The sequence below is a fragment of the Lactuca saligna genome, chromosome 8 (genome assembly GCF_052625555.1).
Source record: "Lactuca saligna cultivar CGN05327 chromosome 8, ASM5262555v1, whole genome shotgun sequence".
In the NCBI taxonomy this organism is placed as follows: domain Eukaryota; kingdom Viridiplantae; phylum Streptophyta; class Magnoliopsida; order Asterales; family Asteraceae; genus Lactuca; species Lactuca saligna.
Window position 1 is genome coordinate 171,737,659 of NC_136424.1, and position 144,179 is coordinate 171,881,837.

General features: G+C 34.5%; 5 protein-coding genes, 1 long non-coding RNA gene and 2 other non-coding genes across 9 annotated transcripts; 5 read left to right on the forward strand and 3 right to left on the reverse strand.

The window, feature by feature from the left end:
• The first annotated feature begins 37,420 nt into the window (after window positions 1-37,420).
• On the forward strand, window positions 37,421-41,824 carry LOC145012680 (uncharacterized). The gene is made up of 3 exons (XR_013664617.1): window positions 37,421-40,095; window positions 40,243-40,698; window positions 41,466-41,824. It is a non-coding gene; the product is annotated as an uncharacterized LOC145012680 (long non-coding RNA).
• LOC145013736 (U6 spliceosomal RNA) lies at window positions 37,590-37,692 on the forward strand. The gene has a single exon (XR_013665256.1). It is a non-coding gene; the product is annotated as a U6 spliceosomal RNA (small nuclear RNA).
• Window positions 41,825-59,715: 17,891 nt separating the features above from the next.
• NSI (nuclear shuttle interacting) lies at window positions 59,716-65,213 on the forward strand. 2 transcript variants are annotated; one of them, XM_078967922.1, is made up of 9 exons: window positions 59,716-59,963; window positions 63,574-63,613; window positions 63,699-63,784; window positions 63,890-63,950; window positions 64,065-64,257; window positions 64,338-64,440; window positions 64,520-64,620; window positions 64,703-64,796; window positions 64,910-65,213. In XM_078967922.1, exons 2-9 carry the CDS (start codon window positions 63,588-63,590, stop codon window positions 64,987-64,989), a joined length of 744 nt encoding a protein of 247 aa, XP_078824048.1. In that variant the 5' UTR covers window positions 59,716-59,963; window positions 63,574-63,587; the 3' UTR covers window positions 64,990-65,213. The 2 variants fall into 2 exon arrangements, with proteins under 2 accessions (XP_078824048.1, XP_078824047.1); XM_078967921.1 differs by lacking the exon at window positions 59,716-59,963 and adding an exon at window positions 62,387-62,799.
• LOC145013738 (U6 spliceosomal RNA) lies at window positions 59,787-59,889 on the forward strand. Its single transcript, XR_013665258.1, has one exon. It is a non-coding gene; the product is annotated as a U6 spliceosomal RNA (small nuclear RNA).
• A 2,973-nt stretch (window positions 65,214-68,186) lies between the features above and the next one.
• On the reverse strand, window positions 68,187-69,876 carry LOC145011212 (SNARE-like superfamily protein). The gene is made up of 5 exons (XM_078969875.1): window positions 69,745-69,876; window positions 69,542-69,638; window positions 68,745-68,823; window positions 68,530-68,611; window positions 68,187-68,431 (listed from the first exon to the last, which is right to left on the reverse strand). The coding sequence occupies exons 1-5, from the start codon at window positions 69,775-69,777 to the stop codon at window positions 68,291-68,293; spliced, it is 432 nt and encodes a 143-aa protein (XP_078826001.1). The 5' UTR covers window positions 69,778-69,876; the 3' UTR covers window positions 68,187-68,290.
• Window positions 69,877-72,380: 2,504 nt separating this feature from the next.
• Window positions 72,381-73,113, forward strand: LOC145011648 (uncharacterized). Its single transcript, XM_078970384.1, has one exon. The coding sequence runs from the start codon at window positions 72,469-72,471 to the stop codon at window positions 72,904-72,906; it is 438 nt and encodes a 145-aa protein (XP_078826510.1). The 5' UTR covers window positions 72,381-72,468; the 3' UTR covers window positions 72,907-73,113.
• Window positions 73,114-93,084: 19,971 nt separating this feature from the next.
• Window positions 93,085-94,835, reverse strand: LOC145012928 (uncharacterized). The gene is made up of 4 exons (XM_078971722.1): window positions 94,512-94,835; window positions 94,182-94,431; window positions 93,541-94,088; window positions 93,085-93,453 (listed from the first exon to the last, which is right to left on the reverse strand). The coding sequence occupies exons 2-4, from the start codon at window positions 94,354-94,356 to the stop codon at window positions 93,283-93,285; spliced, it is 894 nt and encodes a 297-aa protein (XP_078827848.1). The 5' UTR covers window positions 94,357-94,431; window positions 94,512-94,835; the 3' UTR covers window positions 93,085-93,282.
• A 9,326-nt stretch (window positions 94,836-104,161) lies between these two features.
• LOC145009012 (putative aquaporin PIP2-8) lies at window positions 104,162-107,622 on the reverse strand. Its single transcript, XM_078967660.1, has 4 exons — window positions 107,243-107,622; window positions 106,306-106,601; window positions 105,360-105,500; window positions 104,162-104,445 (listed from the first exon to the last, which is right to left on the reverse strand). The coding sequence occupies exons 1-4, from the start codon at window positions 107,523-107,525 to the stop codon at window positions 104,326-104,328; spliced, it is 840 nt and encodes a 279-aa protein (XP_078823786.1). The 5' UTR covers window positions 107,526-107,622; the 3' UTR covers window positions 104,162-104,325.
• Between the last annotated feature and the right edge of the window lie 36,557 nt (window positions 107,623-144,179).

Below are 144,179 nucleotides of genomic sequence, written 5' to 3' on the forward strand. Positions count from 1 at the left end.
TAGGATGTAACAGTGATCTGGGTGCTTCTCGTTCACGAATCCTGGCGGTTGCTCAATGTACACAGTTTCCTCAAGTTCTCCGTTGATAAAGGCACACTTTACGTCCATCTGATAGACTTCAAAGTTTTTGTGTGTAGCATAAGCAAGAAAGATTCGAATCGACTCTAATCTTGCAACTGGAGTGAAGTTCTCTTCATAATCAATACCTTCCTTTTGGCAGTAGCCTTTTACAACCAACCGAGCCTTGTTACGAATCACATTCCCCTCCTTATCCATCTTATTTCTGAATACCCACTTGAGACCGACAACCGAAGCATCCTTTGGAGTTGGAATTAGACGCCATACTTTGTTTCTTTCAAACTCGTTCAACTCGTCTTACATAGCTTGAACCCAATCAGAATGATCAAGAGCCGAATTCACAATCTCAGGTTCAACTTTGGAGACAAAAGAGTTGAACATGCAAAATTCCACTTGAGAGAAAAGTGCAGCTTGTTTTGCTTTGATCTGTGATCGAGTTAATACCTTTTCTGAAGATTCCCCAATGATTTGACTTTGAGGATGATCTTTGGTCAATTTAATGAGAGGTGGGTAATTTGGATCACAAGAGGGACCTAGTTCTGCATTGATTTCTTCTTTCAATTCTGATAGTGTATCATCATCATTGACCTATGTTTCCTCCCCCTCGAATGATGACACGAGTTCAATATCTGGATCAGAATGTTCCCCTTCGTTTGGACTTTTGGTTGAGCTAGATGATTGTGATGTTGAATTCTCCCCCTCGAATGAAGGACCTTGATCCTTTGGTAGAGACGGACCCTCCCCCTGGACAGAAGGACGGTTACCAGAAGGTTCGCTTAAGCCAGGCCTTTCGGTTGCCTTTGGTTGATCAACAGCCATCTTCTGTGCAACATTTTCAATGATTTGCTTTAGACTGTCAACATTGTTATCTTCCGCCTTGGATTCAAAATCGATAGCCTTTCAGGTTCATCAAAAAGAAGCATATATTGCTCAAAAAGGTTTGAGATAGGAGCTGTAACATGACTAGTCTTTGGAAAGATTTCATGCATTGCACCTTTAGTTGTCTTTATCTTCTTGACATAGCTATCGTCAAAAGTGACATAGTATGTCTCATCAATCTTCTTAGAGCGTTTGTTCAGAACTTTATATGCCTTCGAGTGCAAGGAGTAGCCCAAAAATATTCCTTCATCAGCCTTAGCATCAAACTTGTTTCGATTCTCTTTTGAGTTGAAGACGAAGCATCTTGAACCGAACACATGAAATAATTTCACATTCCTTTTATCCAAAGTAGGATAAAGGCGATATCTTTGGGCCCCTCGATGATTTAGTGATGACACCTAAGCGCTTAGCCAAGCCGGGACTAAATTGATGTGTTCAATTGTAGTCTGTTGTCAGTCATCATAAATCTGAATTCGGGAAACAGCACGTAGACAGAGAGAATGATTTAGATCCATGTCCCAGTCTATACGATAATATCTAGAATGGAGGAATATATGATCCCTTATCTAAAGGACACGCGTATCTGATAAGCTCAGAGTTGACAGCGGCTTTAGAAAGCTACGATTGTAGATCAGGATCTGAAGTCATACGCGAAATAGTTATTAGACTTATCCAAGTGGGAGACTGTTGGATTAGTGTCTAAGTCCATAACTATTTTGGTATATACTTGACCCGTTGGTGCATGGTCCTTTTGGGTTGCCTTCACCAAAGCAACTTGATAGGATGAATTATGGAGAAAAAGGATTAAATATGATTTATTAATATATTATGAGAATAATATATTAAAGGAGAAATCATATTGTTTAATTAATATTAGTCAAGAATTAATAAGAATTAAGTTTGTGGCTAAAAGAGATTAATTAAACTTAAGGGACTGGAATTGTAATTATAAGATAATTGCAATTGGGTTATGGATTACCTTATAATATAAGGTTGGATGAATTCTATGGGGAAACCCATTAGAAATCGTCCAAGGCTTATTAAAAAGGGGTTCATGGGTTGCTTAGGGCTTAAGCATCCAAATTAGGGTTTCCTTGTTAGATAACCCTAATAGCCTCACTATTTAAAGAACCCTTAAGCCCCAAAAACGTGGTGAACTTGTTCTCTAGGGTTTCCAAACGTTTTGGGCAGCCTCCTTCTCTTCTCCTCTTCAGCCTCTTGCTCTTGGTGTTTGTGAACCATTAGAGGAGTGACATTTGTGACTCTAAGCTTTCTAAAGTCAATACAAGAAGGATTTGAGATTGTTATTGCTACATAACAATCAAGGTATGATCTAAACCCTATTTTATATGTTATATTGATTATCATATATTAGATCTAGGGTTTGAAGTCTTGGATGAATTGCATGTACAATAGAGAAACCTAGATCCAAGCATTAGGGTTCGTATGAGAACATAGGATGTTCTTATAGCTAAAACCCATCAGTGGTATCAGAGCCTTGATTGGTTTTTATTGTATTGATGCCTTGTATGTTTGTTCAAGTTGCAAAATCGAGTTTTGAGCTCCCTGCCTGATGAACTCGGCAAGTACCATAGTGTACTCGGCGAGTAGGCCTCAACTCGGCGAGTACAGTGTGGTACTCGGCGAGTAGACAACCCAAAATATTCCTTCATCAGCCTTAGCATCAAACTTGTTGGATTAGTGTCTAAGTCCATAACTATTTTGGTATGTACTTGACCCGATTGTGCATAGTCCTTTTGGGTTGCCTTCACAAAAGCAACTTGATAGGATGAATTATGGAGAGAAAGGATTAATTATGATTTATTAATATATTATGAGAATAATATATTAAAGGAGAAATCATATTGTTTAATTAATATTAGTCAAGAATTAATAAGAATTAAGTTTGTGGCTAAAAGAGATTAATTAAACTTAAGGGACTGGAGTTGTAATTATAAGATAATTGCAATTGGGCTATGGATTACCTTATAATATAAGGTTGGACAAATTCTATGGGGAAACCCATTAGAAATCGTCCAAGGCTTATTAAAGAAGGGTCCATGGGTTGCTTAGGGCCTAAGCATCCAAATTAGGGTTTCCTAGTTGAAAACCCTAATAGCCTACATGTATATATAGTACCCTTAAGCCTCAAAAACGTGGTGAACTAATTGGTTAGGGTTTCCACACATTTTGGGGAGCCTCCTTCTCTTCTCTTCTTCATCCTCTTGCTCTTGGTGTTTGTGAACCATTAGAGGGGTGACATTTGTGACTCTAAGCTTTCTAAAGTAATTACAAGGAGGAATTTTGATTGTTATTGCTACATAACAATCAAGGTAATATCTTAAACCCATTATTGTGTTAATATTGATTATCATATACTAGATATAGGGTTTATAGTCTTGGATGAATTGCATATACAAAAGAGATACCTAGATCCAAGCATTAGGGTTTGTATGAGCACATAGGATGTTCTTCTGGCTAAAACCCATAAGTGGTATCAGAGCCTTGATTGGTTTCTATTGTAATAATGCCTTGTATGTTTGTTCAAGTTGCAAAATCGAGTTTTGAGCTCCCTGCCTGATGAACTCGACGAGTACCACAGTGTACTCGGCGAGTAGGCCTCAACTCGGCGAGTCCAGTGTGGTACTCGGCGAGTTCGAGCGTCAGATGGAGCTATTTTTGGGATTTCTTGCTGTTTTACTCATGGATAATTGCCTTATCTGTTCTAAGTCATTAAAATCCGATTTTATACATATTTATGAGTATATCCTTGATTAAACAAAAGATAATTACCAATTGATTGGATAATAACTTCCTTATATGATAAAGTTTGATTATTTGTATTAATTGGTTAACTTACTTTGCAAGAAATTGAAATTAGGTCAAATATAGATAATGATAAAATAAATTGTTGAACTTATATTATTTGTTATTTGATCCTTGTGTTATGAAAAGTTTCAATTTTTCCCCTTTAGGTTTTATAGTTTAAATTTAAACTCAAAAGTTTTGTTTTGAAATTTAAATAGTTGAAACCCTAATGTTTTGAAATGTTACAAAACTTGCCCTCAAGTTTTGGAATTTAAAAGTTGATTAAAAGTTTAATTTAGGAATGTTCAATTCTAAAACCCTAGTATTGTTTTGAAAAGTTCAAATCACACCCTTATGGTTTTATTAATTAATTAAAGTGTATAATTAAAAGAGGTTTAATAAATCCATGAAGTTTTGGTGTACAATCTAATTAAATTAAAAGTATAAATTATTAAATTAGAACACCTAGTATTTTAAAAGTGTAAAATACACCCTATACTATATATATCATTAAAAGTCTAATATTATATATGTATGAGTAAAGTGTCAAGTCTTACCGTTAGTAAGCCTCATTCACGAAGCTGGTCTATAAGGGGTGTTTAAGGAAATTGCCTATAAAATGGCGATTGAATGGGTATCCACTCTTACCCACCGCACTCTTGACTAGTGGAGGGTCGTTAGCCGAACGGGTAGGATAGGACAGAAACCTTCCATTATAAGTATAATGAAGTATAAAAGTAACTAAATGCTTTCATAAAATCCCCAATCTTAGTTACTTTAGGCAAAAGTGAATTGATGCAATTCCATGAAATTACACTTTGTGCCATTGCAAAGACGTTAGTGGAGCGTGTGTGGTTAACCGGCACACTAAATGGTTCTAAGCAAAGGTAGCAAAGGGTGATTCAATGTTTGTCATAGTTCGGTGGAGCGTGTGTGGTTAACCGGCACATCGAATAGGTGACTGTAACATTGGGGGCACCATGTAAGTTTGCATGGTTATTTACACCCTGTTTTGTGATCCTTGGCATCCCAGTCACAAATCGAGGGGCATGTCGAGATTTAAACATGCCATTGAAAAGTTCAATGAATCTCAAAAGATCTAGGAGTTTTCAATACATTTAAAACTTGATCTATTTCTCATTTTTCATGGTGGAAAATTAGTGAATCGTTATTCACTTACCTTCAAATGTTCTGCAATTTGGGTTACGGCATCCCTCTCCTGAGTTGTAGAATATTGTGTTGGGTCCTAGCCCTAGTATATCATTTGGGTGATTTACTAAGGAATCAATAAATCAACTAACTTGAATTCACTTTCTCTCGTTTTGTAGATGTCAAAGTATGACATTCATGGTCTTCCCAAATTTCAAGGAAAAGGTGTTCCTGCTGAAAATAAGCTATTCCGCTATTCAAGTAAAGAATCAAGGTGGACTAGTTTGATTTCACTTCCTCCTCCTCCTCACGTTGTTCTCCCTAACCCACAAGATCGAAGAATTGAAAGATTCAATGTCACTAAAGCCCTATTGGAAATGAAACATGAAGATGGTAAACCCGTGTGTGCCCATGTTCTAGGAATGAAATCACACATCGATAGGTTGATTATGTTGGGTGCGTCATTCCCTGATGAGTTGGCTATAGGCTGGGTTCTACAGTCACTCCCTGAATCATATAATGAGTTCAAAAGAAAGTACTATATGATGGATCATGATGCAAACCTCATTAACCTAACTTACATGCTCATTGTTGCTGAATCAGAAATGATTTGGCAAAGCAATGGAGCATATTTGTTGGGAAAGTCAACCAACCATGCTTCCGAGGACGTTCTAGGAGAACCGCCCTGCGTTTGTTGCCAAGAGAAAGGGCGTTGGATACAAGTCTGCCCTAAGAACCTGAAGAGTCCAGAAGATGGGAGAGTCAAGGAGTATGGTTGTGCTTCAGGTAAAATCCACTATCTAACTCCATTAAGTTCCTATTCATTGATTCTTAATACATGATGTGATAAGATTGCATTTGAATGTTTTGCAGGATCAGTGAAAAGAGAGGAAGCTTGATGAAAGAGCAAGATGAGTCTAATCACGAAGAAATGGATCTCGATTGCATGGATTCGAAGATTAGATTTTGAGCTTAGAAAGTTATGATAGAGTTGTTAGGAATATTTATTACATAGTTTTTCAATTGATTTTTCATTGTAAGGACAAATGTTTTCCGCTGCTTTTATGAATAAAATAAATTTTGGTTTGACTCATTTATTTATTTATTTTCTTGCAATGAAATTGTTATGAAAAATTGATGTTTTAATATTTCTACAATGAATGGATGTGATTCTTAATTATGGAAAGGTCAAGAATTTACCAAATAGGGAAACTTTCTCATCGCCCAAGTTTCAATTGGATAGAGACTTGGAATCATACAACAAGTATTGCATGATGAATGAGGAGTTTCATATTTGAAAATTAGACTAATTCGTTGACAAAGTGTCAAGTGAAGGACTAGGAGATCGAGTACACAAGGTTATGTGTTGATCAAGTCCACCACAAGAGTAAAAAAGATATTCGTCATAATTTACTAAGGTTAAGTAAATATGATTACACTTATGAGATTAAGTGTAATTCTTAGTTGATTGGAAAAGGTTTAAATCAATAGCTAAACGAATAAGAAGAATCAAGAAAGCAGAAAGATAAAAGTTTCTCTATTCTAAGAAGAAGGGAGAGTACCTTTTATCATATTTTATGATAGGTATTAATGATTAAGAACCATATCTCAATTGATCCTCTAAGTGAGTCTTAGTGCAATTGTATGTCTAAGAAGAGGAATCAAGAATTGAAGAAATGGTTAAATCAAGAAGTCAATCATACTTCGTTCAAAAAAACCAAATCTTAGAGTTAAGATTGTGACATTGAGTGACAAGTATTAGGAAGGTTGATAACATTCATCAAAAGTGGAACGTTGTGATGTCTTGGATAAGACAAAGACCAACTAGAACCAAACCAATTTTATGAAATGTTTTGTCTTGATAAAAGCTACACTAACTCTTGAATATTTGTTTGTCAAGAAATGTTTATTGACAAGAGAATCTTATATGTCAAGGAGTCAGTGGGAGTCTTAATGGTCTTGAAAAGGTTCAAGAACTTACCAAGAATAAACCTTATCGATCATCACTAGCACACGACTTGAGGTTCATAACCTATCGTGTTGACATTATCTTGTTTCTGTGTCGTTCCAATTGAGTTAATTATGCATGTGAGTTCTATGAGTTCTCATTTGAACGCATAAAAGGCAAGCACCTTGATCAATGAAAATTACATTAATCAGATAGGGTGAGTTGCTTAACTACTTGGAAGACATGGTGGGCAGCCGTGTTACAATAAGGCAAGAGATCAAGATTAAGAAAGTTTGGTCCATATAAGTTTGAATTTGTCGCAAACTTTGGTTTTGACAATTCGCATGGATAGGAACACATACACCATTAAAATCTAAGTGTCATAAGATTCTCTCCTTCATGAAAATGAGGAAATGCTTTCACTAAGAAAGATTTTAAGAAGATAGTGATTGTGAAATTGTATTCTCGAATTCGATTATGGTTACGGTATCCCTTTCCATGATTCGAATTGTGAGATTTGGCAATTAGTCTAAATTGCTTAGACACACATATGAACTATCTAAGGGAAAGGTGTATAAGCTTAGATAAAGGATTATCAAAGCATTAAGTGTTAGAAATATGAACTTCAGAAATTCAATAAGTATTGTTTTATGGAAGTTCAGTTGTTTTCTAAAACATGTCAAAGCTAGTGGAAGCATAAGAGTTATGCTTATATGATAATAATCATCATGATAGTGGGAGCATAAATGTTGTGCTTGTATGATTATTAAGACAAGTATTTCAAGTTAGCAATATTAATTATAGAAAACAAGAGTTATACTTTGCAAAGTCGTAAAGGTTGGATAGTTGTTTTGCTATAATTAAGGGAGAGAATATTGTACTTCGTTTCAAAATCTAAAGCTTAGATTGAGAAATTTTAATAAATTTAGTCAAAGGAAAGATAGTGTGTTCTTAAATTTCGATTATGATTACGGTATCCCTCTTTATAGTTCGAATTGTAAGAACGAGACACATAAAATGTTATGGCAAATTGTCATATCATTATGTAAGACATTATGCATCGTGTCCCATAAGCTTCGGGTATAGGATCGATTGCAAATGCTGTAATATTTGACCATTCTAAAATTTTCCAAATGTCTAGCGCATTTAAAGGGAAAAAAGGTTAGAATCGGTTTTGACCAAGATAATTAAACAACTATCAAAGGACGATCCAAAGCTCGCTGAGGATTGGTCGCTTGTGAGTAGTTGGAAGTATGATATTGGATGGAGCATATCGACATTATTATGAATAGATAAGATTCTATTAAGAATGAGTTGTGATATGGTAAGTATGGAAAGGTTTCTATATTGGGAATTGGATATTAAGAATCTATGTCTAGATTAGAAACTTTTATGCAAAGGGATGTTCAAAGGAATGTCCTTTGAGTGAGAGACATCACATCTATGGAATTGTCTTGTAACAATCTCCGATAGAGAGTTTTGTAATTCATTAGCAATAGTCATTGTGACCTTAGTGCAGTGACATTACAAAAGGATCATTGCATAAAATGTTAGAATCTAACGTATTCTATAAGTGGCAAGAAAATGATATTCTTACACTTGTGATAAGGATTGGGAGTTGTGAAATGAGTATGATTGGAAATGTTTTCATTTGATCTATTTAACAAAGAAAGGACCATAGGTAAACATTGTGTGCATGCTAAGAGCATGGGACAAGTATAGTTATAATTTAAGTAAGAAGTTGATTACCCAAAACAACAAATAATGAGTAATCGATACGGTGATAAATAAAAAGGTGTTTTATTTATACTCAAAGGATTGAGGCCATATGGGATTAGTATTATTCTTGTGTTTCACTTTGCATGTTTTGACTTCCTGAATAATTTAATTGGTTAAGGACAGTCAAATTATTCAAACGGGCCACAGTCATTCATATGTTGGAAGTAGGTATGAATGAAGACTATCATGAATTGGTGTGTGGATTGTCTAAAGAGCATTAGACATAAGCAAATGTTTGTTGCAACGTTCATGAGTGCTTATGAATATGATTTGAGCATTGGATTTAACCCACGCTCACTTGGATCACTTCATGGATTTTATCACGAGTGATTGGTGAGATGATAATATCTTATATTCTTGAAACCGAGATGTGTGAGTTGTATCTTGCGAGTCGGTTGCACATTGATAATATGTAAACGCACCAGTAACTTGGTGTTAGAAAACATATTGTTATGTGTAATTCGATAAGTAAGTGCAAGCGAGCATTGAGTCAAAGTTTATCCATTCCTTTTATCCAAAGTAGGATAAAAGCGATATCTGTGGGCCCCTCGATGATTTAGTGATGGCACCTAAGCGCTTGGCCAAGCCGGGACTAAATTGATGTGTTCAATTGTAGTCTGTTGTCAGCCGTCATAAATCTAAATTCGGGAAACAGCACATAGACAGAGAGAATGATTTAGATCCATGTCTCAGTCTATACGATAATATCTAGAATGGAGGAATATATGATCCCTTATCTAAAGGACACACGTATCTGATAAGATCAGAGTTGACAGCAGCTTTAGAAAGCTATGATTGCAAATCAGGATCTGAAGTCATATGCGGAATAGTTATTAGACTTATCCAAGTGGGAGACTGTTGGATTAGTGTCTAAGTCCATAACTATTTTGGTATGTACTTGACCCGATTGTGCATGGTCCTTTTGCGTTGCCTTCACAAAAGCAACTTGATAGGATGAATTATGGAGAGAAAGGATTAATTATGATTTATTAATATATTATGAGAATAATATATTAAAGGAGAAATCATATTGTTTAATTAATATTAGTCAAGAATTAATAAGAATTAAGTTTGTGGCTAAAAGAGATTAATTAAACTTAAGGGACTGGAGTTGTAATTATAAGATAATTGCAATTGGGCTATGGATTACCTTATAATATAAGGTTGGACAAATTCTATGGGGAAACACATTAGAAATCGTCCAAGGCTTATTAAAGAAGGGTCCATGGGTTGCTTAGGGCCTAAGCATCCAAATTAGGGTTTCCTAGTTGAAAACCCTAATAGCCTACATGTATATATAGTACCCTTAAGCCTCAAAAACGTGGTGAACTAATTGGTTAGGGTTTCCACACGTTTTGGGGAGCCTCCTTCTCTTCTCTTCTTCATCCTCTTGCTCTTGGTGTTTGTGAACCATTAGAGGAGTGACATTTGTGACTCTAAGCTTTCTAAAGTCATTACAAGGAGGAATTGTGATTGTTATTGCTACATAACAATCAAGGTAATATCTTAAACCCATTATTGTGTTAATATTGATTATCATATACTAGATCTAGGGTTTATAGTCTTGGATGAATTGCATATACAATAGAGAAACCTAGATCCAAGCATTAGGGTTTGTATGAGAACATAGGATGTTCTTATGGCTAAAACCCATCATTCGAGTGCAAGGAGTAGCCCAAAAATATTCCTTCATCAGCCTTAGCATCAAACTTGTTTCGATTCTCTTTTGAGTTGAAGACGAAGCATCTTGAACTGAACACATGAAAGAATTTCACATTCGGCTTGCGATTGTTCAAGATCTCGTAAGGAGTAATAAAGAATCCCTTGTTTAGATTTTATTTGTTCTGAGTGTAACAAGCAGTAGCAACATCATCAGCCCGGAAATACAGAGGCAATGAAGCGAAGCTTAGCATAGTTCGAGCTGCTTCGCACAAAGATCTGTTTCGCCTTTCGATGATTCCATTCTGCTGTGGAGTATATGCAGCCGAGAAATTATGAGTCGTTCCCTTCTCAGCTAGAAAATTTTCGAAATCCTTGTTCTTGAATTCCAATCCATTGTCACTTCTTACGTTATGAACCACTTTCCTTAGTTAAACCTTTACTTGCTTTATGAAGAGCTTGAGCTTAGGAGTAGCCTCTGATTTTTGCTTCAAGAAAAACACCCATGTGAAGCGAGAGAAGTCGTCGACGATGACCAGAATGTACTTGTTCCCACCAATGCTTCCAATAGAGGAGGAACCACATAGATCGAGATGTAACAGCTCCAGTGGTTCTATCACCTTTGTATTGATAATAGAAGGATGACTTTGTTGTCACAACTAGGAATTTTGATGCCTTGTAAACATTGAACAATGATAACAAATGTGAACCAACAATGTGAAAGAATGTATGATGCTTATTCAATAACAACAAAACTTCAATCAAACACTTCATACAAGCACTGCAAATAGTCAACAAAGAATTGGAAACCCTAGAAATCCTGGTTTAAGTCCATTTTGGGCTAGGATTTCCTTATTGGGCCTAATGGACCAATAAGCTTCCAATTTGACTACTTTGGGCTTATAACTCTTATATGGGATCTAATTTGGACCCACCTTCATTTATTTTAACATGTTGGACCATATTGGGCCTAGAATGAAATAAAATACACTAATGGGTCATAAGAAAATCATCCTTTGATTTATTTGGGTCAAAATCACCTGATGGGTTTGTAATTTGGGCTTAAGCATTATTGGGGGCAAATCCTTCTTTCCCCTCTCCTTTTCTCGGCCCAACAACCCAAAATGGAAGAGAGTTGACTTCCATATGCCACCTCATTATTTCCTCTTGGATTTCCATACAATAACTCATGTTTCCATGCACACATCACTTCAACACTCTCTTTTCCTCTCTCTTTTCTATCTTCGGCCGAGAACCACAAAGAAACATACACACATCTCACTTAAACACTCTCAAAGAAACTCTCTCCATTCTTCATCAAGTTTTCGAGATTTAGGAAGCTTTTCAAGGAGTTTCTTCCACAAAAATCATCATTCAAGGTAAGTTGGTACTTGAATCCATGATCTAAATACATCATTTCATCAAAAATCTCTTCTAAATCTATTCAAACTCGTGATCTTGCATCTTAGATCACATCTAATCCAAAGATCCTCCAAGAAGCTTACTAGGCCGAGATTTTGCATCAAATTTCTTCCATTCTTCTTCAAAACCGAAACCACAAACTCAAGGTGAGCTTCATACCCCTCTCTTTAAGGTTTTCATATGTTTTATGGGGGAGAATACTAGAAAACGTCTAGATCTATGTGTATGTGTATGCTATGTGTGATTTTATGCATGTATGTATGATTTTATGTGTTTTTGTGATGAACATGTAACCAAAAAAAGGGTGAAATCACGAGATCTATGACATAAGAAAGAAAACAAACATGATCTAAGTTATTTTGCACCCAACAAGTCAAGAATAATAACTTATAAGATTATGATAAACATATTTCAACATAAAGTCCATTCTTCAGCTTAAATTGTCAAAAATACAAAATTTAGGTTAAAGATTGCCAAATCACAGTTTCTTAAGGGTTGAAGAGTCAAAAAAGTTAAAATAACTGTTTTTCAGAATATTAAAATTTTCAAAGGACTTGAAATGAAAATCTTTAGCTTAATGGGCTAATTTTTGGGCTTTCGGCCCAATAAGCCCAAAATTGCGAAAATATGACATTTAAAAGGGCTGAAGTAGTGCATTCTTCAAAGCAGGGGATAAAAAGTGTAACAAAACTATTTCAAGGGTTAGAGATGGTTTTCATTTCCAAAAAGGATCAAAAATGTAAAGTTTTTGGATTTTGGGCTAAAAGTGTAAAAATTGCAAAAAGTTGGGCTTTAACCGGAAAATATCATTCTGGAAGGGCTGAAACTGTTAACAAAATAAGTTTCGAGTTAAAAATATCATTTCAACAAATCTATGATGCAAAAGTGTCAAGAAAATGTTTTACGGACCCAAAATGACTTTTCTTCTATGTTAAGGACTACATTTGTTATTTTACAAAAGAAAGGGTCTGAAAAGGTCAAATCACTATTTTTAAACCAATTATTTTATTTATAGAATAATGAGTCAAACATACTAATCTACGGTATACAAAAATCGAAAGACAAATACACGTATAACTCCAAATACCGTTACAAACAAAACGATCGGTCTCGAGTTGATACGAAACAACAATCGTTAAATCGAACTCTCCAAGTAGATATGCGATACCTAATACAAGTAAACATTTGACAATTGGGCTTGAAAGTTTCAAATCATGCTTGTTGGACCTCGCAAGTCCATTAACATGATCTTTGAGCCCAAGGGATTATGATTGTATGTTATTGGGCTTTCTATGACCCAATTCCATATAAATGGACTTTCAATGGCTCTTAAGTGTTATTGGGCCCTAGTGATCCAATAGTATTGCCAGTAAGGTCAAAGTAATCAAATGCGAGATGGGTCAACGAGTCTTTTGCATCCCCGATGGCCTAAAGTAAACTCACAGAAGTAACAAGATTTGTACTCCTCTTTTCCTCGTTTGCTAGGCTTATGAGTAAACAAGATAAACATATTCAGGTTGATGATTGAGAGTAATCAAGGTGGTTGGATTAAGTGAGTGATAACGGGTGACGCCTCTAAGGATTTTTCGTAAACTATAGTTATAACTAGTCATTACTAATGCATGATTATAACAACTCACAAACCTTAATTAATCCAACACCACCCGAGTAATCAAGGAAGAGTAATCAAAATCATTCATTGTGGCAGTATAACAATTTGAGAAATCACTGTATTTTATGTATTTGGAAAACATCGGGTTTTCCGGGGAAGTTCAACATTTTCACTTGTACGTTTAATACTAAGTTCTTCAATTATACATGTTTTGAAATCATCATGCATATTGTACGGATCTTCACACCTTTTTATAAACAATGACCTTTTCAGAAAATATCGGATTTTCTGGGTTTTACAAACTACACAAATCATTTTTATCACAACATTGCTTATAAACTCACCAACATTCCATATGTTGACCGTTTTTCCAAAATAACTTGTATTGTCAGGTAACAGGTAAGCCGAGGAATAAGTACCAAGTATGTTAGTGTGTTTTGTCATTGAAAACTATCAAATAGTTTATGTATGGATTTGTAACGTTAAAATAATGTACTTGATGTGAACAATTCCAGTTGTAATATATTGATGCATTAGTGATGTTTATGTTATGATTCATGTATATTCATTGTAATGATATTCAATTTAAGTCACGCGAACCCTCGTACGTTTCCGTCGTCTGGTTCGGGGGTGTGATAAGTTGGTATTAGAGCTCTGTTTATAGTGAACTAGCATATCGAACCACACATTGATATGTAACTATAAACCAAAAAGAGGGACAAAACAACTCTGAACAAAACAAAACAAATAAAAACACAACGATAAAACACTCCTACTCGTAAGACACAGGAAAAACAACATAGTACCAAACCAAACAAGATAATTCTGACATCTCGGTTAAGCCAGGACTGCTCATAGTCGTATTAAGGAGTGAATGTAGCCTGATCAACTACATTTCCTCTGAGGTACAACTATCGCATGCCCCGAGGACATCGCGATAGTAAGTAAACCTAACAACGTACCCCTCTGTTACCAAAAAGAGGAACATCAACTCAACTTATACAATAATGAAAACATCTTAGGAGTGATAATATCTTATTCATATACCTCCTCTCAGCTGCTATGGAAGGGGAGCACCAGGACGTTCAGTTTTACCAGGCCCTAGTGGCCCATGGAATGATCGAGGACGAGCTCGAGGGAGATCAGGGGAGAGCACACGGCGTTAGGCCTGACGAGTATACAGACACTGACTACGAGTTTGACAAGACCGATGATAACATGGAGGAAGAACAAGACTCAGGCGAGGACTCTGCCACACCACATGTCAGCGAGGTGCAGCAGGACCACCCGCCCCACTAGGAACAACTATTCGCCATGGAAGCACGGGCAGTGCAAGCTGAACAGGAGAGGGATGAAGTCATTGGAGAAATGACTCAGATGGCCCAGTTGTTGGCACAACACTTCGGTATATGATCTCCCTGCAGTCGTAGGGCGCCCATGGAGTGTTAGGAGTAGACTTATCTTACTAGTACTATGATCTATGCTATGTACCGTTGACTTTATGTTTAAGTGATTACACTACTCATAGGGTCGTTATGTTGTCGAACTTGCACCACTTATGTATGCTCTTTCGAGCAAATTTTCATGTATAAAAGTGCGGATAATATTACTGGAAAATTTTATGTGTTCTACTGTGATGTTGTAATCTGCTATGTGTTATATATCCATGATTGTATGCTAATTTGTGAAATTGCTTAAGTTTGTGCCACACACCTAGTCTATAGGATCACAATCTCACAAAAACCATAGGCACTTAACATCTTTCCGTTCCATGAAAGAAAGATGCCTCAACGACCAACCCGCGGAAACCCTGGGCTAACCCCACCCGAAGTCAACTCAGCTGCATTCCAAGCGACTGTATCTGCTGCAGTTACTGCAGCAATGGCATAAATTCACCAAGCGAATAATGGAGGAGTCAATGGACAAGGGGTTGGAAGTTCGAACAACGGGATAAATCAAGGACCTACCAAAACATGCTCCTACAAGTATTTCACCAATGCCAAGCCACGAACCTTTAACGGCACTGGAGGAATGTTAACCCTGAAAAGATGGATTGAGAAGGTGGAATCGGTGTTCGAGATATGCGAATGCCCTGAGGAGATGAAGGTGAAGTTTGCCGCATGCACTTTCGTTGACCAAGCTCTCACTTGGTGGAACGGACACGTAGAAGCCATGATTCTTCCCGTACCCAACTCCATGCCATGGGAAGAGATGAAAGAAATGCTGATGGCCGAGTACTGCCCTCGTGGCGAAATTCAGAAAATAGAGCAAGAGCTGTGGAATCTCACCATCCGAAACTCTGATATAGATGCATACATATCGAGGTTTAGCGAACTGTCATTGTTGTACCATGGCATGATCACTTCAGAAGGAAAGAAAATCGAATGATTCATCTGGAGATTAACCTCCCCAATTCAAGGAAATGTAATAGCTGCAAATCCTGAAACATTCGACAGCACCAAGAGATTGGCTAAGAAACTATATGACCACAACAAGAAAGGCGAGAAGCCAGTGGAAACTGAAGGCAAGAAGGAGGGTGACAACAAGAAAGGGAAGAACAACAAGAGAAAAGGGCGACAAGGCTCGGAATCGTCCAAGAAGCAACAAACAGTGACAGTCAATGCTGCAACCACCCAAGCTCCATCCACACCACATGCTCCAGCCTCAGCTGCTCCAAGTGCTCCTAGGCAATATTCTGGTAATCTTCCTAAGTGCAACAAGTGCGGTCTCCATCATAATGGGGAGTGCAGAGAGATGCATTGCACCAGTTGCAATCGAAAGGGTCACACGACAAAATATTGCAGGACTTGTCCTCCCCAGAATCAACAACAAAGAAACAACAACAACAACAACAACCGCAACAAATGTTGGGTCAAAAATATGGTTTATACTTTACTTTTCTAGAAAAATGTATTTTTGTGTCTTGGACCGTAAACAACTTGGTGTTTACGGCCGTATACGTGTTTACGGCTGTGTTTACGGTCGTAAACTGGTTTACGACCATAAACCCATTTACGGCCCATGTTCTCCGGCCCATGTTCCCCTTGTATATATATATATATGTTAGGGGTGAGGAGTAGAGAGTGATGAAACACAAGGAGTGTACGGCCAAGAGAGAAACTAGAGAGAAGTTTTGTGTGTGTGAATCTTTTGTATCCGGATCTTCATTCTAATCAATTCATACATAGACTCATCATATTCTTCTTCTTATTCTCTTCTATTTTATCTGACATCATCCGTTTGATTGGGATTCCGCACCATCAAACGGATCTGATTGATACACAGGCAAATTAGGGACTTACAATATGTATCAGAGCTTGGTTGTATCAGCCAATTTTGTCAATTTTCGAGCATTATTTGATCTTATTTTCGAAAGAGTTTTGTGTTTTTGGATAGATCTCTGAAAAATAAGGGGGGTTTGTTCTTCGTGTTTTTCATAAAAAAAGGTTTTTGATCGAGTTTTAGAGCTTCAAAGTCGAAAAATCGGTGTTTTTGGTCGAAACCTGCGAGGGTCTGGCGGAGTTTGCGGCCGGCGGATAGGGTTTCGGAGTTCACAGCCCGAGGTTTACGGTCCGAGCTTACGGTCCTCGGAGTTTGCGGTCCAGCAGTCTCGGTCTTTGTCCGAACTTCGCAGGAGCAGCTTCCTTGCAGCACAACAACGTCAAATAATAAGGAAGCGAAGGTGCAGGTACCAAGGATCGAACCCGGGTCTCCTCCCAACTAATACACGCGTCTTACCAATTGAGCCAAGCCTCATGATGTCTTAAAGCTTCCGTTTTTTAACTATAACCACTTCCTGTCGCAGCAAGTTTTGCTATTTTGACACTTTTAACCCAAATTCAATTCTTTTTTTTTTAAATTCCTTCTCATCCAAAATAAAAAAATATATATAAATAAATAAAATATAATAATTATAATAAAATAGAAAAATTAATAAATAAATTATATTTTGATTTTTAACTTTTATTGTTTAACTTTTGAACTTAAATGTTGACTTTGACTTTCAAGTTTGACCTTTGACTTTAAACTTTGACTTTTTCATTTAACTTTTAAATTTTCAAATTTAGCTTTTCGGTTTGACTTTTAAGTTTGACTCTTCAAGTTTGACTTTTGAGTTTGACTTGTTAAATTTGACTTTTAAGGTTGACTTTTGAGGTTTATAATCAAAGGGATTGACTTTTAAGTTTGATTTTGGCTTCTAGTTGTGCTTTTTAATGTCTATTAAGGTCTACAAGGGAGATGAAAACATGAAAGAGAATCGTCAGGATATGTTAAGACAAAATTTCAACATTTTCGATTATATCCCTGGAGAAACCCTCGAAGCTCAGCTACAGCGATTTACCACACTCACTACTGAGATAAATATAGCTGGGATCTTCTTGTCTAAATTTGAGATAAACAAAAAGCTACTGAATTCACTTCCGAAATCGTGGGATATGAACGTGGTTGTCATCAAGAAGACAAAAGATCTCAGTCGTCTTAGTATTGCTAATATAATTGAAGAGCTTGATGCTTTGAAATGTGGAGAAGCAATGAGTTCAGCAAACATCCCAGTCAATGAAGCTTCATGTACTCCATCTTGTGAAGATACGATTAAAATTCTTCGTGAACAAATTGATTTATTAAAAAGAGAAGTTGAGGACCTGAGATACGAAGGATATCAACTTAGGAAAGGACAGCAACCCCTGGAGGCTGAATTAGAAGCGAAAACCAAAGACTTTAGGAAGCTTCAGGAAGAGTATAGCAACAAGTGTGAAAATTATGACTATATTAAGACACAACTTGCTGTTGTAACTGAAGAATTTGACACATTGAAAATTAAGTATGGAAAAACAGACATTAGTTTCAAAAATTATACTGCATTAAGTCAGACAGTCGAGTCATTATTTGAAACCCAATTAAAATTTAAAGATAATCAAAACAAGGGTCTAGGGTATGATAGTGTTCCTCCACCTTTCAATCATAACTACACATCCATCCCTATGATACATGAAGAAATTGACAAGGAGGCACATCTTCAATATGGAAAACAAGCTGGATTTGTTTCAGGAGGAGTTATTAATGTTGAAAATACTAATGTGTCTACTTCATGTGCAGGTAAAGTAGCATAAAATGAGAACAAGGAGAGCACTTCTGAATAAACCAATGATTCCTTGAGCTCAGAATCTGTTGCTTTGAATTCTTTTACTCCTAACAAACCTGTCGTTGAGAAATACAGGCCACCAATTCCAGCGCAACAGAGTGCTTGTTGCAAGTGTGCATGTGGGAACAACAAGAAACGAGGCAAGGATACGCCACCAGGGGCAGGAAGAAAGAACTTTACAGTGAAGAAAAATACATGTTTTCACTGTGGAACACCTGGACACATTGCCCGAAACTGTCCAAATTGCGCATACGTTCCCTACAACGCACAAGGATGGCAAAACGCGCCAAGTGGGAGATACTTCAAAAGAAACCCTTCCAGGTCACGTTCAGACAATGTCGAATGGAATGCCATGAAGGCCAAGAATTCAACTCCCAAGGCCAAGCATCCAACTCCCAAGGCCAAACATCCAACTCCCAAGAACAAGAAGGGAATGCTGGTCCAAAAGTCTAGTTCAAGAGATGTTCCTATGAAGCCAAGACCATTTAGGTCAAAGTCATCTAGGCAGCCGACTTCAAGTTCAAAAGCAAGTGCCGAGGCACCCGTCCGATCCAACAAGAAATGGGTTAAACCCGACTACAAATGGGTACCAAAGGTTCAATCTCCCAAATCAATTAATGATTCTAATATTTCTACATCTTTTGTTTGTGATAAGCAGGATATGTCATGGGAGAGAGTATCGTGCGTTGATGACAAAGGTCAAACCAGTTTCAAAATGGACTGGGTTCCAAAGACCAATTAATCCCACTCTGTGTCGGAGCAGCTATGGAGGCATATCATCAGACTTCGGTTTGTTGGTAGTGCCTGTTCCAGGCACATGATAGGAGGCATCTCTTAACTGTACAACACTCAGAACATTATTTGAGATTATATGTCCTTTGCAGGAAAGGAAGAAATGAAGAGATCACAAATGGTCGGGGTTAGTGCTTAATGATGTGACAACCGTCAAATTCTGGTCAAGTCAAAGTCAAATAAAGTAGACAAGTCAAACCGGTCACCTCAGTTAACCCTTGTATACTAGGGATTACGTTATGTAATTACTAAACAAATCGCTATTCTAATGAGAGATCATAGATCGAAAAGTGCGTACATCTAGATCTCCTTAACCTAAAACTATGGTAAGTGTCGAGCTGAACCGATATAACAATGTTGCATACTCATCGGGAGTGTGTAAGATCCTTAAACAAGGCTTAACAGGGTTTACAGACCTCGCGTTGTGGAGCCAAACACTCACAAATGTCACACACGAAACCTCTCTCAATCGTTTTCACTCTATCTCTCTCTATTTTGAAATCTCTCCCAAATCTCTCCAAGTATGTGAAATCCCTCCCAAAACTCTCTTTGTATGAGAAATCTCTCCAAGAATGTGAAATCTCTCCCAAATCTCTCTTTTTATGAGAAATCTCTCCCAAATCTCTCTTTGTATGAGAAATCTCTCCAAGAATGTGAAATCTCTCCCAAATCTCTCTCAAAAGTTCCCGTAACTTTTTGAAGTCATTCGGGTCATTCCGACCCTTAACCGGGTCAAAAACGGCTTGAAACGGGGTAAAAACGAGTAAAATAGGCTTAAGGACCCGAAACCCCTCTTAGGGCCGAAAGTCCTCATAGGGACCGAACCCTCCTGAGCCGAACCCGAAGGCTGCTGAACCGAACCCGAAGGGTCCTCTCAGGACCGAACCTCGCACATGCCCGAACCCGAAGGTACTGTTCATTCAGTCCATTTCGCTCCATATTGCCCCTCAGTCTAGTTCACTTTTGATGACTTCGGACCGAGCCTCCTTCTTGCTTCCTACTGTTTCGCATCGCCTCACTTCGGACCCAGCATCAGAAGGGACCGAACCTTCGGCCCCTTTCCGAGAAGCCTCGCTGGAAGTTCATTTCTTTCCGGTTTTCGACTACGACTTCATTTTAGCGTCGTTTTTAAATATTTTAACGCGGGATTTTCACCAAAACTTTATTTTAACATATAAGGACCCATAATTAATGATTTATCACGTTTTTAAGGATAAACCTTATCCAAAAAGAGTGGGTGAAGTACAAGAGGTGGAGTGTTGACTTTTCTTTATTCTATGACACAAGCAACCACCCATACCCACTCCATGACTAACCCACACCCCTCCCCACCATCCCTAGCCACTTCATAGTCCTTTCTCATTATTTCTAGCCATTTCCCATGTTCTTAGAGCTGGAACATCCACCCTCTCTCCTCATACTTCATTCATTCTCTCATTTTTCCACCAAGAATCACACTCCAAACTCTCTCATCTTTCTCTCTCAATTTCGAGAACTTCAAGGGATACTCCAAGGCTTTTCTCCTTCATTTAGTAAGTACCATCATCTTTCTTATGAATATTACACATCCTCCTACTCAAAATCATAGATTTCTTACACAAACATCATCACATTCTTGTTAGATCTTCGAATCTTCAAGTGATTCTTCAAGTGTTCTTGAGTTGGAAACTTCTCTTCTTCAACACTCATCTACTGAAATCACCTAAGGTGAGTTCATACCCCTACATTTTCATGTTTTCTCAAGTTTTTAGGTGGGGGAATACAAGTTAAAACACCAAGAACATAACTAAAATTTTCTAACAGTTTTCTTCAGAAAAGTTGGACTCCATTCACGGACTGTTTTGGACAACTTAAACATTTTAGTTTTCAAAATTCCAGTTCTTAGCTTTAAAATGACTGCTTGAACATCTCCATATGATTTTTCTACAATTTATGGTGATTTTTACAAAATTGTCTATCATTTCAAACATCAATCCGGACTAGTCTGTGATTATGGACTTTTTCACACAAGTTGGAGGTCATTAAAATTTATAATAAAAATTATGAACAAACTAGACTCATTTTCCAAACTCTCAGAATTTACGGATTCTGATTTGCACCTTTAATTATTTTTTTATGAATTTTCTAAAAACAGAATATAAATGGCAATACTAGAAAAATGTTTTCAATTTCATTTACACTTTGTAACTTGTTGAGCAAGGTGTGTACCTTCATGTGAGGATATGTTATTACCATATATGTCATTTTGTATTGTTATATAGACATACATCAGAAAACAAAATTGATTCTTACCTTCATAAGTATGGTAAATATATAAATGGTATTACAAGGCTATATCTATTGAAATACAAACATTGGTAAACTATGACAAGTATAGTTTATGCCCACTACCCCAATAAATATTTAATAAACTATAATAGGTATAGTTTTGGATTCATTTACATAACAAGCACATTACTAAAGATATTACACATACAAAAGGGTTACTACCATTATGAATAATTATGATAAACTATAATAAGTATAGTTAAGTCCATTATACCCCCCCCCCCCCAAACGAATACGCTAGTTATAATCGGTATAGTTATGATGTATATACATTACAAACAAAGTGATAAACTACAATAGGTATAGTTTATGTTTCATCTACACTACGAACTTAATTACAAGAAAGGGATTCACCATCACCACCACTTTTGATAAGCTATAATATGCATAGTTCATGTTCGCTACCACTATCGCTATTTGATGAACTATGATATGTATAGTTTACATTCACCATCGCCACCACTTTTGACAGGCTATAATATGCATAGTTCATGTTCGCTACCACTATCGCTATTTGATGAACTATGATATGTATAGTTTATATTCACCATCGCCACCACTTTTGATAAACTATAATATGCATAGTTCATGTTCACTAGTCACTATCACTATCCGATGAACTATGATATGTATAGTTTATGTTCACAGTCGCTATTACTATTTCGTACACTACACTAGGGTTTGGTTTTGGTTTTTGGTTTTGAGACTACATTCAATCTAGAATTGTTAGTTTTCAGCTATAATTTCTAAGTGTATATGCTAGAGTTATGTAGAACCTAGTCGTGATTGGCCTACAATTGGTGGGTCTGCCTTATTTCCTGTTCCTTGTTTGGTTGTGGGCCTAGGGCAGACCCATTACATTCGACGTTTTATCTAACTTTAATTTTATATAGCTTATATACACAGGGAAATTATAGAAGGAAACTATAGGGAATTCTAGGATGCACTATTTCATAACATAGAAACTTACATTTCACAATTTGAGGAAAATATCGGATTTTCCAGAACAACTTAACTGCTTTTTACAAGGAAAAACAGTTTATTTCTCAATTAAAACTCTTATGAACTCACCAACCTTTGTGTTGACACTTTTTCAAACAACTTGTATTCTCAGGAAATTACTAAACAGGTAAATCAACTGCTTTCAAGGACGGGATGCTAAGGCGATAAATTCAAAACTTATTTTGTCATCATGATGTAATTGATTTTAAAACATGTAAACTTACTCCATGATGTAACTCTTTCAATTATATTGATGATGGTTGTGTTTGCTTTATTCACTATTACATTCGTTGTTATGATACTATACATGAAGTCCTCCACCCCCGGACGTTTCCGCCATCCTTGGTTTGGGGGTGTGACAAACGACATGAAGAATTTTTGTCTGTTCTGAAATTACGTGTGTTGTTCTCAGACCTTTTGGATGCAAATTCAATTGGTGACTTACGGTTTGAATTTTCTTCTCTGTACTCCTGAGCTTTTCTTAAGCTGATTCTCTTTAAAGACTAATTTTTGTTTTATGATAGTTTAAATTTGCGCATTTACTTTCGTATCTCTCCTATGCACAAAGTTAGTGGGAGAAATAAAAATAAAACAAAAATTTTTAAATTTTTAAATTTTAAAAATCAAAGAAAAATCAGAAAATTAAAAATCCAAAAATAGTGTTATTTCTGTTTTATTTTTTTTGTTCAAAAAATATGAAAAACCCAAAAATATTGTGTGCTAAATTATCTTTTAGTTTTGTTTTGTCTTGAAAAGTGAATTCAGGTGAAGATGAAACTCATGGAGTTTGTGTCGAAGATTTCTGAGCCAAAGGCTACGTCCGTGAGCTTTGAAGACTTCTCATTCGAAGGAGCAAGAAATGAAGATTATTCTTTCAAATTCAATCTTTCAACCCCAAAAGCAAGGTGAAGCTGAAATTGAAGATTATCTGACGGATTGCATTGAAGCCTCCTCAATCAGTCTGCTGCTATCATTGTACCTGCTGAAGTGATCCAAAAGATTTGTTCTCTCTGATGTTCTCTCTGAAGGTTCTCAAGATGAAAGCGCCATCTTTCAAGAATCAGTACAAGAAGCCTCCTCACCCAATGTGCGTTCATGTCAAATTCTAAAGAAATGCCCAACTGCTCAAGATGAAGTCATTCATTGAAGATTCAAGTTCATCATGATGCTATGAAGAAATCGAAGGTTAAAGCTGAAGCCAAGCTCCCTTTGAAGATTGACAAGAAGAGCCAGCTACTTTTTAGGGGGTGCTTGTTGGGTCATTTAGAAAAGAAAGTTATAAACCAAGGGTGAGATTGTTGGGTCAAAAATATGGTTTATACTTTGCTTTTCTAGGCAAATGTATTTTTCTGTAATATTTTATGTGTTTACGGTCAGGTTTACGGTCAGTGGGTGTTTATGGTCGTAAACAGGTTTACGGTTGTAAACCCATTTACGGCCCATGTTCCCATTGTATATATATAGGTGTTAGGGTGAGGAGTAGAGATTGACGAACAGAAGAGAGTGTACGGCCTAGAGAGAGAGAAACGAGTGTGTGTGAATCTTGTATTTGGATCTACATTCTAATCAATTCATACATAGATTCATCATATTCTTCTTCTTATTCTCTTCTATTTTATCTAACATCATCCGTTTGATTGGGATTCCACACCATCAAACGGATCTGATTGATACACAGGCAAATTAGGGACTTACAACAACAACAACAACACCAACAATACCGACAATAACACAGGGGCAAGCCCCACCTGCTATGGATGTGGAAAGACTAGGCATATCCATCAAAACTGCCCTAACACCAACAACCCTAGGAACAGAGGAGAAGGAAGGGTGCTAGCTATGGTTCAGGGAGAAGCGGTTCAGGATCCCACTGTTGTTAACAGTACGTTTCTCCTAAACCACACTTATGCATGCATCCTATTTGATACCGGAGTAGAGCGAAGTTTTGTGAGCAATAAATTTAAACACTTATTAAAACAACAACCCCAGAAGCTCGATGAAACCTTCACGGTGGAAATGGCTAATAGGAAAACATAATACACCAGGGAAATCTTTCGGGTGTACCCTAGCCTTAAATCATCATGTCTTTCAAATAAACTTAATGCATGTTTCCATTAGGAGTTTCGATGTGATTATTGGCATGGATTGGTTAAGCCCCCACCATCCCGAAGTTATGTGTCACGAGAAGTCCGTTCGCCTTCACCTTCCAAATCACGAAACCCTAATTATATACAGAGACAAACCCAACACGAACCTTCGTCTTATCTCGTGCATCAAGGCACAAAAGTATTTGCGAAGGAAAGACTTGACGTTCCTGGCTCATATAGTAGACAAATCCAAGGAAGAGGTCAATGTTCGAGACATCCCAGTAGCTTGTGAGTTCCCAGATGTCTTCCCTGATGATCTTCCGGGAATACCCCCAGAAAGACAAATCGAATTTCGAATTGACCTTGTGCCAGGAGCCACTCCCATCGCTAAATCGCCTTACCGATTAGCTCCTGCGAAGATGCAAGAATTGTCCAGTCAACTCAGCGAACTTTTGGACAAAGGATTAATCCGACCCAGTTTCTCACCATGGGGAGCTCCAGTTCTCTTTGTCAAGAAGAAGGACGGATCTTTTAGGATGTGCATTGATTACAGAGAACTAAATAAGCTCATCGTCAAAAATCGCTATCCATTCCCACGAATTTATGATCTATTTGACCAGCTCCAAGGAGCAAGTTATTTCTCTAATATAGATCTGCGATCTGGTTACCATCAAATCAAGGTCCGGGAAGAGGATATCCCCAAAACTGCTTTCCGAACTCGTTATGGACATTATGAATTTGTTGTAATGCCCTTCGGTCTAACGAATGCCCCTGCCGCATTCATGGACCTAATGAATCGAATTTGTCGACCATTCCTCAACAACTTTGTCATTATTTTCATTGACGACATTCTGGTTTACTCTCAAAGTAAAGAAGAGCATGGTCAACATCTCCGACAAATCCTGGAAACCCTGCGAACCAAGAAGCTATACGCAAAACTCTCTAAGTGTGAGTTCTGGCTCCGTAGTGTGAACTTTTTGGGTCATGTCGTTAGGCAAGGGGGAATCCATGTAGATCCTTCAATGGTAAAAGCCATTGAAGGATGGGCAATCCCAACGACACCCATGGAAATTCGCCAATTCTTAGGTCTCGCAGGCTATTATAGGAGGTTCATCTAAAATTTCTCTAAGACAGCCAAGCCACTTACCATGCTTACACAAAAGGGCATACCCTTCGAATGGACGGACAAGCAAGAAGTTGCATTCCGAACTCTGAAGCAAGCACTCTGCAGTGCGCCGGTGCTATCATTACCAGAAGGAACAAAAGATTTCATAGTATACTGCAACGCGTCGAATCAGGGTTTAGGTTGTGTACTTATGCAGCGTGGGAAGGTGATAGCTTATGCATCACGACAACTAAAGACACATGAAGTGAATTATATAACCCACGATCTGGAGTTGGGAGTTGTGGTCTTCGCCTTGAAAATATGGAGGCACTACCTTTACGGCACAAAGTGCACCATTTTCACGGACCACAAGAGCCTCCAGCATATCCTAAATCAAAAAGAGTTGAACATGAGGCAACGAAGATGGGTTGAGTTACTAAACGATTATGAGTGTGAAATCAAGTATCACCCAGGAAAGGCTAACGTGGTAGCTGATGCCTTGAGTCAGAAAGAATACTCAAATCGTCATGTGAAAACTCTATCGATGACCATCCAATCCCACTTAACCTCTCAGATCAGGGCAGCCTAGTTCGATGCCATGAAGGCAAAGAACAACACAAGCGAAGCATTACGTGGAATGGAAAAGAATCTCGAAGTGAAAGAGGGCGGAGCATATTATTTCATGAACCGCATTTGGGTCCCTAAACTTGGGGGATTTAGAGAGGTAGTCGTGAATGAAGCCCACAAGACGCGATACTTCATCCATCCGGGTTCAGACAAAATGTACTCGGATATTAAGCAACACTATTGGTGGCCTAATATGAACGCAGAGATTGCCACCTATGTTAGCAAATGCCTTACTTGCGCTAAAGTAAAGGTGGAATATTAGAAGCCCTAGAGACTATTACAACAACCAGAAATTCCCGAGTGGAAATGGGAGAGGAATACTATGGACTTTGTGACCAAACTACCCAAGCCATCAGATGGATTGGACACCATATGGGTAATAGTCGACAGATTGACGAAATCCGCTCATTTCCTGCCAATAAAAGAATCCAACAAGATGGAGAGGTTGACGAGGATATACATCATAGAAATCATGAGACTTCACGGAGTGCCAGTGTCTATCATCTCAGATAGAGATAGTAGATTCACTTCACGTTTTTGGCAGTCACTTCAGAAAGCACTAGGAACCCATCTCAACATGAGCACATCTTATCATCCACAAACGGATGGTCAAAGTGAAAGAACCATTCAGACACTTGAGGACATGCTTTGCGCGTGTGTGATAGATTTTGGGAAGTCATGGGATACCCACTTACCCTTAGTCGAATTCTCGTACAACAACAGTTACCACACAAGCATTAAAGTTGCTCCTTTGGAGGCATTGTATGGACGTAAATGTAGATCACCGTTGTGTTGGGCTGAGGCAGGTGACACCCAGCTAGCAAAAGAACTGACATCAGATAAGATGTTAACAGGATCGTAGATCATACGCGAAACAACGGAAAAGATAGTTCCAATCAGAGCTCGACTACAAGCATCACGCGACCAACAGAAGAGCTACGCTGATAAACGGCGAAAGCCCTTGGAGTTTCAAGTCGGAGATCGGGTGTAGTTAAAAATCTCTCCCGGGAAAGGGGTTATTTGTTTTGGAAGACGGGGAAAATTGAATCCACGATACATTGGACCTTTCGAGATTCTTTCCTGAATTGGTCCAGTGGCCTATAGACTGCAGCTACCCGCAGAACTCAGCAGTGTACACCCCGTATTCCATGTTTCCACTCTAAAGAAATGTTTATCCGAAGAAACCCTCGTCATTCCTTTAGAAGAAATCGAAATCAACGAGAATCTCCTGTTCGTCGAAGAACCAGTCGAAATCATGGACAGGGAGGTGAAGCATACTAAGCAAAGTCGCATTCCGATTGTGAAGGTACGGTGGAACGCGAAGCGTGGGCCAGAATTCACATGGGAACGCGAAGACCAGATGAAGCAGAAGTACCCCCACCTATTCTTGCATTCTCAAACCTAGCTTTCAAAAGAATTTCGGGACGAAATTCCCTCTAACGGGGGGATGATGTCACAAGTAGGAATTTTGATGCCTTGTAAACATTGAATAATGATAACAAATGTGAACCAACAATGTGAAATCATGTATGATGTTTATTCAATAACAACAAAATTTCAATCAAACACTTCATACAAGCACTGCAAATAGTCAACAAAGAATTGGAAACCCTAGAAATCCCGGTTTAAGTCCATTTTGGGCTAGGATTTCCTTATTGGGCCTAATGGACCAATAAGCTTCCAATTTGACTACTTTGGGCTTAGAACTCTTATATGGGCTCTAATTTGGACCCACCTACATTTATTTTAACATTTTGGGCCATATTGGGCCTATAATGAAATAAAATACACTAATGGACCTCATTAAATCACAACAAGTTTAATTAGCCCTAATGGGTCATAAGAAAATCATCCTTTGATTTATTTGGGTCAAAAATCACCTAATGGGTTTATAATTTGGGCTTAAGCATTAAAGGGCCCAAATCCTTCTTTCCCCTCTCCTTTTCTCGGCCCAATAACCCAAAATGGAAGAGAGTTGACTTCCATATGCCACCTCATTATTTCCTCTTGGATTTCCATGCAATAACTCATGTTTCCATACACATCACTTCAACACTCTCTCTTCCTCTCTCTTTTCTATCTTCAGCTGAGAACCACAAAGAAACACACACACACATCTCACTTAAACACTCAAAGAAACTCTCTCCATTCTTCATCAAGTTTTCGAGATTTAGGAAGCTTTTCAAGGAGTTTCTTCCACAAAAATCATCATTCAAGGTAATTTGGTACTTGAATCTATGATCTAACTACATCATTTCATTAAAAATCTCTTCTAAATCTATTCAAACTCGTGATCTTGCATCTTCCAAAGATCCTCCAAGAAGCTTACTAGGCCGAGATTTTGCATCAAACTTCTTCCATTCTTCTTCAAAACCGAAACCACAAACTCAAGGTGAGCTTCATACCCTTCTCTTTAAGGTTTTCATATGTTTTATGGGGGAGAATACTAGAAAATGTGTAGATCTATTTGTATGTGTATGCTATGTGTGATTTTATGCATGTATGTATGATTTTATGTGTTTTTGTGATGAACATGTAACCAAAAAAAGGTGAAATCACGAGATCTATGACATAAGAAAGAAAACAAACATGATCTAAGTTATTTTGCACCAAACAAGTCAAGAATAATAACTTATAAGATTATGATAAACATATTTCAACATAAAGTCCATTCTTCAGCTTAAATTGTCAAAAATACAAAATTTAGGTTAAAGATTGCCAAATCACGGTTTCTTAAGGGTTGAAGAGTCAAAAAAGTTAAAATAACTGTTTTTCTGAATATTAAAATTTTCAAAGGACTTGAAATGAAAATCTTTAGCTTAATGGGCTAATTTTTGGGCTTTCGGCCCAATAAGCCCAAAATTGCGAAAATATGACATTTAAAAGGGCTGAAGTAGTACATTCTTCAAAGCAGGGGATAAAAAGTGTAACAAAACTATTTCAAGGGTTAGAGATGGTTTTCATTTCCAAAAAGGATCAAAAATGTAAAGTTTTTGGATTTTGGGCTAAAAGTGTAAAAATTGCAAAAAGTTGGGCTTTAACCGGAAAATATCATTCTGGAAGGGCTGAAACTGTTAACAAAATAAGTTTCGAGTTAAAAATATCATTTCAACAAATCTATGATGCAAAAGTGTCAAGAAAATGTTTTAAGGACCTAAATGACTTTTCTTTTATATTAAGGACTACATTTGTTATTTTACAAAAGAAAGGGACTGAAAAGGTCAAATCACTATTTTTAAACCAATTATTTTATTTATAGAATATTGTGTCAAAAATACTAATCTACGGTATACAAAAATCGAAAGACAAATACACGTATAACTCCAAATATCGTTACAAACAAAACGATCGGTCTCGAGTTGATACGAAACAACAATAGTTAAATCGAACTCTCCAAGTAGATATGCGATACCTAATACAAGTAAACATTCGACACTTGGGCTTGATAGTTTCAAATCATGCTTGTTGGACCTTGCAAGTCCATTAACATGATCTTTGGGGCCAAGGGATAATGATTGTATGTTATTGGGCTTTCTATGACCCAATTCCATATAAAGGGACCTTCAATGGCTCTTAAGTGCTATTGGGCCCTAGTGATCCAATAGTATTGCTAGTAAGGTCAAAGTAATCAAATGCGAGATGGGCCAACGAGTATTTCGCATCCCCGACGGCCTAAAGTAAACTCACGGAAGTAGCAGGATTTGTACTCCTCTTTTCCTCGTTTGCTAGGCTTATGAGTAAACAAGATAAACATATTCAGGTTGATGATCGAGAGTAATCAAGGTGGTTGGATTAAGTGAGTGATAACGGGCGACGCCTCTAAGGATCGTTCGTAAACTATAGTTATAACTAGTCATTACTAATTCATGATTATAACAACTCACAAACCTTAATTAATCCAACACCATCCCAGGTAATCAAGGAAGAGTAATCAAAATCATTCATTGTGGCGGTATAAAAATTTGAGAAATCACTGTATTTTATGTATTTGGAAAACATCGGGTTTTCCGGGGAAGTTCAACATTTTCACTTGTACGTTTAATACTAAGTTCTTCAATTATACATGTTTTGAAATCATCATGCATATTGTACGGATCTTCACACCTTTTTATAAACAATGGTCTTTTTAGAAAATATCAGATTTTCTGGGTTTTACAAACTACACAAATCATTTTTATCACAACATTGCTTATAAACTCACCAACATTCCATATGTTGACCGTTTTTCCAACATAACTTGTATTGTCAGGTAACAGGTAAGCCGAGGAATAAGTACGAAGTATGTTAGTGTGTTTTGTCATTGAAAACTATCAAATAGTTTATGTATGGATTTGTAACGTTAAAACAATGTACTTGATGTGAACAATTCCAGTTCTAATATATTGATGCATGGTGATGTTTATGTTATGATTCATGTATATTCATTGTGATGATATTCAATTTTAGTCACGCGAGCCCTCGGACGTTTCCGCCGTCTGGTTCGGGGGTGTGACATTTGTCGACTTTGCTTTCCCATTTCACAAGTTGCACATTGATGTTCTTTGTCGAATTTGAGAACTAGAAGACCTCGAACATGATCTCCTAAAACCAGCTTGTTGATATCCTTGAAATTAAGATGAGAGAGTCTTCGATGCCATAACCAGCTTTCGTCTGAGTGAGTCTTCGTTAGCAAGCAGACTGTCGGTTTCCCTCGAATTGGATTGAGGTTTAAAGGGTATATTTCCCCCTTTCGCTTCGATTTCAATAGAATGTTATTTGACTTCTTTTCGACTATCTCTGAGCCTTCATCATCAAACGAGACCTTCAATCCGGTCCCAACTACCAGCTGTGATACACTGATAAGGTTGTGCTGCAATCCTTTAACATATGCGACCTTTCTTATTGAGAAATCACCATTCATAATCATTCCATATCCTTTGATAGTTCCAAACGAATTGTTGTCGTACTTCACAATTCCACCATCCTTGAGAGACCAAGACTCTCTCAGTTCTTCCTTTCATCCTGTCATGTGATGCGAGTAGCCACTATCAATATACCATTCTTTGTCAAACAGCTCGTCACGTATAACCTGCAAAATATTAAGCAGATTTAGGAACCCAAAGTTTCTTGGGTCCTTGTGAGCCTTTTATAGGACAGGGAATAGTAAGAGAAACATCAACCAAATAAGTTCTTTTAATTAGAGTTGTTTCATCTTTTCTTTTTATTGTGAAAACTTCAATTTTGTTTAGCTTAGATTCATTAGATGTAGGGTTTGAGATTTTGACGTCTGCATTCTTTTGGATCTCTTTCGGGCCCTTGTTGTCTTCTGGAAAGAGCTTTCCTTTCCCCTTTAAATCTTTTGAAGGATAAGAATTAGAATGAGAATGAGAAGAATAGGGTTTAGAGGCAATATTAGATTGACGAGTATTACTCTTCCTTGGTTGAGAATGGGAATACTCTTCCCTTCTATTCGTCTGATTGGACTTGGGACCAAACCCATCCTTTTAGTTGTTATTATTTTGAGGACCGAAGCCATTCTTTCGGTTGCTTATGTGCTATGGATCGAAGCTTTCCTTTCGGTTCCTTTCATTCCAAGGACCGAAACCCTACAGTCGGTTGCTTCTTGATTCTCCTCGAGACTTATGCGTCCTTTCATACCTAACATAATGAGGATTTTGAGATCTCCAAAATTGTTTTCTTTCTGTGAGATTCTTCTTGTATCTCAGATTTCGTTGGTGTTTTCGTTCTGCCACCTGTTTTGGATTTTTATGAATGTTGGCCCTTTTCTTTGGAACTTGAGCATGGCTTTCGCTCTTTAACGAAGATGTCTCACTGGAAGTTATCACTGGTTTGCCCAAAGATGTTTTGGTGCCACTTGTGCTTGGCACATCATATCTTGCAGGCTCATTAAGTGGTTCCGGCACGTACCTACCCTTCACTCTCCATGAGGTTTTCTGAGATAGGCCTTTTGTTTCATCATAGTTATCTATTGGTGCTGACTAGAAGAACTCTTCATATCCAGCTGCATTATCTTCTTCTACCATAGCTGTCAGTTCTGCTGTTTGTTGAGGAGTGACTCCTTGAACTGTGTAGACCTGATTGGGAGTGGTTTGAACCTTTTGATACACAACAATTTTTGCCTTGAAAATTTTGGTCTTGTCTGTCGACGAGCGAGCGAACTCAACAGAGTTTTCAGAAATCAGATTTTTGTGAGTTTCAGGTTCGCTTTTGACAAATTCTGAACAGTCCACCACATCCTCTACAGAGATTTCACACATGTCATCATCCTCATTAAGTTCAGATGCATTTTCAACATCAATTTTATTTTCTGAACTTAGTTTGGCATTTAATGAGTCAAATTTCTATACAGTTTCGGTTCTTAACTTCAATCTATCATTTTCATCTAATAGATTTTTGAGCATGTCCTTGTGGTCTTTGGACTTTATGTAGGACTCTATTTTGTCAAGACCAATTTTGTATGCAGGAGAGACTTCATCAGAAGATACAACATTTTCACAGTTGTAAGCTTCGACATCGACTTCATCCTCCTTTAACTCAAGGAAGGGTAAAATCATGTGATGTATCTTATTTCCTATTTCACAATCAAGATGCAATTGAGTGATATGAAAATAGTCTTTTAGAAATTAAACAAAAAATGTTTCGCTGTTTTAAAAGCTTAAGATTGTCTCGTTGCAAATAGATTGATTCATCCTTAGACCTAATTAACTCTTTCTCCTTCTGCTCAATCCACATCCCCCTCTCCTCACTCTTCGACAATATCCTGCTAATTTGATCAGTCAGATTAGAGTTTGTGACACGAGTTTAGGTAAGACTACTACTTATACTAGAAAATTTAGATTTTAAGCTATTCAGTTCCTTTTCATAGTTAGTAACAGGTATTTTCAGAGAAGCAAGAATATTTTGTACCTTCTTGATCAACTCATCACACTCGTTGATCTATGCACTGACAGGTTTCGCAGCAAAACACCTGTCCTCTCGCTCCTTCTCATCTTCCAGCCCACCATCTGTTGTATATCCTCTCATCTGAGATACTCCTTCTGTCACCATTAAACACCTTCCTGCAGCATACTCTTGTTTTACAGGCATCGCCTTGCCATGAGTCGGTTTTCTTACTTCTTTGTCCTCTGAATCCGTGGACCACACTTCTACTCCACCGAATTCATCAATGTTACATGTATCCTGTACAATCAAAGCATTCATGGTTTTATTGTTAGCTGCTGATTTTCTTTTCTTGATTTCCTCCAATCGTTTCAAGTGGTCCGCTTCCTCATCATCCTCATCAATCTTTTCTGCCTTTTTCTTCAGCATGCAGTTCTTGGCAAAGTGATTCTTGCCTCCACAATAATGGCAATCAAATCCTAAGTCACCACCACTCTTCGCATCTTTCTTGGATTCTTCTGACTTCGAACCTATCTTCGGTTCCTCCTTCACTTTTTCAGAACTATAACTTCCCTGCCAGTTTCGGTTCTTGTTGGCCGAGAACTTTCTTTTGATGAACTTTCTAGGGTTGGAAACCATCAGGGCATACTCTTCACCGGTTACATCATAGTCAGCAAGATCCAATTCTTCTTCTTCTTCAACATCACTTTTCCCTTTTGAAACAAGAGCTAACGAACCCAAACTGGAAACCACGTTTGTTTCCATTGACACTACACTTTCATGGGACTTCAGAATTCCCACTAGTTTCGCTAGAGAGTATGATTTAAACTGTTCGTGTGCCTTTACTGTGGACACGGCTGCCATCCATTCAGGTCTAAGACCGTTCATGAAGGTAACCTTCTGTTCAATAACCTTCCTTTCGATCCCGTGTTTTATCATCTTACTTAAAAGATGATTAAATCGATCAAAAGCCTGAACGAGTTTCTCTTCGGGCTTCTGTTTGAAATCACAAAATTCAGAAAGCAGTAAGGTTTGTATTGAATGTTCCGGATCTTCATCAGTGGAATACAATTCTTTCAACCTGTCCCATATCTCTTTAGCTGTAGCGCAAGAACTCACCAATCGAAACGTATCCGACTGTAAAGCAAACCTAATCATTCTTAAGGCCTTGATGTTGCATTGAAACTTCTCTTTCTCGTCTTGAGGAATGTCTTTCACATCATTCACAAGCTGATTGTACTCCTTTTGAGTTTTGACAATAATTGAGGTGCTTAAGTGAGCAAATGGGCCAACTGTGATTGCTTCCCAGATCAAGTACCCATTATCTTCTGAGCCGATCACATAATCTTCGAAGTGGTGCGTCCAAACCTCATAATCCTGAGTGTATAAGATTGGAATCCTTGTCGTTGATCCAATACTGTTGGAGATGTTGATTGGATTGGTTTGCGAATCATCCATGGACATTGTGATGAAGTTTGATCGATAACCTATTTAAGATCAGACTTGTAATTTATTGTTAGAGTAAGATCGATAATTAATGAGATACACCAATATGGAATGACGACTCAATTAATATCAATCAATGCGGAAAAACCCTAATTACTTCTTCAACAGAAGAGATGTGTATGAATTACACAGTCTCCTGCTCTGATACCAATTGATGAGAATAAATTTCAGATCGTTTAGATCTTTCACAGGTATATTGATGAAGAACAAACAATTCAAACACAATACGATTATGAACACAGTATGGAATCAATGTAAAGCTTAAGATTCAAATATAGTTACGCCTCAGCAGAGCTCGATGAAGAACTTCCACTGTAGAGGCGAGCTAGGGTTTACAATATTGATGAGAAAAATAATAAAAGCGTTTTTTTACTAATGATGCATGCATGCACCTTAAATACTAAAACCCTAGAGTAAAATAATGCACGGTTGGACAGGCCCAAACCGGCTACCAAAACTGGGCTAAGGACCGAGCCCATGACGCAACACTATAAGCCCAACACTATCTAAAGTAGTAAAATACTAAAAGGTATAGAAGTCATCTCTTACTTTGGTTGGTTTAGTGCCTGATACCGATAGGGATTCACCATCTTCACTTTGAGGTGGTAAAACTAAAAGAGGGCAGTCAAAATTAGGGCTTACAACCAAATACTTAACTTAGGGGTGTTTGTTTGGGATTACTTTTGAAGGGAAAAATCATTTTTGTAAAAGGACTTTTTCTAAAAGATCTTTTTCACAAAGATTTTGTTTAAAAAATGTTTGAGATTTCTTTTTGCTTTTTCAACCTCAAATATTCAAAAAGACAAAAAGTCACGTAAGTGTGACTTTTAAAAATACTACTTTTTGTGGTTTGCTAAAAGTTGGTTTTGAAAGTCCTTTTTCATTTACCAAACAACTTTTGGACTTTTCTAACTTTTTTGAAAAAGTTAAAAGTCAAAAAGTTAGATTTAAAAGGAAAAACAAACACTCTCTTAAGTATCGTCTAATTGAAGCAAGTCATATTCTTATGATTTTTAAAAGGGCAAATTGTAGGTATTATGGAACTTTTGTTCCCTACAGTTTTCCTAGTTGATGTTTTCATAAACTAAGGATATACGTATCAGTGTCTACCTTAGTAAACACACATGATGGCTTTTTGGGTGTTAAAATGCAACAATTTTTTTCATGGATTTTACAACTTATATTAGTTGGTGACTGAAGATAAGTTGATTTATCATGAAGTAGTGACACTTTATATATGAAGTTTGATTTGGCTGAAACCAAAATGATATAATGAACCAACTAAGGTTGCTTTCCAATCCCATATGCCAAGTTATTGGTTGTATAATTAGGTCAAACTATGCATACTCCTAGTGGAAATATTAAAAAGATTATAAATTATAAAAAGCGAGGGATTTTTGTAAACAGACAAAACGTAAATGCAAAAAAAAAAATCATTAAGTTATGGAGTATATTGTTTTCCTTGTGTTTTTGCAACACTAATTTGGAGAAACAAGTGGAATAATACAAGACAGGCAATCATTTGTTTGAAGTCGTGGATGATTTTTAATTATAGCGTGAACAAGACTAATATCATCCACTTTCAAAATATGTTTAACATGTTTATAAGTTTATAACCTTATGTATAGGTTTATTCAAAAAGTATACTATTAAAAAAAAGTAGATAGTTTTTGTAATAATAAACCTTAAAATCAGATTTCCAATTATCTCTCTAGCGACATTTGGAAATGATGGTTAGAGGTTAAGGAACAAAAAAAATCAGAAATTCTTTACTGAGGTCTTTTATTTGGATGATCCATGAATCCTAAAGTCGAAATGGACAATCGGTGCCTTTATTCTTATTGCCACACCTAACTTGAATGCCTATTTGCATCTGATTTGATAACCGCGTAATTAGTTAAATAAACTTCAATTCTTTTGGTAATGAAAACATTTCACCTAAATGAGGTCTCGTTTGTCTACATCAATAGATACTTGGGTCATTGGAATAATACTCAACACCCATTTTTTTGTTGATATTTCTTTCATGTGTTATTCTCAGAACGTGTGACATTTTATTATATTTTATCATCCATATTGTCTTCTTCATTAGTAGATGGTCCAATAATGTCTCAACCTTAGCATCCTATTAATGCTTCAATCTCTTTATCGATGACAAACAGAGGTCCATGTAACTAATTTTTTCCATGTCACATAATCATCCATTGCTTAAACTTTGTTCATGTGATAAAAACTAAAGACACAATTTTTGACCAACAACATATCGTGGACAAAATTTAAAAAATTGACTTTCGGCTTGGTTAATGAAAAAATGCCTTTCAATTTGGGTAACAAGCATAATTTACTACTTGCATTCACATAAAAAAAACCTTTGCTAATAAACCAGATAATAGTCATTTATTGAGAAAATTAAATAAATGAAATTCTTTGTTTCAAAAAAAGGATGGGATTTTTTTTTGATTAAATAAATTATATAGTAACTTTTCTTTTGTACCATTAACAATTAAATCGAAAATAAACAGCGCCCATTTTGATTTTTTAGTAAATCACCTTGTGACTTGCTCATTTTGCTGTGTAAGTTGACTTTAATTACTCTTGATGGGTTCCAGTATGTTGACTTTGAGGTAAAACGAAGAAGAAAGTAAAAAATAGGGTTTTCCATCCTGATCAATTTCTAACTTTCCTCTTTTGATTCGTGGCAAAAATGCTGCAATTCATGGATTCCCACATCGATAGCTATTGAAAGGAGTTTATGCTTCTTATACCCTGGCCTCGCATCATGTATCGTCCCTTCGGGGACATCCGATAAAATTGGAACGATACAGAGAAGATTAGCATGGCCCCTGCGCAAGGATGACACGCACAAATCGAGAAATGGTCCAAATTTTTTTTTGCCCTAATTCGCTCGATCGATTGCTGCATCTCTATTTCAGTATGTTTTTTTAATTCAATAGCTCCAGAAAGGTACCGCTATCGGATCCTCTTAGATTCAATGCCATTTTTCGCTTATCTTGCTAAAAATACTTATTGATTTCTTGTTATTTGTTGCAATTTCTGATCCTTAAATGGCTTCTCATAACAAACGCTATGATCCATTGCTAATGAATGTTAGATGGAATGTATTAAGCTCGTTGTCTGAATAGTCTGGTAGAATCAGTTAATAATCAGGCATCAAGTTATTATAAAACTGTTGTCTTTAGAGGTGGAGATCAGGGTTTTTCTTTTCTGTTTGATGTAGTTATCGTCTTCAATAGCTTCTGTTGGTTTCCTTTGTTCTTAATTGGAATTTGTGCAATTTCTGGATATATCATGTGTGTTTGATAGCAATTAACATTCACAAAATGTCTAAAGTTGCATACTTTAACATATTTTAATGGGTTTCTTTCGCATTTCAACAAGTATAATGGTTAGTTTGGATTTTGGAATAAAGTTACGAATATGATATGATAGGTAAGACACATCATTCACTCCTTAATGATAACGATAGAGGTGGGAAGTTTATAAGCGTTATTTTTCGTCTTCAGGCTTGGACATTAGTTACTGAAATGCTTAATCCTTAATGCCTGATAGATGATTAAATTACATAACTTTATTGTTGGTATAAGAGAAATGTTTTGATGTTTGGAAGGGTAATGTTGTAGTGTCTCATTTCCTTATATACAAAATGATGTCATATATGTACTTTGCTTTTGGTTATAACCTGCAATTTGTCATCTTTTATAGAGGCAGCAACCTAGATAAAACCAACATCCTTATTACTTTTTTTTAATCATCACATACTTGTTTAAATGCAAGAAATAGCAATGTCCTTTCATTTATTTTTCTATTATAGCATTTCACTTTCATGTCTTTTATCAAAACATTGCAATTTTACATAGATACTAACTTGTAGGCTTTTTAGTTCGGTACAGTAGTTCATGGTTTATACAAATTATCGAATATTGAATATAAAATCGCCTTGGAACTTTTTCCCACACTTGAAAGAAGATTTATAATATTGTAGAATTCACAAACCCTACATCGATTTTTTTGGCACGTCTCTAAAAGATTGATTATGATTTTAAGTTTTTATTAAAGAATATATATAAGGGTATATTTGGAAATCATGTGAAAAAAGCTCCATGAGCTTATCAATAAACAATCTCAAATTGTATTTTAAAAATCTAGACTATAAGCCATTTATTGGTCTCATCAAATGCTAAGTAAACTTAAAAAATAACATAAGGATGGTGAAGTTAGTCGAATGATCTACAATCTTTCATGGATTTTAGAACTTAAATTAGCCAACCAAAATAACAATTTGTTTTATGCTTACGTCTGCATGTTGGAATGTATGTTGATTTTTCTTGAACTAGAAACAAAAGGTTAAATTGTTAACTTATTATAGTACAATGAAGGTTAATTTGTTACACATGAGAGGTAAGTATCTTTCTCTGAAAATGAAATAGTTTACACAACTTATTAACACTAAACTTACCAACAAATGTATGCAATTTTGAAACCTATGAGCTGCATTATCATTAGAGTAATAACTTCGTTCGATGACTTGAAGCTAGTGTTGTTCGAAGTGGCAATTAACATCGTAGAGCTTTCTGTTTTAGGTCTGGGAGATGTTCTACCAAGTGTTAGTACATAGTATTTTTTAAGGGAGATGTATTAAAGAAACTTTTACACACTTTGGAAAATACATGGTCAAAGGGATGCCATATGGGTCCCACTCATTCCTTCAAAACGTTGGAACATACTAGTATAACAAGGGTTCCCTTAGTAGATATTTTGAAACTTTATGATCCAACTTCCAAGAAATAAAATTTAATGACTAAATCAGGCCAAAAATGATAATATTTATTTATAAATTTAAACATGTATATCCAAATGTAAGTCACCCTGTCATCCTAATTCGTAATTCATAATACTTTTACCCAGAGTCCCAATAAACACCTTTGTTATTAAAAAAAAAAAAAGAATTATCATTGTTTTAAGTCTTTTATGAAATCTAAAAGAGAGCCAACACGTAAAAAGTTCAACCCCCGTTTCTCTTGTCCTTGACTGACGGGGTTTCACCATCTTCACTTTGAGATGTAAAACTAAAAGAGGGCAATGAAATTAGGGCTTATAACGAAATAGTTAAATTATCGTCTGAATGAAGCAATGCCATGGCTTCCCACATCGGTGTCTCCAACGAAATTGGAACGATACAGAGTCCAAATTTTTTTTTGCCCTAATTCGCTCGATCGATTGCAGATTCGGCGGCGTATTCCGCTAAATTTTTTGTTCAATAGCTCCAGAAAGGTAACGCTATCTGATCCTCTTAGATTTACTCCATTTTTTTAGCTTATCTCGTTAAACAACTTATTGATTTCTTGTTATTTGCTGCGGTTTATGATGCTTATATGGATTCACATGACAAACGCTATCATCCGTTGCTAATGAATGTAGATGGAATGTGTTAAGCTCCTTGTCTAAATAGTCTGGTGGAATCAGTTCATAACCGGGCATCAAATCTATTATATCACAACTTTCATCTTTATAGGTCGCTGTAGACTGTTGTGTCCTTGAAGCTTCTGTTGGCTTCCTTTCTTCTTAATTTGAATTGGTGCGATGTTCTGTATGTATCATGTGTGTTTAATACTTTAATAACTATTAACAATCACAAAATGTCTAAAGTTGCATACTTTAATGGTTTTCTTTGTCATTTGAACAAGTATAGTGATTAGTTTGGAATAAAGCTACAGACTCGATATGATAGATTAGACACATGATTCACTCCTTAATGATAATGATAGAGGTTGGAAGTTTATAAGAGTTCTTTTTTGTCTTTAGGCTTCAACACAGCATTAAAGTATTGCTAATTGGTTAATCTTGAATGCCTGATAGCATCAATTGATGTTGAAGGTATGCATGATATTTTCTGACAAGTCTCTGTGTTAAACTGTTAGCGTGTAAAGGTAGGTTAATTTTTCATGAACTAGGGCCTTAATTATTAATTATTAACAGTTTTTACTTATAAATGCCAACAGTTTTACAGTTTTCCACTGATTATAGCAAAATTTTAACCTAAAGAAACGGTAACCAATCACCATTTGACATTTTTTTTGCTTATGTGACATCCAACCAAGATGTGGCAATGCATATACCAAAATGGAATCCAAGAATTACCAAGTTTTTTTTTTTTGCAATAATCGGTAGAAATTGGTAAGTATGTTGCTTATCACTTATAACATTGTAGTGTCAAGTTTCAAAATTTCTCTTATTAGTACATTATACTTGATAAAATCTACCCAATTATAGCAACAAAACTTGCCTTGTATTTAGAGGACATTGCTATAATTAAGTAGAAGCTTCAAAGCTAAATGTTGTGATAAGAAAAGCTCAAAGTAGTTTGCTACATAATAAACAAATAAATGAAAGTATGTTGTTGTTTCTTTCATTTAACCCAATATTTGTTGTTTTACATTTTTTTTAAATAAATCATACTTTTTCTTAAATGATTAGATGATTAAAACCAACAAAACTTTTTACAAAAGTGTATATTTTGTCTTGATCGCGTTACTCGTGAATGTTTTCTACTAACTTGCGAAAGCTAATGCCTTTCACTGTTCTTTATTTTTATATTTTTGTTACTTCTAACATTGTTTGTTTTATATTGTTTTTTTATTTAGTGATCTAGAAAAGGCAAACACAAAGAATCTTGAAGGATAAAGCAGTAGAAAACGAGGCATCCCAACAAACAACTATAAGGATCGATATCTTGTAGTCAGGGGACCCAAAAATTCTTTTTGTTGGGGGAAATTTTTTCAGCCGATAGACATTTTTTTAAACCAATTTTTGACCAAATAATTTATTTAATGTAAATTTAAACCATCCTTGTTTATTAAATCTGATAATTTTATATATTTAGCCTATTTAAACAGAAGGGCTTGACGAAAAAAAAAAAAACCATCTCCCACATTGTCGGTGTGTATGAGGGTTTGTAGATGTTTTTAGTATTTAAATGAAAATGTGCAAATCAATGCATGTAGATTCACTCTTCCCACATCGACGGATAGTGAAATCCTGTATGTTTTAATGTATATAAGAGGGTTTGTCTAGTCTGAATTTTATGATTAAAGGCTTTGTTTCTGACTTTAATAAATTCTGAGGGACAATTTGCAAAGTTATTATTAAAATTTATAAAATTTATACTAATGCAATTAATTTAGTTGGGCAGCTTCACACTGCCCTGTTTGTAGTCAAAGCATGGTTTAGCATATATGAAGTACAAGTTAGTATCGTAACATAAACGAGTGGCATGGTCTATTGGTCTGGATGGTCTATTTATTAGGGAAAGTGACATTAACAAGATGTGAAAAATGAATGGTTCATTTTCACTATACAAGATAGATGGGATGGATATTTCGGCATTTATGTATGTATATAAAATAGGATAATATTTGATAAAGATAATATGGTCTATTTACAATACGAATAATGAACTGGTCTGAACGTCTGTTCATTGTTTTCTTTCTCTATTCGACTCGATCTAAAATAATCTTTGTTCTTGCGACACTCGTCCTTTTCTCGTTATTGTTCATCGACAAATTTCCACCAACAAATTAAGCGAACAACATACCTCTGACCTGGTTATTGACATGTGGTGAGTGCTACTTGTTCTCTACTTGTATAATCATCATCGACTATGATAGTATCGGTAATTATTTTGACTTCTGACCTGGTCCTTTGTTACTGTGTTACATTGTCATTACTTCATTACTTGATTAGCTTAGGCTTCTGGTTTTTTCTACTTCACTACTTGTGTAATGTAACTATTAAAGTCTCCAATTTCATTCATTAATGGCATATTTTGTTTACACCTCAGCTTGTACCCACCATGGCACAGTCCATCGCCGCCCACCACCAACACCAACAAACACTCATCTACGACCACTAACCACCCACCCTTCACACCCAAAGTTAACTCTTAGTTGTAATTTATGCTTTTCTTTGTTGTTAACGGATTACATGTTCATCCACAAACTTGGTTGATATTGGTAATATGATGATGCTTTGTTTTGTTTGTGCCTCAACTCTCAAAATTATGATTAAAGTGCATAGTTATTATTATTATTAGGCAATTCACACTTCAAGTGGAAACACCGACAACATAACATGTAGGTGATGAGTTACGAGTTCAATCGATGTAGTAATTACGTATTCATGTGATAATACTCTAAACCTAATGGACACATATTTGGGGAGTAATCCCCGAAACAATATTGTCTATGTGGTGTAGGCAATGACTCGTAGGTTAAATCCTTAAGGAATAATAAATAGTAAAACAAGGATGTGTAATTGGGTTAATTGTTAGATAATTAACATATTAAACTATATTATTGTGGGGCGAAAATCCTATATGCTCACCAGGTTTCCCAACTTGACACACTCAATTTATTTGACTCACAGTGTATTAAATAAAGATATTCGAATAAGGATGTATGACAAATTCAAGGAAATGTAGACCGTTAGAATATTGAGACCTTGTAAGTCTCTGTTTATGCTTATGTTTATGTACTGACGATGACATCCCGAGTTTTATAAACGAAACACATTTCTTCGAAAATACTTTGATAATAATATTATCATGTTTTTGGGACAAATTTCACATAATTAATCTTTTTAAAAAATACTCTGATTTAATAAGCATAAACAAATTGGTATTTTCTAGTCGTAAAATGGGGATGTCACATGTAGGCCAAGAGGCCAGGCGCGGGTCAGCTCCGACTGTAAGTCGTAGGCATGGAGGCTCCAGAAGAGCGGTTGAGTTGAGGCGGCAGACCAACATACCTGGGGTAATCCAGTTCGATCATTTTGGACCTAATATGTATGCTTGTATATGTTTTGTGATGTGTGGTATTTTGGGGGAACTCTTGACAACAATGAAGATTTTGTGTTTACTATAATACTTTGATTTTAAACAATGTATTATGGAACAAATGGTTTTCTTAACTAGTATTCTAAAAATGAGCAGTTTTACCTTAATTAAAAATGAAATTTTTTGATGTGAAAATAGGACGTTACACATGACATGGGGAATGAGCAACCATGTTATGGCACACAAAAAATGCAAAAAAATTATTAAAAAAGTTACTTTAGGGTTCTCAGAAGCAGACCATGACGTGGTCAAGTAGTGACCATGACGTGGCAACGAAACAGTTGTGATCCAAATTCAGCATCGACCACGACCATGACGTGGTGGAGGACCAACCACGATGTGGCAAAGAGGCAAAACGACTCAATCATCATTTTTCAAGCATAAATAGATTCGATTTTAATTATGGCAAATTACTCGACAATTTAAAACGATTTAAACTAGAAATCCTACACATACAAACCCTAACATATGATTACGACAAAGTCTAAGTGTAATAGACTTGAGTTTATCTATGTTTTGATACCACTTATGGGTTTTGAGCCTAGTCAAAGACCAAAAACAAGGGCACCGGAAACAACAACTTTCTGATCTAATGACTCAAAACATGCAGATGTAACTCAAACAAATCTATGCAACTTATAAGACACAATAGATCAATTCATACCTTATTTTTCTTGGTGGTTTTCTCCTTCTGTTTAGCTAGTTGATCGGACTAGAGAACCTAACGAAGAGTTCTTATTTTGTAATCGCACCCAAGACACAAAACACTTGCAGATCTAAACTATCCTTGAACACGAGCAGCTAACATAATCGATATTTCAAATATGCGGAAGGGCACAAAATGGTAAACAAAAGGCCATGACGTGGGAACTATACTTCGGGAATTCTAAGGTTTTTGAAGGTTCCAAACTTTGGTGACTGAAGGGTACTTTTCACATGTATCAAAACTGAATTTGGAGTCCTCTATATATAGGGAGGTGATTTGAAACCATAAAGATAATTATCAAATATAATAATAATAATCTATATATTTCAAATTGTAATGGAATATTCCAAATCCCTTTATTTTCTATTAATTAATTAAACAATAATCTCTAATCTCTAAATATTATTAAAAGAGAATCTTTAATTAACCAATGAAGCAATCAGGACCCTTGATTGTATTTGAATCATATGTTTTCCACCATTAGATCAAATTGATGACATCATCTTTTCCAAATAGAATTCAAACACAATTACATTTAATTATATAATCTTTAAATTCAACAATTATGTTATCAATTGAAACATATCATTCTATTTATATAGAAGATGTCAAATTCTATATTTAATATTGTTTCTAATATAACTCCCTTATTTATAGCTTTTGGCTTCAAATTTTAAATCCGTTTTTTTAAATAAGTATTTAAATAAGCATATCATTAATTTGGTTATTAACCTATAAACTATAATCTAATCCAATTAAATCTACAAAATATTTGAGAGTCAAAATTAAAGTCACTATCATTCATAATTTATCATAGAATATCCCACAAATGAATCGATTTGAGATAATGATTTGAATTTTAAAACTCATAAAATAAGCAAGTCAATTAATTTGTAAATTTGAATCAATATAACGGATTTTTTTTTCTAGATTAATAGCTGGAAATCTCAAAGATGATATCCTAGGATCCCATTTTTTTAGAAGATAATGATTTGATTATTCAAAAACACCTTATATATACGATTACATTGAAGTTGTTATTCTTCCGATTTTGGATTGAGTCCTACAATTTACAGCGTTCTTCTTTAGCAATTTTCTTATTCAACTCTTTTTTCTAGGTTCTTTTTTTACTTTGTTCTTCTTCTCATTCTCCAATTTCTTGCATTTACTCTCTCTTCTTATTACATGTTATTATTGTATTCCTACTGAGAGGTCATGGAAAAAAATTAATCAATCTACTTTAAGCTTATTACTTTCATTTATATCTAAATATTATTACAAGAGAACCTTTAATTCACCAATGAAGCAATCGGGACCTTTGATTGTATTTCAATAATATGTTTTCCACTCTTAGATCAAATTATTGACATCATCTTCCCCAAATAAAACCAAACACAATTACATTTAATTATAAAATCTTTAAATTCAGCAATTATGTTATCAATTGAAGCATATCATTATATTTATATACGAGATATCAGATTTTATAATTAACATTGTTTCTAATTTAACTCCCTTTTTTATAGCTTTTAGCTTCAAAATTCAAACATGTTTAGTTTTTTTTTTATTTTTTTTTTAAAAAATCATTCAATAAGCATATCAATAATTCGGTTAGTAACCCACAAAATCTAATTTAATCTCATTAAATCAGCAAAATATTTGTGAGTCAAAATTAAAGTCAACATTATTCATAATTTATTTCTCAGTATATCCCACGTAAAATGAATCAATTTGAGATAATGGTTTGAATTTGAAAACTCATTAAATAAGCAAGTTAATTAATTTGAAATTTTGAATCAATATAATTGATATCATTTTTTTCCAGATGAATAGCCGAAAATATCCAAGCTGATATCTTAGGATCCAAATTTTTTGGAAGATAATGATTTCCTTATTCAAAAGTACTATATATATATATATATATATATATATATATATATATATATATATATATATATATATATATATATATACATTGAATTTTTTATTCTTATGATTTTGGATTGAGTCGTACGATTTATAATGCTCTTATTCAATGGTCTTCTTCTCCATTTCTTTTTTCCAGGCTCTTTCTTTACTCTGTCTCCTTCTTTTTCTCTAACTTTATGTATTTACTCTGTTCTTATTACCTGTTATTTTATATTCCTGTTGAGATGTCATAAAAAATTAATCAATCTACTAAAGGAAAGATACGTGCTAACATTTTGAATTTGTATTGCCCTCCAGGAACCAACCGTAGTCTCATAGACTATTCCCACATATCTTAATAGGTCTTAGCATTCCCCCAAATCTAGCTACAAGAAGTTATGGATGCACTTCTTGAATCAATCCTCTAAACTGAAATTCATTTGTTAGTTAGATGTAGCTACTAAAATGAAAGATATGTGAAAGTTCATTATTATTTATTAGTGTTAACCTTTGGCAAATTATGAAACTAATATTATATTTTTGTTCATAACAAGGCTTTTTTTGTAATAATTTCTTTGATTGGAAGATATGTATATCTGATTAGGTGTAGCCTGAAAAATCATATTTTAATTCTTATAAGGACAAAATACTTTAGAAATTGGCCAAATTACAATGTTTGAGTTTGATGTTTATGGATATGGCAATGTACTTTAATTGTAATGTTTATTAAAATTTCTTTAAAAAATTTAACGTTGATGGTACATACAACAACTTATTGTTGCTTTTGGTTTTACATGACCAACATGAAAAGTGTCATATGAGCCTCCATGGGGGTTTGTATACCGAACAAAGTCAATTCATAAAGCTACTACACAACATGTTTTAATCAATGAGTCGCATCATGTTGTGAGAAAACAAATATCATGCCAGGTGCATTTTGTGCACCTTTATGCACAACCTTTAGCCCTTTTTATGTATGTTTTTAGCATAATTATTCCTTGCTTTTATTGCCTTTCATCATATTTAGGTTAATTTCTGGAACAACCTTATTTGCACACTTTCATGTCTCTTTCGGGAAAACCGGAGGTTGGAGCACATTTTTGGAGGTACCAGGTAGCATTGGTGAAGATTACAGGATGATCGGGCGTAGAACGAAAAAGTTGGAAAATCAAGTTTGGATTCGGAGTCAGAGGGCTACACGGGGTGTGTTGGGTTTGGCCTAGAAATCCAACACGGGGCGTGTTTGACCATTCCAAACACTTTGACTTCACTGAACACGAACCGTGTTCATTTAGCCTATTTGGACACGGGGCGTGTTGGTCCAAATGAACACTCTTGAGTCTTGAGCATCGTACTTTGGAGCTGGAATCGAGGATTGATGGCTATGTTTTCAGTCAACACGAACCGTGTTGATTTACTCTATTTTAACACGGGCCGTGTACGACTTAAAAACCGCCTTTTGGCAGTTTTTTTCCATTTTTCATATGTCGGGAATTGATTCATTTTAGAGGAGATGACAACATATCAGAGCACATTTTGAGAGGGGATTTCGAAGGTTTTTGCAAGGGTTTGATCAGTAATCATTTGGAAACATTATTTCTAGTATTTGTAAGTTGTAATTGCACTTTAATTCCATCTTTTATTCTTGTGATCTTGTTCTAGCCATGTGTGGCTAGAACCCTAGTTTCTCCAATTTCATGTTTTGACTTTTTGGTTGTGAATCAAATCATATGACCTAATGTTTGTGTTTAATTTATATATAGTGAAAATGATTTTACTTCAATCGAATGTTTGATTCTAATAATGATTCTTATTGGCCATTTGAATTAGGGTTAGGTCATTCAAGTTATTCATTTTGCAAAATCCGTAATTGTTTTGTGAATTGAACTAAGTAACAAGCATTAAATTGATTTCTTATGAATGAATTTAGTGTAAATCTTTTCACACATTCTTACGCTCCCGAGCTTGTGAAAAGTATTGGGTGTTGTTGGGAATATTCACAATAAGCTTAATGCAATCTTTTAATCTAACTTTAAGAGATTGTTTAGATTAGGTTAGTAAGGTTAGGATTAATCAAAGAGCTTGTTTTGATTGATTAACATGGTGAATGGAAAGTGTTAGAGCTTATTAACACTTTCAAGTACCAACTTATATAGAATGAAACAAATGTCTTGTCATCTTTGATTCACATTGCCGGATTGCTATACATGAAGTTGGAGTCCTTACAAAATCTGAACTTAACTCACTCATTTAGTCGATTACGTGTGCTTCTAATTTGTTTGTTTAGTCATTGCATTCTAACCCCCCCCCCCCCTTTACTGTTGGTGACCATAGTACCTTGCGCAAAGAGGTATATACTAATTATCCTGTGTCTCTGTGGATCGAACCTACTTGCCTTGTACTACCTTTTAGTGCAATAGAGTAGTGTATTTGGAGTCATTTGTACCCCTTTATTTTTTGGGTTTGACACCCCTAACAAGTTGGAGCCGTTGACGAGGACACGGTGTTACTAATTGTTTATGTCTAGATCTTTTCGTACATGTAAACCATTGCCAATTGACTCAGAGATAGAAAGGACTGCAAAGAAGTTAAGGAAGCAAGCCAAGCTTCGTAAGAGGCAACCGGTTTCCGGTACTTCTTCATCATCTACTCCCCCAGTCATCAAAATTTGGGAGTACATACCCCTCTCAAGTGTATCAGCCTCAGAAATAGAAAGCTTGTCACTCTCACCACAACCATCCTCACCAATAAATACCACTCCACCCTTTTCGCCTGTTCATAATATCCTAAACACTTCACCTACAGAAACATCACCCACTTATCAAGCCATGTCAGACAACCTTGGAGGGAATCAAGGTCCTCTAAACCCACCACCCAAACAAACCCTTCGCCAATGGGCGAGGCAAGAGATTACTTAACAACCTCTTTGCATCACAAATCCGGTAGCCACCAACCTAGAACTGAAATCCAGACTCATCCACTTACTCCCAACCTTTAGAGGCCTGGAAAATGAAGATCCTCACAAGTTCCTCACTGAGTTCCATGTAGTATGTGTGGGTATGAAACCACACAATGTCACGGAGGATCAGATCAACCTTAGGGTATTCCCTTTTGCAGTGCAAGATGCAGCCAAAGACTGGCTCTATGACCTCCCACCGGGGATGGTGACTACTTGGGTAGACCTTTCAAGGTTGTTCTTGGATAAGTACTTTCCTGAAATGAAAGCTTCAGCCCTATGGAGGGAGATTATCGGAATCAAGCAACACAAAAGAGAAGCTTTCAACACATATTGGGAAAGATTTAAGAAACTTTGTGCCCGTTGTCCAAAGCACGGGATTACCGAGTATCAGATTCTACAGAACTTCATTGAAGGCATGACCCCAATGGAAAGAAGACTTCTCAATGCTTCTATTGGTGGATCTTTACCCGATAAGACTCCAACCAAAATCCGCAATCTAATTAAGAACATGGCTGAAGATTCCAAACATTCAAGCCATGATGAAGAATGGTACACGGATGCACCTCGAGATGTAAAGGAAGTTCAAACTCTTCAGATTGAAGCTCAATTTTCTGAGCTCACAAAAGTAGTAGTGATGCTTGCCAAAGACAAAGGTATGCAGCCCACACCCCGCTCATGCGGTATTTGCACTCAAGTGTGGCATCCAACCGATATGTGCCCATAACTTCAAGAGGAAGATTATGAAGAAGCAAAAGTCATGGGAGGCTATTCCAGGTCAAATCAGAGAGGTTATGAGCAACCACGAGGTGATCAGAGATGGAACAATAATCAGAGTTAGGGAGGAAATCAACAAGGAAATTATCAGTCAAATCAACCACATCAATACCAGCAAAGACCACCATTTCCTCAAAATCAACAAAGACCACCCTTCCAACCTCAAAATTACCAGTCAAGGCATCCACAACAGCCACCTCCACAAGCAGGTTCTTCAAGCATGTCTCTAGAAGATATTGTCAAAAGCCTTGCCACAAGCACTCAAAGCTTCCAACAAGAAACCAAGGCAAGCATAAAAATCTTGGAGCAACAAGTGTCACAGCTTGCTATTTCTGTAAGCAAACTAGAATCTCAAGGAAAGTTGCCCGCCCAACCCAAGGCACAACGTGTGTGCCATTACTTTGAGAGGCGGAAATAGCTACAATAGTCCAAAAGTGCCGGTTGATCAAGAAGAAGAAGAAATAGTGATCGAAAAGGCAACCAAATAAGAGAAAAAGGAAGATAAAACAACCGAAAAGAAGCTCTTCGTCACTGATTCTAAAGCCACACCTGCTCCATTCCCCGAATGATTAAAGAGCACGAAGAAAGAACAAGAGGAGAGTGAGATTATGTAAATGTTCCATAAAGTTCACATTAACATCCCACTCCTCGAGTCTATCAAGCAGGTACCTAGATATGCCAGGTTCCTTAAGGATCTTTGTGTATCTAAAAGGAAATTGAAAGGATACCAAATCGTAAAAGTTAGGGAAAATGTATCTGCGGTTTTGCAAAAAAGGATGCCCCCAAAGTGCAATGATCCGGGTGTTTTCACGGTTCCTTGTAAAATGGGTAACCTTTTTGTACCACATGCCATGCTTGATCTTGGAGCATCAATTAATGTTTTACCCTATTCAAGTTATAAGACAATGAGAATTAGACCTTTATAAAAAACCGGAGTTATCATTCAACTTGCCGACCGGTCTTTGGTACACCCGAAAGGTGTATTGGAGGATGTGTTAGTGCAAGTTAATGAACTTGTATTTCCCGCTGACTTTTATGTTTTGGATATGGGTGATGAAAACACCCCACAATCGAACTCCATCCTTTTGGGGAGACCTTTTATGAGTACCGCAAAAACAAAAATAGATGTAGCCAATGACACTTTGTCTATGGAGTTCGATGGTCATGTGTATTTAATTTATATTCTCTGTGTTTAACGCAGGTCATAATCTAGTTAATTAACAAAATAAGTCCCTCATATAAATATCTTTTCAGTTATGCTTTATTTTGTTCTTGCATGTAACCCAAAATGACACTACTATTTATAGTAATATTATCGGGTTTGTTATGGCTATGAGCATTAATCTCCAACACTAAATACACAACAAAATAAAGTACGAAGGAGCGTCCGAGTGAAAAAACTTTTTATAGAGCGAAACTTGAAAATTGACTTAACCCATAAGGACGATTTATGTAATATACTCTCTTTCTAATGTTAGGTTTTGAACACTTGATTTGTGTTTATGGTTGCATGTTTTCAATTGTTACTCACTGTAATGTCTGTCGAAAAAAAATATCATAATAAATCGAACAATCCATTTACGAGTTGGGTAGATATGTTCGGATTAATTATGTTTTGGGTATTGAAAATTGGGCATTTAGTTAACGTGTATTAATTCAGGTTCATGTATCATTGATCGTTTCTTTTTATTTACGTCTTTTTATAGTTTATTTTACCATATTTCATTCGTAATTTAGTTAATCTTCATGCATATTTTCCTTTTTGTTATTTTATTACTATTTCGGGTACTTTCTAGTTTCGTGAGCGTAATTGCAGATTTTAAGGAGACTAGCAAATCAGGATCTTTGGGAGGCGATTGGACTTGAAGGACAACAAGGATTTTGGGCTTGATGGCTAGTGGAGATGATGCATGGAGTGGGCTTGTTGATTATTTGAAGGATTGGAGAAAATGAACTTTGAATTTGCAAGAAACGGTAGAATATTTGAGCGTGCGTAGATTATTGATTGGGCGAGTTCATGAGCTATGGGTAATTTGGAGAAGCCAAATTGGGCTTAAAACGAAGAAAATGGGCTAGGAGCTAATGGGACTTAAACTGGGCTAGTGGACTATGATGTAGAGGCCCAAAACTCAAAGAAGCCCATAATTAGGGACCACCCGCGCAACCTACCTGCGCAGAGCTGCGCGGCCATGTACAGATGTGCAGAGGCATTTTCAGAATTCTATATTGGTAGCTATTTGAGGAAGGTTGTAACGTCACGAAAATCATGACATAAAAATTTCTGTTTTTAGATTAATAAATCGTTAATACATATTTTTCCCAAAAACCAAGGTAACAAAACTTTAACATAACATCATCAAATCAGAGTAATTATTTGAATATGAAAAAATGTGGTGTGTGCCCTACAATCATCCAGAGCTCTTCCAATTGAAAATCGGAGTACCTGAAACATAAACTGAAAACTGTAAGCACAAAGCTTAATGAGTTCCCTATAACATACCCCACATAAAAGTCACAAGAGTGCACATAAGTCATACATACAAACATATAAGGATGTCATGAAATCCCTCCATGGTCTTACTTCGGGTGCCATGGGAACCCATGCATGGTCTTATCTAACTGTCATGGGAACCCCCCACATGGCCTTTACTATTTTTTCCATGGGAACCCCTACATGGTCTTATCTAACTGGCATGGGAACCCCCACATGGTCTTCATATAAATACATAACACATTGATAGCACATTCGCAAATAACCACTACAGCTAAATAACACGGGCCGACCTTGGTACCTTAGACCCTTTGATATGGTGAGGAGACTTACCTCGCACTGCCGAATCAAACAGAAAATTCCTAGCTGTTGGCTGACAGATCCCCAAACTAAAAAAAGTCAAAACAACACCCAATCAACAATTGAGTTCCAATCCATTGCTAGGGTAAATGACAAATTTACCTATTACCTACTTTGGACCAAGACTTAGGCCCAAACCTAATAATCCAAAAGGCCCAAATACCAATAACCATCCAAGGCCCAACCCATGGCCTAATTTTCCAAATTGAACCCAAACCCATTATAGGCCTTATCAAAATAATTCTCAGCCCAAAATAGGTAGCCTAAAACTGAAATGACACCACAAGGCCCAAAACAGTAAGGCACACATCCAAACTTAAATCCAAGTCCAACAACCAAAAACCCCACTGATCAGACGAACGTACGACGTTTAAGGGTTGAACAAATGACGTTCGTCGTCGGACAAGTTGATGGGGACTCAAGATTGAACGTGTTGCGTTCCCAAGAGCTATGTATGCGTTCGCGACTAAGTTCCAAATTCTCCTTCTAAGGACTTAATCCATTAAGTCCAATGTCTAAAACTCCAAAATAGTCCCATAACAGTGACTTGATCCATAAAGTCGAATGCTTTAAGCCTTTGCATAGCTTAATGAAGTGGAATCACCAAAATTGAACTTCAAGGCCAAAATCACTCTAAAAATGTGTTAAAACCTCTTAATACTTTTAAATAACTCAATCCAAACTTCCAGATCTGATTTCAAGGTACTTTTGAAGTCATAAAGTTTCCAACTTTATGACTTATCATAACTCACTGGGACCCAAATCAAAGGCCTAATTCTGAAACTTCATCAAATAACTACCAAATCATACATGTAAGGTTTACACCCATCAAGATCCAAACTTTATGATTCCATAACCCCCACAAGGACCAAATATGAAGCTCTAAGGTTCTGGAGTAACTTCTACTCACAAGAACCACCACAAAGGGACCAAAACCATAACCAAAAACCAACTATCTAGATCTACATGAAAGAGTTGTCAGGTTGAGACTTTATACCTCCAGAAGATAGATCTAGGTGCACAAAGCTTGGATCTAAAAGCTCCAAGTAAAGCAATGACTCTTCAAGAAGTTCCTTCTTCCTCCTCAAGCACCAAAACACTCATAAATCACTTTGAAGCTCAAGAATCACTCAAATTGAGCCTAGGGTTTCGTTCTTAGGGTTAGAGAGGATGGAGGCTGAAGGAAATGAGGGTTAGAGGTGAGTTAAGGTCTTTAAATAGGGTCCAAGACCCTAAATTAGGGTTTCCATCTGACCCGAAGAATGCAGCACGTTCCTTTTGGGAACACAGGGCGTTCCCAAATGCTCTCGTGTCCAAATCCCTTCTTGAACTCCATGTGTTCCTACCTGGTATGCCATGTGTACACGTTTTGGCCCAACACCCCTCTAACTTCAAAATGGTCACAACTTCTTCGTTATAACTCCGATTTTGACGTTCTTTATATCCACTGAAAGGTAACGAGAAACCCCACACTTTTATAAACTTTCTTTAGCTCGAAAACCAACCGAAATAAAATCCAAATTCCATAAAAGTCCCGAACCAACGCCTTTGCCGATACTCATGGGCTCTAAAACACAAACTGAAAACCCGGATCACCCAAACTACATTACCCACATAAAAATGAGACCAAGCTCAATTATTCAAGGGTTCTAAGTATACTAAAACCCACTCCTTTATCCTCGTCCTGCAATTGGGAAACGATTCAAAACAGGGCATTACAAAGGTCGGTGTGTATCTTTTGCACACTTCTACACATCCGAAATTTGAAGGTTTATCTGGAGATTTTGGTGCATTCTGTAGGCCAAGAACACATCAAAACATCATTTTTTTTGCTCTTGATTCTTGATAGATGTTTTTTATAATCTACACTTACTTTGTTTTCTTGAGTTTAGCCATGCCAGGATAAACTAATATTGGTTGACTTTGGTGAAATCACTTGAATGTTGAAGAACTCCATTAACTTGTTCTTGAATCTTTATGAGAATGTTTTATGTTTTAAAATCTTCTTGCTACTTGTAGGTTTTTATCCATGAGTTTAAAAGTATTAGTAGTGATTAGTTGGCTAATTTCTTGATTAAGTAACATATCTTAAAATTAACAAGCAAGTTCTCGTGTTAGTTTTCACTTCACATAATCACAAAACATTTTCTCCAATATGGTAGTGAAAGCATTTGACTCCTCTTGGATTTGGTGACTTTTTGGTTCCTAATGTTAGTTAATTTTCACTAATTACATGCTTAACGGAAATTGTGACTTTAACTAATGAAATATGTTATGCGCTTCTCTATCTATTTTATTAACTAAGAAGAGTCTAGGTAATCTCAAGTTTTTCGATTACTATAGCCAAATTAGATATTTAAAACGACTATTGCACTATTGGATTCTAACGATATGTTCACCAAATGTTCTAGTGTGGAAACCTTAAGTCAACCATCTCTCTTTCTCTCTCTCTCTCTCATTAATTTTACATCAAACTCTTGCTTTTGTTAAATTGTGTCTTTAAATTCTAGTTTAATTCTAATTTTCTTATAAACATTTTAAAATATCAAAACCCCCATTTTTATTTTATATTAGTTTACAAGTATTTGTACAACAAAATTTTTCATAGAAGTAACAAATTGAACCAATCTTTGTGGATTTGATCCCTTTACCATTCTACGCTATTTTGTGTACAATATTAAGGATATTTATTTTGTTGGCCTCGACAACCACCAATCAAACACGAATTAAATTGTACCCAAACTAACAAAAACAATAAACTACATGGACCAAACTCATAAATATTTAAAAAAAAAAAAAAAAAAACCTTCCTAAAACCTAAAGATTATATCTGGTCAATCTGTATTCACCGTAAAACCACGTCCATAAATTCCTAATTTACTAAAATACCTCCAAAAGTCAATCTGGTCTACGCTATTTTGTGTACAATATCAAGGATATTTATTTTGGTGGCCTCGATAACCACCAATCAAACACGAATTAAATTGTACCCAAACTAACAAAAACAATAAACTACATGGAACAAACTCATAAATATTAAAAAAAACCTTCCTAAAATCTAAAGATTATATCTAGTCAATCTGTATTCACCGTAAAGCCACGTCCATAAATTCCTAATTTACTAAAATACCCCCAAAAGTCAATCTGGTCAACCCTTGGTTAAAATCAAAGCCAAGGTCAAGATCAACAGTCCATGTTAACCTAACTCATCGAGTGCAGTTCACTAACTCGTCGAGTCCTTCCAGAACTCGAGAAATCACGAAAACCCTAGTTGACTCATCGAGTTTCCAGACAACTCGTCGAGTCCATGTGTGTCCAAATGTCAGGAAAACCCTAACTGACTCGTCGAGTCGTTTTGCTGACTCGCCAAGTTCATGCAGAAACCCACAACGGCTAATCTTCATCGGACTTGCCGAGTTGACCATGCAACTTGTCGAGTCCCTTCAATCCATATCCCATTCAGATGTTTTTAAGCTCCCTTAGAGCTCCAAATCATATATCCAACTTCTTAAGGCACAAATTCCACGCAAAGTTGCAAACTTTATGTGCATGCAAGGCCTTAAAGGCTTAGAAAACTAAAACTAAGTCTAGAATGAGGTTTAGGGAATTGTGAGAGGTTCATATGAGATAAAAATGATAGCTTTATGAGTTTGAGACCTGGAGGAGTCCAGATCTGAAGTTGCAACTTCAGATCATGGCTAATACCCGAAATGGCTCACATATAGGCTAGAAATGGCTCTAAACTTAAGCATGGAGAGATCTAGCTAGAGAGAAGTCAAGATAACGACTTGTTACCTTCAAAGTGATGCCAAGATGAGGTAGAGTCGGATTCATAAGCTCTTCTTTGCTCCAAGCTCCAAACCTTCTTCACAAAATGCACCAAAACACTCTTTAAATCTCATAAACACACAAGAACAAGATCTAAACTGATTAGGGTTTCTTATGGCCATCAAGAGGTGGTAAGGGACTGAATGCAAGGGCTTAAGGCCCTTTAAATAGGGTGCAAGCCCTAAAAATTAGAGTTTCATCTTCCAGCTCCTACTCGTCGAGTCTGGGTCCTTCGACTCGTCGAGTAGGTCCAATAATCCACGCGAGTTAACCCGCCTCTACACGATAATTTGGGGCAACCAAATCGTCGAGTAGGTCCATAAACATGTACATAATGCTTTAAAACTTATACCTAGGAGTCGGGGTGTTACATGACACTCATAATTCCCTAGTCATTAGAGTGTACAAAGGAGTAAAGGTTGTGAAGAGGGTGACAAATCTCAAACCATTGTTATGTATGAAGGAAAATTTTATCAAGACTTTAACAATTCCAACTGTGTTGGAAGAGATTTACGAAGAACTGAATCCGAAACCTAAATAGGATGGTTTGAAAATCGAGACTGAAATAACCCGTTTAAATTAGTTGGTTATTTTGCTAATTTGCCAAAAAATAAGTTATTTTTTTAACTATATTTTAATTTATAACTAGTTTAAACAATATCCCCACTTTTTAATACGGTGAGCATGAGGTATTTTAGTGTGGTTACTGACTAAAACCGAATCGAATAGTGCATATATCGGTGTTTTGATTTTCAAAATCACCAAACTGATCGGTTGCGGTCTTTTTTTTTTTTCTGTTTTCGGTTTTAATCAACGCGGTTGGTTTTTTAAACCCCAACCACAACTATAAAAATTTATACTAAAGGAAGAAGTTTTGGTCTTCCAAATTAATAACGAATCAAAGTCCAAGGTTTGTATGTCGTTTTTGTTATTTTATAGAAAAAGGAAACATAATAATTTTATATCCCTCAATCGATATGAAATTAGATGTAATACAATGTAAAAGTTTGGAATTGGATCAATATAGGGATAATGACCTAAAAGGGTAATATATTTTTCGATTTGTACATATTTAGTCACTGAGTTTTTTTTTTCGTCCACATTTACCCTCTTAATTTGTTAAACTGTACACATCAAGTCATTATGACCGATTACTCCAGGTTAGCCGGGAAACATGACTTATTAGGGTAATATATTTTTCATTTTGTACACATTTAGTCCTTAATATTTTTGTACACATTTAGTCCTTAATTTTTTTTGTTTCAAAATAAGTCATTTTTTGTTTTTGTACCAATTCAATACTTATGAATGATTTATTTAAAGTTTTTCTCACGACATCTAACATTGGACTATCACTGATGACAGGGACGATTCTCTTTAGGTGCCCACAGTGGCACCGAAAACCCCAGCTTTTTCTGTACACAGTGTAAATTTTTTGATTTTTTTTTCTATTTTCTACTTACCGGCAACACCTACTACGGACCGACAACACCTACTATCAAATCCTACGTCCGTCCCTGATTGATGAGGTGTTTAGGGCTATTGATGTTTATGTTTATCGCGGCCTCGACTTCTTGGTTGCATAGGTCTTGTGGTTTAGCTTAGGTTTTGTATTTCGAACGTCGTAACTTCTTCATACGACATCTAATTTTAACGATCTTTATGTCTACGTGTTAGTTTTTTAAGTCTGCTATAACTTTCGTTAAGATTACTCCCATTTAAATATAATATGTTTTTACTTACGATTTTATAAAAAAAACATCCATAAATGCATTCATAAAAAACGTATGAATATAAAGATTGTAATTAAAAAATATATTACTTTTTAACGGGAGTAATCTAAACGAAAGTTGTAGTAGACTAAAATACAAACACATAGATATAAAGATCGTTAAAATCCGAGATAGTATGAAAATTTTATGATGTTCAAGACACATGATCTAAGCAACCAAGTAGTCGAGATCGCGATGGACATAAACATCAAAAGTCTAAAACACCTCGTTAATGATTGTTCAATGTAAGATGTTGTGAGAAAAACTTAAAAAAAACATTCATAAGTATTGAATGAGTACAAAAAAAATTGCAAAAAAAAAAAAAAAAAAAAAAAAAAAAATTAAGGACTAAATGTGTACAAAAATATTAAGGACTAAATGTGTACAAAATAAGAAATATATTACTCTATTAAAATATTTTTACCGGTTAACCCGAAATAAACGGTCATAAGGACTGAATGTGTACAGTTTAACAAGTTGAAGGGGTAAATCTGAACAAAAAATAAATTCAGTGATCAAATATGTACAAATCGAAGAATATATTACCCTTTTAAGTCATTATCCCATTAATATATTTATAATTTGAGAGGAAAAATGAATTTTACTACCTAGAATGAGTAAACCACAACAACTAAAAATCAAGTAAAATAAGTTTAAGGAATTTTAACTCCAAACCTCAAATTCATATGTTCACCATCTTAACTAATTCTTGATATGCTAGTGATTGTTATAAAATTCATATGTTCACCATCTTTATTAATTCTTGATATGCGACCGATTGTTATAAAATTAAATAGATTTGTATATGATATCTGTAAATAAAATATATTTATATACAATATACAAATCGGTGCATTTTGGGTTTTTGCGGTTTTTAAAATTTTAAAATCGAAACCGGATATTTCCAAACCATTGAAATTGAATTTATGCTCGTTTTTGTTTTTTTTTTACAGTTTTTCTATTAGGGTTTGTTTTTACCGGCCTAACTTTTTATAATGGGTATCTAATACAATTATTATTTATGAAAAAAAAAAAAAAAAAAAAAAGACAAAACACGTCGACTCCTTTCTATCTAAAGTAAATGCATAGAAGTCGTCTGGTAGAGGGATTCACCATCTTCACTTTGAGGTTGTAAAAGAGGCAGTCAAAATTAGGGCTTACAACGAAATAGTTAACTTAACTATCGTCTAATTGAAGCAATGCCATGGCTTCCCACATCGGTGTCCTCAACGAAAGCTTTTGGGTTTATATTGCTCCGCCTTCGATGATAGTTCGGCCCTTCGGGGACATCCGATAAAATTGGAACGATACAGAGAAGATTAGCATGGCCCCTGCGCAAGGATGACACGCACAAATCAAGAAATGGTCCAAATTTTTTTTGCCCTAATTTGCTCGATCGATTGCTGCATTTCTTCTTCAGATGCTTTTTTTTATTCAACAGCTCCAGAAAGGTACCGCTATCGGATCCTCCTAGATTTAATTTCATTGTTGTCGCTTATCTCGCTATAAAACTTATTGATTTCTTGTTATTTGCTGCGATTTATGATGCTTATATGGACTCACATGACAAATGCTATGATCCATTGCTAATGAATGTAGATGGAATTTGTTAAGCTCCTTGTCTAAATAGTCTGGTAGAATCAGTTCATAATCGGGCATCAAATCTATTATACTACAACTTTCATCTTTAGAGGTCGCTGTAGACTGTTGTGTCCTTGAAGCTTCTGTCGGTTTCCTTTCTTCTTAATTTGAATTGGTGCAATGTTCTGGTTGTATCATGTGTGTTTAATAACAATTAACAATAACAAAATGTCTAAAGTTGCATACTTTAATGGTTTTCTGTAATGAACTAGCTTGCAATGTATAAAAGAAACTCAAGAAAACTATTGTATTGATTTTTTAAATGATGAAAAGGGATACAAGCTGAAAACTAACAGGAACAATGCAATAAGAGGAAAGATGGATAGAATTAGCAATTCGAGAAGCTAATGGTCTCCCAAGAGAAAGAAGCTTCTAATATTCTCGCATGATCCCCTCCAGGTCATTTTTGCAGACCTTATATTCAGTGATGACAACTTTTAATGACCATATTGCCCCTGTTCTGTCCCCACGATTTGGTTGTGGTCCCCCTCTGATTGCGACCCTTTTGGTTGTTTCTTCCTCCTGTAAGAAAATTGAATATGTGGGTAAACCACATTTTCATTGGTGTTTCAACAAGTATAATGATTAGTTTGGAATAAAGCTACAAATTCGATATGATAGATTAGACACATGATTCACTCCTTAATGATAATCTTGAATGCCTGATAGATTTCAACAAGTATAATGATTAGTTTGGAATAAAGCTAATTGGTTAATCTTGAATGCCTGATAGCATCAATTGATGTTGAAGGTATGCATGATGTTTTCTGACAAGTCTATGTGTTAAACTGTTAGCGTGTAAAAGGTAGGTTAATTTTTCATAAACTAGGGCCTTAATTATTAGTTGTTAAATGCACATGATATCATATCTGTGAGGTGGGTTAAAACAAGTGAACAATTGGCAATCCTTCACGAATTTTACAAGGGCAAGCTGTGGGAAATAACAACATACTTCACTTTTGACCTATAACAACATACAACATCGTAATTTAAGTTTTTTTTATTATTATTATTAAAACAATCTACTAAGAAAAATCTTATCACTTATAAATATAACATTGTACTTTCAAGTCTTAAAATTTCCCTTTTTAGGACATTAAACTTGATAAAATCTACCGAATTATAGCAACGAAAATTTCCTTGTATTAATGACAACACTATAATTAGGTAGAAGTTTCAAAGCTAATGTGGAAATATGTTGCTATTTCTTGCATTTAACCCAATATTTGTTGTTTTACATCTTTTTAAATAAATCCTACTTTTTCTTACATGATCAGATGATTAAAACCAACAAAACTTTTTACAAAATTATATATTTTTTTTATCTAGAATGTTTTCAACTAACTTGCGAAAGCAATGCCTGTCATTGTGCTTTATTTTTATATATTGTTACTTCTAACATTGTTTGTTTTGTATTGTTTTTTATTTAGTGATCTAGAAAAGACAAACACAAATGACTTTAAAAGAATTTTGAAGGATAAAGGAGCAGAAAACGAGGCATCCAAACAAACAACTTATAAGGATTAATATCTTTGTAGTTAGGGGTGGACCCAAAAAACAAATTGTTGGGGTCAAATTTTTTTAGCAGATGGACATTTCTCTGAAACCAATTTTTGATCAAATTATTTATTTGATGTAAATTTAAACCCTTCTTGTTTACTAAATCTGAAAATTTTATATATTATCTACAATCTTTACAAGTATAAGGGTTTGTAGATGTTTTTAGTATTTGAATAGAAGGTGCAAATCCATTATGCACACTCACTTTTCCCACATCGACCAATAGTGAAATCTTGAATGTTTGATAGAGATTATTAGAATGTGGGAAGTTTGAAGTTAAAGTTTAAAGGCTTTATTTCTATCTTTAATAAGTTTCGAAGGGACATTTGAAGAGTTGCTGTTGAATTATAATTTTTTTAACGATGATTAGAGATGATCTTTTATGAACATGATTTTTGTTTCTTTCGTTTAGATCATCTACATGATTAGCAACATAACATTAACACAAAAACCCAAAAAGTATTTAGGATGCCACGTCACCAACATTTGAGATCGTTGCACCCATGAGGCTACCTCAACGGGTGACATGGTTTTCATGGTCTATCTGTGAGGGAAAGTGACATTAACAAAGATGTGAAAAATGAATGGTTTATTTTCATTATACAAAATATAGATAGGATAGATATTTTAGCATTTGTACGTATATATAAATAGGATAAGATAATATGAGATGATATGATACAAAGAAAACCACATATGTTAGTGCATACTTCATTAAATGTATGAAACTTTGATATATGTAAATTATATGACTTAAATATATCTTTTTTAGAGCAGAAGGAAAACTAAAAGGCTTAGTAGATAAGAATCACATACAAACTATGGGGTTTTAGATATATCAATCATTTATTATGGTGTACAAAATTGTGGCGGAGGTTCTTGCCAATCGAATTACAATATGAACGATGAGCGATTGGTTTGAAGTTTGAACTCTGAAGACGTTCGTTGTTTTCTTTCTCTATTCGAATCGATCTAACCTAATCTTTGTTCTTGCGATATCCCTCCTGTTCTTGTTATTGTTCATCGACAAATTTCCACCGACAAATTAAGCGACCTACGGACCTCCGACCTGTTTATTGACCTCCGGTGAGTGCTACTGGTTCTCTACTTGTGTAATTATCGTCGACTTTGATAGTATCAGTAATTATTTTGACTTATGGACCTGGTTTTTTGCTACTGTGTTACATTGACTCAACTTCATTACTTTATTACTTGATTTGCTTCGCTTTCTGGTTTTTTTCTACTTCGCTACTTGTGTAATTTAACTATTAAAGCCTCGAATTTCATTCATTAATGGCGTATTTTGTTTACACCGCCGCCTGTACCCACCATGGCACCATCCATCGCCGCACACCACCGACACCAACAAACACCTATCTACGACCACTACTCACCCACCCTTCACGCCGAAAGTTAATTCTTGGTTGCAATTTGTGCGTTGCTTTGCTGATATTGACGATATGATGATGCTCTGTTTTGTTTGCTACCTCAACTCTCAAAATTATGATTAAAGCGCATCGCTATTATTGTTGAGCAATTCCCACTTCATGTGTGGGTTTCTCTGAGAAATCCTCATGTTCCGGTGCTCAAAATTTATGTGATCATGTCCAAAGTTCATCATAGCTTACACATGAGTTTGCCTAGCCAAATTTTTTTTCTTACAAAGACTATAAACAATGTGTCAATAACAAAGATAGAAGTCATATAACACTAGTGGCTTCTTATAGGAAGGAGTTTGAAAAAAATGAAGTAGTATTTGTGTAAAATAAAATAAAGTCATATGATCAATAAAAGATCACACCCCATGAAGTAACAAAGCTCAGTTTAAAGTCTGAAGAATATTATCTCTATGTCATTCAGGTAGCTAAGGGGAAATGAAGACTTCCACATCTTCTTCCCTGTAAGTTATAATATGAATGAATATCTCACTTTTTCATCGAATTACATGTCTAAAATATCATCTCCTGTATTGTTGTTGTTTTCAGATGTGCTATCATTCCTGTAAATTGCATTTTAAATTGTTCAAATCAGCTAGCTTACCCTTGCAGTTTCAGTTTGAAGTTATCAAGAGGTTCTTAATCTCCTCCTATTCAATTCCCAATTCGAAATGAAATTAGGGTTTTCAGATTTACCCTAGTATCATTTCATTTACATGTGTAAGACTAATTTCTTACAGGAAACAGAGTGCTCAAAGTTTCTCAATTGAAGGCTAGCTTTTGGGAATCCATTAGATCTGGGTAAATACTAAACACAACTCTTTCTTATTCTTTTTACAAGAGTTTCATAATCTTTAAAATAAACACTCAAAAATATTATATATTTATATCCCAAACCAATTTATGACATCACAGGTTGATAAAGAACAACTCTACACAGGTTATAGAACCACCTTCTTCCACTCCACAAGAAGATGAAGAACAAGAACCTCTACCTGAGGAATTTGTACTTGTTGAAAAAACCTTGCCAGATGGCACAATTGAACAGATTATCTTCTCATCTGGTGGAGATGTTGACATATATGACCTTCAATCCTTATGTGATAAGGTAATTTCATACATGGATTCTTAATTAGTTAATTTCCCATCTCAATATGTCATTTTATTATTATTATTTTTTTTTATAAGGTTGGGTGGCCTAGAAGACCACTATCAAAGCTAGCAGCTGCACTAAGAAACAGCTACATGGTAGCAACACTGCATTCCATAAAGAAATCAGCAGCTGGAGAAGGTTATATATATTTCTTGAAATTTAAATCTGTTTTTGTTATTTATATTAAGGAATAATGACAAATACAAATACTTGGCAGAATTAGATAATGAGAAAAAGCTGATAGGAATGGCTCGTGCCACATCAGATCATGCGTTCAATGCAACAATATGGGATGTCCTTGTAGATCCTAGCTACCAGGTATATATAATATATTAGAAAATATTGAAGGTTAATATAATTTTTATGTGATTGGGTTTAATATAATTTGTTTTTGTGATAGGGGCAAGGTTTGGGGAAGGCTTTGATTGAGAAGATTATAAGGGCTCTACTTCAGAGAGACATTGGAAACATAACACTGTTTGCAGATAGTAAAGGTATGTTATATACTTATATGTATGTATATATGTATGTATACACTATTGATTGTGTGGAAGTGGATTTAGTTTAATCTTAGAGAGATTTTGGGTTGTTGTTGTTGTTATTGCAGTTGTAGAGTTTTATAGGAATCTAGGGTTTGAAGCTGATCCAGAGGGCATAAAGGGTATGTTTTGGTACCCAAGGTTTTAGATGAAGGGGGAGGTGATACTTGATACTTGATATTACTCAAAATGGTATGTATGTGTAATGTGTATGTATGGATACCATTTCTCATCCTTTTAATAGGGTTCAAAACAAGCTCAAAATGCACATTTTTCCCACCATGTAAAATTACATGCATGATGATGCTTCATGAAGTTTTATTGTAGCCTAAGACGTTTGAAGTTATTGAAAGATGTAAAAAGTTTGTGCAAGTTGTTTGTTTTCTAATTATATTGATTAGAAGGTTAACACAATTTTTTGCAACCTCGGTTGTCACTAACACCATTTTCCCACCACTTGCCTAAGGAAATAACCATTTTTTAAAAAGTTAATATAAAATTGAGAGAGGGAGGGAGGGACCATGTCACTATAACATGTTGAACGGCACAAAATTTATGTCAAATAATAACACACAAGCAACATGTAAATATATTTTATTTTTTAGACACGATCTTCAATCAATTATTTGATTTCTTCCATAAAAATGATATAATTTTTTTTTTATATCGAGCTATGTTCAACTGATATATTGTTTTTAACGTCAGAACGGAAATTTTTAATATTTTTTTTCCAACTTATACATTTCATAAACTAGACTTACATTTTTAATAAAAATAACTTTATAAATGAAATTGTATTTATACTTATAAACAAAAAAGATCATTCAAAAATAAATAATTTCAAGTTCATTATCATATTATCAAAATAATCATTTTATTAAAACGTATCTATGTTAAATTCTAAACATAAAAATTGATCTTAGTATTTTTTTACTCAATACTTTTGATTATAACTTAGTTATCACAATACAATGAATCAGAAAACAGACATGCAATAAGTTTTGTCGCTAAGCCTTTTTGTATGTTAAAACCAATTCTTTTGAAGACTATATCTATATATCTAGGGGATATAAAAGTGTTATGCATGATATGTTGTACTCTATTAAGAAGCTTCACCGCATCTAGTGTGACAAACCAAACACATCAAACATAAATGATACGAACACATATTGATTTTTTATGCATGGTTTTTCATTTTTTGTGACTTTGCATCTAGCAGCTTTTAAAACAGACTGTCTCACTTAGTGTGTGTGGGTATATATATATATATATATATATATATATATATATATATATATATATATATATATATATATATATATATATATATATATATATATATATAGGAGATAGTTCAAATAAAAACCATAAACAGTGTCAGAATGTAAAAACACTATTTTTATATTATTATTCTACAATGAATTTTTTATCCACAACTTTATGTCATTATTCAACAAAGAATAAATAAATTGTCACAGATAAAAACTAAATTTAGAATTCACTACAAAAATGTACATACATAACTTTACGATAGAATAATAGCGTTGTAATGATTATATGACTAATTAACAATTAATATTCATATTAAAATTACTTCAACAATACACATATACAACATTCATTACAGAATAATAAAATAAATCTAGTATTTTTATGTTTCACACTATTTATTGTTTTCATTTGAACTTACTTTTCTCTCTCTCTCTCTCTCTCTCTCTCTCTCTATATATATATATATATATATATATATATATATATATATATATATATATATATATATATAATTTATAATATTATTATTAGAATTAAGTTACTATTATGAGTAAAATAACGAGTATGTCGAGTAAAAATAAATTGCATTAGGGAGGAGGGAGTCGTTCCCATTGAACCCACCGAACCCACTGCCACATCAGTTTTTCACTTTGATTTTTCTTCATCTTTTCGAACCCACAACACACGGAAATCCTATATTTCTCAACCCACTCAATTAAAAAATATATATACAAAATAATCAAGGTAAAATCTTAATTAGCAATAGAGTTACCGTCGGTACCACTTCCTCTTCGACGTGTTGTTTAATTGGTTTCACGAACCCACTTCATCCTCTTTCTCTACTTTCTCTCTCTCATTTTCTCTTGTACCATATGTTTTAAGGGATGAGGGAGTCGTTCCCACTGAACCCATTGCCATATCAGCTTTTCTCTTTGATTTTTCTTCATCTTTTCCAACCCACAACATGCATAAATCCTATCTTTCTCAACCCACTCAATTAAAAAAAATACTAAACAATTAATGTACAAGTCTTAAAACACATGGTACATGAGAAAATGAGAGAGAGAAAGTAGATAGAGATGATGAAGTGGGTTCGTGAAACCAATTAAACAACCCGTCGAAGAGGGAGTGGTACCGACGGTAACTCTATTGCTAATTAAGATTTTACCTTGATTATTTTGTATATTTTTTTAATTGAGTGAGTTGAGAAAGATAGGATTTTCGTTTGTTGTGGGTTCGGAAAGATGGAGAAAAATCAAAGAGAAAAACTAATGTGGCAGTGAGTTCGGTGGGTTCAATGGGAACAACTCCCTCCTCCCTAAGACTTGTACTTTAGTTGTTTAGTATTTTTTTTTAATTGAGTGGGTTGAGTAGGTTGAAAAAGATAGGATTTTCGTGTGTTGTGGGTTCGGAAAGATGAAGAAAAAATCAAAGAAAAACACTGATGTGGCAGTGGGTTCAGTGGGAACGACTCCCTCCTCCCTTATATCATCCATAAAGAAATATAAGTTTATCGATAAAGGGGTGTTTGACTTATTTTTTTGAGACAAAAATCTTTTTTGGAAAAGATAAAATATAAAAGATGTTTGGTAAAAAGATTTTAAAAACTACTTTTAGATTTTTAATATAAGAAAAACATGACTTTTTGTAATTTTTCCAAAAATGATTTTTGCCTCTAAAAAAGATAAACCAAACACCCCCTAAATATCTGACTTTTATGACTATATAGTACAAAAAAAACGTTGTCCATAAGCAAAGATTCAATTACATTGCTATTCTTGTCTGCCAAAGAATGTTCGACAGTTTTTAAGAGAGAAAATAATCATATAACACCTACATTTATATCATAAATTCTAGGACCTTGTCTCAAATGCATTGGACTTTTCACTGGACTATGATCAATATGACAAAAACTATTAACTTTTTATCCCACCCAAAAAACATGGAACAAGACATGACATAGACTCATCACCAATCTCTCAATCATGCAAAAGACATAAATACCCTCATTGGCCCCGTTGGGTGTAACATGACTAAACAAGCTTTCTAGGCCTAACATAACCAATATGAAGATACAAAAAAAAGGTCTTGATAAAAATATTAAATCAAAACTCAAATATCAAAACACATTGGAAACGAAATAAAAGATAGATACATAGTTTAAGTTTCGTTTCATTTCATCCAGCTGTATTGAAGCTAACAGACTTAACAATAGTACTGACCCTCTCAGCAAATGTCTTGGAAGTTATCTTTTTACCAGGGACATGAAATGGGTTTGACACAGCGTCTAAATATGCAGAATGAAACCTTCTAAAAAACTGTTCCAATCACATAAAAAAAATGTTAATATTCACTTTCTTTTTCACTTATCTGTCTGAACAAATCATGTTTTCAAAAAAAGTTTATATGCACTTACATTTCTTACATCTGCATCACGGACATCAAGGTCAGTTGTGACTAGGATAAACTTAACCTTTGTGTTGGTTAGATAACCATACCTGCCCACAAAATGTAACCCTAGTTAAGGACAAGTACGTGTACCTTGTAAAAAGTGTTATCGTAAAGAAGGGAGGTCAAATTTCTTGAAAAAATCAATGGGAAAACAAGAATGACATGAAAAAATATGCTCACACTTTGTAATTTTCAGTTGGATATAGAAGACCAAGAAATGTCTCATTTATCATTGGTCCAGATTTTTTTGGGTTGTTCACTGCAATACAGAGATGAGAATCAAATTAATATTGACCACAGACGTAAATTGCTCTAAAAAAATACCAGATAAAAAAATTATATACATTTTGGAAGAAGAAAGCGAGAAACACAAGCACTAAAATGTCTATACAAAGTGCATTTCTTAAAGATAATAAGTAGAAATGTTGACCAATTTTTGTGTAGCAACTATTGAAATTTACAAACTTTATAGATTCAATGCAAGAAATAGATACATAATCCGTGATGTTTTAGCCAGAACAGGATCAAAACAGTGAGTTTCAAGTTCAAATACTTGGATCAAACAGTTAAAGAGTATAGAAACTGAAGGGTAATTGTATATACAAAGAATCAAGGCTCAAGATGAAGAAAAAAAGTAAGTGTCAAAGACAATTTGACAATTTGATGAATGTAAGAGTACAAATTAAGATTTGAAAGAAATTAGGAACCTACATCTTTAACATTTGAAATTTTCAAATGAAAATTTTGTAAACACTTAGGTTTGGAAGGAGATCGCATCATCCTGATGGCAATCCTAACGCAATGACAGAAGTTCCGATCTAGAATCCCCAATCAACGTTCTAATAAATCAAATCTAGAATCATCTTCCAGTTTCAGAGTTGGAAAGAGCAAATTCGAAACCCTAAAAACTATATTTTGCACAAAAGGAAATGATGGAATATAAACTAGGCATTATTTTCATAATCGCTATAAAATACCTCTTTCATCAACAACATCGAGAGAACAATGAACTATATGATGAAGCTTGAGCGCATCATCTGCTTCAGTGAAGCTCTGTATGTACAATGGATTATTCTGTACTTCCCAATATGAAAATAACGAAGCAAATTATCAAACAATATACGCCAAATTCATGAAATTACACACAAAAATAAGTAAATCGAGCATAATCAAGCAGAACCTGATGGCCAACAACGGCGATGCAAACGATCATCTTCTCCGTCACCGATCGAGATTTCCACTTCTTATTGATCCGATTGACCCAAACGCACAGCGGGTTCTCTTTGAGTTTAGTTGTCGCCTAAATACAAAAATGGCCCCTAAACTTACTCTTTTCATAAATTAAGGCGCCTCAACTTTATTTTTTTCTTCCAAAAAAAAGTGACGGAAACTTGTATTTTCCATCAAAAAGGATTTACTTGGATAAAAAGTGAACATAATTAACATTTCATTCGTTTTAAAAAAAAGGTAATATTTGGATTTGAATTAATATTTAATTTAATAAACAAACTCAATTACCAATAAAAAATCCAAAATATATTGATAGGATTAGGGCTGTTAATCGGATCAACCCGATCGGGTTTCGGGTTAAACGGGTCGGGTTAATCGGGTTTTCACAAAAAATAATTTAACCCGACACCCGACCCTATTAAGGTATGAGTTGGTCGGGTTCAGGTTAATAGGGTCGGGTTAGTCGGGTTAATATACTAAACACTTAATTTAAACATAATATATATGGTTTTTTCAAGAGTGCAATCTGATATAAATCCAAACCATTTTTTTACTCTTTTCTTAACATCTAGAATGTATACAAATTGAAACAAACTAAAAATAAAAGATCATGGACCTCATGGTTATTACAACATACCAGAAAGCATGCATACCACAATAGCTAAAAAAGTTCTTCCATTATAAATATTAAATAGATGAACTTTCAATCTCTTGTTAACGATCAACACCATGTACTTTATTCATGTTTTTAGTTAGTTTAAAGTAGATTTAACTATCAAAATAAAATCTTTACTTTCTCAGTCGTTCCAGTAATTTTTAGATGTGGAGGTTTTATATCTTTTTAGACTTCAACTTCACAAATGGGAGTTACTTGACCCTCGTATGCTTCTAGAGTCACAAAAATTTACATTTCAAAGGATTTGTAGTCTTTTTGTATAGTTCAAGTAGAGAGCAGTGGAATATGTAAAGGTTGTGAATTCCTAACCGGGTTATTCGGGTTGACCCAAAACCCGAATTTTTTGTAAAAATCAACCCTAAACCCGATCCTAACTACAAGACGGGTTAACCCGAATAATCCGATTTGGAATTCTAACCCTATTGAACCCGACCCTAATTACTTTATTCGGGTTAGGGTCGGATCGGGTTAATCGGGTTCGGGTTTTTTTGACACCCCTAGATAGGATCTACAACTAATTAGGCGTGCACATACTTTAGCAGAAATTACTAAACCAGATTAATTTGATCAATTTTAAAGTTTATAAGAGAGCTTGTTGATTTGGATTTTTTTTATTGAAATATTTTAAAATTGTAGTGTCACAATCTTTGTGGGATACAATATTTGATCAAAAAAATAACTTCATTTTGGCACTGGTCCTGTCGGTTGAATTGTATGTATTTTGCATTTTTTGCAAATTTTTATATAAAAAAGAAAAATATAAATAAAACTCTTATATTATTTTCTTGGTAAGAAAAAAAATACATTATCTTTTACCTATTGATCTTCTCAAATTTTCCGATGAAAAACTATTAAGGTTATGGGAGTGGTCACATCCAAGCTACCGGAAAAGCGTTATCATCTTAGTGTCACGTCAGCTCCACCACTAACCCACTAGACATTGAAAATGATTACTACTCTATAATATATATATATATATATATATATATATATATATATATATATATATATATATTAACATTAAATTAAATAAAAACACAATTTATAACATAAATAAATATTTTGTATTAATTAAAACCACATTACATTAATTAAAAATATATAAAGTTACACCTAAATTATTTAAAAAAACATAAAAAAAAAAAATTAGAAAGTTAAAGCTAAATTACTAAAAAAAAACATAAAAAACGAAATTTGAAATTAAAAAGCTATCCATTTTATAGAGAACATGTGTTTGTTGTGTGTAAAAATATGTGTAAAATGTGTGTATATATAGAGATTAATTTAAAAATGATTTTTTTATAATTGTTTCCAACGGCTACAAACCCACAACATGCAAAACATTCGAACCTGACACATCTTCAATCTCATTGGTTGTCTTCATCCATCTTTGCATCCACTCCACAGCTAAATCATCAGTCGTTGGGTCGGTGTTCACAAATCCTTTGGGATGCCACTTAAGCTTCCACACCCGGGTTTCTATCCCACTTTGGATAGCCTAATCTTTTTCGTTTAATTAATGTGTTAATTAAATGTGATGTGGACCATGACATTGATATTTATGATATCTGTTGGCCTCTAATAATGTATTTGTAGGTAAAAGCTAACATAAAAAGATAAACGACACATAATTTCTTCCTCAGTTGCATAATAGATACAAAATAGATAGGTAAAATATAATGTGCCTTTTTTTTTTAACGGAACAATTATATATGATATATGGGGTTTCCGAATATAATTATATATAATAAACTTGTGGTTTTTTTCTATATTTTGCCCTTTAGAACGGCTTATTTATTTTTTAAATACTGTTTGATAAATAATTAAATACAAATGGGCTTTCAACTATTTCTCTAAAGTCTAAGCCAACAAAGTCCAGCCCAAGAATATAACATAACTTGAGACTTCCGACAACCAGTCTTCTTCTACCTTCACTCAGACAAAACCCCCATCCAAAACCCTGATTCAGGGCCAAATCAGTTTGATCTTCGATCGCCAATGGCCGGAGGTCGATTTCGCGAGCTACTAAAAAAGTACGGCAAGGTGGCGCTAGTTGTACACTGTTCCGTCTCAGCCGCCAGCATTACCGGATTGTACGTCGCCATAAAGAACAATATCGACGTCGAATCAGCTATGGAAAAAGTTCGTTTCAAGCAACTTGAATCCGTTCTCGAAAAATTCGGCATGAGCGGTCCAAAGGAAGTAGAAGTAGATACTGCTACAGGGTTTCCACAATCAAATCAGGAATCAATGGATGAGGCGACGAAGCCGAGGAATCGGACGGCTGAGCTCGCGGCGTCGAGCGGCGGAGCATTGGCGTTAGCGGTTCTTTGTAATAAGGCTCTGTTTCCGGTTAGAGTTCCGATCACCATTGCTCTCACACCTCCGATTGCTAGGTTTCTAGCAAGGAGGCAGATCATTAAAAATAGTTTATGATGAATATGATCTTCTCCTTTCTCTTTAGTTAAGAAAAATGCATACAATTTCTTCCATTGATACCAGGTTATATGGATCGATATTGTTAGAAATGCATACGCTTACTGCTTACATGATAGGTGATTAATAAGCAATTATACATTTCCTGAATTGCATTCAACTTTAAGACATTTGTTTTGAAGATATATATCATGATTGTATCCCTAATTCGTCAGAAACTTTCCATATCTTAGTGTTCTTGTAATTTGATAGTTTAAGCTAAGCAACATTGGTGCTTCAAAGGTTAAATGCTTTATTCTTGTGAACATGTAGCTTCTTAGTTCTTATTAGACTTGGTGTTCTGAACTGTTTACTGTCTTCAAGCTTTTAGACTTCATTTCTGCCCTTGTCTTTGTAAAATTAGGGATAAGACTTGAATCTAGTTTCTAGGGTTGTAAAATTAGTTATTCAGGGGGTCAATCATGGAGTATCAAATAATTAGATTTGGAGAAGAGGATAACAAGTTGCTTTAAGAAACCTGCTATTGGTTTATATGTAAAATTAGCTAAATTATGCTTCCTTTAATAAATATTTTTTAGTGTCCGATGGAATTAAAATAAAACATGCTTATTGACCTTAATAATCAGTTTTTTATTTACTTCTAACTTATTTAAAAGTGTTTATTATTTAGACAAAACTAGTAATTGAGCCCGCACGTTGCCGCGGGATTTTACGTGTTTTTATTGCGAATTAGGAAAGTAGAGGAGGAAAAATCATATTATGGGCATGTTTGACATGGAATGTTTGGAAGCCTCTAGCATTAGACAAAACGTTCTGTTTTGAACAAAAAACTTCGTATGACACTATAAGTTTTTAGGGTTTAGTTTAAACAAAATGTTTCAAATTTAAAATATATTACGTAGCATTTAACAAAACGCTATCAGCTACCTGCTACCTGCTATCAACATGTTTTGCCTAACACACCCTATATATATTACGGGGACGGGGATATATATACGCAAGTTTAAAAAATCAAGGGATGAAAGTGGCATATTACAAAGTTGAATTTGGAAGGGGTGAAAGTGATTTTAAAAAGTAAAGAGATAAAAAAAATTATCACTTTAGAAAATATAGGGGCTGCAAGTGACGGATTATATAAAATTGATGGATTAAATTTGTAATGAACATATATGAACATAAAAGGAACTTAAATGAAGGAACACGAACATAAAAATACGTAAACGAATAACATAAGGGGTGTTCACGACCATAATTGAACGAAAAATACTATTGTTCATGTCCGTTCATTTAACTAAACGAACAAGAATTTGTGTTTATGTTCATTCTTTTATTAAATAAACGAACTTCTTGTTGACCAGTTCGTTGAATTTTTGGTCCGTTTACAGCCATATATATGTTTTTCTTAAATATGAAAAATATCATGTATGCTCTTCTTAAACATCAAAATATCAATGTTTATATTTAAAATATCATCCATCTACAACATCACAATATCCTACAACAACAAAAGCTAAGCAATCAATGCATACATTTATTTGTTGTGTAAGTGGCATTCCAACAATTTAGAAGTAGATGTTTCATTATTATAGACTTAGTGTAATATGGTTTAATTTTTTAATTATTATAATAATTCTAAGATATAAAAAATAATCATAAACTATTAAAAACATTATAAAAAGGATTTCGACAATATGAAAATTTAAAGGTTTAGACATATTAAGAAATTAAGTTTAACAAATATGATATTTTGAAAATTCCCCATTTGTTCTAAGACCATTAGACTTGCTAGCACCGGACATTTTCGGTGATTTAGGTGGCATTTGAGGGTGGGTGGCTACACCATGCCTTATTGCCTAGGGATCCCGAGTAGGAACAAACTCTTTTTCTCTCTCTCTCTCTCTCTCTCTCTCTATATATATATATATATATATATATATATATATATATATATATATATATATATATATATATATATATTATTGTTGTGTTATTCAACCCAATAGATACATGTAGATTTTTTTTTCAACATAAAGTAGTTATTTTTATTTGTTTGGAATGACGAAATTTTATTAAAAAACTAGCAAAAAGTTAGAAAAGAACCATTACTAAGAGAATTTAAAACAAGGTTTTATAACCACGAAACCCAATGAATTTTAGCTTTACTATACATATTGAAATTCGAAAAATAATTAAACACTTATTTATATTGGAGTACATAACCTTTTTGCTTATTTTTATTAAGCACTTCATATATATTTAGTGATCAATATAGTTTAATCTTTTACACATTTAACCCCCTCATTTTCTACTCATATTTTATTTTACCCCTTAAGTATATTTAGTTTTTAATTAATTTATTTATTACTAGGTAACTAATTCTATCAAATATTTAATAATATTTTATTTATGAAATATAAATTTATAATGATAATCTTAATTAAAATAGTTTGTATTAAAATATAATATATGTTTTAAAATGACTTAACTAAATGGAAAAGATTATGTAGAAAATTTTAAATAAATAATTATAGATTAGTTAAATTTAAAGAAAAAGTTGTTGGAGGATGTTAACCATTGGAGATGTGATTTAATTAGATGTTAAATGTAATGGAATGATGAGATATCAATAATATTAAGTTATAATATATGTTAACCATTGTAGATGTTCTAATAACAAAATGTAAAATTATATTAAAATAAAAGTCAGAAGCTCTAAAAAACTAGCTAGAGTAGTTTTCAATAAATAAATTTTTTATTTTCTTCTTTGATTTGTACATATCAAGGTTGTCAAGATCGGGATCCTACCTAGGATCGATTTTGGGTTTGCAAGATCGGGATCGTAAGATCGGGATCGAGATCTTAAGATCCCACAAAATAGAATATAATTTTAATTTATAATATTTAATCATGAAAACTATTTCAAACATTTAGTTTTTCATTCAAAAGTTATAAAAACTTCAAAATATTAATCATAAATCACAATAAAAAATGATAAATGGTAGATTGGTAAAGGATAAAAGGCATAAAGTGGTAAAAAAAATTTCATTTGCAAAAAAAAAAAAAAAAAAAATCAAAGGAAGGTAGGATCGGATCGGATCTCGATCCTACGATCCTACCTACGATCTTACGATCTTACCTGCGATCCTACCCCAAATACGACCCTTTTACGATCCGGATCGTTTTTCATACCTAGGATCGTAGGATCGTACGATCCTACGATCAGGATCGCGATTTTGACAACTATGGTACATATAAATATAACATATTTATAGTTATCGTACAAGAATCAATTTTATAAATGAAAGAATCACTCTATTTAAATAAAGGGAAAATAACTTATGAGAGTAATCATCTTTTTCACTTTGTTCACATTTAGACAATTTTTTTGTACTATTTTGATCACATATTACCATTGTCATCGGCTATCTCAGGTAACAATGATAACATGTAGCACATTTAACATGTTAGATACTTAAATATACACAACAAAACAGAAATTGTTTAAATGTGAACAAAACGAAAAGTTAATTACCTTGATAATGTTATGGATTATTATTTAGTGAATGACATATACCTCCATCACTCTCCATATAGTTATGCAAATGTTGGATATTTATCTTATCAACATAAATCTAGATTCCAAACAAGTTATTTATTTACTTATGGAGGTACGATATTTTTTTGGCGTTATGTTAAACAAAATTTATTTGTTGCTTATTTTAACCATGCATAGATTATAAAAATTCATGAGGCAAGCCGTAAATGTATTTGGTTAAGAAATTTAACTCAACACAGTGGCAAGAATTATGGTTTGACTTCTAATAGGGATGTTCTAACTTTACTATATAAAGAAATGTGGCTAGTATATCCCAATTTAAGGAATGTTTTATTAAAGGAGACAAAACTAAACATATATCACCAAAGTTCTTTTTCACTAATGATCTTCAAAAGGAGTGTGACATTAACATCCAGAAAATCTAATCGAGTAACAACTTGGCCTATTTAGTCACTAAAGCACTTCTTACATCCAAATTTGAAAAGAAGTTACGAAACATTGGTATGAGGCACTCCAAGGAAATCAAGTGATGTGTCCATCAGGGGGAGTTGAAATATTGTACTCTTTTCATTAGCAAAAAATTTTCCCACTGGGTTTTCTTAGCAAGGTTTTTAATGAGACCATTATTCCAATGTCTATTATTATTTATGTACACTTTTTCCTTAATAAGGGGTTTTTTCCATGAGGTTTTACCGATTATGGTTTTAACGAGGCATAATACAATCGTCATTCAAGGGGGAATATTATAAATTATTATTTAGTGAATAACTATTGGATTCCTCATATTCCCCCCATCATTCTCCATAATTAGTGAACATTATAACAAACATTATTATGAGTTTTATAAGTGTAGTTATGCACCACTATAATAAGCATTCATAACATATCTCACATTTCATCTTCTTTGTCTAGTATAAATAATGAGTATTATATATTGTAAATGTTGGTTGTTTTTACCGCAAGTATTGAAGTAAAGTTCTTTACAATCTTGTTTCCTATTTTGTTCTTTGAATTAGCTTCATATTTATAACAAATAAGTCCTTATCCCCACTTTTTGGAACACCCAGTTTCTAGAACATATCTATTTAGGGCATCTAGGAGTCAAAGTCATGATTTTTGTGTAAAACTAGGTGTCACGACGTGACCATAGAAAGGTCACGAAGTGACAAGCGAATAAATGAAAATGTGGATTTACTTGAGCTCATGACGTGAGACATAAGGGCTCACGTCATGAGAATTGTTGCATCCTAAGCCCACGATCTTTTAGGGTGCCCTGCGTATTTAAGCCCCTCTAAGTCATTTTTAGGGTTCATTACCAGCTTCCTTCGTCCTCAAACAGAGAAAAACCCTAACCCTAGCCTCTCCTTGTGATTCTTGAGCTTTTGGTGGCTTGAAGAAGAAGGGATCACCTTTGGAGCATAGATCCAACTTGGAAGCTTCATTTGCATCTTATAACAACATCTATAGACCTTTTTGAGTGACCAAGATTCAAGATTTATGATTCCTTGTTGCTAGATCTAAGGTTGTATGCATGATTATCCATGGTTAGATGAGTTATAGTGTTGGGACTCCATAAAGTTAGCAACCTTATAGGTCCTTAGAGTCCACTGGTGATTATATATGGTGGATATGAAGTTTGGGTGATGTTTGAGCTCATGCTTGAGGTTTTGACCTCCTTTTCTTCATAAATCCCCTAATTTGAGCTCAAGTCTTCCATTGGACATGCAAGACCTTAAAACATCATTTTTTAATAGTTTTTGGGGTGTTTGGAAGCCTTCTGGAGGAGGTGGATTAGTGGCTTAATTGATTCAGGGTTTTTAATCTTCAAAATGTCATTCAGACGGTTCTCACAACCTGAGACTATGCCTGTCATGTCGTAAGTATCGATGGATCACGACTATTTTGTCTTTTAGTGGCTCACGATGTGACCAATAGAGTGTCACGTCCCGAGGGGACGTTAACTTTTTGTTGACCGTTGACTTTTTCACCATGTTAAATTTAGGTCAAACTTAAAGGATTTGGACTGTTGATTAAGATTCTTCCATGTTTTGGTGCTATAGGGCTCGTGGGAGCAATCAGTGCAAAAAAGGAAGCTCGCCATAGTGTTTCAAGGTATTTCGTTTCAGGTGAGTTTTCCTCATTGTACCCGTGAATCTAAGGCATCAATGTCGACCCACTAGTTTTGGTTATCATTTAGCAGAGGGATACCCTAAGGGCTTTATGTTATCACATAGTATAGTCTGAAGACTCTTGATCTAGGCTTTCTTGCGTGTTCCTTGTTTGGTTTTGGCTCTAAATTAGGAGCATCTATCCGGGTGTCTATCTCACCTTTGGATATATATGACTATGCATTCCTTGGAGATTTGGTTACGCGTCCTTATGTATAGGATGTTGTTGTGCTATAGTGGATTGTTATATATATATATATATATATATATATATATATATATATATATATATATATATATATATATATATCAAGGTTGTAGAAATTCCTCGACGACGGACTGGGGTCAAAAGATTAATCGGCTAGGCGGGGATTAATTGGGGACCATTAAGTATTAAAATTTTAATGAATATGTAACAACCCGTCATTTTCAAATCAATAAGAGTCTAAACCACATTTCAATCCTTGTTGTATTTTATTCTCTATTGCATAGGGGATGCTTATAAGCTAATAACTAATTATAGTTTGAAACCTACGATTGATTATTGTTAGTATAAATTAACATAAGATAAAAGATTAAGGTTTAAACTATTAAATAACCACCATAAAATAGATTTCGGTCCAAGGAAATCAAGAACCAAGTATTTTCAGCCTTGTAATCCAATTCAAATGGAGTTTACTGTTGGAACAAATCAAGAACAAGAGTTTTCGGTCAAGCATGACCGAAAACACCCTTTAATGGACCGAAAACTCAACCTAAGTTCCATTAGTGGACGGAAAACCCAAGGCCTAAGGTCCAATATGAATTGTAAACCACCCCTATATATTTAGTTTCAACCGTGAACCCAATTCATTTCTCAATTTCCCAACCGTAAACACTTCCTATTTTGCTTTCAAGTATCATCCGTAAACAACATATATTCAAGAGGTTTCTACCTAGATCTTATTTTCACCAAGAACACCAATGTGAAAATCGTCAATTTCTGGTCAAGTAAAAGTAAAACGAAGTTTGGGTCAAAAACAGGAAATCTGGACCCTGACCTCCTTTTCTTCATAAATCCCCTAATTTGAGCTCAAGTCTTCCATTGGACATGCAAGACCTTAAAACATCATTTTTTAATAGTTTTTGGGGTGTTTGGAAGCCTTCTGGAGGAGGTGGATTAGTGGCTTAATTGATTCAGGGTTTTTAATCTTCAAAATGTCATTCAGACGGTTCTCACAACCTGAGACTATGCCTGTCATGTCGTAAGTATCGATGGATCACGACTATTTTGTCTTTTAGTGGCTCACGATGTGACCAATAGAGTGTCACGTCCCGAGGGGACGTTAACTTTTTGTTGACCGTTGACTTTTTCACCATGTTAAATTTAGGTCAAACTTAAAGGATTTGGACTGTTGATTAAGATTCTTCCATGTTTTGGTGCTATAGGGCTCGTGGGAGCAATCAGTGCAAAAAAGGAAGCTCGCCATAGTGTTTCAAGGTATTTCGTTTCAGGTGAGTTTTCCTCATTGTACCCGTGAATCTAAGGCATCAATGTCGACCCACTAGTTTTGGTTATCATTTAGCAGAGGGATACCCTAAGGGCTTTATGTTATCACATAGTATAGTCTGAAGACTCTTGATCTAGGCTTTCTTGCGTGTTCCTTGTTTGGTTTTGGCTCTAAATTAGGAGCATCTATCCGGGTGTCTATCTCACCTTTGGATATATATGACTATGCATTCCTTGGAGATTTGGTTACGCGTCCTTATGTATAGGATGTTGTTGTGCTATAGTGGATTGTTATATATATATATATATATATATATATATATATATATATATATATATATATATATATATATATATATATATCAAGGTTGTAGAAATTCCTCGACGACGGACTGGGGTCAAAAGATTAATCGGCTAGGCGGGGATTAATTGGGGACCATTAAGTATTAAAATTTTAATGAATATGTAACAACCCGTCATTTTCAAATCAATAAGAGTCTAAACCACATTTCAATCCTTGTTGTATTTTATTCTCTATTGCATAGGGGATGCTTATAAGCTAATAACTAATTATAGTTTGAAACCTACGATTGATTATTGTTAGTATAAATTAACATAAGATAAAAGATTAAGGTTTAAACTATTAAATAACCACCATAAAATAGATTTCGGTCCAAGGAAATCAAGAACCAAGTATTTTCAGCCTTGTAATCCAATTCAAATGGAGTTTACTGTTGGAACAAATCAAGAACAAGAGTTTTCGGTCAAGCATGACCGAAAACACCCTTTAATGGACCGAAAACTCAACCTAAGTTCCATTAGTGGACGGAAAACCCAAGGCCTAAGGTCCAATATGAATTGTAAACCACCCCTATATATTTAGTTTCAACCGTGAACCCAATTCATTTCTCAATTTCCCAACCGTAAACACTTCCTATTTTACTTTCAAGTATCATCCGTAAACAACATATATTCAAGAGGTTTCTACCTAGATCTTATTTTCACCAAGAACACCAATGTGAAAATCGTCAATTTCTGGTCAAGTAAAAGTAAAACGAAGTTTGGGTCAAAAACAGGAAATCTGGACCGAACCTGCGAGGTTCGGCTTTAAGAGAGTGAGAACCAAGAGAAGGGAAGGAAAGAACCGAAAGGGAGAGAAGGGGACCGAAGGTGCGAGGGGAGCGACCGAGAGTGCGAGGCTCGGTCTCGGTGACTCATGCGAGGTTCGGCTTCGGCTTCTTCTGCGAGGTTCGACTTTGGTTGCTTCTCGGTTCCAAGGGAGGCTCGGTTCAGGAGGGGTTCGACTCCTAGGAGGGTTCGGCTCCTAAGAGCTTTTTTCGCGTAGACTTCCGTTTTCGAGTGATTTCTGACCAAGTTAAGGGTTGGGATGCCCCGAGTGATTATAAGAAGTTGAGAGAGATTTGGGAGAGATTTCACATGCTTGGAGAGATTTATCATTCAGAGAGAGATTTGGGAGAGATTTCACATGCTTGGAGAGATTTCTCATTTAGAGAGAGATTTAAGAGAGATTTCACATGCTTGGAGAGATTTGGGAGAGATTTCACATACTTGGAGAGATTTCTCATTCAGAGAGAGATTTGGGAGAGATTTCTCATTCAGAGAGAAATTTGGGAGAGATTTCACATGCTTGGAGGGATTTGGGAGAGATTTCGTTTGCGACCTTTTTAAGTGTTTGGCTTCGTAACGCAAGGTTTGTACATCCCGTTAAGTCTCGTTATGATTGTTATATGCCCCCTCTCACACTCCCGGACCTGACAACGGAAACGTCCAGAGGCGGGTGACTTCATTGTGCAGTATCATAACAATTGAATATAAATGAAACAGAGCAATCCAAACATCATACATTGAGATGACAAACTTACATTGTTTACATATTGTATTTGTTCTTCGAATTACACAAAAGGTACATAAGTAGAAAAGAATCCAAACTACAGCTGAATAGCCTTGCATCAGGATCCCTTGTTACCTGCTTACTAGATCCCTGAGAATACAAGTCGTTTTGAAAAGCGTCAACTAAAAGTTGGTGAGCTCATAAGAATTTATGTATAAAATCGTTTACACTTGATTAGAATCGTTCTCATTGTACTTTCATAAAATCCGATATTTTCTATGAAATTGTTTGAAGTCTTGCCTTGAAAATCGTGGATATATGCGTGCATGACGTTACTTTTGTTCATCCTTATAAAGAGTGATTTTGAAAAGTAGTGTGATTTGTAAAAACGAGCTGTGTCCGAGAATAGTTCCTTTGAATAGTAACAATCAACTGTCTCAAGAAAAATCCCTTATTTTCAAAAAGGAAATATGGTTGAAAATCTTGTTCCTCTTATCAAGTAAAATTGAGTGTGTGTTCTAGTTTATCATTATCGAAATCGTAGGAAAATCATTTCCCCAGAAAATCCTATATTTTCTGCTATAAAATAATCGTAAGTTCTGGTTTATCATTATCGAAATCGTAGAAAATCATTTTCTCCAGAAAATCCTATATGGAAAATCGTTTTCCATAGAGTCCTACGCTTTTTACTTTGTAAAATAGTAGTATTACGACTCTATACTTGTTAGAAAAAAGAATCAACATGGCTATTGTGGACATTCTACGCGATGAAGGACAGTCAACACAACAAATGCGGACCATCACCTATCACGTGTTGGACTGTCAACACAACGTGCCAAAATTTATTTATTAGGTTTTCCTTACATAAATTTCTAGTTAATATAACTTATTCTAGTGAGTCGTTATAACCATACTAATCATGAAGGAGTGCCTGTTTTGGCGTTTCTCAGGCGCCCTCAGTTTGAAAAAGACATTTGTCACCCTATACTGGCCTGTCTAGCTGTAGCGAACAACGAATGTGCGGAGTGTCAACCCCGTATAGATCTATACACAAATTCCCGCTCTCCCTCCAGGAGACTCTGGCTATAACTCCTTACAGGACTTAGACGTATACTAATATTTTTATATTTAGGTACTTTTGAGATTTGTCTGACTAGAATATTAACAACCTTTTGAGCAATCGTTAGAGATCCATTATTTGTTAGATAAATAATGAAACTCGTACTTATTGAGTAGAAATATCGTTCTCGTTCCATATCATTGATTGTGCTCGTTAACTAGGTGCTCGTGTTCATTCCTTTTCGTTTATTGAAAAATAAGTCATTTTAGTCAAGAGAAAAAGTGTCAAGTTATAATTTATATAAATTTATAACTGTCGGTTATGACACACATTTTCTGTTTTATGACATATAGAACATTACTTATGTTCTTGGAGGTTCTATGACAGCAGCTTATGACATGCAAATGTTTATGTCATAACGACTCTATTTGTATATTTTCTTGACGCAAACTTCTATGTTGGATATTTATAAAATACTCCCTGATAGTTTGCAAAATAGTCACAAAGTTTCTATTTTCGAAAATCACTAGAAATGGTGTCCACTTAGTAAGGTTCCTTTTTGTAACTTTTATCTTTAGACATGAAAGCATAGATAAAGGGGTTAAGATGGATACACTCAATAGTTGGGAGACTCTTTTGCACGAAGTATCCTCCGTTCTTTATGAAATTTAGAAATCCTTCGTTCATGAGTACATTACTAAATAATAATTTAATAATATTTCACACACACATACAAACATACGTATATATGCAATCATTTAAGAGTTTAGGCAAGATTTGACTTGTACTCTCCCCCAAAACATTAAAACATTGAAAAAGGTGGGGTATGAAGCTCACTTGAGTTGGTTGAGGAGTTGCTTGGAGTTATGGAGTGAAGACCTCAAGCTTAAACTCTTGCTGAGATGAGGAATTTCCTTGGGAGGGATGCCTTCCTAAGGGTGATCATCACATATTATGAATAAAAAATATGGATTCATCTTGAAATATTATAAAATATTCAAGGGGTGGAGGAATTTACCTTACAACTCCAGGGAGAAATCGAGAATTTTTTTTTCAGCAAGTTCTTGTTCTTGCTTGGAGATGAGTTTTGAGAGGAAATGAGAAAAGTGAGAGAATATGTGAAGTCTAACCCCTTCACTATCGTTGCTTTGGAGTATAAGAAAAGGAAATGAATCTTTAATGCATGAGGATCTAGTGGTCCATGCATGGATATTTGGTGGGTAAAGCATGGAATACTATGATTTGCATGGGAAATGAGGAATTTCATCAAATCACAAAGTCAATCCTTTTGTCATTTTCATGATTTAGGATAAGGTTTTCCTAAATCCCAACCATTTATTTTTATGAAGAGTATGGGTCTCAGTTAAGAAAAACACGGGTTTGGTGGGATTCCTGACCTCAAAATATCTTAAAATGATAAAAAAAAAAAAGGTCCGGAATAGTCCAAAATCCGAAGCTAAAGGTGAAATCCGAAGCCCTTATGCAAAATTTGAAGCCCTTAGTTAAATTTCGGAGGGGAGGGGGGGGGGGGGTTTGCGAGGTTCCGAAGTGGTTGGCAGGGGGGGTTCCCGAGGCGCTGAACAAGTTCCAAATGAGGTTATCAAGTTCCGGAGTCAATGGTCACATTTCGGGGTGCATTCTCGGATTTCGAAGTCAGGCTAGTCTTCCGGTGGATGCGAGGAGGTTCCGAAGGTGGAAAGGTTCTGAAGCAATGCGAGCATGTCCGGAGCAGCTTCTAATTTCCGGAGTGGATTCAAGGCTTTCCGAATGAGAGGCTTCTCTCTAGTCTATCAGAGGGTTCGAAGCACATGGGGGTTACGGGGTGAAAACCTTCTTGGTTCCTTAGAAGGTGTCCGGACCAAGAGGGTTCCGGACCAAGAGGAGTCTGGACTAAAAGGGTTCCGGACCAAGAGGGTTCTTTTGGGGTTTCCTCTTTCAGTTTTGAGTTGTTTTCGACTGAGGAAGGTACTTAGGGAGATTTGAGCTACATGGAGAGATTTGAGAGAGATTTCACATACTTGGAGAGATTTGGGAGAGATTTACTATACTTGGAGAGATTTGGCATTCTTAGAGATATTTGGGAGAGATTCACCACACTTGGAGAGATTTGGGAGAGATTCACTATTCTTGGAGAGATTTCACATACTTAGAGAGATTCACTATTCTTGGAGAGATTTGGGAGAGATTCACTATTCCTGGAGAGATTTGGGAGAGATTCACTATTCTTGGAGAGAGTTCGCATACTTAGAGAGATTTGGGAGAGATTCACTATTCTTGGAGAGATTTTGGGAGAGATTCACTATTCTTGGAGAGATTTTGCATACTTAGAGAGATTTGGGAGAGATTCACTATACTTGGAGAGATTTGTATTCTAACACTTTATGGCTCCTAAGGAACTCATATTAAACACTTAGAAGTGTTAGCACGATCTCACAATAGTCCTTACTTACCTGAGGACGGAATTTCCCAGCCAAAAGTACTAGTTGTGACACCCCGGAGGGTTAAGGAATAAGGTTTTATCGAATAGATCCATCACTTGCCCTGATTAGGGTTTAGAATTTCCGAACATACGAATTTTCCAAGTTATAGCTTCTTACTAAAATAGCGAGTAAGGCATAAGGAAAACCCTAATATACAAGGGTTAGATGAGTTGACCAGTTTGACCTGTTGACTTTATTTGACTTTGACTTGACCACACCCTCAAACCAAGGATGGCGGTAACGTCCAGGGGTGGCGGACTCCATGTATAGTATCATAACAACCATACTTCATTTTCTCTCACTTTCTCTCTCTCTAAAATTTCGAGATTCAAGGCTATTCTCCAAGCTTTTCTTTTACTTTTGGTAAGTATTAACACCCTCTATATAATTATTTCACTTCTTCTACTCAAATCATGGATATCTTACACAAACATCATCACATTCATGTTAGATCTTCGAATCTTCAAAGCATCTTCTAAGTTACCTCTTTTCTTCAACATCCATCCACTAAGAACATACAAGGTGAGTTCATACCCCTATATTTTCATGTTTTTCTCAAGTTTTAAGAGGGGGGGGGGGGGATACAAGTTAAAACACCAAGAACATAACTAAACTCATCCAACAACTTTCATCACAAAGGTTAACTCCATTCACGGACTGTTTTGGTCAACTTAAACATTTTAGTTTTCAAAACTATATTAGATGCAAATAGTTCAGGTTTATACCTTTAAAATGGCTACTTGCATACGATTTTTCTACAATTTATGACGATTTTAACAAAATGCCTATCACTGTAACTACAAATTCGGACTAGTCTGTGAATATGGACATTTTCACACAAGTTAGAGACATCTAAAAATCATAATAAAATTTATGAACAAACTAGACTCATTTTCTAAACACCCAGAGTTTACAGATTTAGTTTTCGACGTCGTATGATTTTTCTGTGATTTTTCCAAAACAGTGCAGAAATGTTAAAAACAAGTTAACAGCTTACAACTTTCATCACACTTTGTAACATGTTGAGCAAAGTGTTAATCTTTGATGATTTCATATTTTACATGTGTTTTCCGTTATGGTATAATTATATAATAGAAAATTACCCATTGATTTGTAAGAGTCCTTTGTCATTACAAATAATACTAGATAAGGCATGATAAACATAGTTATGTTTTTGCTATACATTCGACTCATATAAAATGGGGTTCATTTGCATTACAAACGTTTTGGATAAACTATAATAGGTATGGTTTATATTTCATATACATTACAAACAGTTATGTTAAACTATAGTAGGTATAGTTTATGTTTCAATTACATTTCAAACTCATTACTAAAGGTTTTCTGTTCATATAAACAGGGTACGAACACAAAGTACCGGGTTTATACAAAAAGGGGTTTTCAGTTCAGTTCATGTAAATCTGTTAATGAATAAATTTGTGAGACATTCGCTTCACGTTACATCCAACGTAACGAAATCAAAAGTCCTGTAAATTGTAACCAGAGTCTCTTGTAGGGAGAACGTGATAGTTGTGTATAGATCTATATTGGGTCTGACAAACCCACACCTGAGCTGCATACAACAACTAGACTGACAGGTCTGTGGTGGCAAGTGTCATTTAACTGGTGGCGCCTGAAGAACGTCGTATTACGAGGCCGACTGAGTCATAGTATGGTTATAATAACTCACATGGGGTATTAACAAAACATAAGATTTACGGGTTTTTACTTTTAAATTTAACGAGTTTAGGTCGATTTAAACTTGCATAAAATTACTTTAAGTATGAAAAAAATACTTGTACATTTCGGTCTTGAATTTTAAGACTACAATACATTTTATAATGGAAATATTGGATTTTTCTTGAACAAACATCACTTTTACAAAGAAAAGGATTTTAGCATCACATTCAAAAGCTTATGAACTCACAAACTTAATTGTTGACATTTTTTATTTTTAAATACTTGTATTCTCAGGAAATCAACGAAATCAAGTAACCACAAGCTTTTGAGGATGGAACGCTACGACGTTGAACAACTATTTTATTATCATGTTATAATCAATCATTGAAATGTGTAACACTTGAAACCATGTAATTCTTTTTCGATTATATTTATGATTGGTTGTATTGTTTTGGTCACTATTATACGGTTGTTATGATACTATACATGAAGTCCGCCACCCATGGACGTTTCCGCCATCCTTGGTTTGGGGGTGTGACAACCAAGAACATTCATCCATATCTTCAAGCTCCAACAAAAAACACCCAAGAACACACCAAAACCCCCCATTTGTCCACCGAAAACCTCTTTCAACACTTCAAATAATTCCAAATAATTTTGTAAGTATTCCTTACATAATTAAAGTGTTGTCTAACACTTTTATTATTATTTAAATCATTATTTAATCTATTATTTAAATTAATATCTTATTAATTTAAATATGACATCGGATATAATTATTTTAGGATAACGTTATTCGTACATACGCTTACCTGAGGATCGTCTCTACAACTCACTATCCAAACACGAACGCACATTTGAGATGAGTTCATACCCCTACGTTTTCACTATTTTCAATGCTTTTTGGGGGGAATACAAGTAAAACATAAGGACTCTTGTGTTATCATTCAAACGGTTTCAAACTATTTCAAACCATTTGCAATTGTTCCAACCTGATTTATCGGTGAATTTACCATCAAATATATTTTGTATATTTTTAACCCTTTTGTAGTATGTCGAGCAAAAGAGTATTTTCATAAATCTCTTACTACAACTTTATACACACTATTATATTGAAAATGTTTCAGTTCATTACAGGGTATACATTTAAAACTATAATTGGTATAGTTATGAACCACTACGCTATTTTGCTAAGTTCAATAAACATTACAAGAACATACATTTAAATTATAATATGTATAGTTTTGGAGACACTACACTATTTACATGCTCAAAGAACACTATACAGAAACAAGTATATAAACTATAATAGGTATAGTTTATGGAACACTACTTTATTACACTAATTCAAGGATACACTACTAACTAGTTATTGAAGTATAATTATTTACATTACAAAGTACACTACTACAAGGTAATACATACAGTTTCAAGTACAAAAGAACACTACTACACTACACGTAAACTAATTAATACAGGTTTGTGAGGCACTACTTCGGGGTACCCATTAGGGTACATTACCAAGTCCTATAAATATTAATCAGAGTCTCCTGGAGGGAGAGCGTGAATTTATGTATAGATCTATATGAGACTGATAATCCCGCACCTAGGCTGCTTGCAATAGCTATGCCGGTAGGCCTGGGGTGACAAATGTCATAACATTCTGACGCCTGAAGAACGTCGTAGAGGCCACTAGTCATATCAAGCATGGTTATATGAAACTCACAATAGTATCAACTAAAACATTTGTTTACGAGATTAATACTACTTCAAATGGTTTCATTTTAAATAATGAAACTACAATACACTACTTTACTCTACAACTGGTGGATTCCAGGCACTCATATAATAAGGTTTTCATACAAACACTACTACGAGCACTGCTACAACACACTACTTTTCTAGTACATAGTACACTAGTACATTAGTTCAACATACAATTTCAAGAATCACACATGACATATTTTTATTTATTAATAAGACTAAAGTTTACAAATACAGACTACGGTTTACTATTACAAAGTGTAGTTCACTATTTTAGAGTACAAAACTACATACATTTTGGTCTTAAAGTTTAAGACTACATTTTATTCACTAAAGAGAATATTAGATTTTCTGGAAGTACACTATAACATTATCAAAGAACATAGACAAGATTTCCATCTCAAATACATACTTATGAACTCACCAACTTAAATGTTGATACACTTTCAAAACCACTTGTATTCTCAGGGAACCGGTAGTCAGATACACCCGCAGGTTTTGAAAAGGCGAAGATCATAGAGTCGTGTCTTTTATAATTTTGTTATACATTTTGATGTTATACAAACTATGTATCGAACAAATGTAAATACTAAATTTTATCAATGTAATGGTTGTGTTTGCTTTGATTACTATTATGCAATTGATGTGATACTGTACATGACGTCCTTCGCCTCCGAACGTTTCCGCCGTTTCGGTTTGGGGGTGTGACAAAATATAACATTAATCTTAAGAATATAAATAAGAAAGTTAACAAATTAATAAATATAACATTAATCCTAAGAATTAATTTTTTTTCACACAATTAAACTAACGAATCCAATTTTTTGTTTCTTCATATTCTCTTAAATATGTCTTAAGGGAACAACATAGGTAAAGAGAAAAGTTGCACTAAGAAAATGAGGCATCAAACATTTTTCATTGCACTTTCAAATCACAAATGAACAATCAAAATGCCAAATAAAAAATAATAAATTGAGTAAATAAGCTATTTTGAATAGACATTCAAATAAAACCAAAAATTTTATCAGATTTGTCTTCCTCTTGATATTCTAAGATCTGTAAATGAAAACCAAAAACTAAATAATATCATATATCAAACATACACAGGTCTCAAACAATTCAAAAAAAATGATAGAACATTACCAAAAATATACCTTACATGTACAAATTCAACTGCAAATTCAGCTTTGGTATCCATTTTCTTTTTCTTGCTACTTCATTCTTTAACTTAGTTGAATCATCATTAGCTTCTTCCTCCTAAAATATGAAACAAATTCCCTTTTTCGTTAACATTTACATTTTAAAGATACACCTACACAAATACAAACAAACATGTTTTAAGGGTACACCTAGACATCAAATTCTTATAAATCCCTATAAATACAAAAACAAAATCACTTTCATTTGCTTTTGAACATCATCGAATTCAGGAAATTCAACATCAGGTTCCTAACTAAAAACTCAAGGAAGTATAGGGTTAGAGAGACAATCGTGGGTTGTGGAAGGTAGTGATAACAGCGATGATGTTGAAGATTTAGAGATCAATGAGGTCGAGAACTAATCTTCGCATATCAGGAGGGTTGGCATCGGAACTCACACTCAGATACATAAAGTCATAAATACACATTAGATGCATACCGGAACTCGCAATAATTGGTTTCGATAGCGTCGACGAATCATATGGTGTCGGAGGAGGAGCAAAAGGTGCCAAAATGCGACTAGTGTACTTGGAAGACGAGACCGGTGAAGAGGACTGCGACGGGCGACAATATGCTTCGTTGCCGACGACGGACCAGAGATCCAGAGCAAAAATCAACATGGATAATGGAACAATAAGATGTGGGCATTCATTTGTTCATTCATTGCTTGAGTTGAGAGAGAGAATTTCATTTTTGTTTGACTGAATTCACGATGGAATGGGTAAATTGCATGGAACCCTAGAAACATTTGTTGACAATTTTGCCCTTAGAATGATTTTAATTTACTTTGACTTGAGTTGACTGATTAGAGCGCCTAGTCCGCCTAGATCCGATTATCTCTGGCTTTGATCGGTTTTGCCAACGTCCGATTACAAAGGCTGATTACCTATAAACGTCATCAGTAGAGGACCACCAAGCGCTTAGGCTCCGATTAATTAGCCGCCTAGGTAGATTTCTGCAACACTGATATATATATATATATATATATATATATATATATATATATATATATATATATATATATATATATATATATATATATATATATATATATATATATATATATATATATATATATATATAGATTCAGGTTCATTTGAGACCATTATAATTTTGTGAGACCGTGAGACCAAATCTAAAAATAATTTTAAAATGCAAAATAAATGGAAAAATCCAAAAATTCTTTTTTTAAATATTATTTTCGGAACTTGAATTAACTAAAAAAAATATAAAAAAATAAATAAAATAAAAAAATTCAGTTTTTTGTTTTTTTTAAAAATACGTGAAATATTCTAAATAGAATATTACACTGACATATTCTAAAAAATAATTTTAAAATGCAAAATAAATGGAAAAATCTAAAAATTCTTTTTTTAAATATTATTTTCGGAACTTGAATTAACTAAAAAAAATAAAAAATAAATAAATAAATTCTATTTTTTTTAAAAAATACGTGAAATATTCTAAATAGAATATTACACTGTACATATTCTAAAAATAATTTTAAAATGCAAAATAAATGGAAAAATCAAAAAATTCTTTTTTTAAATATTATTTTCGGAACATGAGTTAACTAAAAAAAAATAAATAATAAAATAATAAAATAATAAAAATAAATAAAAAAAATGCGTCTCACGGTCTCACAAAATATAGGTGGTCTCAAATGAACCTAACCCTATATATATATACTAGTGGTTTACCCACGCAATACAGCGGCGACGAATAGTTTTTTCGATGGTAATTTGTTTACAAAAATGTTATATTCAAAGGAAAGAATATGTATAACGATAAGTTTCTTTCTTTCAAACATTGAATAGTCTTTTTGGTAAAAAAAATTCCTTATGCCATTAGTTTCATTTATGAATCACATCATATTTAAAAAAATGCACTACGAAAAATATCATTTAACACTACGAAAAAGTAAACGCATGTTGTTGCATATGTTTTAATATAGTTAAAAATCGACAAAACTTCAAAAATGGTCCTTGTGGTTTCCAGAAATATCAAGTTTAGTCCCTAAGTTCAAAAAACCTCACAGATGGTCCCTGTGGTTTCAAAACTTTTAACAAATGGTCCCTCCGGCTCACTCCGTTAGCATTTCACCGTTAACTCATTTTTTAATAAAATATTGCAGGGGTAATTTCGTCATTTCAGTTGTAACCTCATCTCTTTAAACGAAATTGCATGTCCGATTTTTGGGCAAATCCTTTAGCTTCATCAGTCGATCATCTCTCCTCCTTTCCACTGTTGCTCGACCGTTGCACCCTTCACGACATCCAATCGCTTCTGATTCAAAGATGGTGACTTGCAGATGTGGGAATGAAGCAACGAAGATCACTTCATGGACGGATCGTAACCCTGGAAGGCAATTTTGGAACTGTAAAAGATGTGGTTTCATTCGATGGTCTGATCCCCCTATGTGTGCTAGGGCATTGGTGGTGATTCCAGGTTTGATAAGATCAATGAATCGAGTGGAGGAGAGGGTCGCCATTGTAACTGCAGAATTGTGGAACTACCAGCTGATGTTGTTTTGTTCATGGGTGTTTTTTTTTGGTATTATTTTAATCACTAAATATCTTCTGAAGGTTTGGATGGTAATGGAGTTTTGGTTTTTGGTTTGTAACCATTGCAGGGTTTTTTTTTATTTTAATCGGATAGGGGTTTTTTTGCTTTCAGTTTATGTAGGTGGTTTTGGAATTGGTGGTGTTGTATTTGGTTTATGTATCAGATTAATGTGTAATGCAGTGGTAATGGTAATGGTAATGGAATGTAGTTTGTTATAGTTCATTGTTCAATTTCTTGAATGTTTTTGAAATGTAATTGTTAAGTGTATTGTAATTGCATCTTGAAGATGGTTTTCATTTGCAATTGAAATGTACATTGTTATTAATTGATCTGTGAAGTGAAGGGTAGTACACAAAACATATTAATTCATCACCAAAAAGTGCATACACACCATTACATTCAAAGTTATAAAGTTCTTAACACAACCATGATCCAAAAAGTGCATACACACCATTACATGCAAAGTTTTCAAGTTCTTAACACATCTTCAAACAAGTACACATTACATAAGTTTCTAAATACCTACAACACCAACATCCTAATAACCACTAAAAAGTCAATTTTCAGCCTCCTCCAACTTCACCACTGCCTCCCTGCCCTTTACATGTTCTGGAATTGTGCCCTTTGTTATGACACTTTGAACAAGTGACTGCCAAATATTTCCTGCTCAATCTACCAGCTTGGCTGTTTGGCTCATCAACACCCCTTCTTCTCTTCTTCTTAGGCCTCCCAACCTACACATGTTGATATACTATAGTTAAAATTGAATTCATTCCATGTTCACATGTATACTATATATTGTGTGTACTTTAAATACAAACCTGTGTCTTATGTTTTGGTGGAAGTAAAGTGAATGGGCAGTCACTTTTAGGCCACATTGTACGTCCATTCAATGGATCAATTTTGTTGAAATACATGGCTTTCCATGTTGATAACCTATAGCAAGGATGGACCCATTCATCAACATGTGGGGCATTTTCACCATTTTCAATTTTGTCCCATATAGCACAAACAACATGTCTACATGGGAAACCTGTAATCTCCCAAAACCTACAACTGCAACTGTGATCATTCAAATTTACCACATATTGGTCTTGCCATGTGCTTGCCACTTGGTACTTCCCTGCCCCATTGTATTTAGCCACATACTTTGATGCATCAGCCTTAATCTTTTCAAACAGTGTAGTTGCAGTAGGGGTTAGAAGTCCTTCACACTTATCTATTTCCTTTTGCACCACACATAACCTCTTCATGAGATACTCTCTAATATACTCTAAGCAAGTGATAATAGGTTTATCCCTACCTTCATCTAGCTTTGAATTGAATACCTCACAAAGGTTATTCAACAAACAATCAGTATGTGCCCTTCCTGAATAATATATATTAACAGAAGACAATTACACATATAGTAAACACACAAAAGGGAAGATTAACAATTCTCAATAAATTTCTAGAAACTTACCACTAAAGTGAGATTTAGCCCAAGTGTTTGCTGGGATCTTAGACACCCAAGCATGAGCCTCTGCATTGATCTTCTTCAACTCATCCATTGCTCTGTTAAAATGATTGACTGTTGTTGCTCTACCACACTCCCAAAGCTGGTCACTTAAGTCTTTTCCTTTCCATTGCTTCTTCATGTTTTCCTAGATATGCCTCAAACAGAACCTGTGTTCTGCACTAGGGAATACTTTCTCCATTGCTGGTATTATTCCCTAAACAAAAGTCAATGTAATCAACATTAGTTAACCAAATGTATTTAGTAAAGGTAATAAAAAAGTTAGGTGGTACACACCTTTTGTCTATCTGAAATGAAGGTAAAGTTTGAATTTGGTCCCAGATCCAGATCTTCTCCTAACAGTTCCAAGAACCAGGTCCAGCTACTTGTTGATTCTGTCTCTACCACTGCATATGCTACAGGGTATATGCCATTGTTTGAGTCCAACCCTACAGCAGTTAACACTTGCCCAGGGTAAGGGCCCTTCATGAAAGTACCATCCAGACCTAGAAAATCTCTTAATCCAGATTTGAATCCTAACTTCAATGCACCTAAACAGACATATATTCTTCTAAAAGTTCTTGTGGTAACAGACAGGGAGGTTTCTGGATACACATCAATCCTAACTATTGTACCAGGATTAGTGTTGAGTAGCTCCAACACATAATCCCTCAAAAATCCATACTGTACTTGGTAGTCCCCACTAATGATACGCTCAGCCATTGACTTTGCCCTAGCGACCTTTTGCAATGACATTCCTACCTCCAGTTTCTTGCACAACTCTTCGTGTAAAGCTTTCACTGGAATTTTAGGGTTACTCTGTATTTGTTGAACAATTAAGTTTGCTACGTATCTGGAAGTGCAAGCTTTAACCGCCCTTGTTTGCAAACATTTATGCTCATCCTGTACTGTTTTCACCAACCAATCCTGATTTTCATTAGCCCTCGATATTTGGACTGCCCATGGACATGTACCTTTATTGGCAATTACATCTTTACCCTTGCACTTTGCCCTACTTCTGGTTGAGGGCCCACCACTATCAACTCCTGTAGAAGGCTTACTTACAACACCTTTACATTTCACCCTAATCCGGATTTTGTCATTTTTGGCTAGGTATAAAGACCTCCTTGTTGCTACAGCATGTGAGTTCATGTAGTTTTTAACATCAACCTTGGTTTTGAAGACCTGACCAATCTGAAATGGTTTAACATGAACCTCTCCATGTGAGCATGTACTTGACTTACTCAACTCTTTTAGCAGTCTCTTCCTATCATCTTCATGAAATCCTGCAAATTGATAATCATCAGTGGCAATAACTTCCAACCCATTATCAAAGTCAACCACTCCAATCCCATCATCTTTTGAATGATTGTTCAAGATTCCATGTTCATCTACATCAACAGCATTATGGAATTCACTCATGTCTACATCTACATCAAATTGTATGTTAGACTCATCCACATTGTATTCACTGTCATCAGAATCATCTCCACTATCCTCAGAACCATGGCCACTCTCAGAGTAGAAAGCATCTCCACTATCATCACTCACCATACCCTCTAGATAATCCACTTCTGGTTGTTTTTCAAATGAAGTTTGAACATTAAACTCAGCATCATAATCAGCATAAAGTGAGTAATCCTCTACAAATGGTTCATAGTCATCAACTGTTGTAGTATTAGCTCCATTATCAGCTTGGCAGCTTGGTTCCTGTACATGGTAAGTTCCCAATTGTTCTTCAGTTTCAACTGCACTAGTGATCACTTCTTCTTGAGTTTCAATTTCATGATTCACCACTTCCTTTTGAATGACATGACTTTGTTTACCTTGTGACCTTATAAATGGTAGAATACTCTTTGAGTAATCATGGCCTTCATCAACATCTAACACTTGTGACTGCTCATAATCAAGGTTCATAGACTTGTTTAGATCAAGCTTTCTACTACATGAGCCTGCTTCTCTCCTACAAGGTTTCTTTCTATTCATTTCAGGTGACACACTATCAGGCTCCAACTCTTCAATAACAACTTTAGAAGGAGACTTGTAATAACTACCTACCCTTGTCTGACCAGTTTCAATATACACCCTAATAAGTCTGTGTTTAGGGACATATGATACCATTTTAAGTACATCTTGATCATTACCTAAAGGCATTAAGCCATAGTCCAAAGGGTATTCAGGGATACAGAAATGGTAGTAAAGGGTTTGCTCAGTTTTGTACCCTAGTTCTCGAACCATGTCGTCAAGCTCATGAACTGAAAATAAATCAGTGTCAACATAATCTACATATGCTACAACACCATCAACGTATTTCCTTCCAGGTGCTTTGGTGAAGACACCACTGTAGTGTATCTTCAACGTGAAATAGTTCTCATAACCTTCTGTAAACACAAAAAAAAGAAAGAGTAAAATCAATGATTTCCTTACGTCAGCACAATAGACCAAGAAAAAACAAGTTTTGTTGTAGTATTGTACCGTATGTTTTTTCTAAGTCCTCCACGGTTACAAATTTTTCTCGAAAACACCATATTGATAGCACCATTGCAATTTCTGCAGCTTAAAACCCTAAATCCCAATTTCTGTTCTTGCTTCTACGATGGGAATGAACCCGATGACTAAACCTGTAACTGGTTATCTTCTTGGGAGAGGGACGGGTAGTGATGTGCAAGCAAGTAATCATTTCATATTAAAGAGAGGAGGTTACAACTGAAATGACGAAATTACCCCTGCAATATTTTATTAAAAAATGAGTTAACGGTGAAATGCTAACGGAGTGAGCCGGATGGACCATTTGTTAAAAGTTTTGAAACCACAGGGACCATCTGTGAGGTTTTTTGAACTTAGGGACTAAACTTGATATTTCTGGAAACCACATGGATCATTTTTGAAGTTTTGTCGTTAAAAATCTTATGTGGTGTTTTATTTTATAAAAATAACAAACTTTTAGCGGTTAACCATGAAAAATAGTTTTTCCAATGGTTAAATTGAAGTAAAAAATTTGACTTTATGGATTTGTTCCGACTTTTATAAAGATAACTTGATCGAGTAAATTCTATTTTCTATTTTAACTTTGGTTGAATTTTACAAGCTCGGTATAAAAATGATTATTCTGCCTTGAAACAGAAATCAAACTATTGATTTTTTATTGATCTTTTTCTTAAAGTAACTATTTTATCGTTAAACCAAAATCGAAAAGATATAGTGGGCGACATATATGTAATTTTCTTTTATGTTAAATTTAGATATTTTTAGTCAATAATAAATGATTTTATTAATATAATGTTTAAAAGCCAGGTCGGCGTCGCTGATATGGGGTGTTTGGGATTGATTAGTCAAACAACTTATGCTTTTTTAAAAGTATTTATTAACTTATCCGGTATCAAAGATACGATCCTTTAGAAAAAAGGTGTTTGTGTTGTTTCTCATCCAGTACTAAAAACGTCCAAAATGTAATAAGTTGATAATTTATTTTTTTAGTGTTTGGCAATGTTAAAATAAGGGTAATAATATCATTTGGTGTGTACATCAAAAAACACTTTCAAATAAGTTAGAATGAGAGGGTTTATTAAAAATTGCTTGTTATTGGTACCAAACCATAATAAGGAGAAATGAAATTATGGAATCCAAACACTCAAAAGTGTTTATTATCGGTACCAAATCGTAATAAGCTAATATGTCATCTAAATAAGCAATCCCAACACCCCATATTTCTTGTATTTAACCCATAAAATTATGACCTAACTTTTTTAATAGAAAATTTTAACAAAAAAGAAAATTATCAAAAGATGATTACAAGATGTTCTCACTATAAATCACAAATTAAAAGTCACAAAAGGGTGGTGGTTGCCAACAATAGCTGTAAGTACTAATCATGAGGTTGTTATAGCACAAGTCGCATAGAGCTTGTGCAAATGATACAAACATTCTTATACACCAAAGCCAAATTCAGTAGGTATCAAAATTTTATAGAGAAGTGGTCCAAACCGCTACAAAATAATACATAGAATCAATAAGATTCATGTTTTTGAAGCATCCTCAATTACGAATGTTCATTAAAGATTCTTGATAACCTGAGATACAATTAGGGGTTCATTCATTTCTTATCTACGTGTATACTTGCATCCTACTATCATTATAAATTAGTAAAAAAAAACATTTTGTGTGGATGTGTATGTGCATATGTGTGCAAGTTATTGAATAAATGAAATCATGAATACTTTACCAATGGTTTGTTGACTTTTCACAACAATAAACATTTTTTTCTTTTATGTGCACTCCAGCAAAACCATTTAAATGTGATTTTAGCCAATGCATAATATAAACTTATTACGGAGGGAACCTAATTGATGTCGTCATAAATTTGGGAGTGGGGGAAGGGGTAAACCTAATCAAGACATAAATGCAAAAATAGATAATAAACACCCAAATACATACAAATGTAGTAACGTAAATAACAAACGTGTCTACTAAAATCACAGCAGAAAAAAAAAACATGGTCAAATGGGCAGATATGAAGAAAATGCAAATATATAAGCTAAAACTAACAATCCCAATTACACAGATTTATCTTGAGATGAATTTTGCTTAATTAGATTAGTAAGAAAGAAGAACACATAAATCCAAGAGGGAGATGAGGGATTGCGATTAAAATTGTAAGGGTAAATGGATTTCAATCGTGATCAGTGACTTATGGTTGTGAGATACATCGGTCTAGGGTTTGTTATACCTGATGATCTTGTAACAAAAAAAAAAAAAAAAAAAAAAAAAAAAAAAAAAAAAAACAGAGGGAGTTTACAGATAGCCGACGACTCTGATACAATGGTTTCTTGGTTATCGAAGGTGGTGGTGAAGTTTCTTCAATTTCTGGTGATGTATTGAGCGGTCGATATCACACACCATAAAGAGAGGAGGTGAGAGAAATTAGAATTAGAAGATTGGGAATACATATAACTTGAATTTATCAGAGAGGAATACGGTGGGAGGGAATCAAAGTTAACAATGTTGGAGTTCATTTATGGAGATATGGGCGTAAGACCAGGGAAATAAGGTAAATCGGAGATATGTAAATCAGAGATAACAGGAAAAGATAAGGGTTCAGGTAAAAAAAAAAATAGATTTATTTATATATTGCATTGGATATTTATACGTAGTGTATTACTTTTTGTATAATTTAATTTAAATAGGTTAAGTTTAAGATTTAATATTATTTTATTAATAGTTGTTTATATTATTAACTTAATCGTTTGGACATCTTAAAAAAATAATATTATTATATTCAATCTATTTTTAGAAATAGTAAGATTTATATATATATATATATATATATATATATATATATATATATCCTTGTGTGTTAGGAAGCAACGGTAGTGGTACGCTGGTTAGAGTACCAGTAAGATGGTTATCGTCTAGTAGAATGCCCTAGGGGTTATATGTAGCTATGTAAGAAAGCCTGAGAACTCTTGATCTAGGTTTTCTTTTTTATTCTTTGTTTGGTTGTGACTCTAAAGTAGGATCATCTGTTTAGTGCCTATCTCACCTCTGGTTCTATGTGGTTATGCATTCCATAGAGAGTTGCCGGTAGCGGAGCAGTGTGTTGTGAAGGATCTAGTAGACGGTAGCGAGCTGTATGATTGGTAGTTTCCTGTATTTATGTGCATACTTGATTTTTTGTTTGTTTATATGTCAACATATTGTGGCAGTTGATGTTGAGGTGGTCCTACTGTATGTTGTAGGCCAAGAGACTAGGTGTGGACCGGTTACAAGCCATAGTCACGGAAGCTCGAGAGGAACGGTTGGGTTGATGCGGTAAGCCAACATATCTTGGGTAATCCAATCCAATGAATGTGGACCCAATATGCGTGTGCGGTATTTTTGAGAAACTAACTAAGCTTTGTACTTATCCAATTGTTTATGTTTTCAAGTTCTATCATTGATTGTGCGAAGGCGAATGCGTGACTGTACACACTCATTAGCAGCATTGATGATTCTGTGTTAATTATAATACTCCGATATTCGACAAATATAATTTGGAATAAATGATTTTCTTAAAATGAATTTATAATTGTGAACTTTTTTTTAATAAAAATGAAAAAAAAAAATTATGAAAATTGGACGTCACACTTTTAATAACAGTTTTATCTTTCACATTTGTTTATATCATTTTTCAAAATGATATTTTTAAAGTATAAATGATGATTGATTATTTATCCTACTTATGTTCTTTTGATTTTGACAAATCAGTTTTCAACTAATTTAATTTTAGTAAAAACTTATTATCATAAATATTAATTAAATATTGATCAATTTTAAAGTTTACTTTTTAATTAATAAATATATTTTTATGAAATATCTTATATAGCTTCTTTTATATATATATATATATATATATATATATATATATATAACAACAAAATTAAATAAATTATGTAACAATAACTATAGTGTGTCTTTTAAAAGAACAAGAAGAATTATTAGATAGAAAATTAAAAAAAAAAAACTATACAATGTAAATGTTTTGAAATTATCACAACTTTTTATACTTTTTAATTAGAAGTTTGTAAACTTTTTAATTTTTTAATATAATGTTCTAAACTAGTATTTAACGAAAGTATTTTAAAATAATATATATATATATATATATATATATATATATTAAATTTTCATACATAATCTATGAAATGCTTTAAAAATATTGTAAAAGAAAGTTTAAAAATAATTGTATGAAATTATACAAAAATTATATGAAAATGTTACAAAAAAAACTTGTTAGAAAATTTTAAAATATTTAGAAAATATTTGATTTAAAAGTATTTGTATGAAAATTATATGAAAGTAATAATAAAGTTTGAAAAAACTATAACCAAAGTTTAAAATATTTTATTAAAAAAATCTATAAGAAAAAAATATAATAAAATTTTTGTAATAAATTATAAAAAAAAATAATTTTTAAAAATAAATATTCATATTTAGATAAATTTTTTTATACATTTAACCATATAATTTGTTAAATATATTCAATGTTACCATTGTCATCTTAGATAATAAATGATAATAATAACATACGAAAACATTTAACAAGTTAAATTCTTAAATATATATAAAGAAATCGTCTAAAAATGAACAAACTACACCCACATGTCATTGTCTTAAATAATCCAATCTTTTGATTGAAAAAAATAAACATATCAAAATTTTTTCTTTAATTTGATTTTATTTAGAAAAAATTCCTAGAAAATCGCTTACAAACATACCTTTAACAAAAAAAAAAATCATAATCTTTCTTAACAAATTCTAGTGCATCGATGATTCATGATTCATGATATCATCTTTTATAGTCGTTATTTTGAGGCTTTTAATAAAATGATTTAAAGATTTATTCGGAGATAAACAAGGCCTTTTAGTCTTTTTACTGCCTTTGACCTGGACCTACCATGTGAAAACACGCCATCAACTCTGAACCTATTAGGCATCGACACGCGTCTAGTCTTCTCTTCTTTTCTGAAAGTGTATTTGTCGTTAGTGCACTTCCAAAGCAAAATGTCAGTTATGTATTGTCACGGTCATGTTTGGAAACTTTGAGTTAATAATTTTATATTTTTGTTGATTTAAACATAAAAAAATAAAATATCAAGAAACCCCTTTTTTTACCTTTATACTTTATTTTAATTTTTTTTTTTTTAATTTCACTATTTTAGCCGTTTTACTACTTATATTCTGATTTAATATAGTTTTTATTGTTTTTTTAAAGAGAATATATATAGTTTTTATTGTTTGTGGTGGTGGTGATGAATTTTTAGAAATTGAGAGTTGTTTTGATAAAAAGTTGAACTATGAAATAAAAAAAAGTTATATTTAAACAAAAAAAATCCAAAAACATAAAGTGTTTTTATTTGATTAACCGAAACTAAATATCTAACTATAAGAAATCAAAAACATTAACAATTTCGTCCAACACGTGGATTATGCTTTTCTGTCATGAGTAATCATTCTATTTGAACCTCTTTCAAAAAAAAAATTCATTCTATTTGAACAATTTTAATATTTTATAATAGTACATTACATTGTGTAAACTTACACAAAAAGCGATAGCATATAGAAAGGTAACAACAATAAGTTAAAACTGAAACCGTTTGTCTTTTATAGCCCTACCATCAACTATATTCCCGATTAAATTACTAAATTACCCTTATAAAAAACCATTCTTATGTTTTAATAATTTTACAAAAGTTAGTTCACAGAAAAGATCTAAGGTTCAAAACCTAACGACAAAATTGCAAAAATGGTCTCTATGGTTGTCAAATTTCTGCAGTTTTGGTCAAAAACGAAATGTTGGTGCACGATTGGTTCAAAATTGGATCTTTTTTGTGTTTTTGGTCTCTGTACACTTAAAATGACTATTATGCCCTTTATATTTGTATTTTTTATTTTCTATATTTATATTATTGTTTTTAATTATTAAAAGTCTCTCTCTCTCTCTCTCTCTCTCTCTCTCTCTCTCTCTCTCTCTCTCTCTCTCTCTCTCTCTCTCTCTCTCTCTCTCTCTCTCTCTCTCTCTCTTTCTTAAGAACACCCTCTAGGTGTTACCCTCTCAAGAACATTCAACATATCCCACCATTATCATTTACCACCACGATCTCCTACTACCATTTTCGTTCACTACCACCATCCGCCTTTCATCATCGTCGTTTACCACCACCATCCACCTGCTACCATCCTTGTTCTCCACCATCCCCTTAAGAACACACACAATCATTCTTTCTCACTCCTCCTGCAATTATCTCCATTCATCACCACCGTTCGTTGCCGACTGCCCGACCACCTCCATCTCCCCCACCATCACCTCTCCTTTCGTAACCTGATAACCATTCGCCACCACCATTCACCTGAAAAATCAAACCAAAACGTCGAAAAATCGACGGATTTATAGAAAATGGTGGACTACAAAATTGTTTTATGCGCTGAAATGTGGATTGATGTTGATTTTGTTATCGAATGACCGATGTTGCAAAAGGTAGCTTGAAGGGAACAAGTGAGGTTGATGGTGGCGACGCAATCAGAGCAAAAGAGAGTTGAGGGTCAGGGTTCTACTTCCCCGACCTCCTCCCAGATCAACTTCTACTTCTTTCGAACAAGATGAGGATAAGAGGATACGAAGTCAATTTCAAGGATCCGAGATTGAAATTGCCCTCCTAATTCGAGCTAAAATCAAACATTGGTGTAGAAATCGAGCAACCGTGGGGAACGTGACGACGATCGATGGTGGTGATAGTCCAGTTGTTCTGGGTGGTCGATGACGGCGAATTAGGGTTCTTCAGTTGAGTCTTTCACTTGATTTTGTGATTCCAGTTGTTCGAGCCTAAGTTTGTTAATGACATCTAGATGTCTTGCCGTCGTATCATGTATCTTGTTGTGGATCTCGCAATGGAAGCCGCCACTGGAGCTAGGGTAACAGAGTCGCCATCGAAGTGGTGGTGATGGTGGTCCTATTTTAGGGTGTGGTGGAGTGTGACTTAATTGGAATGGGTGGTCTGATGATGGTGGAGAGAGAGAGAGAGTTATTTTGTTTTTGTTTTTTATTTTATTATAAGAATAAAAAATAAATTAATTAAATTAAAATATAATTATTTAAAAGGCATATTAGTCATTTTAGGTAGGATGTGGACCAAAAACACAAGAAAATACAAACCAAAACCACACAAGATATCTAAAATTGGACCAGTAGTACACCAACATTTCGTTTTGAACCAAAACTACATAATTTTACCAACCACAGGGACCATTTTTGCAATTTTATCAAACCTAACACTTAAAATTATTATTCGAGTTTTTTTTTTTTTTTAATTATTATTAGAGTCTCTATTTTTTAAAAAATTATTATTAAAGCCTCTTAACATCTAGTTCAATCACCTCTTGTTGGTCAAATGACTAAATTGTCCTCAATCCAATTAAGCAAACTCATCCTAATAGATATCAAAATAAAATACGAAAGAAAAAAAACTTCTCATGTTTGAAAGATCAAACATCAAACCAAATCCAAATCAAACAACACGAACTAAATTTAAAACTAAAAATAAATAAATAAAAACACACAATAACAATATAAAGTAATTTAGTTGGTAGGGTTGCTCCTGAATGAACCCAAAGCTTTGATGGCTGCAGCCCTCAAAATGTACTGGTGATATGCTGCTGCTGCCATTGCTCCCACAAATGGTCCAACCCAAAATATCCACTGCACCCAACACAACAAACACAAAACAAAATTCAGAAGCAATGTACAACAGTTAATGCATATGGTACAAGTTACCATAGCATGAATGCATGTGGAACAAGTCATCATAGCATGGTGTACTTGTACGCTACTATGTGATTTAAACTTGTAAGGTTGTAACATAATGCAATAAAAGTTGTACGCTACTCTTGAATCTTAACTATTCACATTAAGCTAGAAGCAAAAAACCCAACTCAAGAATTTTTCTAGTTTGTGATAAGTTGATTAGCTAAAATGTTTAAATTTAAAACAATGTACAAACATGTGATCACATGGTATAGCATTTAATGACATGGTACAAGTTATCATCGAATGAATGCATGGATGGATGAGTGAATATGAGGGAATCTCACCCTAAACTTTTTCATTGGTGAGAAAAAAGTCGAAAATCAGAGCAATGTACAAAACTTTAATGCATATTGTACAACATTTAAGCATATGGGACAAGTCATCATGGGGGCTAAAGAAGAAAGGCCCAAGCTACAAAAAAATGTTGGTTAGTTTGAGAAAAAGAAGGCTACCCGTTTTTCCATAAATACTTTCACAAATAATGCAAGTAAAATATTATATAATATGGTAAAAAGTAAGAACTATTATACAAAAGGTAAGTTTGTTGCATAAAATTATTAGTTAAATATGTTGCATGAATCCATAAAATATCTTGCATCTATTTTATATTAAATTGTTGCTAAGTTTGAGAAAAATAGAAAAATGAGGCAATTTTTGTATTAAATTATGTAAAAAAGTTAGTTTGATTATTAGAATATCTTGCATATATTGGTAGAATTTTCATTTTGAATTATAAAATCATGAATATCAATGTACAACATTTAATGCACAAGTGTACAAGTGATCCAAGCACAAAGGAATCTTACATGATCATCCCAAACTTTCTCATTGTTGTAGATCACAGCAGCACCAAAACTCCTAGCAGGGTTGATCCCAGTTCCAGTAATAGGGATAGTGGCTAAATGAACCATGAACACAGCAAATCCAATTGGCAATGGAGCCAATACCTACAATTTTAAATGATTTTTTTTATTGAACATATTATATTTTCGTAATTAATTTAAAAGGTGTTATGATTTATTTAGAATAAACACATAATTAGACCTTTTATATTATTCAGAATAAATTTTCATAGGAGGTGGATTTTCGACATCTATCAAATGATTTTTTTTTTATTTAATGTACTTTGTTTTTGTAAATCATTTAAAATGTCTAATTATTTATTTATTTACTAAATATATAATTAGACATTTTAAATTATTTAGAATAAACCTTTTATAGAAAGCAAACTGATGACATCCAAATGAGATCTTTCGAGGCTTGTTCTTGTTGCTTTATTTAGAATAAATTCCATTAAAAATTTAAAACCATTATAGTTTAGTATTTTTAATCAAACTAATTACAAGTTTCCAGGTAATAAATTGCAAAAAACAATCAGAAGAAACCGTCTTGGTTAAAGTTTTTTTTTTTTGTTAAATAAATTAAAAAAAAAAAAAAAATCATTCGCTAATTAAATCGAACAAATTTCAAAGTATAGTGATTTTTATAGAATTTAAAGATTTATGCATAGGTTTAAAAAAATCATAAGTCTTACTAAATTAGAAAATATTCCTCCACTTGTTAAACCGATTTTTTTATACAACGCATTTCAAAATATGAAATCAAATGAATTTTCTAGAAAAATCTAGTCTCATTTATTGTATCAACAATTACTTTTGTAACGTTGTGGTAATTAAGTAAGTAATTTTTGAAACTTTGTTGACCAACAAAGAATGTACAACAAGTAAAGACAAAGGTACAAGTAGCACATACAGGAACGTGAGAGTCACGTGCACTTCTTTTGGGATCAGTAGCAGAGAAAACAGTGTACACAAGTACAAATGTACCAATAATCTCTGCACCGAGTGCAGTACCCTTGTTGTACCCTGGTGCCACCGAGTTGGCTCCACCACCCAGTGAGTTAAACGGCGATTTCATGAACGCTTTCACTAAACCCACTCCACAAATCGCACCCAAACACTGAGCCACCATGTAAGCTATAGCCCTTATTAACGACACCTTTCGAGCCAAAAATAACCCAAATGTAACCGCAGGGTTTATGTGTCCACCTGTTTAAATACAAACTCATTAGTATTAAACAACTAAACATGAAATATCACTAATAATATAAACTACTTTAATTTTGGATTGATGTTATAAATATGTAACAAAATATTTGCTTTTTTACAAAACATTGTTGTTTACCAAAGATTATAATTTTCAAAAAAATATGATTTGTAAAGAAAAATAATTAGTTACCATTTATGGCCTTAACCCTTTACATTTTATCCATAATAGTAAATTGTTTACATTTGCATGTCAATACACACCTTATGGTTTGTTACATAGTACAAGTGTGTTATTAGGAGTGAAAATTTGCAATTACTTTTGACATAATAGGTAAATAAGTTGTTATTATGTGTTATGTATTCTTATTCTTGGTAAGTATTTGGAAAATACAATTATTTTGTTATTAGGGTATGCAAGTTTTAATATATTGCTATTACTAGTATATGTTTTGCTCATTTTGGTCAAATATGTGAAAAGTGTGTATAATTTGCTTTTTCTGGCAAAGATTTTGAATGCATTGTTATTATGAAAAATATATGGCTATGAAGAACTTACTAAAAATAGCAAAATAAAAACATGAAGGGTAAATTTGAACAGTATGTTAAACGATAATGAACTTCTTACGTTAAAATAGCTATACCTGAGATACCGGCGGTGCAGTAAACAAGGATGAAGATCATGCCGCCGAAGGCCCAAGCGATGCCGAGGAGGCCAACGCCGCCGCAAGGGTCGGTTTGGTTTTTGTAGCCGATGACGGTGGCGACGGTGATGTAGAGGAAGAGGAGGGTGGCGACGAACTCAGCGATGAGAGCTCTGTAAAATGACCATAGCTTCAGCTCCGCCATGTCAATGATGGGTGCCGGCGGTGGGTCGACATAGTCTTTCCTTGCCGTTTCTCCGACTTCGCTCACTTCTTTCGACATGTTTCTTTCTCTAGAAATTACGTGTTTCTCTCTCTGGAGTTATCTGGTTTTGGAAGTTGTTGAGTGTAATGGGAAGATGGTGAGTTGTCTTTATAAGAGTGGAGAGGGAAAAGGTGGGGGTAAAAGATGGAATTTATCGAAAATAGAAGTGAGTTTTCTACAATTTAAAATTTTTTGAATATAGCCATATATGCTAACGTTACGATACATTCCTGGTTTGTTGTGTTTTGCTTCATTTTTTATAAAGAAAAATACGAAATTAATGGTTTAATTTCAATGTTTATTCAGCATATGTGCTATGCAATTTACATTTAAAAACAAAACGTGTACCAAATTTTCAAAATCAGTTTAGATATATTAATGTGGAATTGTGGAATATTTTAGGGAAAATGATATAAAAGGGCTAATGACGTACAAAAGTAATATATTTTTTGATTTGTACATATTTTATCACTGATTTTTTTTTTTCCGTCTACATTTATCTCTTTAACTTGTTAAACTGTACACATGCAGTACTTATGACCGGTTACTCCAGATTAGCCGGGAAAAATAACTTAATAGGTAATATATTTATCATTTTGTACACATTTAATCCTTAATATTTTTGTACACATTTAGTCTTTAATATTTTTTTATTTCAAAATAAGTCATTTTTGTTTTTTTTACTCATTCAGTACTTATGAATGATTTCTTTAGGTTTTTCTCATGACATTTTACGCGGGACAATCATTGATGAAATGTGTGGGGTTGTTGATGTTTATATGTAACGTCTCATTTTCACAACAAAAAATTTTCATTTTTAAATAAGCAAAAGTCCTTAATTATAAATTCATTATTAAGAAAAAACGTTTATTCAAAATACATTTATCGAAAATCGGAGTAATATAAGAAACAATGAATCCTCAATATTGTTGATGAGTGTGTATAATCATGCCTTCGTCTTCCCACGATCAACGATAGAACTTGAAAACATAAACAACTAAGCACAAAGTTTAGTGAGTTTTCCTCAAAATACTTAATACAACAAACATATTATCATGCATAACGAGCCCGCACTCATCAGATTGGAATACCTTGGCCTAATCAATCATCGGACTGAAATGCCAAGATGCAACAGGTTTAATCAGTCATCAGACTAGAATACCCAGGGTTTTTCGGCATGCCGCCTTAATACAACCGCTCTTCTCGAGTCTCCGTGCCTACACCTTACAGCCGGCCCGCACCAAGTATCTTGGCCTACAACATATAATAGGACCACCTTAACCTATCTCACCACCATATGGCTTTCTTACGTAAGATGTCGTGAGAAAAACCTTAGGAAATCATTAATGAGTATGGAATGAGTACAAAAACAAAAATGACTTATTTTACAACAAAAAAATTAAGAACTAAATATATACAAAAATATTAAGGACTAAATGTGTACAAAGTGAAAAATATGTTACCATATTAAATCATTTTTAACGGCTAACCTGGAGTAGCCGGTCATAAGGACTAAATGTGTACAGTTTAACAAGTTGAAGGGGATAAATATGAACGAAAATAAAAATTAGTAACTAAATATTTGCAAATCATAAAATACATTACCCTTTTAATTCATTATCAATAAAAACCTTTTAAGTTTGTACAATTTTATTAGGCACTTTCCCATGTCAAGGAAAATGAGTTGGGTCTATAACTTTTTTTTTTTCATATTTAGATAATTATTTTCATATAAGATCGACTAACGAAAATGTTTAATATGTTCACATGATTTCAAGGGTTACATGCATTATTACCTCACTTAATAAGGGTTAAGTACCATATTACCATATTATATGGCCATTACAAACATTCAACCTCCTTTCTCATTTAACTATGGTTTGACGTCACACCATATGCACGAAATTATTCTTCCCGATTACAACCTTCTCACAAATCGACCCACCAAATCAATAAATTAGGGTTTGAAATTGAAGTCGATTGTAACATATCGTCTAAGTCATATACGGGTCAGTATTTGACAATAAATGTTCATTACAATGGAATATTGGTACAAAATCCCTTAGTGTATTTAGACCTTGTTAAAGTGTCGATTCGTGATGTAGATTTTATTGGATTTAGTCATAAAGAATTTGTGTTGTAAAGGAAATATGTGATAATGTGTACTACTGCAGTAGAAAGGAAAGCTTGACAAAGGGTATTAGAAGCACAAAAATTTGATGTCGACTACATAGAGTTTATTACAACCAGTTATATTCTTGAGAATGAATTTACATTAAGTGTGTACATTACAGGTGAGCAAAAATCGAACCACATATAAAAATAATTGAAAAAACCACACAAAAGAACCCAACAAACTGAAATCGAGAAGGAAATTGATGGTGCGGTTTTTAATTTTTCCAAAAACATAACGTTTTGGAGTGGTATGGTTTTAAATTTTCCAATAACCGCAAATAACCGAACAACATCGAATTTATTTATTGTGTAATTAATAATAATATATAATATAGTTTGGTTAATAATAATATACAATATAATTAGTTATGTTATTGGTTTGGTAGTGTTTCAAAATATATTGAACTTTTAAAAATATGGTTTGGTGATGTTTTAATTTTTAAAGTAAGTTATTGAAATTGAACTTTTAAAAATATGGTTTGTGTTAGGGTGCAAAGTCATGCTTGGATGTAATGTTTTAGGCTTTCCTCTTTGTATGTGTAAATGGGTTGAGTCTTTTCCTATAAATAGGAAGTGAGTGACTCCCATTTTGAAAAAAAATGATTTGGAGTGTTAGACTAGAGAGAGAATTTGTATACAAAACCCATTTGTATAATCTTTCTAGATCTAATAAGAGCTTACACAGATTTATTTACTCCTTGTGTTCTTGAATTTGTATGATGAATTACTAGATCTTTCTAATTCCGCACATGCCATCATAATCAACACCACAACAATTGGTATTAGAGCGGGTGTTCTTGATTGGATCAAGAATTGATCCTTGATGGCTATTTTGATTTTGTGATTCTTCTTGTTCATTGATCTTCGTGTTTAGAGAGTGTTTTTGTGTTCTTGAAGTCGAATTTTTCCTTGATTTGATCCATAATTTGACTTTCTCTCTCTAGAATACTTGTTTGTATCACTTTATCTCTCTAGAAAACCCATTCAAAATCACTTTCTCTCTCTAGAAAATTTCAAGCTCTTGTAATCATGGAGAAATGGATGATACGTAGGAATGATTTTCAAAGTGAATGCTCATTTGAATATCTTCTTTATAGCTTAACTGTTGGATTGATAAGTGAATGTGATATTGTTGTAAATGGAGAAAAGAATGAAGTTAGAGAATTAATTAGTTGTCCAATTTTTCGAACCAAACATTTGTTTAATCGTTTGATTACAACATATCGAAAGAGATGGAGAAGTCATAAAAGGAATTTCTCGTGCTGAATGCAAATATGGAAGCAAGAAACTTGAATATTATGCAAATTGTCGTGAAGCTCGGGATGGTGTTCTTGATGATGATGTTGTTCAAGAAAAAGGAGTTCAATGTGATGTTCTTGATGTTCAAGAAAAAGGAGTTCAAGTTGATTCTCAAGATGAAAAAGTTTTTTGCTCAATTGGAGTTCAAACCGATGATATTTTGTGTTCTTGTGATTCGTTTGAAGGAATGATTCCTTATTGGAAGCCGGTGATCCAAGAAAATCACAAATATCAAACTCCAAAAGATTTGATTCAAACTCAAAATGTTCATGTTGTTGAAAGTGGGTTTGTTCATGAAGTCAAGTCTTCAAGATGCAAAAAGATGAGAAAGAAAAAGAAGAAGAAGATGAATCGGAAGAACAAGCGGGTTTACTCACAAAAATCGTCATATGTTGTGAAGCCAAAATCCGTGAAACAAATTTGGGTTCCAAAGCAACAATCTCCAAAGGTTGCATTGAATTTGAAGTCAAAACCCAAAAGTGTTGGTGGTTCTTTTGAAGATGTTCTTGGATTGTTGAAGAACACGAAGAACGAGTTGTACATCTCGCATGGTGGGTGGTACAATGTTCGATTTGGAGATTTTCTCATTCCGACAAAAGAACCAAGATCTTCCAAATTTGATTCGTTCGTTGAAAACGGAACTCGATTCGTCAAAAAGGTATCTCAAATTCTCAAATGGATTCCAAAACGACCATGATTTCGATTCGTATTTTGCGTTTTTTTTTTGATCGATTTGCCTCATTGGATCAAATCCGTTTCGACCCCATTGATTGATCCAATTATTTTTGTTTAGATCAAAATTCCTCCAAATCAATAAATCTTGATTAAGCCCAAACTTAAATCTCGATACTGTTCATATTTGTTAATATCCGATTTCTTCAAATACCCAATTTACTGACAATACATTGGATCTAGATTCTTAAACCCAAAAATCATAATACAAATATTATTGAGTCTATATATGGATTATCTACTGTTCATGAAGCCCAAACTATGTTTTAATTGAAATCTGTGACAACCATCAAATTTCGGTCAAGTCAAAGTCAACTAAAGTCAGCAAGTCAAACCGTTTGACTCAATTTGCCCGTGAGTACTAAAATTTACACTAGGAAACTTCTACATAACTCTCTATTCTAATGAGAAATCATAAAGAAAAAAGTGCGAACATCTAGATCTCCTTAACCTAAAACTGTGGTACGTGGCGAGCCAAACCGATAAAATAATGATGCATACTCATCGGGAGTGTGTAAGATCCTTAAACAAGGCTTAACAGGGTTTACGAACCATGCATTGCGATGCCGGACACTCACAATTGTCACACATGGAACCTCTCTCAATTGTTTTCACTCTATCTCTCTCTACGTCAAATCTCTCCCAAATCTCTCCAAGTATGTGAAATCTCTCTCAAATATCTCTCTGTATTAGAAATCTCTCCAAGAATGTCAAATCTCTCCCAAATCCCTCAAAGTATGTGAAATCTCTCTCAAATATCTCTCTGTATGAGAAATCTCTCCAAGAATGTCAAATCTCTCCCAAATCTCTCCAAGTATGTGAAATCTCTCTCAAATATCTCTCTGTATGAGAAATCTCTCCAAGAATGTCAAATCTCTCCCAAATCTCTCCAAGTATATGAAAACTCTCGCAAATATCTCTGTGTATGAGAAATCTCTCCAAGAATGTCAAATCTCTCCCAAATCTCTCCAAGTGTGAGAAATCTCTCCCAAATCTCTCTCATAAGTTTCCCATAACTTTTTGGAATCATTCGGGTCATTCCGACCCTTAACCGGGTCAAAAACGGCTTAAAATGGGGTAAAAACGAGAAAACGGGACCTTAGGAACCGAAACCCTTCTTAAGGAGCCGAAGCTCCTTAAGACCGAGACCTAGGACCGAGAGCACAGACCGGACCGAGCCTCTGTTGGCTGAACCCGGAGGACCGAACTCCTGTAGATGAGAACGAGTCTCGGTCTCTGTCGCCTTCTCTCGGTCGCTTCTCACTCTCTGTTCGTTTCTCGCACTCTCTGTCGCTTCTCACTCTCTGTTCGCTTCTCGCACTCTCTGTCGCTTCTCGCACTCTCTGTTCTCCTTCCCTCCTCTCGGTCTCTGCTCCTTCTCTCCTCTCTGTCTCTTCCCGCCTCTCTGTTCCCTCTTCTCCCCTCTCGGTTCCTACTCTCCCTCTTCTTCCCTCTCGGTTTCTACCCTCCCTCCTCTCGGTTTCAGCATCAGAAGGCCGAACCTTGGCCAGATTTCGGAAATTTGTCACTTTTAGCCCCTTTTTGATATTTTTAACATTTTAAGCCTGTTTTTCGTGATTTTAAAGCAGGATTTTCTCCAGAAATTATATTTTAACATAATAAACCCTAAATATTCATAATTTAAACATATTTTTATGAAAATCATTATCTAAATAATAAAAATCAAATGGGTGAATTATTAAAGGTGGAGTGTTGACTTTGCCTTATCCCAAGTCACAAGCAACCACCCCACACCCACTCTTTGACTAACCACACCTCCCCACCTTACCTAAGTCACATCAATGTCCCTTACACTCAATTTACACTCATTCCCACGTTTCTAGAGCTGGAACAAACATCCTCTCTCCTCATTTCTCTCATTTGCTCTCATTTCACTAAGTATCAAACAACACTTTTCTCTCAAACTTTTTCCACTCCAATTTCGAGATTCAAGGCTGATTTTCAAGTGTTCTTCCACTCTTAGTAAGTATAATTCATCCTCCTTATGATTATTTCACTTCATTCTACTCAAATCATGGATATCTTACACAAACTCCATCATATTTGCGTTAGAGCTTCGAATCTTCAAGTGATTCTTCAAGTGTTCTTGGGTTGGACACTTCTCTTCTTCAACACTTATCTACTGAAATCACTGAAGGTGAGTTCATACCCCTACATTTTCATGTTTTCTCAAGTTTTCAGGGGGGGAATACAAGTTAAAACACCAAGAACATAACTAAATTTTTCTAACAGCCTTCATCAGAAAAGTTCAACTCCATTCACGGACTGTTTTGGGCATCTTAAACATTTTTGTTTTCAAAACTGTAAAAGGTGCAAATACTTCAAGCTTTTATCTTTAAAATGACTACTTGCACATCTCCATAAGATTTTTCTACAATTTATGGTGATTTTTACAAAACTGCCTATCATTTCAAATAACAATCCGGACCAGTCTGTGATTATGGACTTTTTCACCCAAGTTGGAGGTCATTAAAAATCGTGATAAAAATTATGAATAAACTAGACAAATTTTTTGAACTCTCAGAATTTACGGATCTAGTTTTCGACTTCGTATGATTTTTCTATGATTTTTCCAAAACAGGGCAGAATGGCTAAAGTTAGCCAACAACATGTAAATATCATAACACTTTGTATTATGTTGAGCAAAGTGTATAATCATAAGTTCTAATTATTGAATGTGTTTCCTTGTTAGTTTATCATCATGAATTGAAACTAAGTCATTCATAATGAATATTATTCACTCATTTTAGAACACGTATATTAAACTATAAAAAGTATAGTTTGATAAATTCATAACACTAATACATTTCCATAAAAGAGTTCATACATATTACATACATTTTAGATAAATTATAATAGGTATAGTTTATGATACATCACTCAACACACTCGTACAAAAAGGGTACATTCATACAAGAAAGATTTATATTCACACACATTTCACGTAAACTTGTTAACCTATATTGTGAGACTCTCTATTCTCTCTCTCTCTCTCTCTCTCTCTCTCTCTCTCTCTTTCCCCCCGTACGTCCGAGTGCAGGATATAATTCCTGCTAGTTATAATCAGAATCTCCTTGAGGGAGAACATGATACTTGTATATAGATCTATATTGGGTTTGACACCCCACACCTTGCTGCTAGCTACAGTGGGACCTGCAGGTCTACGGGTGACAAATGTCATTTCAGTTTTCGCGACGCCTGAGAACGTCGTGGCAGGTTCACATAGTCATAGTATGATTATAACGACTCACATATGGATATAACAATCCATAAGTTTACGGGATTTTATTTTTAAAACCTAAATGAGTTTTATGTCGATTTAAAATCACTTTTTATCTCTATGAGTACAGGTATTACTATACACTTTTGGTTTTGGTAGTTACGACTACACATCATTTGAAACCACATTTATACCTTTAAGTATGCTCAATACTTGTTATTACTCGGTCCTCTAATTTAGGACTACATATATATAAAGTATTAACAAACATGAGAACATACAAAAATTTCATTTAATTCAAACGCGTCCATGTCCATTTAAGTACATAACATTTTCTATTAATAAGAAAGGTTACTTATACATTTTGGTCTTCAGTCATAAGACTACATTACACAGATTTTAAAGAAAATATCGGATTTTCTGGATACATATTCTAATGCTTTTACAAGGAAAACGATTTACTTTTCTAACGAAATTTCTTATGAACTCACCAACCTTTGTGTTGACACTTTTCAAAACTACTTGTATTCTCAGGAATTCAATGAAAACAGGAAATCAACAACGTTTTGAGGATGGGACGATAAATCGTCAAACAGTTCATTTTGTATCATAATGTAATTGATGTGAATCATGTAAACATGTGCTTTGATTTAACGTTTTCAATTATATTTCTGTTGGTTGTATTTACTTTGAGCACTATTATACTCATTGTTGTGATACTCTACATGAAGTCCTCCACCCCCGGACGTTTCCGCCATCCTTGGTTTGGGGGTGTGACAAAATCTAAAACAAATCGTTTATTCTTGGTCTTCACTCAATTCCAGTTATTGTTTTCTCGAACGAATGAGATTTCATCATTTTTTTTTGACAAGTTTACCTTTTACTTGTGAATCGACTTTATTTGATTTCATCATCATTAGTCGATTATGATCAAGTTGTAGGTTAGAAAAGTATCGATTTGTATATATCGAGTGATGAATTTATCAAGTCAAATCCAAAAAGTCAAAATACTTGTTCTTTGATGATTGAATGATCGATATCTGTATATTGACTGAAGGGTCACGATTTGAGATTTCAAATGTGTAGCCGAATCGTGATTTGGGTTGTTTTTGTTGATCAAGTGTCAATTGCCCTTACCTAGATTTGAATGCATTGAAATTGAAATATGCATTGGAAATTTAACAAGTATCGATGATGATTTGAGAGTGTTTAGTTTGAATCGATTTTCAATTTGAGTAGATACGGGGTGGAAATCGAGTTCAAAGGAACGAAGGACTGTTTGTGATTTGGAAATCAAAGGAACAAAAGTAGTGAAATCAATTTTGGGAAGAACGATAAGGAACGAAGAACTGTAAGTCGATATTTGAAAATGTATGATTTTGTTTTTGGAGTGGTTGAATGATCGAGACGCATTACTGAAAACGAAGGCTGTGATTTTGGAATCGAAGTGTGATGTTGTGATTTTGGGTCCCCGTTTCTTAAAAGCGAAGTCTTGCTTTTGGCATAAGTTTTTTTTTTTGATTTGGAATTGTTGATGTCAACTGGATTCACGCTTCATTATCAATGATTTTGATTAAAAGCGAAGGTTGGCAACTTGATGAAAAAAAAATGAAGGAATGGTAACAAAATCGAAGAACGATTCAGGTTAGTGAATCGAAGGGTGTTTATGATGAATTAACGAAGGAACTGGGAACGAAGATTTCAAAAGAATCTTTTGAATGATGAACTTTGAAGGGTGTTTCTGATTTTCATTCGAAGAATGATGCAGTTGAATGTTTAAAGAGATGTGTTTGTGATTTGGATTCGAAGGGTGTGTTGGTGATTAAGACACAAAAGGTTCCTGGTTTGTGATTTTGATATGAAGAATTGTATTTGGAGTTTGAACGAAGGATATTGATTATTAATTTTCGAAGGGTTGGTGAATAAGATTCGAAGAGTGTGTTTTGGATTTAATTGGGAAAAACGAAGGGTCAATTGCAAAAAGCGAAGGGTTAGTTTTGGGTTTGTATTTTCGAAGGGTGTGAATTTACGAAGAGGAGAGAGAAAGTGAGACTCTTCGTATGTTTCTGAATTGAAAGGGTATATGCTGAATATTCGAAGGGGGTGTACTGCAAATTCGTACGAAGAAAGTTACTGTTCACTATTAACTCTTCGGATGCTTCGCACGTAGCATGAATTTGCACAAATGGGAATTTTTCAAATCTGGCCCCTGAAGCTTCGAATTTTTGGCACTTCGAACATTAACACATTTTTCGAATATTTGACACTTTTCACCCGATTTCGAAAAAAATTTTGGAGCTTCGAATATTTGCGGAATCTTCGTATGTTTGGTGCACAAGGGCAGAATTTACGAAGATAGTCCCTGAAACTTCGAATTTTTGGCAGTTTGCATCCAAATTCGAAAAAGGACTATTTTTTGCTGAAAAATTAAGAATGTTCATTTCTGGTCCCTGCAGTTTGTGCAAATTGATGCTTTCTACCCAACTTTGGAAAAGGGGGAGAGTTTTGCAAATTTGGCTGTTTTGGACGCAACGGGTCCTTGCAAGTTTCAGAAAGTGACAATTTCTACCCGAATTTTGAAAAATCTTGCAACTTTCACTCAAAAAGTCAAAAAATTTCATAAATTGGAAATGTTTGTGGATTTTTCGTGATTGTTTTTTCGTGCAAGATTTTTGGTGATTCATTTTTGGTACACATCAAGGGGGAGTATTGTGAAGATTATTCCTCGGGCGCTTCTCATCCTTAGTGGGTTTTATAATGATTTTTTTATTATAAAAAGGGGGAGAATGATGGGTATTCGAAGCTTCTCGGGTTTGTCGAATATTCATTTGCGGATTTGAAGACCGGTGTTACTTCGAGGGGGAGTTTGGTCTTGATCGCGCTAGCTCGTTGGAGATTAAAGCCGGACATCCAATCCTAACTTTGAGGGGGAGAATGTTAGGGTGCAAAGTCATGCTTGGATGTAATGTCTTAGGCTTTCCTCTTTGTATGTGTAAATGGGTTGAGTCTTTTCCTATAAATAGGAAGTGAGTAACTCCCATTTTGGAAAAAATGATTTGGAGTGTTAGACTAGAGAGAGAATTTGTATAGAAAACCCATTTGTATAATCTTTCTAGATCTAATAAGAGCTTACACAGATTTATTTACTCCTTGTGTTCTTGAATTTGTATGATGAATTACTAGATCTTTCTAATTCCTCACATGCTATCATAATCAACACCACAACAGTATATGGCCCCAAGCACCTTTGAGAGTAAATAAAACACCTTTTAATTAAACACCATATTTATGACTCATTATTCATTGTATAATGTTTCAAATAATCAACTTTATACTTGAATTAAAACAATAGTCATGCCATGCTCCAAGCATGCACACTATGTTTGTCCAAACAATGGTATGGCATACTCTAAGTATGCACACTATGTTTGTCTATTATCCTTACTTTGTGGAATCGATCAATTGAACATAATTCAGTTGATTCTCATTTCACAACCCCAAATCCTTATCGTAAATGTAAGAATTCCAAATTCCTACCATTTACCGAAATTTGTTAGATTCTAAACTTATATTCATTGATCCTCTTGTAATGACTATTCACAAAAGTCATAAAGACTTAGCAACAAACATTACAAAGTATTCCAACAGAGATCAATTCCATGGAAATGAAGTCTCAGATTCAAAGTACATTCCTTTGAACACCCTTCTTGCATTAAGTTTTTTTAATCTTACATAGATTTAATGAATATCTTCCACCTATGGAAACATTTCCACATTCCCATTTTGATTATCACTTCTGAATAAGAGTTGCCTCCTTTCAGAATATGTCAATATGTTCATTCCAAAATTAACACTATACTTCTAATTTTCCATGAGAAACCAATCTTTCGTAAGCCTCAGATTGTCCTCGACAATTGCTTAATCATTTTAGTCTTATCCAATTCTAAACCTTTTCCCCTCTTAATGCCCTAGGCATTTGGAAAATTTAGAAAGGATAAATATTATAACACATGTAATCGATCCTATACCTGAAGCATATGAGACACGATTCATGATGTCTCACATAAAGACATGATCCTAGACCAGTCTTTTGCTACAATATTTTTTATTTGCCATGTTTTCATAATTCGACTATGAAGAGGGATGCCGTAATCATAATCGAATTTTGAAAACGCAATATGTATGTATAATTTCCTTATGTTGAACCATTCCAATATAAAATTCATATATATATATATATATATATATATATATATATATATATATATATATCCTTGATTAAATATGATTAAAATCTCAATCTAAGCTTTTAGAATTCAAATGAGGTATAATTTCCTCTCCCTTAATTATAGCAAAACAACTTTTCAACCCCTACAGCTTTGGAAATTGAAACTTTTGTTAATTAATAATGCTAACTTGCAATACGTAACATAATAGTCATGCTCCCACTAACATGATAATTATTAGCACAACACTTATGCTCCCAATAGCTTTGACATGTATCTAGAAATCAGTTGGACTCCTAGAAATCAATACTTTATTGACTTTCTTACCAAAGTTCAGATTTCTAATACGAGATGCTTTGATAAGACTTTATCAAAATCATACACATTTTCTTAAATATCTTACATGTGTGTCTAAATAATTTTTAAAACTATGAAAAGGGATGTCTTAATCATAGTCTCAATTTTTAGACCTTTGCCATTTCTCACAAGTCCATGTTAGTGTGCCAGTTAACCACACACGTTCCACTAACGACTTTGAGAATGCAAATATCACAATTTCTATCTACTTAAAATCTACTTAGTGAAAGCGTTTCCTCACCATCATTTTCATGAATCGGAGAGAAACCTTTTGCCATTTAGATTTTATGGTGTATGTGTTCCTATCCATGTGAATTTGTCATAACCACAAGAGGAGGTTAGTGACAAATCCATACTCATATGGACTGAACTTGTGCAATCTTAACTTCTTGCCAATTGGTAGCGTAAGGGCCTACCATTTCTTCCAAGTAGTTATGCAAAAAACTGAGAACTCACAGATGTCACATGTATAGTCAACTTTTAACTGGAATGGGCACAGACACAAGAATATGTCAACACGATAGGTTACAAACCTCAAGTTGTGTGCTAGTGATAAATAACAAGTTTTATTCTTGATTAGTTGTTGAACCTTTTCAAGATCTTTAAGACTCCCACTGACTTCTTGACATATAAGATTCTCTTGTCAAGAACCATTCCTTGACAAAGCAAATATTCAAGAGTCAGTGCGGATTCTTATCAGGATAAACACTTCACACAATTGGCCTTAGTTGGTCTTTGTTTTATCCAAAACATCACAACTTACCAAATTTCAAATGTACAAGAGTAAGAAAACATTTAACTCTACATTTGACAAGTGTTTTAAACTTTTCTTTATGTCACTCAAGGTTACAATCTTGGAGAATCACTCTAAGAATTGTTTTGGAACAAAGTATGATTCATCTTCTTGATTTAATCATTTCTACAATTCAAAGATTCATCTTCTTAGCCAAACAAATGCACTAAGATGTACTTAGAGAATCAATTGTGATATGGTTTCACAATCACTAAGATAATTATAAAACAATATACTCAAGTACTCTCCCATCTTTTCAGATTGGAGAAACTTTTATCTTTCTGCCTAATTTGATTCTTCTTATTCGTTCTAACTTACATTGAAACTTTTCCAATGTTTCAGAATTACATTTAAACTTGTAAGTATAACCATATTCACTAAACTTTAGTAAATCATGATGAATAGCCTTATCGATCTTTGTGGTGGACCTGACCAGCGCACAACCAAGTGTACTCGAACTTATAGTCCTTCACTTGACTCACATATAAATGTGAACAAGGAATTAGTCTTAATTTACCAAAGATGAAAATTCTCATTCATCACACAAGTTGCATGATTCCAAGTTTTTATCCAACTGAAACTTGGGTGATGAGAATCTTTCCTTATTTGGTAAATTATGACACTACCACAAACGAAAGAATCAAATCCATTTGCCAATATTGCTATCAATGGAATCTTATAAACAAATTTTTTTCACAAATGCCATTGTAAGTATATTTAAAATAAATAAAATTAAAACTTTTTCTTTTATTTTAAAACTTGCAGAAAAAAACTTATCCTTACAATGCAAATGCATATGAAAAAATGTTGTTATTTATTGCTAGGCAATATATCACAACTCTTAAGCAACAGCTCAAAATTCTGATCACCGAACCATGCGATCGAAATCCATCTTCGCGATCAGAATCAACATATTCTTCCTTTAATCTTCATCTCTTTTCTTTGATTCTTAAAACTAGTCACATCATGTAATAAGATTCTCAAAATAGGAACTCAATAGAGTTAGATAGTGGACTTTACCCAAAGTAGAGTCAAACTTTTTGACTTTACCATCCTTATGATCTTTCAGGTAAATAGAACAGCTTCGTAACCAATGCCCCTTCCTTTGGCAATAGAAACATATGTACTCTTTGGGAATGGTACACGGGACTATCTCAGACTTAGTATTTCTCTTTACCATTTGGTCAACCGAGTTGACTATAGACGATCCCATTCCATTGGGAAGAGAAAACTTTTCTGGATTTCCAATGTTACTATTGTCAGTATCCATGGAAGTTTGGGAAGTTGATCTTTCAATTAAATTTGCTTTACCAGTGCTCCAAATAATTTCTGATTTAGCAGCATCAAACAAATAGGTAAGATCATTAAGGTCATGTCATGGTCTGTCATACAGTAGTCCAAAAGGAACTCACTATGTGACTTAGGAAGTGATTGAAGAACCTATTAAAAAATCAACTTCATCAAGACTTTGACACCCAACTCTCTCGGCTTGTCAACATGTAACTTCATCTCCAATATGTGATCACACATAGACTTTGCTTGCAAATAGGGCTTGAGTGACCTTGAACTTGTGGGTTAGGGAGAATTATTGGAAGAGGTGGAGAAAGAGAAGTATGATTTTCATGATCCAACCACGGGAAATCATCTTCATTAGGAAAACTTGTTTCAAGAGATTTGGGAAGATCATAGTTGTCTGAACCAGATATCTACAATGGGAGAAATTCAAATTAGTTGATTTAACTCTTTAACATAACACCCAATATGAAATATTACGACTAGGACCCAACACAATATTTTATAACTTGGAAGAAGGATGCCATAATCCAAGATATAAAATATTTGAAGGTAGGTAAATGACGATTTACCAATTTCCACCACAAAAAACGAAAAAGAATTTTAGGTCTTAAGTGAATTGAAACTCCTAGATCCTTTGAGATTCATTGAACTTTTCAATGGCATGTTTAAATCTCGATTGTGCACTCTCAAGTTTGTGACTGGGATGCCAAGGATCACAAACAAGGTGTGAATAACCATGCAAATTAACTTGGTACCCTTAATATTTATCAATGTTCTGGTTACCCACACGCTCTCCACCAATCTGTGATAAACATTAAGTCACCCTTTTCCACTCTTACTAGTCCATGATGGGTTTTATACAAACAATCCTATGTGTGCATGCAACCCTAGATATGGATCTATGTTTTCACTATTAGATACACAACATTATAAACACATGAAGAACCCTAGCTTGCTCCTAGGTATTTTGAAATTCATGAAGTAGAAGGGATTACATACCTCTTGTTGTTATGTTGTAATAACAACCTAAATCTTCAATCTTCTTTTCTTTGAAAGCAAGTACCACAAGTGTAGTACCTCTAATGGCTCACAAACACCAATAGCAAATGGAGAGGCAAGAGAGAGATAGGGGAGAGGTAGAAAATTGGCTCTAGGAACTTCTAGGATCAAGTCACCGAATTTCTTATGCCAATGGGTCTTTATATAGGTGTAGGAATCAGGGTTTCAGTCCTTATCCTTATCTGATTGCTTAGCCACCAAGCACCCCAAAGGATAACCCTAGAAACCTTATCATGCATGAATTATAAGGCCTTATACCCTTGAATTCGTCCACCCTATCATATAGGGCATCCTTTTCCCTACTTTGCAATTATCACATAATTACAATTCAGACCCCCTAGTTTAATTAACTTCTTTTTATCACAACATTAATTCTTAATTAATTCTTGACCAATGTTAATTAAACAAATATTATTTCTATTTTAATATATTATTCTTATAATATATTAATAAACCATAATAACCTCTTTCTCTATTATTTATCCAATCAAGTTGCTTTGGTGAAGGAAACCCAAAAGGACCATGCACAATCGGGTCAAGTACTTACCAAATATGGTTACGGGCTTAGACACTAATCCAACAGTCTCCCACTTGGATAAATCTAGTAACCATAAATGCAAGTAGAATCTGATTAGTAATCGTAGCTCTCAAAGACGTTGTTGAACTCTGATCTTATCAGCAACCTGTCCTTTAGATAAGGGATCATATATTCCTTCATTCTAGATATCGTATGAACTGAGACATGGATTTTAGTCATACTCTCTGTTCACGTGTTGTTTCCCGATTTCCGATTCATGATGACTGACAACAAACTATAGTTGAACACATCAACTTAGTCCCGGCTTGGCCAAGCGCTTAGGGTATCATCACTAAATCATCGAGGGGCCCATAGATATCGCTTTTACCCCCCTTTGGGTAAAAGGAACGGATAAACTTCAACTCAATGATCGCTTGTACTCACTCACCGAATCAAACACAACAATACATTTTATAACACCAAGTTATTGGTGCGTTTACATATTATCAATGTGTAAGCGACTCACAAGACACAACTCACACATCTCGGTTTCAAGAATACAAGATATTACCATCTCACCAATCACTCGTGATAAAATCCATGCAGCGATCCAAGTGAGCGTGGGTTTAATCCAATACTCTAATCTCAGCAGCACTCATGAACTCTGCAGAAAACTTGTGCTATGTCTAAACGCTTTAGTCAATCTACAAACGGATTCATGACAGTCTTCTTTCATACTTACTTCCAAAGTATGAGCAACTGTGGAGGGTTTGAATAATCTTATTATTCGGGAAGTCAAAACATGAAAAGTGAAACACAAGGATAACACTAATCTCATATGGATCCAAACTTTTGAGTATAAATAAAACACTTTTTATTTAATCACCATATTGATTACTCATCATTTGTTGTTCCGGATAATAAACATCTTACATGAATTATAACAACAGTTGTCCCATGCACCAATCATGCACACTACGTTTACCTATGGTCTTTACTTTGTGAAATAGATCAAATGAACACATTTCCAATGATGCTCATTTCACAAGTCCTAATCTTAATCAATTAGTATAAGAATACAAATTCTCGCCACTACTAGAATATGTTAGATTGTACCCGAGTTCAGAAGTGCAAGTTCATGGTGCTTGGTGTAATTAAGGAGGATCGACTCGACGAGTCCATGGATAGAATCGACGAGTCGAGTTGCGATCCGGGTCTCGTATAAAGTGACCAACTTGGTGAGTCGCATGGGTGGACTCGGCGAGTTGGTGCTGGGATGAGAAAGACCCTAATCCAGGGCTTGTGCCCTATATAAAGAACATATCATCCCTTCTTCAGTCTCCTTACCACCCTTGAGAGCCTACAAACCCTAGAAATCGAGTGTAACTCCATTGATAGAGAAATTCGAGCTTTGGAAAGGAAATCTTAAAAAGGGAACTTGAAGACCAAGGGATTACAGCAAGGAGTGGTATAGATCTGAGGTCTACTTCAGTGGGAGCATTCATTTTAGGTAATAATCTATTACTTAAGCTCCTTTGCATCTAGATCCTTTGTTGCTTGAGTTTTGTGGCATTTCTAGAGTTATTTCGGGTTTGGAGGTTGGATCTGAGGTTGCTACCTTAGATCTGGACTTAAGATGGTCCAAATGATCATAAAGTTCTTGTCTTTGAGTTGTTAGTGGAGCCCTTTGTCCTAAACGCCTAGCCCTTGAGCATTTTAGGCTCATAGCTCCTTGAGTTCACGTAAAGTTTGCCACTTTACGTGAGGGATAGCTTGTAGAAGGGTAGATCTATGGATTGGAGCCCCTACATGGCTTGGAAAGCCTATGTATGGAATGAGAACTGAAGAGACTCGGCGAGTTCCATGGGTGAACTCGGCGAGTTGGATGAAGGTTGGATTGGACTCGACGAGTTGGAAGAACAACTCGGCGAGTCTGTTGAATATTGCCTTGGACTCGGCGAGTCTGTTCTTGGACTCGACGAGTCTGATCGAGGAGTCCTAACCTTTTCTGGTTGAGCAGTGAATCGGCGAGTCGAGGGATGACTCGGTGAGTTGAGTGTGAAGGGATTCAGAGTTGTTGAACTCGGCGAGTTGGATCGCGTCATGGGAGTTTTTAGAGCATAGGGACTCGACGAGTCAGCTGGTTAACTCGGCGAGTAGAGTGAGTCAGGAAGGTTGACTTTGACTGAGGACTTTGACTTTGACCAGGAGTTGACCAGTTGACTTCCAAGGGTAATTTGGTAATTATTGGTATTTATTGAGTTCAGTCTTTTGGTACTGATCAGTGGTGGAGTTCGTGTCGGAGGTTGGAGCAGCGTGATCTTATCACTTCAGTCAGCAATTGCGAGGTGAGTTATCCTCACTATATCGACGGGGTCTAAGGCACCAAGGTCGGGCCTTTATCGGATGAAAATACGGGTAGTTGTTGTGTTATTGCTTTGCTATATGTTTGCATCCTGGTAGTTAGGATGGTATATGTTAGAGACCTGGTTAAGGTTGGTCTCCTGATAGTTAGGATGGTATAGGTGTGACTGGAAGGTCTTATGTGCTATGAAGAGTATGAGATATATGTTGTTAGATGTTATGAGGGCTATATGTGTTATGTTACGATACGATCAGTATGTTATGGACCGAAAGGTCATCATGTTATATGCGGTTATATGATATGTATGTGCTATGTATGTTATGTATGATAAGGACCGGAAGGTTAAGATGATATTTATGTATATGTTATGTATGTTACATATGGTAAGGACCGGAAGGTCAAGATGATATGGATCGGAAGGTCAACAGAGTATGGACCGGATGGTCAACGAAGTTATGGGATGGAAATCCCCTGAGACTTTTGGATCGGAAGATCCCATGCTGTTATGGCCTGGAAGGGCGTATGTGGAGTTATGGTCTGGAAGGGCGTATGTGTTGTATGTAGTATTTTGGGGGTAACTCACTAAGCTTTCGGGCTTATAGTTTTCAGTGTATTGTTTCAGGTACTTCCGGAGATCGGGGCAAGGCGAAGGCGTGATCGTACCGTTCCTCATGTTTTATGTACTTATGATGTGGTTCTGGGAAATACTCTGATAATAAATGAATTGAAAACCTTTTTGTAATAAATTAATGAACATGGGTTGTTTTGAAAAGTTTAAATTGGTTGAAAATTTTGAATGTTACATAGATTCTGACATTTTATGCAACGGTCCTTTCATAATATCACAATGCCAAAGTCACCAAGACTTTGCCAATGAAATTACACATTACTCTATTGAAGATATTTACAAGACAATTCCATAGTCATGAAGTCTCACATTCAAAGTACATTCCTTTGAACATCCTTTTTGCATAGAAGTTTCTAATCTAGACATAGATTCTTAACGTCCAAATCCCAATAAGGAAACATTTCCATATTTGCCATATGACAACTCATTCTAAATAGAATCTTATTTATTCATAATAATTCCATTATGGTCCATTCGTTACTATACTTCCAACTGTTCGCAAGCAACCAATGCTTAGATTGTCATTGATAGTTGTTTAATTATTTTAGTCAAATCCGGTTGTATTCCCTTTTTCCCTTTAAATGCCCTAGGCATTTGGAAAATTTTTAGAACGGTCGAGTATTACAGCATATGCAATTGATCATATACCCGAAGCGTATGGGATACGATTCATAATGAAAAACATGATACTTTATCAGCTTCTTGCTATAATATTGTCATAATGTTCCTATTTTCCGTGTTCTCAAAATTCGAACTATGAAGAGGGATGCCGTAATCATAATCGAACTTTTGAGAATGCAAATAATAAATATATCGTTGACTAAATTCAATTAAAATTTCTAGATCTAAGCTTTTAGAGTGGAAACGAAGTACAACATTCTCTCTCCCTTAATTATAGAAAAAACAACTTTTCAACCCCTGCAATTTTGCAAGGTGAAACTTTTGTTTTCTATAATTAATATTGCCAACTTGCAATACTTCAAATAATAATAATCATGCTCCCACTAACATGATGATTATATCTATTCCAACATAACATTTATACTCCCACTAGCTTTGATACGTATTCAGAAAACAGTTGGACTTCTAGAAGACAATACTTATTGACTTCCAAAGTTCATATTTCCGATACGATGTGCTTCGATAAGCCTTTTATCTAAGCTTCTCAAACCCACACACCTTTCCTTAGACAACTCACATGTGTGTCTAAGCAAATTCATAACTTATATTACTAAGTTCCAAATGTTCAGACTAACTTCCAAACATCACAATTCGAACTATGAAGAGGGATGGCGTAATCATAATCGAATTTGAGAATGCAAATTACATAATTTCTATCTCCTCAAAATCTATCTTAGTGAAAGCGTTTCCTTATAATCATTTTCATGAAAGAGAGAAACCTTATGACACTTAGATTTTATGGTGCATGTGTTCCTATCCATGCAAATTTGTTATAAGCATAATCATAAGATAATGTTTGTGACAAATTTAAACTCTTATGGACAGAACTTGTTCATTCTTAATTTCTTGCCATCAAGGGTCTCACCATTGCTTCCAAGTTATTTAGCAGCTCACTTATGTTAGTCAATGTACTTCCATTGAACAAGGTGTTTGCCCTTATGCAGTCATTTGAGAACTCGTAAAACTCATATGCATAAGTAACTTTTACTAGAATGGCATAGAAATAAAAAAAATTTGTCAACACGATAGGTTATAAAACTCAAGTCATGTGCTAGCGTTTAATAGGTTTACTTCTTGATTTGTTCTTGAAACTTTTCAAGATCTTCAGACTCCCATTGACCATTTGAGATATTAGATTCTCTTATCAAGAAACAAAACAAATATCCAAGAGTTAGTGTGTGTCTATATCAAGACAAAACCTACATGCAATTTGGCACTAGTTGGTCTTTGTCTTATTTAAGACATTACAACTTACCAAAATGTGCAAGTATAAGAACATTCCTACTTAAGATTATGTCACTCAAGTCACAATCTTAAAAGTATGACTCTAAGACTTGATTTTGAAATGAAGTAAGATACATCTTATTGACTTAACCACTACAAAAATTCTCAATTCCTCTTCTTAGCCAAACTAGTGCACTAAGGTGTCCTTAGAGGATGAATTGTGATATGGTTCTTAATTATTAAGACGATCATAAACATGATACAAAAGTACTATCCCTTCTTCTTAGATTGGAGATACCTTTTATTTTTCTGCCTTCATTGATTCTTCTTATTCGTTCTGTCATTCATTGAAACTTTTTAATGATTCAGAATTACACTTAATCTTGTAAGTATAACCACATTTACTAGACCTTTAGTAAATCATGACGAATAATTTTATTATTATTTATGGTGGACTTGACTAGTGCACAACATTGTGTACTAGTTCCCTTAGTCCTTCACTTGACTCACATACTTATGTGAACAAGGAATTAGTCTTAATTACTTAAGTACCAAGATTTCCATACATCACACAATGCAAGTTGTATGATTCCAAGTTTCAGACCAATTGAAACTTGGGCGATGGGAATCTTTCCTTACTTAGAAAATTATGATACTACCATAAATAACATAACTAAGAATCACATCCATTTCAACATTGCTAATAATAGAAATATTCAAACATCAATTTTTCATACATGTCATTGTAAGGATAAATAAATAAGACAAAATTAAAATTCATTTTATTGCGGAAAAATTTGTCCTTACAACACAACTCAGATGAAAAGATATGCTATTACATTTCTTAGCAATCTATCCTAACTCTAAAGTAGCAGCTCAAAATCCAATCATCGAATCATGTGATCAAAATCTATTTCTTTGTGATCAGACTCAACTCACTTCTTCCTTTAACCTTCCTCACTTTTCTTCGATCCTTCAAAACATCAAAAATGCAATTTTATCACATAATGTATCAAGAATCAAAAATAGGAACTTATAGAGTTAGTTAATGGATTTTAGTTGAAGTAGAGCCATACGTCTTGATTGTCCCATCTCTTAGATCTCTCAGGTAGACAGGACAACTTCGACTCCAATGCCCCTTCTCTTGGCAATAAAAGCAAATTGACCTCTTTGGAACAGCACATGGAACTACTTCAGACTTTGCCTTTCTCTTATGATCAAAATTTTTGACCATGGCATGCCTTTCGTTGCCATTGACTATGTCCATGGAGGTTTGGAAGGCAGATCTACCAATCAAATTTGCTTCTCCAGTTCGCCAAATCAATGTTGATTCAGTAGAAACAAGAAAACAGGTGAGATCGATGAGGGTCACGTCGTGGTATATCATATAGTACTCTCTTACGAACTCACTATATGAGTCAGGAAGCGATTGAAGAACCTAGTCAACATCTAGCTTCTCACAGACAACGACTCCCAACATTCTTAACCTATCAATGTGTGACTTCATCTCTAAGACGTGTGCACACACTGACTTTCCTTCTTCGTGTTTACTTGCCAAAAGGGCTTGGGTGAGCTTGAAGTTTTCAAGCCATTGATCTTGTGGGTTAGGGATAATAATATGAGGAAGTGAAGCATGATCTCTTGTTCCTCGATCAAACCGTGGAATATCATATTCATGTGGAAAGCTTGTTCCAAGGGATTTGGTAAGACCATAGTTGTTATACTTTGACATCTACAACACGGGAGAAAATTCAAGTTAGTTGATTGATTGAGTGCATAATAAATCACCCAAATGAGATATTAATGCTAGGACCCAACACAATACTCTACAACTTGGGAGAGGGATGCCGTAACCCAAATTGCAAAACATTTAAAGGTAAGTGAATGACGATTCGCTAATTTTCCACCATGAAAAACGAAAAAGAGATTAAGTTTTAAATGTATTGAAAACTCCTAGATCCTTTGAGATTCAGTGAACTTTTCCATGGCATGTTTAAATCTCGATATGCCCCTCGATTTGTGACGGGGATGCCGAGGATCACAAAACCGGGTGTGAATACCCGTGCAAATATACATGGTGTCCCCAATGTTACAGTCACCTATTCGATGTTCCGGTTAACCACACACGCTCCACCGAATTATGACAAACATCAAGACACCCTTCACTACCTTTGCTTAGAACTCATTTAGTGTGTCAGTTAACCACACACGCTCCACTAACGTCTTAGCAAGGGTACAAAGTCTAATTTCATGGAATTGCATCAGATTCACTTTTGCCTAAAATAACTAAGATTTGGGAATTTTATAAAACATTTAGTTACTTTATAATTCATTATACTTTTAATGGAAAGGATTTGCCCTATCCTACCCGTTCGGATAACGACCCTCCACCAATCAAGGAAGTGGTGGGTGAGAGTGGACACCCATTAAACAACTATTTTATAGGCCATAACCTTGTACCCGCTTCATAGATTGGCTCCGTGAATGAGGCCTACTAACAATAAGACTAGCATTTAAGTTATACATATATAATATTGTACTTTTTAATTTTATATATAGTATAAGAGTCTATTTTACACTTTTAAAATACTATATGGTCTAATTTAACAAATTACGCATTTAATTTAATTAAATGTAAACCATATTATTATGGTTTATTAACTCTCTTTTAATTATACACTTATTTAATTTAATAAAACCATAAGGGTGCAATTTAAACTTTTCAAAAAAATAGGGTTTTAGAATTTAACATTTTAAAATTAAACTTTTAATTAAAATTTAAATTCCAAAACTTGAGGGTAAGTTTTGAAACATTTCAAATCATTAAGGTTTTAATCAGATTTAAAATTTCTGAAAATTAAAATCTTTTAATTTGAAATTTTAAATATTAAAACTTTGATTTAATAATTATCCCAAAATTAAACAATAAATTTGAATTATCAAATCTTGAAGGATTATCTTATTAAATTAAATAATTAATTTAACCTAATCCCTTAAATCCCCTAAAATTCAAAAATATGGGATGGGATAATTCAAAATCTTTAATTACCAAATTAAACTATTAAAGAGATAACCAAAAGATATGGCAATATCCAATCCCTAATATTTAGGGATCTTATCTTGGGGAGGAGGCAAATTTCGAAACCTTAGGGTTGGATAACCCTAGAATTCGAAATCTTGGAGGCTAAGGAAAGGGTTTGGGAAACCCTATCAAAATTTCGAAATTTATGGTTTAGGAACCCTAATTTCGAAAATCAAGCCCTAAGGGTTTATTTGCTATAAACCCTAATATGCCAAATTCATAGTTTTGTATAAAATCTAATTAAAAACAAAACCAAATGGCTCTGATACCACTGATAGTTTTAATACAAACAATCCTATGTGTGCATGCAACCCTAGATACGGATCTATGTGTTCACTATTAGATACACAACATTATGAACACATGAAGAACCCTAGCATGCTCCTAGGTATTTTGAAATTCATGAAGTTGAAGGATTTACATACCTCTTGTTGTTATGTTATAATAACAACCTAAATCTTCGATTTTCTTGTCTTTGAAAGCAAGTACCACAAGTGTAGTACCTCTAATGGCTCACAAACACCAAGAGCAAATGGAGAGGTAAGAGAGAGAGAGAGAGAGAGAGAGAGAGAGAGAGGAGAGGCAGAAAATCGGCTCTAGGAACTTCTACGATCAAGACACCGAATTTCTTATGACAATGGGGTATTTATATAGGTGTAGGAATCAGGGTTTCAGTCCTTATCCTAATCTGATTGCTTAGTCACCAAACAGCCCAAAGGATAACCCTAGAAACCTTAACAAGGACGAATTCTGAGGCTTTATCCCCTTGAATTCGTCCACCCTATAATATAGGGCATCCTTTGCCTTACTTTGCAATTATCACATAATTACAGTTTAGTTCCCCTAGTTTAATTAACTTCTTTTGATCACAAAATTAATTCTTAATTAATTCTTGACCAATGTTAATTAAACAAATATGATTTCTCTTTTAATATATTATTCTTATAATATATTAATAAACCATAATTACCTCTTTCTCTATTATTTCTCCAGTCAAGTTGCTTTGGTGAAGGCAACCCAAAAGGACTACGCACAATCTGGTCAAGTACTTACCAAATATGGTTACGGGCTTAGACATTAATCCAACAGTCCATGTTAGTGTGTCGGTTACCCACATACGCTCCACCAACGACTTGGTAAGGTACAAAGTGCAATTTCATGGGTTAGCACCAAATTCACATTTTCCTAAGTAACTAAGATTGAGAATTTAATAAGGTTTAGTTACTTTATATTTATCATTATACTTTTAATGTAGGGAGAATTAGAGTCATGTCCTACCCGTTCCGCTAACGACCCTCCACCAGTCAAGGAAGCGGTGGGTGAGAGTGGACACCCATTAAACTGCAATTTAATAGGCAGTAACCTTATATCCCCCTTATAGATCGGCTTCGTGAATGAGGCATATTAACGGTAAAACTGACTTTATTCTTATACATACATATATATATATATATATATATATATATATATATATATATATAACTATTAACTATTAATATTATAATAGTATACGGGTTGAAATTTGAACTTTTAAAATTCTAAGGGTTTAACTTGGAATTAAAGTATTCATGGGGGGAAAACTTTACAAATTCCAAAACTTGAGGGCAAGTTTTGAACAATTCAAAAAACTTTTGGTTTCCATAACTTATGAGTTTAAAGTAGTTTTAATGAAAAAACTCTTCAAATTCCATAACTTGAGGACAAGTTATGGAAGAGTTTAAAGCATTTTAAAAATGAGACTCTTCATTTTCATAACTTATGGAAATCTTATGAGTTTTAAAAATCATAAATGAGACTTTTCATATAACTTGAGGACAAGTTATAAAAACACATTTTATGAATGACATTTAGATCAATTTGGATTGAAAACAAATTATCACATAAATTTTCTATTTATCTAAACCAAGTCATAAGAACAAGATAATTCAAATAATCAATCTTCAAGAAATTAGCATGAACATATAAACTAATACAAATCTTGAAATTATGACAATTATATTTGAAATTAGATTAGCATGAACATTACCACATCAAAAACAGGTTTTTTAGTTCAAAAACAGTTTAGGGTAATGTTCCTAGTCCAGTTCCAGCCAAAAAACCAGAATATATGCTGTCAGGGGCTCTAACTCGCCGAGTGCAAGATCAAACTCAATGAGTTGGATGCGTTTGTACATGGACTCGTTGATTCCCCTGTCCAAACTGCAAAAAAAACTTTTATTTTCAACCATTTGCATCAAGTATAATTGAAAACAAGCGTTGGCTCTGATACTATTGATGGGTTTTGGTATACTAGAACATCCTATGGTTCACATACAACCCTAAATACCTTGGATCTATGTTTTCACTAATTATACGTGCAAAGTAGTTTCCTTGGCATTAAACTATAACTAGCATGCAATTTGACATAAACAATACAAGATACTAGTTAGAGTAACATACATTTTATGTGGCTTGAAGTCTTGATGTATTTGGTGTTGCTAGAAAGACTTTGGCCTTTAAGAACTTAGTACCCTAGGTGTTGCACCTCAAATGGAATCACAAATCACCTAGTACAAAGGTGACTCTTGAGAGAGAATTCCATGCACCAAAAACACCTCCATATTTCAATAATAAAAGAAGCACTTACAAGTCGCGATTTTGGGCAATGGAATATGTATTTATATGTGTGGATTCCAAGGGTCATGGGTATAACCCAAATCCATACCCATGGGTTATATGATCCATGGTTCATGTATCCCACCTCTTTATGTATTCATACATGAACTTGGTCCAACATGGATCATAAGTCCAACACATATAAATATAACTAATTACCATAATTAGTCCTCATAGATTTAATTAGTCTCTTTTGATCACTAAATTAATTCTTGATCAATACTAATTAAAATAGATGATTTCATATTAATATATTATAACTTATAATATATTAACAAATCATATATAACCTTCTCTTAAGGGTCCATCCTAACAAATTATCCTGGTGTTATGCAACCCAAATGGACCATGATACTCTAGGATCGAGTACATACCAATAATAGTTATGGGCTTAAACATCTAATCCAATAGTTCACTGGTCAGGTCCACCACAAAGATGGATGAAACTATTTGTCATGATTTACTAAAGTTTAGTAAATATGATTATGCTAACAAGTTTAAGTGTGATTCTAAAATATTGAAAAGTTTCAATGCAAGGCAGAACAGATAAGAAGAATCAAATTAGGAAGAAAGATAAAAGTTTCTCCAATCTGAAAAGATAGGTGAGTACTTCAGTATCATGTTTTATGATCGTCTTAATGATTATGAAAAATATATCACAATTGATCCTCTAAGGACATCTTACTGCATTTGTTTGGCTAAAAAGAGGAATCGTGAATTGATGAAATGGTTAAATCAAAAGATGAATCATACTTCATTCCAAACTTGAGTCTTATATTAATAATCCAAGATTGTAACTTGAGTGACATATCTTACAGAAGATTTATAACACAAATACCATTGATTGAAGTGTTTGTCTTGATAAGAATCCGCACTAACTCTTAAATATTTGCTTTGTCAAGGAATGGTTCTTGACAAGAGAATCTATATGTCAAGAGGTTAGTGGGAGTCTTAAAGATCTTGAAAACTTTTGTAACGCCCTGGTTTTAGGGCTAAGCATATTTATCAATGTAATAGTCTAGATCAACTCTTGTAACTCTTTTTGAAGTAATAAAGATGAAATATTTGAGTATTATGTGAATTATGTGTATTTATGTGCTTGTTATTTAATTATAAATGTATAATTAATAAAGAATAAAAATAAGCGTCAAAATCAAAGTATGGGATAAGCCCGATATCTTTATATAAAGTTTTAGTGGTTGAAACAAGGATTCCGGGGATATAGAGAATGCCAAAATCCGAGTTATAACGAAGAAGTTATGGCTCGCCGAAGTTTTACGGCAAAACCGGCACGGCACCGGGAGACGTAAATAGTGAATTTACGATGAAGGGATTTTTAGCCTTAGTAATCTAAACCAAATTTGTAGTATATGTTAAACCGAGAACATCCATAAAAAGAACGCCCAAATCTGACTTTGTATGAGGAAGTTATGATTTTTCTAAGATTCGGCTTAGCAGTGCACGACCCGAAACTCGAATTTTAGTTCGAGCGGTTTTTGGCTTACGTGACCTAAATGAGAGTTGAAGATCTCATTAATAGGAAATCAACAGTAAAAAGACAGACGAAAACAGAGTCTGTATGTAGAAGTTATGAATTTTACGCGGACGTTTAACAGTATAATCTCCTTGTACTGTTAAATTTAAGATCGGTCGAGAATTAGCCAACATAGTCAAAATGAAAGTTGTAGATATTATTATTAACTACGCGTGGATATAAAGAACGTCAAAAACGGAGGTCGTATGTGAAAGTTACGAATTTTAGAAGTCGGAAGTGTGCTGTGCGAAAACGGGTGATGTGGCACAATCTTGGCCATTGCCTTCTCCCCAAGGCTTGCCACCAGATGGTGACATGTGGCACCAAGTTTAGTCACATTTCACCCTATAAATACCACCTCTCACACCCTCATTTTCTTCACACCTTTCTCATTCTTTCTTCTCTTTACTCTCTCTCTCTCTCTCTCTCTCTCTGTCTGTCTCTAGAACCTCTCTCTAGCCCCGAAATCCCCCGAAAAGCCTAGGGAACCTCCCTAGCACGAGGCGGAAGCCCCGGAGTGCTCGACCGCTCCGAGAAGAAGAGCTTTTCGGCTCGGAAATGCTGCTCCAAGCAAATCCTGGTTTTATATAAAACTCATTGTAAGTGAGCTACGCCTACGCTATTTTTAATATAACTTTTATTTAATTATAGTAACGTTCTTAGGAACTTATAATAAATATTTGGGCTATTATTGTGGGTTATATAAGTATTTTTTTAACTCTTATATAATAGTAATAATAGCTAGACTATTAATTAGTCTCAGCGAATAATAGACTAAACTCTAGTGGTAATAATACTAGGTTTCGTCGAAGGAAATTATTTTAAGAAGCGGAGCGCTGTGTGATTTTGGAATCACCACCTTTTCAGGTGAGTGCATAGTTACTTTCATCTTACACATAGATATGAAGTATTTTATATATTACGTGCTATGTGTGCATATTATCTGTATACTTGTTATCTATGCTGGATGAATGTTTTTATACAACTTTTAAATGATTTAAACTGTATATGTATTTTATATCTACAAAAATGTTGGGGTAAAACATTGGTAAATGTAATAAGACGATGTGTGATAAAATGATGAGAGGCCTCAATGTTGTTGTTGTTGATCCGGTCATCTAGCGGAGTATAGATGACGACCACGGACTCTTCTAGACAGTCCAGTGGAACGTTGGCAGGCTCGCAACCTGTAGGTGTTGTGAATGATGTGTTCACCGGTGTACTCCATCCCCCACATAGTTTCCTTTAGGACATTTATTGCTGAGGAACCCCCTTAGCAGTAGTGTCCATCCCGATGATGATCCTTAGGATAGGTCCCTTATAAGAGGTGTTTAGGGACGTAATGTGAGGATAACGAGAACGGATAATCGGGTTATTATTGATTGATGGAATTAATAAACTTATTTATTGTGGGTTGAAAACCCTATGTGCTCACCAGGCTCCCAAGCCTGACCCACTAAGTTTTATGTATTACATGTAGTGGCGCTTGAGCATAGATATGATGTTTGGACGAGGGTTACGGATATAGGCCTGTAGATCTGAAATAATGTAGTAAGGCTTATATTGTATTGTTTATACTTATGTACTGTATCGAGCATGACATCCCAAGTTTTTTAATGAAATACATTTCTAAGGAAATGCTTTTGATAAATCTTTATCATATTATTGTTTTAGGACAAATTCCGCAACCCTTTTATTAAAAGATAACTCTGATTTTGAAATAAAGTATAAACAAAACCGGTATTTTCTGGCCGTGATTTTGGGGATGTCAAAACTTTCAAGAACTAATCAAGAATAAAAACCTGTTGTTTATCACTAGCACACGACTTGAGGTTTATTGTCTATCGTGTTAACATATTCTTGTTTCTATGCCCATTCCAGTTAAAGTTGACTGTGCATTCGAGTTCTATGAGTTCTTAGTTGTTTGCATAACTACTTGGAAGCAATGTTAGGCCCTTGTGCTGCCAGGTGGCAAGAAGTTAATATTGAACAAGTTCAGTCCATATGAGTTTGGATTTGTCACTAACATCCTCTTGTGGTTTTGACAAATTCACATCGATAGGTACACACACAACATAAAAATCTAAGTGTCATTAGGTTTCTCTTCGATTCATGAAGATGATGATGAGGAAACGCTTTCACTATGTAGATTTTAAGTAGATGGCAATTGTGATATTTGCATTTTCAAAGTCGTTAGTGGACCGTGTATGGTTAACCGACACACTAACATGGACTTGTGAGAAATAGCAAAGGTCTAAACAATTGAGACTATGATTACGACATCCCTTTTCATAGTTCTAAAAAATTGTTTAGACACACATGTGATCTATCTAAGAAAAGGTGTATGATTTTGATAAAGTTTTATCAAAGCGTCTCGTATCAGAAATCTGAACTTTGGTAAGAAAGTCAATAAAGTATTGATTTCTAGAAGTCCACCTGATTTCTGCACACATGTCAAAGCTAGTGGGAGCATAAGTGTTATGGGAGCATAATCAATTATAACAAGTGTTGCAAGTTAGCAATGTTAATTATAGAAAACAAATGTTTCAATTGGGAAAAGTTGTTTTGTTATAATTAAGGGAGAGGAAATTATACTCCATTTCAATTCTAAAAGCTTAGATTGAGATTTTAATCATCTTTAGTCAAGGATATATATATATATATATATATATATATATATATATATATATATATATATATATGAATTTTATGTTAGAATGGTTCAACATAAGGAAATTATATATATATATATATATATATATATATATATATATATATATATATATATATATATGTTCGATTATGATTACGGCATCCCTTTTCATAGTCAAATTATGAAAACATGGAAAATAAAAAATATTGTAGCAAAAGATTGGTCGAGGATCATGTCTTTATGTCAGACATCAAGAATCGTGTCCCATATGCTTCGGGTATAGGATCGATTACATGTGTTATAATATTCATCTATTCTAAATTTTCCAAATGTCTAGGGCATTTTGAAGGGAAAAGGTCTAGAATTGGATGTGACTAAAATGATTAAGCAATTATCGAGGACAATCTGAGGTTTACTAAAGACTGGTTTCTCATGGACAATTGGAAGTATGGTGTAAATTTTTGGAAAGGACCATATTGACATATTCTGAAAGGAGGCAACTCTTGTTTAGAAGTGATAGTCAAAATGGGAATGTGGAAATGGTTCTATAGGAGGAAGTTATTCATTAAATCTGTGTAAGATTAGAAAACTTAATGCAAGAAGGATGTTCAAAGGAATGTACTTTGAATTTGAGACTTCGTTTCCATGGAATTGATCTCCATTGGAATACTCTGTAATGTCTGTTGACAAGTCTTTGTGACTTTGTGCATAGTCATTACAAGAGCATCAATGCATATAAGTTTAGAATCTAACAAATTTCAGTAATTGGCAAAGAATATTATATTCTTACATTTGCGGTAAGGATTTGGGATTGTGAAATGAGCATCATTGGAATCATGTTAAATTGGTCTTTTTCACAAAGGATCATAGACAAACATAATATGTATACTTGGAGTATGGCATAACTATTGTTTGGACAAACATAGTACGCATGCTTGGAGCATGGCATGACTATTGTTTCAGATTCATGTATAAAGTTAATTATTCGAAACATTATACAATGAATAATGATAATGAATAGGGTGTTTTATTTACTCTCAATGATGATTGGGGCCATATAGGATTAGTATTAATCTTGTTTTTCACTTTGCATGTTTTGACTTCTCGAATAACTAGGTTATTCAAACGCTCCACAGTCAATTATACTATGGAAAATGCCATGAATTGGGCTTGTAGATGTCTAAAGTGTTTAGACATAGAAAAAGTTGCTGCAACATTCATGAGTGCTCCTGGAATGAGATTTGAGTATTGGATTAAACCCACGCTCATTTGAATCACTTCATGGATTTTATCACGAGTGATCATGAGACGATAATATCTTATATTCTTCAAACCTAGAGATATGATTTGTTGACTATGAGTTGGTTATACATTGATTGTACGAAAACGCATCAGTAACTTGATGTTATAAAAAGTGCCTTTGTGTATGATTCAACAAGTAGTTAGTGCAAGCAAATGAGTCGATGTTTATCCATTCCTTTTACCCTTGGAGGGATAAAAGAGATATCTTTGGGCCCCTCGATGATTTAGTGATGACGAACGTAAGTGCTCGGTCGGGCCTGAACTGATTTGATTTGTTTAATTAATCAGTCGTCATAAATCGGAAATCAGGAAACAACAAATAGACAAAGAGAATGATTATAATACATGTCTCAGTCCATATGATATCTAGAATGGAGGAATATATGATCCCTTATCTTATGGACACGTCATTGACTAGGTCAGAGTTCGACAACGGCTTTTAAGAGCTACGATTGCTAGTCGGGATTTTGGAGTCGTACTTGAAATAATAGTTTTAGACTTATCCAAGTAGGAGACTATTGGATTAAACGTCCAAGCCCATAACTATTATTGGTATGTACTTGACCCGAGAGTAGCATAGTCCATTTGAGTTGCATAACACCAGGACAATTTGTTAGGATGGACTCTTGAGAGAAGGTTATATATGATTTGTTAATATATTATAAGTTATAATATATTAATATGAAATCATATGTTTTAATTAGTATTGATCAAGAATTAAAAGAGACTATAAAATCTATGGGGACTAATTATGGTAATTAGTTATATTTATATGTTTTGGGCTTATGATCCATATTGGACCAAGTTTATGTATGGATACATAAAGAGTTGCGCCACATGAACCATGGATCATAAAACCTATGGGTATGGATTTGGATTATACCCATGACCCTTGAAATCCAAACATATAAATACATGCATCATGACCTAAAAATGCCACCCATACACACTTGACATGTTCTTGGAGTTCATGGTGGTTTTTGGTGCATGGAGTTTCTCTCTCAAGAGTCACATTTGTTCTAGGTGAGTTGTGATTCCATTTGAGGTGCAACACTTGGGGCACTAAGTTCTTAAAGGCCAAAGTCTTTCTAGCAATACCAAATACATCAAGACTTCAAGCCACATAAAAGGTATGTTGCTCTAACTAGTATCTTGTATTGTTTATATCAAATTGCATGCTAGTTATAGGATTAATGCCTTGGAAACACCTTTGCATGTATAATTAGTGAAAACATAGATCCAAGGTATTTAGGGTTGTATTTTCACCATAGGATGTTGTAGTATACAAAACCCATCATTAACTCCCCTGGCTAACACCGATCAATTATTACAGCTTTAGGGCTAAAATAAAATAAAATATAAAATACATCTCGAGGATTTTAAGATTAATTATTTGTTTATTTTAAATGGAATATTAAAGTTAGAAGAAAATCCCCAGAGCGCCGAAAAGCCCCGAGAAGTAGAGCTTTCAGCTCAAAAGTTCTGCCCGCGTAGAGCCCGATTTCTTGCTAAACCACCTGTAAGTTAAGTTATGCTTACCGTACTTTGAGTATAACTTTTTTAAGTTCATTATCGTTATTATGAACCTATAAACAGGATTTATCAGTGATTCCAAGTCGTTATACTAATTGATCTACTTAAGGAGATGATGTCTAGGCTGGATTTAGTGAGGTGTTTAAAGTGAGATTTCCAAACAGTATATTTCGTATACCAAACGGACCCTACCTCTGATATGATCCCACCTGATTGTTCCTTGGTTGATAGATCTTGAAATAGACTTTGAGTTAATGATGAATCTCGACCAATAATTAGTCACAATAAATATTAGACTAAAACTTAGTAAATACTAGGTTACGTCAACGGAAAAGACAATTGCTAGAAGCGAAGCGCTGTCCGAATTTCGAATTGTCACTTTAACAGGTGAGTGCATAGTCCCTTTCATGTACATAATTTTAATACAAGTATTACTAAAAGTATTAAATATATCATATATGTTGAAAGTTTATATGTGATTTATATGCTTATTATCTGAAAATATGTGTTATATATATATTTGATGATATATGTTATGCAAACCAGACATGGTTCTATATGTGTTAAGATGTATTTACATGATGATAATAATAATAGAAGTATTATAAATGAGAAGATAACTGTATTTTAATACTTAATCCTCTGTATAAAATATTACACTAAATTAGGATAGTGTTTCCGAAACAAAGTTGGTATTGAAAGTTGATTATAAGCATTGTTGGCTTTCCCAGTGATAAAATAAGACTTAAAAGGGATGCTTAGTTCAATTAAGTTTGGATATTGGATAACATCTTATTAAGGGTACATGTGTGATCAGAATAGAGAGTAGAAACTCTGTTCTAGGAGATTGATGATCGAGGGAGTATGTACTACGTACAAAAGTACGTTCTACATACCAAGTCTTTTCAAAGCTCTGTATTTCAGGTGTTTCTTATGTCGGGGTATTATTATGTGAGGTACGAGTCTTACTCATACCAGGGTACTATAATGTGCCAGAAGTACTATCTTGTACAAATTCATTTTGACACTATTATGTGTCAGAGTACGGGAGCATACATGAGTACTTTATTAGTATTTCCCCATACTTTTTCTTTTGATGAGCTTTGTGTGTCAGCGTTTCCTTTCACGAAGTAATTGAGGGAACTTTGTAGACTGCATAATAGAGTGTGTCAGTAATAGACCACACTTTATTAGTATTTCCCTAATAAACCATAGTTTATTAGTATTTCCCCATACTTTTTATTTTGATGAGCTTTGTATCGAGCATAGAGAAGTGTGTTATGTTAAGCATAGTTCTACACCGAGCGTAGGTATGTGCTACACCGAGCATAGGGTCGAGCCGTTGACTTTTTGATTAGTTTGACTTTTGGTTAATTGTGTTGGGATTTAGTCTTGGAAGCGCAAATGGTCTTTTGCCCAAAGTAGGATTAATTGTGAAACAAGTCTCTTTGTGAGTTAGTTATTATCTTAATTGCTACTTAGGGTTTATTATGTGTATGTTTAGTGTGAGGAGACTCGGTATCATTAACTTGAGTGCATGGATTATATGGTCTTCAGATTGATGTGAGTTTCTCACGATGCCATGTATCCCATTGTAAATCCTTTGTATGGTAGGATATAGGTATTGTTAGAGTACAATAATGCTAGTGGCTAGGATAACTCCTTTGTTATGTATGTGCAGTTTAGGACATTTGGTGTCTTGGTATGCTAAACTGGTAGGGTTTTGCTTGTTGATCGTATGGTATAGTTGATCTTCCTAAAACCTAATACTTTTGTACGAATCTAAAAGAAACACGAAATAATAACCCAAGTATTTGACAAATAATAACTAATATTATTTATCGGGGTTTTCACACAGAATAAGGATCTCACAAAGAGAACGATTACAATTTAAGAACTCACTAAGAACCCTCAAATCTATCTCTACGGAAACTCTAACTTTCAAAATATACTACAAATCATCCACTCTCAACTAATGAGAGAGGCTAGTATAAATACTAGTCTAAACCTAGGAGATAAAACTTCTGTAGATGCACCAAATGTTCGTTTAAATCAAATTCGTCATTTGATGGGATTGAATCTTCTAAGATAAATCTAGATCTAGTATTTAAGGAATGGATCAGATCAGATCTTCAGAATGCTTCTTCACAAAGTAAATAAGATCAGCTCCAGATTTGGGTAGCAACACTAGCACATCAGAGCATCAACATCAACATCAAGGAGATCAGCTTCAGCGTCAGCGTCAAGAAGTCACACGTTGACCACCTTCAACTTCATCTCAAGCAACTTCAACTTCAGCAGTGTATAACCATCAGCATGTGTCATCAGTGTATAACCATCAGCTTCAACAGAGATAACTCGAGAGAGAAAGGTTGTAGGGGTGAGGAGATCGAATGAGATACTAATTGTTATTTAATGGGGGAAAAAAGTATTTGCACACCATGCACATGGTCGGACCGGGTGACATGGCGATTCCCGAGTGGTCACACGTGTCACAATTTTGGGTGGGGTGTCAGATGTGGGTCGCACATCTTGTTTGTGCGCGTGAAAAATTCTATTTTATTTAAATATTAATATCTTCTTCATATCATCTCCTTTTTCGATGTACTCTATATCCACGCGTATCTATCGATGGGATCTACAACTTTCATTTAGACCTTGAGAGCTAATTTTGAATTAATTTTGAAAGTTATATCTTTAATAGACTTAGACTGTTAAATTCCATTAAAAATTCATAACTCTTTCGTCCGGATTCCGTTCTTTATTATCTTTATATTGACAGACTCTTATTACTGAGATCTTCAATTCTCATTTAGATTGTCTTTCCTAAAAATAGACCGATTTTAATTTCGGTTTATGTACTAACATTGTTACGCTGAAATATTAGAAAAATCATAACTTCGTCTTATGAAGTCTGATTTGAGCGTACTCTATATGCACGCTCTAGGTTTTATGACTATTATGACTTTTGTTTAGATTACTTAGGCAAAAAAGTATTTCATCAAAATTTCACTTTTTACTATACGTAGAGTCGCGTCGGTTTAATCGCGAAACTTCGAAGTAGCATAACTTCTTCATACGAATTTGGATTTTAGTGTTCTTTATATGTATGAAATCCTTGTCAAATATATAATAACTTTGGTTAAAATTATCTATCCTAAATATTCTTCTATCAAAAAGTCTTTTTTAACGCTTATAATATCTTAATTGACTATCATGAATATGTGGGTGTTACAGTTTTGACCAGAGGGATTACGGAGTTAAGGTCTATAGTTTGAGTTATGGATCATGGATCAAAGGAGAGGTTTTAGAATGATTTA

Bases quoted from the DNA above. Each gene is read 5' to 3' on its own strand.
- NSI (XM_078967922.1), top strand. From the start codon at position 63,588: ATGAAGACTTCCACATCTTCTTCCCT. The intron at 63,614-63,698 runs GTAAGTTATAAT...TGTTGTTTTCAG, and splicing joins ACTTCCACATCTTCTTCCCT to ATGTGCTATCATTCCTGTAA. The intron at 64,621-64,702 runs GTATATATAATA...TTTTTGTGATAG, and splicing joins TTGTAGATCCTAGCTACCAG to GGGCAAGGTTTGGGGAAGGC.
- LOC145011212 (XM_078969875.1), bottom strand. From the start codon at position 69,777: ATGATCGTTTGCATCGCCGTTGTTGGCCATCAG. The intron at 69,639-69,744 runs GTTCTGCTTGAT...TGGGAAGTACAG, and splicing joins TCGCCGTTGTTGGCCATCAG to AATAATCCATTGTACATACA. The intron at 68,432-68,529 runs GTAAGTGCATAT...TGATTGGAACAG, and splicing joins GTGATGCAGATGTAAGAAAT to TTTTTTAGAAGGTTTCATTC.
- LOC145011648 (XM_078970384.1), top strand. From the start codon at position 72,469: ATGGCCGGAGGTCGATTTCGCGAGCTACTAAAAAAGTACGGCAAGGTG.
- LOC145012928 (XM_078971722.1), bottom strand. From the start codon at position 94,356: ATGAAGAAGCAATGGAAAGGAAAAGACTTAAGTGACCAGCTTTGGGAG. The intron at 94,089-94,181 runs GTAAGTTTCTAG...TATATTATTCAG, and splicing joins GGCTAAATCTCACTTTAGTG to GAAGGGCACATACTGATTGT. The intron at 93,454-93,540 runs GTTTGTATTTAA...CAACATGTGTAG, and splicing joins CACCAAAACATAAGACACAG to GTTGGGAGGCCTAAGAAGAA.
- LOC145009012 (XM_078967660.1), bottom strand. From the start codon at position 107,525: ATGTCGAAAGAAGTGAGCGAAGTCGGAGAAACGGCAAGGAAAGACTAT. The intron at 106,602-107,242 runs GTATAGCTATTT...GTATTTAAACAG, and splicing joins CTGCACCGCCGGTATCTCAG to GTGGACACATAAACCCTGCG. The intron at 105,501-106,305 runs GTATGTGCTACT...TTAAAATTGTAG, and splicing joins CACGTGACTCTCACGTTCCT to GTATTGGCTCCATTGCCAAT.